Genomic DNA, 144,179 nt, shown 5'->3' with positions numbered 1-144,179 from the left:
CCAGTTGTGTGAAAAATAAACTTGTTGAATAAGCATTCACAGAGAGACTGGACAGAGATGGTCAAATTTTTTTTCCAATGAAATCAGGTGCTAAGATTTAAGTTTAACTAGGGTAAAACACTTTTTTAAAAAGGGTCAATAATCTTGGTTGATATTAACTCCTATTATTAATTTGCAGCAACAATGAATTGAAATTTAGGATTTGATTCCCACCATTCTAACGCCTAGATCACATTTCTCGAGCTTTACAAAAGTGATACAGTGCACGCAGCTCCGCTGCAAAAGACTGTGTGAGAGAAGGAAGCTGCTGATAATTTGCCCTGCATCTGCACATGTCTAACCTGCTAGTGTAAGTTACAGATACAGCCCTTTAGGGCCATAGTCGAGAGCCAGGACACAAATAAATAAACTGCATACCGCGGAGCTCATTAGAGTCACCGAAGACATAATTCTCTCTACATGTTGGGCACGGAATGGCAGCAAAGCTCAGTTCTCCTGCCAGGGGCATTTCAGACACTGCTGTCAATCCACAGGGGACCCACCCAACCACAGGCAGGTTGAAAGACTATATTGCACAAGACCCAGTGGGATGTGGTGTGAAATATGAGCTGTTGTGTGTTAGTGAGAGGAAGAATAACTCAGGTTCTGCAGGAAATCAGAGTGCTCTCCTTTTTTATGGCAGCCCCGGCTGGAAGATATTGCAGGTTTTCCTCTCTCTGCCTCTTTGCCAGGAAATCTGGAGGCACTTCTTTCCTAAGCGGCTTGAAATGGTGCATGCACCATTTCTAAACATGTGAGGGGAAACCTGGCTCCACTGAAGGAAAACTAAACAGCGCTGACAGGAGATCTCTCTGACAGTGACCAGTCTGTACTTTCCTGCCTACATGTGTGCCCCACTGACCCTGCAGAATACATTTTCCTTACACTGCTCTTACACTAGCAGGTTAGCCATGTCCAGATGCAGGGCAAATTATCAGCAGTTTCCCTTTCTCTGACACCCACACGCTCTCTGACAGTGATCAGTCTGAGAAAATGTTCTAAAACTTACCTTTTTACCATAGTCAAGATGAACTCAGTGAAGAACTCACTATCCTGAGCGGAACATTGATAGCTGACTCTACTGGTCCAATTATTAGTGTCACTTGCAAATATCTGTGTGTTTTTGCATGCACAGCTTTTGCAATTGCAAACCACTCATTTAGATATAGAACTCGGCCGTGAAGGTAGTTTCATGGCTAAATGAAATGAACTGCACACAGATAAATAGGAGGAAGAAAGAGACGTTGGTCTGTGGCCAAAAGGAAAAGCAGGCCTTCTGACACTGGGAGAACTAAAACAAGTGCGTTGCATCTGCAATATATATATCTATATCTATATCTATATATATATATATATACACACACACACACTTGGCACTTGCAGTATATTTCCTCCTTTCTTGGGTGGCATTTCGAAAGTCAAGATTGCTGAGCAACATCCAGATTTTGCCCTCACAATAGTTGAAACATTTCTGCTCTCCTCTGATGATACGTGACTGACTCCCTTTCTTGGCACTTCCTGGTTTGCTTGTCATTTTCTCTGATAGTGTGAGTGCTTGAAGCAAGTCACTCTGCAATCAGCAAGCTACGTGTCCACATATAGATATTTTTCTTTTTGTCTCAAGTAGTTGTGCTCTTTTACAATTTATCCTTCCCATCGCCTCTTTAGTTTTGAGTGTCCCCTTCAAGTGTCCGGCTCCTGCATCTGCACAGGAGAGCTGACTGTAAGTGGCACATCAGCAACCAAGTGCAGACATGCAGTTTCAGCTTTTGACCACACAGAAGACTTTGGAAGTTGTCAGATGCATTGTTCACAAGATGTAGCAGTCTCTTCATTTCTTCATCTTGTCTCCCTTTTGAGCTTATTAACCTTCCTCAGTAAGCATGGTGAACCCCTGGTTTAGGGAGGCTAGACCCCCACCCCCAATCCTGCCCCATCTGCATCCACTGGAGCCCAGCCCCTTTATATACCATTTTTACTGGGCAGTCCCTTATTTAACCTGACTTTTTTTAAAAATTGGCTAATTGTCCCTTATTTTGAAGGGCTCCTATTCCTGGCTCCCAGTGTCTCAGGGCAGCAGCTCCTCAGTGGGGTAGCTGCCTCATTCCCTGGCACCCATGGTGGCAGTTCTTGCTACCAGATGGCCTCGCCAAGGGGCAACTGCCTTGTTCCCCAGCATCTCACACCTCCCAGAGGCAGCTTGTGTTGCAGGAAGCACCTCCACAGGGCGGCTACCCCATTTCCTGCCCCTTCCTCCCCCATCTCACCAGGAGGCTGCGGAGTCCCATCCCTGGTGCCTCACCATGGGGAAGCAGTTTCCATTGCCGAGGAGCCCTGACATAAAACTACAGTTCCCCATCCCCAGAGGGCAGAGTCCCATATTTGCCATAGGGCAATGTGGTCACCCTACCCATTATGGCCACTGGCCCTTTCCCCAAGCCCCCCTTTTGACCCCGGAGCCCTGCATGATGGAGCCCCAGGCTGCTCTGGCCCTGGAGTGCTGGATGGTTGGACAACAGGGCCCCAGCCTCCTCATCTCAGCCCTGGAGAGCTCAGAAGCATGGCCCAGTCTCCCACAGCCCTGGAGACCCAGGTAGTGTGGCCTCAGCTGCCCCAAGCCACAGCCAGCATGGCCTCCTGCCACTGGAGGGCACCTCCCCACTGGAGCAGCCCCAGTGCCAGGAAGATGGGCAGTGTGGGTGGTGTAGCTCCCAGCCTGCCTGCCTCATCTTCTGGCAGCGAGCAAGGGCCTGGAAGGGACGCATGGGCAGGGACTCATAAGGCAGGTCCCATGCCTTTGATGCCTACCACCCATGTCAGTAGGAGAAACTATTTACATAATACTGTAGAGAAACACCTCTGAACCAAGATTCTACAGCCCTTCCCAGCTCTTGGCCACTTGAGCTTCACAAGAGAGCTGAGAGGTAGGTAGGCGTTTTCTATTTTATTTATGAATAAGCAAACTGAAGTCTAGAACACTTATATGATCCTCACTGCAGGCTAGTGGCAGAACAAAAGAAGAGAATCCATGCGTCCTAATTCTCACTCACACTGCTTATTAGACCCAGTGCCTCCTGTCAGCCCAAAGAGTTTTGAATAGATACTTATCCTTCCTGCATGATTTCCTCAGAGTAAGACATCTGGATACTTTGGAAAATATGACAACGCATTTAAGGGTGGGATTTTCAGAAGTGCCCAGCATTTGCCTAACTCTGCTCCCACTAAAGACAATAGGAGTTTCACTATCCACTCCAATGTTAGAAGAATTAAGCGAATGCTGCATTGCTTTAGAAAACCTTACCCTGACATTTTCCGGCCTAAACCAAACATTTTTCCTGACATTATGAGACACACTGAGGTAACATTACGAATATGGGTAAAATATAAACCCAACTTGGAAAACATAAATGACCTTTCTCAGTCTAAAGAAGCACAATAAGCAACTGGCCCGATCCGTTGCAGAGCCTTACTTGTTTGAGCTTTGTTTGTACTTTTTCCTCTCTCCCCTGTGTAAAGCTTTGTATTAGATGCTAAAATCTGAGTTCAAATGTGTGACTGCTTACCAACAAAATGACAAATGGCTTGAAATAATTCAAAACATGGAGTCAATGGAAAACAATTATATAAACAGAAAATCTCCCTAGGCTTGCTTTCTTCAGATTTTGCCTAGATTTAGACCTGGCAGGCTTCAATTTTAATTTTTTATTATTTCAACAGACAATGCGACAATGTATGCCTTTGCCACAATGCATGCCTACAATAGGCAAGGAGGAAAACCCAGCACTCCCTCAAGTTCACGTAGTGAAATAGCATGCAGTGTTCTTGTTTGCCAGACCATTCCCCTGCATCCCGCCCTATATTCTTCATTGTAGAAAGAAACAGGAGACTTTGGTCCTGACTGCTGCCATTTCCTCTTCTTAATGAAGGATTTGATTCCAGTAAATGAATTAGCAAATTAATGAATGAGCTGTGAAAGGTTTGAGGTTCCATATGAAGAACCACCCACGTTTCAGAATCTTCTATGCCTCATGTGACCATCTCGCATCTGAAACACTGGGCTGAAAACTTCCTAAGAACAGGCTGTATTGTGTAATTTTCAGTATTGCCTTGATCATAGGCCTGCAATAGAGTGAGAAAGACAGCATGCTGTTTCACATCCCCATCAGAACCTGGAAGGCCCAGTGGGCACAGAGGTATACAGTAATGGGAAAATCATTTTCCAGCATCACAGAAGCTCAGAAAACATTGGTTTTGTTCAAAGGCTGAGTTGGTGCAGATCAGAAAGGGACATTGTCACTTTATATATGAATCAGAGCCATCATTCATAGTGACAAAGCAATGAAAATAGGACATATATTTCTGCCAGAGATGGGTCCAGATCAGAACACTAGATCCAAACCCTCCCATCCCCTCAACAATTCGTATTGGTTATATTCAGAAAACCCTGTTATGTATGTGAACGTTGTTAATTCATACCCCTCTCAACATATTCTAGTAATGGGGCTGAGCTGTCAACTTCAGATACAGATCTGACTTCACATTCCAAACCCTACAAAAGCTCAGGGCTGCTTTGATCTGGAATAATAATGCAGCTTGCCACTAGTTTTTACCTGGGTACGTACTATAAAGAATGTAAAGAAAATACATATAATGTACATCTGTATTACTAAAGGCCATACAGACAGTGACATGGTAATTAGTTTTCTTTAATCATCAATTTCTGAGCATTGTTTTCACTTAGAATCCAACACAGAGTGAATTTCTTTTAAAAATAATTATACCCCTGGAGGGCTTAGATTATAATGACTTTTGGTACAGTAATACGAAACTGTCCCTTAATCCACTGCTGTTGGGTTAAATGCTAGGATTTTTTTTTTGTTCTATCTTGACCTGCTCATTGAATAAATGGAAACATCTACTGAAGCAATTGCTCCCAAATTATAGAAACACAATGTCCCCGGGAATCCAAAGTAGGACAGTGATTCACCAGTGTTGTCAACAGCAGAAATTCCACAGCACAGAAGCTAGGGATCTGTCCCTAGCTGAGCTTTCTGACAGGAAATGGAGCCAAGTAACGGGGTGCCCTCTCTAGAGAGTCAAAAGAGCATGGAGCTAGCATGCAGGAAGCCCATAACCATAGGCATTGAAACTGACCATGAACTGTTGTTTTAACTCTAACTGGGTCAGGAAGTACTTGTCATGAAAAAAAGTTGTGACAAATGTATTTTCCCCCTATTTTCATCAAATCCTTTCCTCTAAAATGTTTGTAAAAAAGAGCAAAAACCCCAAAGCTGAAAATACTCAGTTTCAGAAACCAAAAGCTGAAAAAAACAATAGCTGTTTTGAGAGGTGTGGGTGATTAAAAACTCAAAATTTTTCAACAAAAATGAAACTTTAACTAAAAATTTTAACTGAAATAAATGTTTCAATGGAAAATTTTCTCCATGCTCTAGTTTAAGCTTTCTTTTGGATTAGTTATAAGAGAAATCAGGCCCAGTCCCTTGTGTGGTCATTGTAGATCTCCAGACATATATTGCACAAATAAGTGTGATAATAATGAGATTAGTTTTTGGTGTTACAGCTAAACTCAGTTAATGATGGTACTTTGGCTCAATTTCATCACTGATGTGAACCAACTGAAGACAATGGAATTAAACCAAAGATTAATTTTGCCCATTCTGTCTACCTAATCCTAAAATCTCCCTATTACAATAGCAATATTTTTCACTTCCCACCAGATAGAAAGAGACAGAGAGATGCTAGAAGTGTAGAATGACTGCCACATTCAACCCCAGAGACAGCTGCATTTCAGCAGTGCAATAAATATATTCATTTGGGCTGGGTACAATAGCCAACATAAACTGATTTAAAACGCAAAAGTGATGTCCACTGTACAAGAATATCCCTCTAATGCAAGATTATGTCACAAATTTCTGTGGCTGCATTTCCTACTGAGATTGTTAATTGTGTTGAAGCTGAACCTACGGCTCAGACTGCTGAGTTGGAGAATCCCCTTGTCCAGCCTCTCTTTTCCCTATCCAAACTTGACCCAAAACCTTTATGGGCCTCTTTAAGATGCTTAGTTTGGAAGCACTCTCCCTGAATCTGCTTTGTACTCTTAGAGATACTACCATGAGATTTCTGGGCAGACACTGAATCTAAATCTTGGTTGATGTTCCAAATACAAATTCAGAAAATAAATAAATAAATAATTTCATATAAAAACAATGAAAGAGTGCCTGACGGTGAAGGAGCTACACAAGAACTACTGAGCTGGGGATGAAGAAAGACCTAAAACAGAAGGTTTGAATCACCAAAGAAATATTGCCAGGTCATTAATCCAGACACTTTATCAAATCCAGATGTAATCCAGAGGCTATGAGACCACTAGGAAGAGTAAAGTCTGCTCTACAGCCTTAGCTAAGAGGCAGTTGGCTTTTAGCTGATGTGACAGAGGCTCACAACTTTAGACCCTCAAGTCACAGGTTCAAACCTACCTGCCGACAATTAAGGTCCAGCAGCCTTATTCGGAGTTCAGTTTAACCATTCAGTGGGGTAACACTGAGGAGTAAGGGATTCCAGGCAAGAATTTGGAAAATCCCTTAACACACAGTCTAGATTCTTTACTAATAGAAGGATTAAATCCAAGCTGAACATGAGATGTTTAAGCCATCCTTTTTTGAGTCAGCTCACAATCTAATGGTCTAAGGCAGGGGTCAGCAACCCCTGGCATGCGTGCCAGGAGTGGCACTCAAGCCAATTTTCATCTTCCCATGGACAGGAGCTCAGCCCTGCCCCTCAGCCCCCATGCAGCTGGGAGCTTGTTCAAAGACATGTCACCTGTGGATTAACAAAAGCCCAGATAAAGCCACCAACTACTATGTAAACAGTAACAGCAACGAAGGGTCCTGTGGCACCTTATAGACTAACAGAAAAGTTTTGAGCATGAGCTTCCGTGAGCACAGACTCACTTCATCAGATGCATCTGATGAAGTGAGCATCTGATGAAGTGAGTCTGTGCTCATGAAAGCTCATGCTCAAAACTTTTCTGTTAGTCTATAAGGTGCCACAGGACCCTTCGTTGCTGTTACAGATCCAGACTAACACGACTACCCCTCTGATACTTGACACTATGTAAACAGTGCAGCTCTGCATCTGAATGCATTTATTAGTGAAGCTGGTGTAAGTAGGACTAACAGGGTATGTCCACACAGCAAAGTTATTTAAAAAAATCAGCCACTACTTTGAAATAATTATGCAAGCATCTACACAACACAATCGCTATTTCAAAATAATTTTGAAATAGCAGATGACTTATTTCAAACTTGGTAACCTCATTTGCAAGGAATAATGCCTATTTCAAAATATGTGCTGTGTAGGCAGGGAATAGAGCTTATTTCAAAATAAGCCATAATGTATCCAATGGCTCTATTTTGAAATAGGCTCTTTTGTGTATAGCCGCTGTGTTTCAAAATAGCTGAGCACTATTTTGAAATGCACTTTGGCTGTGGCCACACTAGCCCCCTCCTTTCAGAAGGGGTATTCTAAAGAGGGATTTCAGAAAATGCTAATGAGGCACTGACATGAATATACAATGCCTTATTAGCATAATGGCAGCTGCATGCGATTTGAAAGTACTGCTTTCGAAACGCAAGCTGCCAAGCTAGCCGGGAGCCTTTCAAAAGGACCCCCTGAGTTCAAAAGCCCCCCCTTCCTAAAACTCCTTCCAAAAGGAGGGGGCTAGTGTGGCCACAGCCTTTGTGTGTAGCTGCGCTATTTCAGAATAAGCTATTCCGAAATACCTCTTCTGGAACAGCTTATTCAGGAATAATGCTGCTGTGTAGACATAGACTTAGTGGCTGCACCTACACTAGCAAGTTCTTAAAGAAAATCAGGCCCTTTTTCAAAAGAACGCATGGATCGTCCACACGCAAAATGTGATCTTTCAATCAAAAAGTGAAAGAATGCAGCTCTACTTGTGGAAGCCCTCTTCCACTCCCAGATCAGGAAGTGCCTCCTTTAGAAAGCTTCTTTTGAAAGAAAATCATGTGGAGATGCTCCCTGGGCTCCCTTTTTTGAAAAAGCAGTTCTCATGGCATTGGATTTTTCAACCCTGTCCCATTCTTTCGAAAGAGCAGGAGCTGTGTGGTCACTCTCTATTGAAAGAACAGATCGATCTTTCAATCTGCTTTTTTTGTGTGTGGACGCACTCTTTCGAAAGAAGATCTTCCTGAAGAGACCTTCTGTAAGATCATCCTTTGAAACATCACTGTAGTGTAGACACAGCCAGTAACTTTAAAAAGTATCAACTGGCACTCGGATGGTACATAGAGGTAAAAAGATTAAACTTCAGCACTCTGCCTCAAAAAGATTGCTGACCCCTGGTGTAAGGCAGAGGCAAAAATAAGCCTCTGCACAGCAACCCATGTAACACCATACATGATAATGCCCTGTTGAAAGAGACTCTCACGGTGTAAAGTCTGGAAATCCATATTGTCAGAGTCCAGACAGACATGAATTGACAAGCATTAGACTTCCCCTTGAGGGGTTTGTCCCTGCTAGTGCGAACGTCAGTTCAGTGAGCCATCCTCTTTGGATGAGCATTGTTCAAGTCAGACTTTAATCTTTAACAAGCCAGCCAAGCAAGCACCTCTGGGATGAAGGGGTGGGGAGGGAATAGTTGTGTTTTGAGGCAGACTACAGGAATTACTAAAAGGAGATCAACAGACCATTTCCTGAAACAAATTATTTGAATCATGCAGCAGGGTCTTAGTTTCCCATGATTATCAAGCAACAAAAGCTTACAATATTCTGATGTATGAGCCAATACTTCTGTGTCTTACAGGGACAACAAGCATACGACTGAGCCTGGAATGTCTGAGACAGAGACCTGGTTTGAACAATACTTTTCTTTGCTTGAGTTAATTATCACAAATTTCATTTCCTACTTGATTCAAAATTACAGCCCAGTCTTCTGCGTACACTCCAAAGTGCCACTAAAGACGGTGGGAATTTCAGAAGCATGCTGAATGCTCAGACACCAAAGAGAAAAAAGAAAGAAGCAGCCCTTTCCTTTTTCATGTAATGTAATACAGTTGAAGCAAAAATGTCATGCAGTGGTACTGACAGCCACTGCAGCCCTGGGGTAAAGTGGGAGGTGGGCCTGGCTCCCTGCCCCAGAAGAAGCATGGCCAAGGGCAGAAGGGGTGGGGCCTTGGGCATTCCACCATCAGCACTGCCTGGACATTGGCACTGGGCCTCCTCCCCCTTCCTCCCTCACAGCCACACACAGCAGTGCTGCTGTGGTAATTCAATGGGGCCCAGGGACAACTGCCCCTTCCCCCTGCCCGGATTCTCGGCAGTCCTGGTCACAAGCCTCATTTTCATTTGCACTAAAGTTCTGTCCATCACTTTAGCTGGTAAAGTGAGCCTAAAAAGGGGTGTCTTTAGTTATTATGCAAATCAGGCCCACAAATTATTCTGGAAGCTAAAATTGGTTAAAGCTCCTTTGTTCTTTCTTCTTGTCTTTTCCTGGAGGTTCTGAAAATTCCCAGAAAAGTCTGTTTAAGTTCTTTCTGAAGACTGCCTTGTATTTCTAAACATCTTCAACACAGGACAGTTTGTACTATGTCTTCTTTTAAATTTACCCCCATCCTAACAGAGCCATCATCGTACATATTTCTGTTTCTAAGAATTAATAAAAGGTTTGCTTCCTGCCATCCCACCTACTCAAAAGCATGCACATGTTTTGCCCATGAAGGCACATGTGGTCCTTCCAGATAGCCTGATGTGACAGCTAAAATAAATTAGAAGTCGTATCAGAGAGCTATTTGTTGAGTGACAACATAAGTACTTATTAGACCGTGTATATTAAATATATATGCATGGCGATATACCGCACATGCAAGGTTTTAAATATATACCCTAGTTAACTGCCATATGGATATGATGTTGTGGAAAAATATTTATAAAATGTTTTTTCCAAATGTTTAATCTACAGCAGATGCATCTTGCATTCATCTGTTTGGCTTGGCATTCACTACAGGGAGATCTTATTAATCATACAGACCTCCTGTAGCAGAGGAAACAGAGGCTATTATAGGATTCATCTGTTTATGACTAAACAGAAAAAAGGATCTTCATCAAATGAGAGATCCCCCTCTGAAAGCTCTTTGAAATGTAGATGGTTGTGAGTAAGCCACATGTTATTTTTCATCTCACAGTACTGTATACTTATTCTTCCTTTTTATAGTGCAATAATAAATGGAGTGGCTGTGTGTATCTTGGATGTGGGGAGAAGGTTGTGTAGCCACTTTCAGTGTTGCATCTGGATTTCATCTTCCTTCTTCCCACTCCAGAGTCTGGGGCTAGGAGTGGGGCTGGAGAGTGGGAAGTTTTGCTTCAAGGCCATCTCTGCTAATGAGTAACTCGGTTACCTCTCTGTTACTATTTAACAAGGCAAGGTAGGTAGGGTGGTACCCTTTATTGGACCAGCTTCTGTTGAGGAAGCTGGTTCAATAAAAGACATTATCTTACCAATCTTCTATGCTCTGTGAGCTTTGAAGCCATACAGAGCTCTTCTTCAAAGCTGCGTCTACACGTGCACGCTACTTCGAAGTAGCGGCACCAACTTCGAAATAGCGCCTGTCGCGTCTACACGCGTCGGGCGCTATTTCGAAGTTAACTTCGACGTTAGGCGGCGAGACGTCGAAGTCGCTAACCTCATGAGGAGATAGGAATAGCGCCCTACTTTGACGTTCAACGTCGAAGTAGGGACCGTGTAGACGATCCGCGTCCCGCAACGTCGAAATTGCCGGGTCCTCCATGGCGGCCATCAGCTGGGGGGTTGAGAGATGCTCTCTCTCCAGCCCCTGCGGGGCTCTATGGTCACCGTGGGCAGCAGCCCTTAGCCCAGGGCTTCTGGCTGCTTCTGCAGCAGCTGGGGATCTATGCTGCAGGCACAGGGTCTGCAACCAGTTGTCGGCTCTGTGTATCTTGTGTTGTTTAGTGCAACTGTGTCTGGGAGGGGCCCTTTAAGGGAGCGGCTGGCTGTTGAGTCCACCCTGTGACCCTGTCTGCAGCTGTGCCTGGCATCCCTATTTCGATGTGTGCTACTTTGGCGTGTAGACGTTCCCTCGCTGCGCCTATTTCGATGTTGGGCTGAGCAACGTCGAAGTTGAACATCGATGTTGCCGGCCCTGGAGGACGTGTAGACGTTATTCATCGAAATAGACTATTTCGATGTTGGCTGCACGTGTAGACGTAGCCCAAGTGTGGTAAAAGTATTCCAAGCATCACAGCTAAATACTTGTATACCAGAAAAGTACTTAGCACGTATACAGACCATTCAAGGTAGAGCAGCCCTTTAATACCTCTGAAGTCATGGATAAAAGGAGAGTTGGTGGGTTACAGACTGTTGTAAGAAGCCATAAATCCAGTGTCTTGGTTCTGGCCAAGATTTTGGCATTTACCAAAGCTTTGAATTTAAGCTTTCACACTGATCGTCTGAAAGTGTTGAGCAGGTTTCCTTTGAGGATGAGGAGTGGTGAGAGGTGAGATATGGAGGTAAGATATGGAGTGGTTGCTTGTCAAAAGTGTTTGATGACAGATGACAGGATGTTTTTGTCTTTTATCATTTTCCTGTTTGAGTTTATTCAGGAGCATAGTGTTTGTTTTGTTTCACCCACATAATGATTGAGGCGTTTATTGGTTTGGACAACGTATAACACATGTGTAGGGCCTCTGGATCTTGAAAGGTGTGTTGTGGGGAGAGCAGATCAGCATAGCTGTGGAGAAATGTCTGTGGGTTTTCCATCTATTGTTTTGGCAGGGTCTGGCACTACTTTGAGTCCCAGTGCCCTAGCCTGTGGGGAACTTGCTTCTGATGAGGAGCTTGGAGAGGCTGGATGTTGTCTGAAGGCTAGAAATGGGGATTCAGGAAAGATTTTTTTTCCGGATGGAGCCACCATCGAGTACAGAGTATACCCTTGGTAATTTATTGAGCCATTGAGAAAATAGAATTGCATTGCCCTACAAATTTGCTGATGGTCCTGACTAGCCAAGGCTGTGGATTGAACTGATCCAATGTATCGGGAAAGGAAAAAGCACAGGAGTCTAGTAAGAGAATCACAAGAATGGAATATACACTAATACGGGGCAAGATCCAAATCTTCACAAGCAGTTCAGCTGAAATGAAAACCATGCTGGGGGTGGGGGACAGCCAAAACTGAGCAGTGAAAATTCTTCTTGTAAACACACACTTGCCACACACTCATTACCTAATAACTGGACTAGCTGTTGCCTCAGCACTGGAGCAATTCCTTCTAAAATGTAGGTATTACGTGGAAATGATGAGCCAAAATGATACCTTATTTCATTCCCAATATCAATAGCACTTACTGAACTCAAAGCAGAGAGATATTGATTATTCAAGGTAAAATATCATCAAATTTAGCATTTTTCAACTTAAAGTGTCATGGGAAAACAAAAGTAAAACTGTACCACAGAAGAACCTCCTTTCCCTTCCCAAATCCACTGTTTTTGAGTCCTCCACGCTGTTTCTTCAGCTATAATTTTCACAGACTTATATCAACTACTGGGGTTATTTACACTCTGCTAGGCAGTCAGAATCAGGAGCCAGCTTCGCAGCTGACATAAATCAGTATGGCTCTCTTGATGTTAGGGGGACTCCATTGATTTACACCAGCCAAGGATCTGGCCCAGATGTTATAAGAATGACTCTCCATTTCTTTAAAGGCAGAGTTTTATATCCTCTGCTCATCTTCATCCCAATTCCTTGTGCTTTGGGTAACTCAACCGGTTGTCTTTTTTCCTACAGTGGCAAACTTTGCCTGCTGGCATTTTCCCTTCTAACTAATGGAACACATGACTCATCATTCAGTTCTTTTATACTCACTCATCCATATTTAATGCTACCGACACTTGACTTTTGGACTCCTTTTAATTCTGCATATTGAATAATGCTCAGCCTTGTCTGATGCAAGAGCCTCCATTTACTTACATCCATTGGCTGTGCTGCTCCCAATGGGCCAAACCTCAGAACAACTCAGATGGGAGCATTGCAAATCTTAATGCCGCCTTGCTGCTCCTCTGAGCCTGAGGCTGCTGCCAGCTGCTCTGATCCCTGGCATCAGTTAGTGCAGTCGGAAGGCTACTTTAATGTATACCAGCTGCCAACACTAGAACAGAAAAACCCAGCTGGGCACCTTATTCCCTGGCTTCTCCCCATACCCTGCTGCAGCAGGGGAGTCTGTCTCATTTAGAATAGTAGCTGCTATCCAACCCGTTTCCGTGCAACCACAGACATTTTGTCTCATTTTTAGGTCAATCCTCTTGGACAAAATGCTGCATGTCCAGCTCAGAAGTTAGGTTAACTAAAGGCAGCCCATGAAAGGTCTCCAGTAGGAATCAGCAATGGCACCCTCCCTTTTTATCTCATCTATAAGCGAGGTGCCCAAAACCATATGTGGCAGGTTCATGCACGCCAGCTAACTGGCACGAATGACACAGGCCACTACATGCAAGGAAGTGGAAGACAGCCTTCAAGCTGATCCAGAAAGGATGGAAAAATCACTTTCAGTACTGGCAGCTCAAATCCAAACCATCCAAAATGGTGGTGTCAGCTTTCCATTTTAGTAGTCCTGAAGCAAACTGGATGCTGAACGTAATCTTCTGAAGCAAGCCAATGGCCCTCAGCCCTATCCCTGCTACCTTAGGAGTCATGCTCAATCACAGCCCTGCCTTTCAACATCTGAAGCAGAAAAGCCATAAAGCAGAATCTTACTGATATTTTCTAACAGCCAGACGATTCTAGCTGGGATTGTGAGGTTCAAACCTGGTAGTTTATTCTGCAGCCTGTTATTGTTACTGCAGCCTGTTGGGGGAAGAAGCACATATGGACCTCACTGACAGTCAGCTTAAGGTGGCTCTGAAACTTGTAACTGCCACCCTTATATTCACTCTCTTGCCTTGGCTTCCAGTCGCCCTCCAACCATCCAGCAAGAGACAGCTGCATTGGATACTGAAAAGCTCCTATTGATCCAAAGCTCCCACACCATGACAATCTTGACATGACAATCCAGAATAAGGGGATTTTGAAAGGTGCAGGGTCTTTTTGAAAAGGACCCCCGTGTAGCCGCATCGAGCTGCCTGCTTGTGAAGTGCCACTGCTGGAAGCATCCTAATGCTAATGAGGTGCTGAATATTCAATTCAGCGTCTCATTAGTAATCTTTGAAATGGCCATTAGCATGGCGATTTCGAAGATTTGTGCCCGTGTAGACACACCCTAAGTGAAGCCTTGTAATGCAAATCACTGCTCATGCAGGGGAGAATCTGACATAGGCTCTTTATCTTCTGCTTATCATTCTTTTAAACACCAACCCTTATGTATCAAAAAAAGTCATTTTCTTATGTAATCTAGCTACTGTTCTATCATCTGTTTTCTGACATATACTGTCCTTTTATTTCTGAGCTGATCTTCTACTTTATGAACCACTTTCTGTACAGTTCAATGGACTTTTCTGTCTACATAGTGGAACTTTGTCCAAACTTCTGTTTTTCATCAAACTTGGCCAGTTTGCTAATTGATGCCACACTGCATTTTTAATTGCAGTTGACAGCATAAGCCTACACCATTCTCCGCTCAAGAGACTCTGGATATGGGCCACAGATAGTATTGCTTAATAGCAAACTTCCAAACTCTGTCTGAGGAGGAGGTTGGATAATACTCCACATGAACATAATTTGCTTTATACACATATTGATAGTAGAAGTCAACCAGAGAATTTCAGTGACCTATGTCAGAGGGATTCATGGATTTCCAGGTTGTTGCTCCCTTTCCTCAGAAGGGAAGGGGACTTTGGGCAGATGTATCAGAGCCTATAGGCCAGTGAGGGTCAACTAGACTAGTGCATGGGCTGCATGCATGGCCCTCCTTCACCTCAGTGTGCTGCAAGATTGTCATAACCAAGAGTATCTCCTGGGATAGGGTAGTTTTGCTAACTGAGCTTGTGTATCTAGAATTTGTGGGGTGTGCCAACTACACCATGGCAACACTTTGACTGGATACAGAGGGAGAGCATGGCCCTCGCAAAGCTGTGTGCAATTAGCATGCACCTCACTTCATGTGTACTTGTCTTAAGTGTGTGCCATGTTTGTAATACCAGTGGGGCGAGGGGGAAACTATAAGGATGAAAACCAGCAGAATCTGGCAACCCTGTGCATGGGTGACAGTAATAAAAGTATCTCATGGGCCAAACATAGAACCCCCATGGGCTACATATGGCCCTCAGGCCACAGGATATTCCCCATTGCTTTAGGCTTCCCTCTGCTCTGCACTGTGGGAACTGTGAACTGCAGATCTGCCCACCTCCAGCTCTGACACACAAAGAAGTTAATTCCCTGTCTTTCAGTTTCTCCATCAGATGGAAAGTTTGCTGCAAGTGTGGCAGAGCAGGACTGGTTGAACTCAAAATAATCCCTTGATCCCAAGTTGCCCAGTGTAGTATTTGTACTCCCAATCACACCTCTCCACCGGTCCCCACACAAGCTCCTACTCTCACATCAAGAAGCAGGTAAGAAATGTTTATGCCCATTTTAAATGGGGGAATTTCAGGCAGAAAATGTGTGTGAATTGTCCAAGGCCACAAAAGGGGTCATTGTCAGACCAAGATTCTCATCTGGTTTTGAATACCAACTCCCATTCTCACGCTCATTACTCTAGACCACTTGTTTTCCTCTCCAATGCAAGAGACCCATTAAAAGGGAAACCATTCAGGTTTTTAAGTAGCTCCAGAATGGATTCGTCTTTTCTCAAGGTTGATAGCTCAGAAGTTGAGGGAAGGAGGGGGAAAATCCTCTTTAATTACAAAGGCTACATCTACACTACAGTGATCAGTTGACAGAAATTACTGTCAGAAGAGATCTTCTGGCAAAACTTCTGTCAACAGATCACGCCCACACACAAAAGTGGATCAAAAGAGTAATCTGCTCTGTTGACAGTGTGAGGCCAAACTGCCCATCTGCTCTCTCAACAGAATGGCCAACCAGAAGCTCAGCAAACAGGGCTGCCTTGTAAACCGGAAGCCCTGTCTGTCGAAAGATGTCTGCCCAGAGCATGTACACAATGTTTTGTTGACAAAGGCATTATTCCTCATCCTGGAGAGGCAGAACACTGTTGGTGGAAGTGCCATGTTTTGTTGGCAGACTGTCAACAAAATAAATTTTGTACGTAGATACTCCACAAGTTTTGTTGACGAAACACTCTAGTGTACACATAGCCATAGACTTTTTGAAGTGACTTGCCCACCCACACAACAGATCATTGCAGGGCAGGGAACAGGATCCAAACAGGAATTACTGGACCCCTCAAAGTCAGTAGAAGGTCTGCCATTAATTTCAGTGAGGCCAACAGTAGAACCTCACATGTCCTGCATTCTCTGTCCCAGGAAAGGCTTATAGCAGAGGTTTTGGCAAACAGGAGCAAGAGTCATTGGCAAAATGGTGTGTGAAAGCTGGTCCAGGAAGCTCATTCAAAACCTTGACTGTTTTCAAATCTGCGTCCCACATTATAGCCCTGTAAAACACAGCCTTGTGCTGTGAAATAGGAAGGTCAAAAATGATTTAAGACTGTGGCCTGCGAAGATAATACTTAAAGGAGCTACATGTAAAGCCTCTCTCTCATTATCCATCTTTATTAGCATGTTCTTTGATCCTCATTTAAGGAGTTCTGACTCTGCTCAAATGCTGAGGGGCACTGGGGAGATGCAGAAAACCATAAGCAATCATACAGATTCTACACTCAGCCTGCAGCAGAGCTAGAGGCAAAGCATATATTTACAGACTCACATATCTTGATTTCAAGTGAGGGCTAGAATGGAAGGATTCATGAAACCCTACAAGCCAGGGGAATGGGCATTAGCTACTATAAGCCTTCATTTTCTTTTGAAATTATTTTTTTTCATTGTCTGAAGTCTACTTCCAGTCTTCACCTGCTTGTCTGAAAGTTGTTCCCAAAGCTAGTCCTTGGATCAGATCCTCCTCTGGTGTAAGTTACTGGTGTAAACTGACCTCAGTAAAATGACACTGAGGATCTGGCCTCCCGTATGCCAGTCTTTCAGAATCAAAATAAATTAAGTTCACCCATTTACAAAAGTAACAATCAGAAGGTTAATGGCCCTTCAAGTTACTGTAACATATTCATGCATAAAAACAGGTTCAGTACCAAAAAACTTGGCTCTACTTCAGATTACAGTGGAAGAAAATGAGGGGAAAATCTATTAAAGGGAAAAAAAACTTTGAATTTAGATAGCAACATTACTCAAAAATCTCTCTAACCTACGCATCATTTCCCACTCTTCTTCCAGGCAGGTACCACACAACAAGTGACACAGCAAGAAAGGAACTCACATAGCATCAGAAAATCTGTTTGGGATTATACAGCAATATAAGTATATTTGTATGGTCCTTTGCAAACTGTAGTCCTGTTCACAAAATATGCCTAAATTCCATATTCTGTTGATGCTCAAATTGCTATCTCTATAATACAGTGAATACTGTATATGTTCTATGTATGTGTCTCCATCCATCTGAATCTGTAATCTCTGTGCTGTGTATGACTGGAGGTATATACAAATTAAATGTGCAGAACATCTGTATAACTGAACTCAGATGCATTTTGAAACATGTAGCCGAAGGTAAAGCATGTTCAGGTTCATTTCTAGCCCATGTTGATGCTTTGTATTATATATAGACCTTTTATAGAGGACTTGAGACCCAAGTTCCAATGAAGGTGGCTATATTGGATACCTAGTCAGCACTTCTATTATTTATAATTCTCCTTTTATAATTAATTCCTATTTCTATACAATGCCTCAGTATATACAGATATAGCACTATATTTTGAACTAGAGGAAGCAAATCATCACACTTCACCTCTGTTTTTCATGGTTCAGACATGTCTGAAATATAATGAGAGCGGGGATTTGTCTACCCTGATTTAATTACTGCAATCCAGATAGCTCTGTCAATCAATTTTTCGCCCTGTGACTCCTAGCAGGGTGAAAAATGCCTTCATTACGAGGACTGATCGTTAGTGGATGTGAAGTTGAGAAGATGATGAAGATGAGTTGTTGGTTCTGGCAGAGAATTGACCCATCAGTGTCATTAAGTGAACTCCAGCAAGCCCGGTCACTCCCACGGGGCAAATCATTGAATTCCTCAGCTGTAAAGGTCTGTTGGTCTACACCACCGCACTTTGAAAGGGTACACAAATGCAGTCTGTAGTAATTTGATGGATAACTAAACAATTACACTGGCAAGAACTGATTCATCCTTCCTTTTTCACAAAGGGCACCACTTTTGAGAGACCATATTTGCTAGTCCTTTTTATGTGACAGTTCAAATCATGCTCATTTTCTGCCATTGCCCTTTCAACTCCGTCGGACAACAGCTCAGCTCAGAGCTCCCAAAGCCCAAATAATCTTTATTAATGATGTCAATTACAATCTTATCTTTTTTTTTTTTTTGTCCTAAATACTGAAGGACAAATCTGAGTCATTCTAAGCACTCTGGTAGGCTTTTTATTTTAATTGATGTTGTTTTTAACCAGCACACAATAGTTTCAGTTACAAGCGGTTTAATGATACATTAGAGCCATCTACTTAATCACTCTTAGTAAATTATGCTTTTAATTGCAAAAGGTAATTTGGTCACATTGACTAATTAATCTTTAAAAAAAGCAATAAAAAATAGTGGCAGTGATTACCAAGCTGGAGAATGCCTGCAAGAGCTATTTGCATGGAAAAAACCCTTCGGGAATTAAGCAGAGACCCAAGAGACTTCACAAATGCTTGCTTGCCAGAATAAAAATGAAACAGGAGGTAGAGGCAGGGGTTTAGCAAGCAATGTGAATCGAAGAGTTTCCTACAAGAAGGCCTGGCCATAGGGTAAAGTGAACAAGGAGGTTGCCTTGGACCCTGTGCCTTCAGGGCCCTGTGCTCTAACTGATTTCAGCATCCACTTCCCAGCGGCCATGCCCTGCAGTCAGCAGGCTGTGTTGAGCCCCAACCACTGGCCAAGCCCTGCTGTCAGTATGTCACCTTAGGTCCTGCCCACTGGCCAGGCTCCGCCCAGACAGCTCTGCCTATACAACTACTCTAATGTGAAAGGGTGCAGCCTTGTGCAAACTATTTGTGTATGCAGGTGTTCTTCTGTGCCTGATATTCACAGGTCTCTTACAGCCCAGCTAGCAAGACTTACTTCTTTAGCTCACGTTGTAGCAGATTGTGCTTTTGGCTTTGGAGGGTCCCCAGTTCAGCTCTGTGTGTCAGCCATCATGGCAGCTGTCCCAGTTGCAATTTCTGGGCCAAGAAACTGTTAACCCCCAAATATAGAGTGTAAACTTTCCCACTGAAATACCCCAAACAGCAATAGCAATTGAGATGGTTTTTAAATTAAGAGATGCTTTTAGAAGTCTCTGCTATGTCCCATTTCAGAAGGGTACTTAAGCAGATATATATTTTTAAGCCTATGAGCAAGTTAAGCTGCTGCTGAAAGTGTAGCTCTAAATATGTTGGTTCCTGCAGTACTCAGATTGTTAACTCATTTCTATTTGCACTTCACTACCCATTTGTTGTATTTAAAAATGAACGTGAAGGGTAGGTATTCTGGCTGGCAGGGTGCTGTGCTGAGCTAATTGATTCATCTCAGTGGTGGGATTGATTGGAGGTGAGGGGGATTTGATAATACCGTGAGCCAGAAAAGCTCAGGATGTGCAGTATTAACCTTGCTAAACAGTTGGAACTTTTCCAGTAGCCTACAAATCTCTGCAGCATTTTTTTCTACTTGATGCCTCTGATGTCTAGCCGGTGAGAAGGCCATGTCAGCCTTTGCCATGACATTGGCATCTTTAAGCTTCCTGCCTTTACAATCCTGTATCCCTTTTGGAGAATAACTCTGCCACTCTCATCAAGATTAGCTGATCAAGATTTAAGAACATTTCTGCTATATTCCACCAGAACCATTCACGAGGGTGTTATAGTGTCAGCAGTTATGCCAAATGGGATCTGCGGTAGTCAATCAAATTAAATACTTATTATTTGCCTACTGTAAAGGTTCCAGTCTGGTATCTGGGCCCCATGTTGCTATGCATGGCACAGACATGGTAAGAAACAGTCCCTGTTTGAAATAGCTTGCAGCCTGAATACACATGACAGGCAAAGGGTATAAGGGAAAACAAAGGCATGGAAAGGTGAGCTATTTTTCCAATTACCCTGAAATCTGCAGTTGGACTGAGAGTAGGCTTTTCATAACCGTGCAGCACAAACACAGCATGCTCAGTGGTAAGCATGTCACAATGCAAATTCTACTCTACTCTTTACTTCTCCTTCAACGTAACAGGTTGGGGAAGGAAAAGCATAAAAGAGCAAACAGCTATTTCTCCTCCCCTGCTGCTTCCATTAGCTCAAGCAAGGTTGGAATTAATTTTCCTTCACACTGTCCAAAACAAATGACATTTGGGCTGAGAATAAACTTGAGAAGTTTCATCTCAAATAGATTTTCCCCTGCCCTGAACACTCCCCTGCCCCCTCCCAAAATAAAACCCTCTCCTAAAAATATGAAAATGTTCCTTCTGTAACCACGCACGATCGTTTTGGCCTCTTGGCCTGTCCTACTTCCAGCTCTCTAGTATGCACTGCTCTGTAACTGAAACTGCAAGAGAATAAAACAGAGGCAGGCCCACTGACCGGGGGCGGGTGGGGGGGAAGTGGAGGGAGAAGGCAAGAGGGCAGTTGCTCCAGAGCCCAGAGTTTCAAAGGGATCCAGAACTCAGGCTGCCGTCACTGCTACTTTGTCAGTGGTAGTGGCCAGAGCCTCTCTGAAGTGCCTAACACTACAGTCCAGGTGGCGGTAATGATGGACTGCCCTAGTCCCTGCCCCTTCCACCCTTGGTCCCATCCTTCCAGGGCACAAAGCCGGAAGCCCCTCCCACCTTGCCCTGGGGCTTGTGGTGGCTGTCGCCCCCACTGAACGGAGGAAAAATAAATGTCCGAGGGGCTTGAAAATGGAATTGCTTCTTACAGAGTGAGCATGGAGCTGTTGGACTTTGTTGCATGAAAACTAATGAAGTGTAGAGTCTGGCAGCTCTTGCTTTTGATGGTAGCACCTTCTTCCATTACTATGATACTTTCACTGTTGTCAGCAGGGCTACCCTTTGGAAAAAGGTGTTTCTCAATGGGATCGAGAGCAGAATCTTAGACCAGTGCATGGAGTGACTAAAGGCAGCCCATATGTGAGAACACTCAAAAGCTTTTTAGGGGATGAGCGAGCAGTGAGTAGTAAGAGGAAGGAGAAGATATATGCTTGAGATGGCTTAAATTTTAAAAAAAATCCAGTTTAAACCAGTTCAGCATATCTGCTTCCCTCCTTCATCCAAAAGACATCAAGCGCTTTCTCAATTTATGCCTGGAGACGCTGCCCATATTCCCAAATCTAAGCCTCTGTGGTTGGAAACCAAGAAGGCACTTTTGAAAGATGGGCCAAGGATCAGGAGAGGAGCAGCTAAGTGGTTAAAGGAAACCAATAATTTTCAATAATTATGAAAAATATACAGTTCCATATACTTGCATGGAAACTGTCAACAGAGATACAGCCACATTGCCTCAGATGTGTAGTATACCGCTAACGTGCAGGACGCACAGTATTGCTTCTCTTTGCTAGTGATTTTGGGTCAGATCACTCCCTTCATGTAGTTCCATGGATCACAATGAAATTGCACTGAGGTGAATCTGGCCCAGTTGTTTTTCTTCCCTAAGGCAGAAAGCCAGTAGTCTGAAGTGGGATTTGGTTAAGTGCTGCCATGTGCAAAGTGTTAGATCCAATATGGTAGAAACAGATGACAAAACCTTTCTAGTCGCCAGGACTGACTTAAACAAACATCTTTAAATGTAGCCATTCCTTGAGTGGATATTAAAGATCAGTCAAAATTAAATGCATGAAATAATCATGGGAGGCATTGAGAGTAAATCCTCCTTGTGCAACAGCCAAAGAAAAATCTCCAAGGGCCACACAAACCCTGCTCATTCTGTGCTCAAGAAAGCTTTTCACATCCAGGGTAAAACAAGACACCATGACCACTGAAACAGTGTGTATATTCATTTGGATTTTCTATTATACTGATTAGATGTATTCCTCTTGAGCCTGTCAATCTACCCTAATAGAAAGCTGGGAGATCACTCATTAAAAGCGGTGAAGTGGTCCTATGATGTCCTCCATACAAGTCTGAACTCCTTACCTTCATAATCACCCTTTCTCCCCCTCTTCTATATTCCTGTAAGCTGAGTACTTGGGGGGCCACCCAGGAGAGATTCAGATGCTACCCTGCTGATGAGCAGATCACTCCCAGCACCCACAACCAGCAGCATATGTTTCTCCTAGTGGCGCCTATCCACATGTGCTTTGGTACACAGAACAAAATTGATTCCCCTGCATGGATGGAAATATTTAAAGAAATGCTGCCCCCACAACTAAAAACAATTCTTTGCTTTAATTATAGAGTTTCATTTGCTTGCCAGAAATACCAATTCCTGAGCAAGATAAATCCTTTGATCATGTATGTCATTTGTAGCAGCATCATTCCTGAATTTGAAGACATGGAGCAAGGCTCTGCTTTACATCCTTTATATAAAACCCTCACTCTGTGTGTGTGTGTGTGTGTGTGTGTGAGAGAGAGAGAGAGAGAGAGCGAGAGAGAGAGAGAGAGAGAGAGAAGCAAGCAAGCACTGGGTATAGCTCCTCCAGGGTTCCCAACTAGACATTAGGGACAGGCAAACAAATTAAAATTCATAGCTTTGACTATAGACTCAGGATCCTTTTGAATGAGAGATCCTGCATGTCTCAGAATGAAAAATAAACTGCTACATTCAGAATGCTGAGAAGATTGACTAGGAAAACTGCACATTGAATGAGAAGAATTGCTCTGGCTAGACACACACGTCATTAAGAATTATTGGCATAGCGATTTCAACAACATTGGATGCCTGAATGAGAAAATTTCAGTCTTAAAAGAGTCAGATTTAAAAGACTTCAAGATAAACTAAATGGTCTGCAGATTGCTTTATCTGGCAACCCTATGTGCCATGGAAACATGCTGTACACAGTGAAACATAAGTAATTGAAACCTACTTTTATGGAAGCACTTAGGTAGGTAGCTTGCACAAGTTTTGAAAGAGGTACCTCTGAACTGAAAAGCAGATGTGTGTGTTGGGAGTGGGAGAGAGTTAACTGAGCCATCATATTCCCAGAACTGAGGTGATAAAAAGTCTTTACTTGACAAATTTAAAATTCTACCTAAGAAAACAGGAATTTCCAAACCCAACTTTTTTCCTCTTTACCCTCTCCAGAAAGCCTCCCCATCTACCGGACATAGAAAATCTGCAGTCCAGGTCCTCAGCTAGTGCAAATTGGTGTCCTGCCATTGAAGTAAATAGACCTACACTGATCTGTAACAGATGAGGATCTGGCTCACAACGTTCAAAAATAATCTGTTTTATCATTACAGTTTAGGAAATGTCTTGATGCTGGCTTGGTTCATTAGCAGGACAGCAGAGAGTAACCTGGAGGTGGATAAGCTACAAAATGCCATAGTAATAGGACAGTAAGAGACATCTAGACATGTTCCTTTAGTCCTGTAATCAAATGGGTCCCCTCTTGCAAGCAGGAAGGAAGCAATGAAGATATTCCCAGACGCTTTCAATTCTTGTTATGTTTCTCCCAGTAATTAGAAATAATGTTCCTTTACTTTACATTTTGCACCCAATTCCAACGTGGTGTAAGGCACGACACCACTGAAAATAGGACCACTCATGAAAGAAGGAAAAGGAACTTTATCAGCATGAGATCTATGTGAAACAGGCTCTTGGAAACGTCTTTACTCGCAGTCAATGTGAGAATGACACACTTCATGTGGGACAGCAAGTTAAAACATTTAGCTGAAATTGGAGTCGCACAAAAGGTGTATACAGGAGCAAGACACCATTTATTATCTTTTCCCTCTCAGCTACTCTTCCTGTCCTTCCTAAATGCTACAGGCCTCCCCATAAGCTTCATCCATCTTGAATGGCCTTTTTCTCACCACCACATCCCTCTCTATTATTCACTCAAATGCCTCCATTGCCCAAGGCTGTCAATGTTCATCTGAAGGTCTCTGAAAGGTGGTTTGGTGGCACCAGAGAGTGGCCCTTTTGTTGTACTGCCGTGCACAGGAGATTCCTCCCACTGATGGTAAGTTAGACACTAACATAGGAGCCAAAATTTGCTTTCTGTCACATCCCCTGGTTCTGTACTTTTCCCACTCCATGGGCTTGCCTTCACTATGCAGCGTACCAACGCTACTGTGATCAACCCACTAGCAATCAATTAGATGCAATAAAATCGATCTCTGAGCACTCTCCTGTTGACTCTGGCACTCCTCCAGGATAAGAAAAATAGCTGGAGTTGATGGCAGAGCAGCCCCTGCTGACCTTACCACCCAGAAGACACCGTGGTAAATACATCAACTTCAGCTACACAAAGTTCCATAGCTTAGTGTAGATGTGGCCTGAGACAACTCTGCCTGCCTCACCAAGACACCCTTCCCTTCTAGCCAGGACCTAGCTGGGATGCCTCCTTAAATTTAACAGGAAGAAGTGGTTCACTGTAGCCTCTCTGGTACCCATTCTTGCTACACCAAGGCAGTCATGATGCCCAGGTTGAGAACCTCTCTATTATGCCTGTACAAATACAGAGTAACTAATTTACTTCTGTCTCACTGAGAATGAAGCTAACCCAGTGGGCCCATCCTGCCCCTCAGCTGGGCTTCTATCCATTCCAGAACTTGTTTCCACTTACATACTGCCTGAGTCTTTATTTGATACATCCAGAGCTGCAGCTTCCAGAGCTGCCGTAGATAGCCCAATTGCAAATAAATTGCCTTTTCTGTAAATAAATTCCTTCATAATATCTTACTGTCCAGGTCTTGTCTTAATCATCTCTGGACTCCCATAATTTTCAAAAGGAGAAAAATAAAATTGGCACTAAAAGATTCTGCCCCCTCCACCATCACCGCCACCACCCAATCTTTGTGTCAAACAGACTGCCACCACAGTCGTTCTTCTGGTGCTTTCTGTATTTTGGGCTTTCAGAGTACTTCATATTGCCATCCATCATGAGACATCCCTGACAGCTCCACTAACCCCCTTATGTGGATAAAATATATTCTGCCAAAAATGCTTAGGTCTAAATATATTTTGTCAAACACCTTGATCTATTCAATATGGAATATTAATCCTGCCAAGTATTTTACAATGCTCTGCTGACAAATTCTGGTCTTTCTAGAACTGTAAAGGATTCACACAGCCGGACTCTCACTGGAAATAATTTATTGGTAATAATCAGAAGCAAAATTATTTTCTCCTCCCTGTGCTTACATTTTTCAGCTGTCCAAGTCCAAATGGCGGTCAACCCATGGTGCATCTGAGCAAAGAAAAACTTCTCATTCTGCTTTGATTTTGCTTTGAATCTTCCCCAATAGGTATGCTCAAACCTGCCCCTCATTTGGACGGATGCTAGAACAGATGAGCTCACAGTCTCACCAGGCCCCTGGGCAGGGTGTGGGGAAAGGTCCACTCTGCACTCCTGGGAGGGGCATGGCCTCAGGCAGGAGGGGCAGAACTGGGGGGCAGCCAGCCCTCTTTGTCATCTGGAATGCAGTGCCCTTTCAATCCTCGGAGGAACAGAGTTTGCAGTGCTCCAGTCTGGATTTAAAAGGCCCAGGGGTATGGCTACCATCACTGCCACAGTAGCAGCAGCAGCAGCCAGGAGCCCTGGGCCCATTTGAATCGCCAGCTCCCAGGGTAACTTGCTCACTTTGCCCTCCCCCTTTAGCAGGCCTGGGTTAGATACAATCACAAATTATAAATCCAGAAAGGACCACTGAGATCATTTATCTACTGAATGACACAGGCTGTAGAGCTTCCCTGACTTGATTCCTGTTTGCCTTCCAGCAATGGATGTCCAGCCTTGGTATTTTATTCCAATAGTTAATTACTTCACTAGTTAAAATTCTATACCTTATTTCCAGGCTGAATCTACTAGATACACAGGCTTTGCCTTTCCCAGTGTCTTTGCAATATCTTCTCCAGCAGCTTCTCTAAGCAACAACATGGCTTCTAATTTTGGTTACAGGCAAATGGCTTCCTTTATTTAACTCTACCCATGCCAAGGCTCCTGATAAAGGCACACAGTTGTTTTAGTTGAGGTGGAAAAGCTGATGAAAAGGTGTTTAACTGGGCACTTTCCTCTCTGAATTATCCCATGCATTTCCAAGCTGTGATACTTCATGCAAGGAGGCTGTCCATTACCTCAAAGGGGACAACAGAAAAGTTCTTCCATAAAACCAATTTTCAGTCAAAAAGTATGAATGTAAAGTGGAACTGTTCCTGATCACCTGTTTCCATTTATCCAATGCATGGCAAGCTGCCAGAGAAAATTCTACTGGTATTTATACCCGTGCCTCTCCAATAAATCCAGTGCAGTCGCACAAGTAGATGTAAGAGAAGAATCCAGACCATAGTGCACAATCCAGTCAGTCACTGATGTGAGGACTTTATACTAGGTGCTACACATTGACGAGTCTCAATAACTGTACCTTGTATGGAGTTGGGATTGGAATGTGTTTTATTCCACCTTTGAGATATGCAGTGGCTTTGAAGAGACTCCCTATTTAACTGTCTATGTTGAATGTGTAAATCAACACAGGTTACATAATTCCATCACGTCTACACATCAGTGGTACTGGGAAACAAGTTCAGCTTCCCAGGAGAATGATATTGGCAAGCTCTGCTTGTTGAGCATATGGCCTGGAAGTCACAAACATCTTTCCGTATCTGGAATTTGATGTTGATAATTCCTACTAAGGTAAGGAGTGGGGTCAAGACCTGTTTGCTCAACAGAGGGTCAATGTTCCTACTTCCACACAAGGCATACTTTTCCTCTCATGCTGGATTTATAGCAGTCTAACTCCATTGGCTTCAAAGCTCATGCAAACCCTGAGTTCCGTACGAACATGCTCTCATAAAGCAAAACTTGTACGCATGCCGACTCCAAGGAGCATGTTCAGGTTAAAACTGGTTAAAGTCTGTGTGCAGATTTGAACATCTGACCTTATAATTGCTAGGTGTTTTATTATTATTTGCTATTTCCCAAAGAAAGCAACTCAGTTCTCATATCCTCCAATCCAGCAAGACAATTCATTGTCACCTTAATGATCATGCTAAGACCCAGTGCACACAGGTGTTTGAACACAACATGGGTCATTTATCTGTGTACTGTTATTTATCCTTTTATTCTTGCTACTTTTCAAGAGGAGTGTTTGCAAAGTAGGACGATATTTTATGGTGACGTGTTTTTTTTATATTTGGACATGTCTACTTCTAAGTGTTATTGATTTTGTACATTAAAAAGTTTCTCTGATTTTTTACCATGGTACTTTGCACCCCCTGAAATGTTTATATTTCAAGGAAACATTTTTATTCTTTCCAGTAAGTATCCAGGGGAAAAAAAAACAGAACTGTCACCTGACTTCATAGCTTCATAGCCAATGGTGAGTGGAATTATTACTGATAACACATCACTTGATTTTACAAACACTCTTTCAAATGGTCACAGAATGACCCAATCTGTATGAAAATACCTTGCGTTTGTGCAACCTTCTGTCTCTATCCACAACAGGAGGTGAATATTAATTTGCAAATTCTCTGAACTATGGCATGTTTTGATTTATAATTCAAAGTGCAACTTTTTTAGTTCTAACATCCTATTAACCTGGGGTAATTAAATTAAACTGCAAGCCCATACCACCTATTAAAGATGGAGAAGGTGGCTGGAAAACACATTCTGAAAACAAATAGTGGGGAGGCTGTAGACAAGGAATGAGTGGCATGTGTAAGTTAGCCCAAAGCATGCAGTAGAATTGGGTGGAAGAATGGAACAGACCCTACACTCTTTATTCAGGCAGGATGTGCAGTGAAGTAGGTGAGAATTTTGCATCAGTAACAAAGGCAGGATTCAGGCCCTAACATAATGCATTGTATCAAGCCATAGAGAGTTGCACAGATAATGACATATAGGTACAGCTTTTTTCACTCTCTACAACAATGTTTCTTAAACTTTTTGAGACCACAGAACACCAAGCAATAATACTTTTTATGAAGAATACCTATGAAAATTTTCTTAAAAAAAAACAACAGCAATATATACAGAAAAAATAAAATGAAGTACTTTAATCAGGCATCTTCGCAATGAAGAAGTAACATTGTATCTGGTTTTAATAATAGAAAATACATACATGCACTACACATTGTTGCTAGTCGTTATGATGCTATGGCATATCTGCAAGTTCTTCACAGAACACCGGTGTTCAGAGGAACATAGTTTAAGAAACACTGATCCTAAATACAGTTTTCCTGTTGGGAAAATATATGGAATGTACTTCATCTCTTCTGGGCAGTGCAGTCGTCACAAACTTGTGTTTTTTCCATACCACACCACACACAACCATGTAACCCTCACTAGACTGATATTTGACTTGGAGTGATATACAGATTCCAATTTCTAATAGACAGGGGTCCACATTATAAACCCTGTTTCAGACATTCATTTACTGGCCTCCAAAAGGCTGCCCAAGAAGTTAACCAGTGGGGAGGGGCAAAAAATTCCTGTTGAAAAAAAGATTTTGATGGAAAATTAGGGATTTGAGCCAAAAGATTTTTCCACAGAAAAATCAATACACCAAAATCAGACATTTTCTGGTTTTGGCTGAAATATTTCAGCTTTGATATGTCACCAAAAGTTGGGATGTATCCATAGAAAAAAATCTCAAACTTTTTGTCAGGAAATTCCGTCTGATTTTCCAACCAATTGTAATGACCAGCAATAGAAACGGGGTTTATAATGTGGACCCCTGTCCATTAGAAACTGAACAGAGCTCAAACCATCAAAAATACACTAGATCATGACAATGCATTTAGGGTAGAGTCCATCCTTTTGTTCGGTGTCTGTACAAGGTCTAAGTAGAGACTTGGGTCCATGACTGGAGCTTCTGGACACTACCAACAGGGGGATAACAGACTTGCTGGGCCCCTGGACAAGGGGTGGGGGCAGCTCCAAGCTCCTGGAAGGGGCGAGACCTCGGGTAGAAGGAGTGCGGCTGGGGCAGTCAGCCCTCAGAACCATCCTGACCATGCCATGTTGGTGGCATCCCAGAGAGCCCTCAGAGCTGCCCACTCAGAGATTGAATGGGCCTGGAGCTTTGGCTGCCACCATACTTGTGGCAGTGGTAGCTGAAGCCAGGAGCCCTGAGCCCTTTTGAATCACTGGACTGCAGGGCAACTGCCCCCTTTGCCCTACCTCCATCAGCAGGCCTGACTACCACTACAATATTACAAGTTGAGCCTTTCTAATCTGGAATTCTCTCATCTGGCAACATCTGTAATCTGGCATGATTTTAGCTAGCTGGATGACCACTTATCATGGATGTGGCCAAGTTCCTGTGGTCCCGTAGAGCTTATCTACACTACTTCCCTACTTCGACGGGATGGTGTTAAGTAGGGTGTCAGGAGACTACAAATGAAGTGCTGCGCAGCATATGCAGCACTTCTGTAAGCTAATTCTCCACGCCCCCCGCCCCCGGCCCCAGCCACTCTGAAGTGTTAAACTTCGAAGTGCCGGCTCACGTGTACCCACGGCTAACCTGCCAGGATTTTAAAGTGCCCAGGCAACTTTGAAGTCCCTTTACTCCTCAATAAGTTGCCCCGGCACTTTGAAATACCGGCAGGTTAGCCACGCCTATATGTGAGCCGGCCCTTCGAAGTTTAACACTTCGGAGTTGCCAAGGGGGAGAATTAGTTTACAGAAGTGCTGCACATACACCTCAGTACTTCATTAATAATCTCCCGACACCCTACTTACCATGCTCCCTTCGAAGTAGGGAAGTAGCGTAGACAAGCCCATAAAGTTTGTTTCCCTACACCGGTTCTGGCTCTCAGTGTTCTGTGCTGTTGTTTAGCTGTAATTTATCCCTAAATGTCTTCTTAGAGCCCAGTGAGTAGTGAAAATGTTGGTAATGCTGCTAGACAATATTGACCTCCTGTGGTCCGTCAAATTTTCTCTTCTGGCTCCAGTCAGTTCCCAAAGGTACTGAAGCAGAGAGCTTCAACCTGTACTAATAATAGATGGTAACTTCAAATCACTTCTAACCAAAGCAGGTTTGAAACGGAGATGAAAGGTTCCTAATCTTATCGCTCTTCCATAGTAACAGAGAGGTAGCCGTGTTAGTCTGTACTCCACCAGAACAAAGCAGCAGAAATGTAGCACTTTACAGACTAACAAAATGATTTATTCGGTGATGAGCTTTCATGGGACAGACCCACTTCTTCAGAAAGCTCATTACCGAATAAATCATTTTGTTAGTCTTTAAAGTGCTACATTTCTGCTGCTTTATTTTATCCCTCTTCCAGCCACCCAAACCACCCACCCCCTCAGTCTTTCATGAACAAAAAGAGTAAAATAAGGCAATCTGGCAATATTTAAATTCCCAGACACTACTGATTGTAGTAGGTTCAACAGTGCTCCTGCAAATCTAAACATCTGAAGCAGGAAATAAAAAAAACCCTCATTCTGGTAAAAATATTTCATGTACTTAAAAAGATTGCCATGTGAATTCTCAGGAGTTTTCTTTTCAAATGATTTTTATTAGGTATTTTCCTCAACAGCTGAAATAACAATGGGCTGGGTCTTTCTCACCAGTCCTTTCCTATACCCTTCCCATAACCAAAACAAATCAGCAGAAGAAACAATATGGAAAAGGCACAGCCAGAGTCATAGAGATGCTTTGAGTCCTCCCCCATGGCGAAACTGAGCCCTTGCCCTGCTATGAAGATCTCTCTGATTGGTCTGTAGTGTCTCCATCTTGTGCTACAGGCACAGTGCAGTTGATGATTGTTACATATGAAGTCCAATATTCTGGATTTCAGTGGAGCCTGTGGGTTTTTCCTGAACTCAGGGTAATATTCCAGGCTTTGTTGATCTCCTCAACCAAATCTTCTTTGCATGGGCCTCCAGCTTTGTTAGCTCCCTCCTTCTGGGAGACTGGCAGCCCTGCCACTTGCGTCAACTGCCAACTGCAGTCCAGCCCTTCACTTCAGGGGCAAACTGTAATCTGAATCAGCCATTCTTCTCATTGGCAAGAGGGGTGCAAAGGGGAGGAGACCAGGCCTGCCTGATACTCTGGACCCCCACCCAGGGACCCTATAGCTGGCAGCCACCTACTGCCCCTCTTCTAACCTGTTTCCATGGTCCACTTCCTCATAGCTCCAGCACTTTCTTTTCCCCTGTATCAGAGCTACAATCTGAAGCTCTCTTTTGCTCCCAACCCCACTCAGCACTGCTCTGTCTGAGGAACTCCTCCTGGCCACCAGTCCTTCCCCCTTGCACTCCAGAGAGAGACCCCCCACTCACCCCAGCTCTACTGAGCAGCCCTTCTTATATGACCTACCCTGTTCCTGATTGGCTGCTCCAAAAAGCCTACTCCTGATTGGGTCTCCACAAGTCTTTTTCCCATTAGCTGAGGGTTGTGCAGCCTCCCTGAGTGCTTCTTTCATCCCCCCTCTACTTTTGTGGGGCAGCCAACGCCACCACAGGCCTATAACAAAGACAGCTCATTCTCCAGATCCTAAAACAAGATGACTTTATTCAACTTCATATAGTCCATGGACATAGTCAATCAGCTGTGTGCACTGACATTGAGCATGCAAATTCAAATGTTGGCTGAAAATCTCACCCTTGCTGGCAGAGGATAGACAGAGCAGGGCAAGAGAGGCATTCTCTGGCCTCCGCTACACACAAGTCACTGCTTGGAACAGATAAAAGCACTTGGAGCATATTCTCCTTTGCAGGAAAGCCCCTTTATGCCACTCAGTCATGTGCAGGGCCCTGAACCTACCTCTAAAGTTCCTTTGCACCGTATCCACCCAAAATAATCTAATGAAACTCTTAATATAAGGGACTCTCAAATCCCTTGTCTTACTGAGCCTCCTAGACTCCACTTTTCTGCACCTGCATGATAAAAACAGTTTTGCTCCTTGTCACCTTCTGGGATGGATGTTGGGGGAAGGTGCTTTCCTGTTGTATGCTGAGCAGCTGTGGTGTCACAGGAAAACAGAACAGTTCGGTTGTTGCAGAGAGTAGCAGGGAGGAGGACAAAGGAAAAGCAACTAAAGGAAGAGCTTTGCATAACAAACCCAAAGCAGAGAGAGGTGACAGACAGCGAGAAGAAAGGTCAGAGCATACAGATTACAAATAGCTGGAATAATAAACTTGAAAATGAACCCGTGGAATAAAGTGACATGAGGAAACTCTAAAACATAGAAGCAAAATGAAATGGGTATGTGAAAATCAGTGGGGAAAAAAGAGCAGCAACAGGGAGCCCATCAGCCACAGAAAAAGAAACCAGCTACGCTGAGGCAAAGCATCCATTGGCTTTGTCAGCAGAGGATGAAAGAACTGTCCCCAAATTCGCTCAGGGGTCCAGCTCCACCCCCAAAGTGATGTACCTTCATTGACATCCCCTGACTTATGGCACTTTGTGCCAGCTGAGGAGTGAATCACAGCTCCTCACTGTGCTGATCATTTCCCACATTTTGCCAAATAATTCTATTTCCCTCACTTGTTTTATTGGATGTTTGCCAAGCTGTCCAGTCAGCTGAAGTCCAAGAGCACCATTCTCCTTTCTCATTGTCACTTAGTGCACCCAGAACCTCTGTAGCCAAATCCTTGGCCATTGTGAATGTTTGTTCAATGCCAGAGCAGATGAAGGTGACCTGAGAAAACCTACTCAAGCTTTATGAGATGCTCCACCATAGTGAATGCATTAGATGATTTGGAGGCGGGGTAAGGCCAAAGCACACACTGCTCTGGAAATTCTGGTGAAGCAGAGCAGTTCCAATGGAGCATATGAACTCTATGGGAACAGAAAGTGGTGAGTTTTACATATCTGCATTCAGCAGCCCGCTCCCAAGTCAGGCTTTGGAAAACGTTTGCATTTAAACTGGGTATCTTGTTAAATCTATAATAAGCATCAGCCAGGGTGATGGTCTGGTTGGAGAAATAAATACTCCCTCTATTATCTATCCATTAGAGAGCTTGTGCATCTGTATGTCTGTCTGCCCATGAGTCCATCTGTTCAATAACTCCTTCTAAGCTGTAAGAGCTAGAACCACCAAGTTTGGTTTGCAGTTTCCTCTTATACTAACATAAAGCAAGGTCAGGGTTTGATTGCGTCTGGAAAATGGGATGTGCCTGGAATTAGATTGTTTTCCATAACATGGTAAGGGCTGACAGGAGGGACAGTTATGCTCCACAGTGACCACTGGGGGCATTCAGGATGGGGCAGTTATACTGCAGAGTGACAAACAGGGTGCAGCTGCCCCAGGAACAGAGCGGTGGGCTGGGGCTGGGACTCTCCATGTTGCCAGCCACCGGCCCAGGTAAGTGGCCTCCAAGCAGCTCCCTGTGACCCTCAGCATCAGTGCTGGATGGGGGGAGTCCCACCAGTTAGTGCAGCCCCAGACCCTCCCCACGAAGGAACCAGTGGCTGCCTGGGGTACCAGACTGATTACTGCACCCCACAAACCTGCCGCCTCCTTCCCAGAAGCAACACCGGGTTAATCTTCCAGTAAAGCCATAAATGCCTGGTAGATAATGTCGTAAAACTTCAGGGGCAAGTTTGCAGTGCCTATAGCAGTATCAGGGCTACAGATTATTAAGTTAAATCCGTCAGGCCACTGTCATTATGCTGTGACTGTGGCAATCATAGTGAGCTATAGTTTTATGTCAGCATCTATATAGTTTGCATATCTGTGCCATAACTACAATAGCTCAGCCAGGGTTTTATGACAAAACTATAACTTAGTGATATTTTGATGTAGTTTCAAACTTTATCCTCAGACTGTAACACAGTAAAAAGCTTTAAAGCGAATATATCTGGTAAATAAACAACACAGAATCGTGTTAGAATAGTGCCCATGATTTAAACAAAAATTAAAATGATTTAATAGGCAAAAGCCAAAATGTAACATGCCCCCTGGGGGGGAAATATGAAAAACGACACATCTGACATCCCTGGTCAGTGTTCTCTGAAAGCTGAGCATGTGGGCAGTCACCCAGGAGAGAGCATGTTTCTGTTGGTGGTACAGGCATACCTTGGTGCACATAAAATGTATTCCAACCCAGATGGAAAACATTGCCCCTGATATGTGAGGCCCAATTCACCTACCTTTACAAATATCTCCAATATGCTATATTCTTCCCTAGTAAAGTGACTGTCCCTGAAGCATCACTGGAAGTATTCAGCAAGAGTTTTGCTGCTGTCAGTAAGGACAGCAGTGCAATCAGTGGGGCTACTTGTAGAGCAAAGGGTGAATGTGTGTGTTGCAGAAATACATCAGAATGAGGCACTAAACTTTACAATCAAAACAAAAAGCAGTCAAGACTAGCAAAATAATTTCTACCCCTTTATAGCATGAGAGAGATGGGCTGGAGCTGTACAGTTCAAATCCTCCTCCTTTTTGTCCAGTTCTCAGCTTCCCTGAAGTTCAGGGAGTTTTCAGCATCTCAGATTTTGGTCCATCCACATTCTTGCACTGGAACCCATCAATGTATCCTGCATCGAGTGGGGCCAGCCAACAGCTGAGCATAGGTTTGGACCCAACATTCCCCAAAGCTTGGGCTCACCTGGGTCAGAGCCAAGGTACACTGCTGGGGCAACACAGGGAGAACATACATGTTGTTGCCCCTACCTTCCCTGGTCTGTGAATGAGCAGATGATGATTGTTTCTTGAGCTGTTCCTCTGGCACTCTTCATTGGCTCTATGTTAAGAGACAACCAGCAACCACATCAAGGTGGTCAGTTTCTTCAAAACACATTAGGCCTTGTAAAAACAATAGGCCAAGTGCAAGTGGAATAATACAGAAAAGAAAATGTGATTCTGCTCATAGCACCACAGAGCTGTGGGGAATGGGCAGCATGAGAGCACTGACTCAAGAGGCAGTAATTCAGATGGACCAGAGTAAACTGCTTTCGTCTCATCTCCGCTCCAGCTTTTATGTTCTTTAGCATAATATCGCTGCTTGAGGCTGCCTTTTCCTGCAAGCATCTGCTTTGTGTGGCACAAAGGAAAATGATCCCTAAACACAAAGGAGTAGTTGTCATGATTCCTGATATAACAAGCTTATGTCTAGAGGCCTTGATTTGGTAACTGAAGCCTCTCACAGGATAAGGGTCATTGTGACCGCAGTGTCATTCTGTTCTGAGTAATCCTGCTCTTATCCATACTGGATAGCACATAGGCAAACACAAACACACAGAGAGATTGGTTTCTAAATATACTGCACACAAAAAAATGCATTAAAATAACACTAAGGCCGCCAAGTCAAGTGCTCAAATGTTGGGAAATGTGATTGCTATGCCTACCTGTGCAATCTTCATTCAGCACCCTGCCCCCCCCACAATTGTGCATATGCATTATAATATAATCTTTAATTATATGATCACACGCTATTTTTCCACAGGGGTCCAGACTCTTTCAGTGCACCAGGGGGACCTGCTCGGGGGATGAACCAGAGTGGTGTAACGACAGAAGGCTGTTGTATGTAGGATCCCTGCTTCATTTGTTGCTGAAGTTGGAAGGTGTGTAGTGAATAACAAAGGGGACTGTTCCAGCAGCACAACTCTGATCTGTTTTTAATTAAAGCTATTCTGCTGGCATTTCAAATAGCTGGATGTAACCCCACATAGGGAGGCAACTCCACAAAAAAGCTTGGAAGCCATTTGCAGTGGCAGTGATAGATCACTGCACCACTCATTGCTGTATTGTGAGGGGCAGAAGAGTAGGTATGTTTGTACGCAACTCTCTCTCTCTCCCCTTTCTGCCCCACACCATAGTTTCACTTATAACAGTTGCTTACACACATCAAGCATTTGTGCATTCCAATTGAGCATCTCAGTGTTTGCCTTTGTAGTTATTTAACGCATATTCTGGAGGAAGGTGGCTACAATGTCTTGTGGAAAGGTAAACCAGCAAGGAAAAGAGATTCATGACCAAAAAAAAGCAGCTTCCTCACTTCACAGTTCAATTAGCAAAAATGAACACCTAGTGACTCAATATCTTGAAAATCACACTTTGATTCTTTTCAGAGCTTATGTACCAATCATGGACAATAGAGAAGAAATAAAAGCACAATTCCATTCCAATGTGGATGACATAATCAAATCTATGTCCAGTGCAGACAAACTGAAAATTCTGGGAGACTTTATTGCCAGAGTGGGAAAGGATAGTGAGGCATGGAGTGGTATGATAAAGAACGGAGCAGGAAAAATGAACAGCAATGGTCTTCTCCTACTCAGCAAGTATGCAGAATACAATCTCTTTATTACCCACAGACTTTTCAGGCAAGCTGAAAAATAGAAAACGTGAGTGTGTCCCCAGAGCAAGTCACTGACACTTGTCTGAGACGGTCATGATCGAGTAATGGGACATCATAGTTGCCAAATTCTTCTCTAGCATGGGATGCTGGACACCCACCCGTTTCACCCTTCCTCCAGGAACAACCTCTGCCCTGTCTCTTCCCACTCCCACTCTGCCCCTGCGCTGCCCTCATCCCCCCCAAACCTCACTTGCCCTCCTCTCCGTATTGTGCCCCATTCCTGCTCCTCCCACCCTCATGGAGGTTCCTGAATGCCACAAGTCAGCTGTTCACAGGGCTCCAGAACAGCAGGGAGGAAGAAGGAGTTGGTCAATGGGACCACCAGCAGACGAGAGTTGTTGGGGGAATAGGAAGCTTGACACTGATGGATGCACCATTCCCAGAGCTCCCATGGAGTCAGAACCTAGGATCAATGAGGTAATGCAAAAAGAAAACTGTTGAACTAATCGCAGGGGGAGCAGAAGCCATTTTCAATTTATGCATCATTGCCCCTTAAGGAAATAATGAGAACAGATTGAAATGAAATTGAGCTCAGCAAAATAGAAACACCCATTTTCTCCAGAAAAATGGAGGAAGATCTTAGAGGAAAGTTTAAGAGCATTACACCATCCTCCAATAACACACTGGAAAAGTGGAGTATATTCAGACTGGCTAGCCTTCAAGACTCATAATAAACTGCAGGCAAAAATATCAAATCCCACACAAGGATTGGTCTGATGAAATGACGATGAAATCAACGAAATGCTTAAGGAAAAGAATGGTGAGTTTACCTCTCAGCAAAATGACAAAGCAACAACAACAAAAACTTCAAGTACCGGTGAGCCATGGCTCAAAGACAGGTTTGCAGTGCATGGAAGAACTGAGGAAAAAATAAAAAAGCAAAAATCAGAAGCAATAAAGCTCTATGCTGTTTTATGACTCCCTGAAGGCCATTTATGGCCTGCTGAGGTGAGGATTAGCTCTGGTAAAGAGTGCAGATAGAACCTACTCTCATCAAGGAGAAGGGAGCAGTCTCTGAAAGATAGGTGCAGCTCTTTACAGAGCTATTAAACAGTCCTTCTGCTGTCTATGCATGAGTATTAAAGAAGATAGCACAGGACCCTATGCCTGGAGAAATCATCCAGTTACCTACTGCTGGTGAAATGTTGAAAGATATCAAATAAATTAGGTCAGATAAATCACCAGGCAAAGACAGAAAACCGGCAGAAATCTGTACATTTGCAGGCCTCAAAACTGTCAACCGTCTAGACAAAAATGTGAAACTTCCTCACAATATGAAAGGAGCAATCATAGTTACACTATGCAAAAATTAGGATAACAACTCTGACTGTGGCATCTCCTGCAACCTGATATTTTCCTCAAACAACCTATCCAAATTGTCAGAGAAGCTTCTATCACAGACTCAACGTGGGTTTAGACCAAGTCAGAGCTGCATGACATGACTTTCGCTGAGACAGTCGGGAAAGATGCATTGCAAAACATGGACCTGTATGCCACTTTCAGAGATCTGAAAAAATTAAAATTTCAACTCTCTGACCCAAGTAGCCTCAGGAAAATTCAAAAAAAGTTTCGCCATCTCAGCAAATTTGGCAATTCCATGAAGACATGGCTGATGAAAGGACTCTCTGATGATGCCTTCTCAGTACCACTTCCTGTATCTAATGGGATGAAACGACACTGTGTGCCAGCACTGGTCTTCTTGGCTCTCTTCTTCAATGCCATTCTGATGTGGCCAACTGTGAGTTTGCGCAGACTGACTAGAAACAAAGGCTACTGTAGATTCAATTGGGAGTATATACCCTACTGAGATGTTCTAGTCATGTTAAAAGGGAATGAGACAGCAATGATACATCTGATACTGACATGGAAATAACAAATACCTATGGCAAAGGTATAATAATGATTTTTCAGTGGCATACAGAGAAATATCAGCCATGCCTGGCTCATGACAAGATATCTGGCAGGAAACAGGAGTGGGATATTAAAGCAAAGCAGAATTTGACACCCAGATACATGTTAGTGAAAGAAGATTAAGAGGGATGGAAATGAATGAGGAAAATTAAATTATGGTGAAAACAAATGGCACCTATGTTTGGTTTCCAAAATGTTTTCTTGAACAAATTAAACATAGCCATGGATTTCCATGAATCAATCATGATTAGTAACCACAACCAACAGTCTAAATTAGAATATTGAAATATTTCTCAAATACTGCCAATTGCAATGTTTAGCCTTACAAGCAAAATTTCTAGTAACTCCAAAAATGTTCTCATTTAAAACACATGAAAGAGATATAAGCTACTCAAACTAGTGCTTTCTGATGGTTCTTCATGCCATGCAAACATCAGAATTTAAAAATTCAGATCAGATTTGAGCTGCATGTTTTCCTTCTTCCCTTCCTTTCTCCTCTGCTTGTGGTCTTGGGGATGTTTGACATGACCTACGTAAATATAAGTCTAATTAGATGTTTAAAAATTGCAAACAGAGTGCATTTGTTCAAGGAAATCTACAAAGAATAGTTTTTACAATCCCGTTCTGGACCTTAAACTGGGTCCTTTAATTCCATATGCCTGTTAATCATTGTTCCCTGGGTACAGTGCTTGAAGTGATGCCTGCAGGGGTTTGTGTATGAATGAGCGCCAAAGAACACACTCAGAACAATAAGATTCACCATGGAATGCTGACAAATAACAGGCAACACATTTTATCAATTAAAACACTGTAAGCTTTTAAGCAGTGCCAAAAAACACAGTTAAATCAATCCTAGACACATAGGAAGAGATGATTCAAGAAAAAATGATATGCCATAGAAAGGTGGATGGAAACGTACATTTTGAATTTTGGGAACAGTCCCATTTTAGATACTTACTTCTCTTCTCATCTGAAATTGGAACATCTATTGAGACTTATCAATGATAGGGCTTTGATTTAGCCTTAACTTCTACCAGAACCCAGATCCCCATTTCTGAAAGCACTCCGGTGTTAAGAGAGAGCTTTGTCAAGAAATTGTTTGCAATGGAATAAATGAATTTTATTTTAGTTCACTTGCAATCAACTCTACACGCTATACAGAGGAAATGGGCTATAGGATCGGTGTAGCACCCAAGAAACCATGCAGCAAGTGATGGTCTTCCAGTCCTGATCGCTTTGTCTCTTCTTGTGCATCTCCTTTCTATAAGAAACTGCCTGGATTTCTTCATATTCTTCCTTGTCTTCTTTTGTCCTGTGTTCCGCAGTTTAATTTCATTCAGTCTTTCTTTTTAAAATAAAAAATCTGTTTTGTTTTTCCTATTGTCCAGCTGTAAAAATATTTCATCTCTCCTTTAGTTCTTCCGCACAAGGCATTGTGTGTCTCCCTGCACAGTACCTTCATGCCTTTTGTTCTGCTAAGGATCTCCCATCAAGACTGAGTGTGCTACTGGAGTTTGTGCATAGGCATAACTGTGTCAATGTATAGCTCATCTTATTCGTACATAGTACAATATTTGCACACCTGAGTCAGAAAGGCACAAATGGACAACACAGAGGGCCTGGAAGTTCTATTCAGCTGCATCGATGAATTTCTGTAACTGTATGTTCACATGACCCCATGCCTCTCATTTTAATGTCATTTATATCTGGGTTCCACAGGAATTTGGTGCTCCCCTCATTATTGAAAATTATTTGAAATCAGAAATATAGAATCATGAGAGTGAGACTAGGACCACAATTATTTACACTAAAGGAAGAAATCCCACAGCATTGTCTTCTTCTGGTACGAGTAATCTTTTTTGGCCCTTATTCTAGATTCTTGTTTTGCATTGTGTCCTGTACTTGGGCCTCAAGAGGTTGAGAGATATGACCCTCCTTTCCTTTCAGCATGTGTTATTATGGCACCCCCAGTTTGAAAATGTCACCACATGGTGCCTGCTTGCTGTAATTGGTTTTCAGGGATTATAGAAGGAAAAGGAAAAAAAGAAAAAAGGTAAACTATTTAGGCCAAAAGAGTGTAGATGGGCAAGGATGCTTCCCCTCTATTGCTTTTGTTAAAAACGTTCTGTAAACCAAATCAACATTTTACCTCTCAACATGCAGACGCATGTTGTGAGGTCACAAGATTCACTATCTGACTAGGAGAAGAGTCTGAACAATCTTTGGTGCCTGTGTAAATGTTTTAAGTTCATGAGAATATATACAATCCTAGTGAAAAATAATTGTAAATATATAGGGCTGAATCCTGCCCTGTATTTCACACTTGCATCCATACAAACCCACTGCATCCTCTGACAAATAAATGATGGCAGGATTTGACTCATAGTATCTTCAATGTTATATCTTCCACATAGGTTTACATTACTTTAATCACTTGTCTAGCCTCGCTCATGGTCTCCATTCTGTTGTGGTAACTGTATGCCTGACACACATTTTTCTGCAGCTGATTTCTCCATCGCTGCAGTGCAGTGCCATTCATTCTTATGTTGGATGAGCAATAGGTTGCCTCTGATAAAAATACTGATGGTAACTTGCTCAAAAGTCTCCATTTATAGGCATAATAAAAGTGTTTGAGACAATTTTTCTACACATGGAGTCATGTACACATATATATTTGTGCGCAGGAATTTGTTAGGAACACTACCCTTTCTTAGATAATACTCCTCCCAATTCCAGGCCTCAGCACAGACTCAAAGTAAATTGCATGACGAGGTATAGTACCTAAAAGGGTTCAAGTACCTGCAAGGGTGTTACAAGGATGAGGGAGAAAAAATATTCTACTTAGCTTCTGAAAATAGAGCAAGAAGCAATGGTCTTAAATTGCAACAAGGAAGGTATAGAATGGACATTAGGAAAAGTTTCCTGTCAGGGTGGTTGATTACTGGCATAAGCTGCCTAGGGTGGTTGTCAAATTTCCACCATTGGAGGTACAGCAAGTTCGTGACATTCGTGGATTTAACATTTGCAAATTCAGTTATTCCCAAGTGGCTCGTTGTCCCCTGCACTCTTGCCACTGCACAGCATGAGGCATTGTAGCTGCCCATGCGGCACTGGTGTTGCCGTTGCATTACGGGAGGTGCCACAGCCACACATGCGGCGCTGCAGTTGCCGCCATGCAACACGAAGGATTGTAGCTGCCCATGCAGAGATGCTGTTACCACCATGCAGCGCAATGCACCGTAGCTGCCCGCGCAGTGCTTCTGGAGCCACTGGGAGGTGCCCTAGCCACCTGTGCGGTGCATCCAGATATTTGCCCAATGCAACATTCGTGAGGATTCTCAGCATCAAACCCCCGTGAATGTTGCGGCCCTACTCTATTTAGGAACAGGTTATGTAAATATCTAACAGAGATGCTATAGATGGTGCTTGGTCCTGTGGTGAGGGCAGGGAACTGGACTTAATGATGTTCTGAGGTCCCTTCCAGTTCTAGTATTCTATGATTTTATGGTCAGAGAATTTCCTTCTCCAACTGGAACAGAGTGTGGACCAATGGCACTGAACCATCTTTTCTGAGATTGCTGCAGTGTCTATGGACCCTACATGCATGGCTTTGCTCAAAATCCTCAAAATCACAGACCTCCTCACCAAGTTCCTCAGTCGCTCTTCCCCTGGCCTGATTTACAGACCACCCATGTGCTGTGACTTATAGCTTAGCTTGGAAGGCTTGTGCAGTCCCACTGAATAGTACCCCAGCTCGGCAGTGTACTTTCGTGCACCTGCTACTGCTTGGGTCCCAACCATGCCTGGGAAGATTTGTCCCAAATGTGGCATAACTCCATGTTACAAAGAGAAAAAGACCTCATGGCAATACTTGCTGCCTGATCATCAGAAAAGGAGGCTGGGATGATCACCAGATGTATATCCTTCTCCACCAAACAGTGCTGCAGAAGAGTCAGATCTCAATCCCACCACCTTTCATGGGAGCATGCAAGCACACAGTAATTCAATAAGCCACCCTTTGCCCTCCACAAATGCACTTCATGTGACTTGTTCACTGCAACGGTTCATGTTCGTTCCTTAAGCTGTTTTTAATCAATATTTGAGTTTGGAGATGCTTGTGCAGAAGACATCTGGCAGCAAGAAACTCCAAGTTCAAAATCCTGCAAATGTCTTGGCCATTGCCTGAGTATATCTGCTGCAGGATTGGCCTGTCATGTGCAGTTGTGAAAGAGTAGTTTATGTTCCATTAACATAAGGCACGAATAATTGAAAGCAAATCGGCAAAAGAACAAAGCAAGGGAAGCAGCTGTTTTCCAGATTTCTCTGGCGTATTAGGAAAATGTATAAACCACTGTATTCTCCTCTCCTTTAGGTCACTGGGAATGTTTACCTCCCTTTTACCCAGCTAGATCACATCCAAATAAAACAAATGTTTTGGAAGCAACATGTTTTTTCAAGAATCTGGAAACAGCCACGTAGGGGCTACAGGCAACACATACGAAAGTGCTACAGCAAAGGTTCTCACTCCATACATGACCTTGCAGTCCTTGTCCTCAAAGAAAACTTCCACACCACCTACAAAAGCCAAGTCTGGAAACTTAATGTAAAAACTCTTCTGGACACTAAAAACTAGGAATTTACCAGCGACATCACTTTTATGGAGAACACACTCTACTGCTTGCTAAGCCGTAATTGCCCACTTCATTTTAAGCAGTCTGCTACAACGTGTACACCCCTTATTCTTCATCTGCCCTGCCTTGTATTTAGCTTAAATATTCTTGTCACTTGCTGCAGATTTGAGGAACATCTCTGTGAAGTAATGTCCGAGGGGTATCCATGTTAATCTGTAGCTTCATGAAGAACAAGCAATCCTGTAGCACCTTAAAAACTAAACCATTGTATTTATTAGGTAATAAGCCTTTGTAGGTAAGACCAACTTCATCATGCAATAAAATTGCTAGTCTTTAAGGTGGTACACGACTGCTTGTTTTTTGTGAAGCTCTATGAGGAAATCAAGTGATTTAATTAATGAACAAACCATGAGCATGGTTCTTACTTCTTTAAGCCAGTGCACTAGATGCTGCAACCTATGCCACCAGTAATATGTGTGCAGCATAAACCCAACACTGGGAATCTCCGCCATCCTGTTGCCCTCAAAATTTTTTAAGCTTGTGCACCTGAGAAGCTTCAGTTGCAATTCACATGATGCGTTCTGTCTTGCATCATCATTGCAGACCCTGCCTCCCACCACATGATTCTTTCGGCTTGTATCCAAATGTGCTAAGAAGGGTATTTCAGATGCAGAAACATCTTAACACTCTTTTCTAGATACCATTTTTATTCAGTGCCCACACTTGGTTCTGCTGACAATTCATTTTGAAAAGCGGTGCTAAAGAGCTTCTCAGATCTGTATCATGCATGAGGTCAAAGTGGATGAGTTGTAAGTCATTCTGGCCTTTAAAATCCATATAATCTATACAGTGAAAATAGGCTCCATTAGTACTTTGGATTCCATAGCATTACATTCATGGTATACAAATAGAAGTTAGGTAAGACAAACCAATCTTGCTGAGAGGTTGTCATGTAACACTATCTGATTTCCTAAAATGCAGAAAGATAACACACTAGAAACAAACACACACACACAAAAAAAAAAGCAGGCTGCGCCCTAAAACAGAAAGGCATCACTTCACTCTAGGCTGGTTGTCTATAGACTGATTCTGACCATATGTTTCCCTTCTCTGTGCCCTACCCTGCAAGGAGGACTGGAGAAAACCTGAGAATTTAGAATGACAGCTCATAATTTTTACATGGTTCTTAATACACCACAGTAGGGATAGCAGACTGAATAACACAAAGGGTGCAAACCTATTTCTGTAATCTTTTCAGGTGGATTATTCTAATAAAAGATGGGATAATTAGTGACAACAGAGCCAGACAGGCAATTGAAAAACAAAAAAGGTAAAATAGTGGTGGTGAAACAGGGATGTTTAGCTTGAGTAGGTGAAAGGGGATCATTTAACCATCTACAAATATTTGAGAGGTATAACTGGATGGGGAAGAACATAAGCCTGAACATAATGGTACAGACTGTCACATCACTATAAAACATACTGTAGGCAATGATCCTGCCAGGACAACAGGAAAGTGTCACAACATGGCTCCTCCTCAAGCTCTCTCCAGTGTCAGGCAGCAGGATGACAAATGGACCAGCTTCCATTTCCTTTTCATCCTCCTTGCAAAGGAAAACTCAGCAGCATATTTCAAACCCTTTTATTCTTCTCAAGTGGCAATGTCCACAGAGCCCTCTTGGTAAAAACAGCTGCCCACAAAGCAAAACAAGGTGACAGTGCATCAGCCCTTCAATCCCTTTCAATCCCATTCTTGGGTCATCTCCCTGAAATCCATTGTCCACTTGGTCTCCGTTCTCTGGTCTCCCTGTTGGACAGCCTGTAGTGAGCAGGAGTGGACATCACTGAGACAAGCAGCCAACACAGCCCAACTCTTCAGGACTCCCATCCAAGAGTGCCAAACCTGCTTCTTTCCCATAAGATACCTCCTGTTGCCTAAAATCATGTCTCCTCAGAGAAGCCTCTCTGCTGGGTTTCACTCCCTGCAGGTATCCTCACCTGTGAGTTATCCTGCAGCTTCTGAGATCAATATCAACCCCCTTGTTTCAGCCTCCTCTCTATCCGGGCTCTTCCCATCGTTCCCAGCAGCCTGTGCACAAAGCCTCCTGTAAGCCAGCAGGGATTCCCCACTTCTGACCAGTCCCCACCATCGGTTTTCCACAGTATTCATCCCTGGCAACTCACAGTCACTGTCCTCCTTCAGCTTTTCCCCTGGGCAAGTCTTTGTAGCTCCTTCTGTCTCTGCTCTTCCCTGCCTCTGACTCAGCTGCTCTTTGATAGCGCTCAGGTACTTTCTCTTAAGCTCCTTTGGGAGGCAACTTTAAAGTCACAAGTGTATTGAACCCCTCCTACCTTAAAGGTGCTCATCACTCCATCAGAAGGGCTAGCTTGAGCCATGACAGTACTTCCATGTTTATCACTCTGGGCTCAAGTCCGAATTCACACTGAGAAGTAACATAAAATCCTCTTTTCCTGAATGAATAGCCTGCAGGGCCATCAGGTCAGTTATAAAACTTGGGAAGTAATATCTCCTCTCCTATTACTCTTGCTTCCTTTATTACTCGGTATATAAATGTGAACACACAGACACAAAAACAGTGACATATTTCAACACTTTTAATTAGATGGATGAGCCTGAGACCCAGCAGCTGATCATGCTGAGCTCCCCTGGGGAAATTTCACACCCGCCTGAGGGGCTCCATCCCCCACTTTGCACAACCCTGATCTAGAGTACTCCACCCAGTTTTAGTCTCAATAGTTTTGGAAGAATAGGGAAAACACAAAGGAGTGAGAAATTGGTACGAAGACTGAAGGATGTAATGTGTGCAGAGAGATGGAAGCATTAAATTTATGCAGTCTAGAAAAGAGAACATCTAGAGAGTCAGTTGTGATCCCATTCTATAAATATCTCTAAAGTAACAATGTAAGTTAAAGGTAAGAGGCAACATTCTCCTCTCTGTCTCACTGGTGTGACTCTATTGGCTTTGATTAAACTGACAATGAGAGAAAACTGCAGCCTTGAGAATCACTTGTGATCCCAGAAGACAATACATAGCACAGCGAGTGATGGCCTAAAATTAAGACAGAAAATTTCATATTAAGAAAATATTCTTAGCAGAGACAGAGAAATTGGATAGCTGAATTCCCCTGAGGGAGATGATCAAGGCATCATCACTGCAGAGGTTTGAGAAAAGGAGAGATAAGACATCAAACAGGAATAACCTCATTAATTAATAAAGTCATTAATAACTGCAAGTTCAGGGTTTTCAGACTAGCCTTTTCGAGTCTTGCTTTTCACAAGTTTCCATAATTACCCCATATAGTTTAATCTTTTATATTACTTCTCAAAAATCTCAATGCTATAATAAAGAAACTACCAAATAACTTTGGCTTTGTCCTGTTAAATAAAGTAGCAAAATGAACAGAGAACTGTGAAAACCCAACTGAACCATATGGAGACGCAAAGCTAAGTAGCAAGTGAAAGCAAACTGTGTGCTTCACAAGAACTATAGTTAATCGTGGCCTGTGAAATATGATGAGATGATGAAAGGCAGGATGAACAATTAAACCTGATACATAACATATGACAAGCATAAATTTCTCTGTAATGTGGCCAATCTAATGCAACAGTGAAAGGGGATGTCACAAGAGATGGACAGCAAAAGTGAGTGACACATGAAAACTACTAATGATCATCATCTTCTTATAGATCTACTGCTAAATCATTAAAAATCCTGTAATGACTGGAGGGAGGCTTGAATAGGCAAAATCAGAAAGCTGATGCAGTTTTGAGGAGGGGAACGTAGAAAGTTTGAAAAGAAAAAGATTTTGTGTGTCTATAGTTTGGACTGGAATTCAGACAAAATTATATACAGATGGATGCTGAACAAAGCCTGGAAAAAGGTTACATGAACCAGACTCCCTAAGGTTCGCAAAAGTCAGCCATGGGCTGATCCTGGATGATACATGTGAGGTTCTCCTCCAAGAAATTTCTCTTTCCCAGTACCCTCTCCTCTTCTCTGGAGACAACACCTTAAAGTGATGGGAAGCTTTGTCCAAGAGTAGGGCTCAGATGAAAAGAAGTTCACTGGTCCTCCAGGCTGGGGTTTGAGAGATAGGCCAATTACAGAAAGACAACAAGGTAGTGATTCCACCAAATTACATGATAGGCAAGAACAGTGGCACCTTGGTCTCTCCGTTAGCAACATATAATGGTGCAGGAAGGAACTAGAATACTTCAGGGCAAATTTTATACTCAAGGTCATCAGAGCATTTTCGAGAACTATGAGCTAGATAATGTAGCTGGTCATGAACTGGTGAATGGAGCTTTTTTGGATGGCATGACATAACACACCTCTGTCCCTCATGACTTTCCATGCAAAAATCAGTCAACATGCTATCAGCTAAAAGGCTGACATTACTGTAACACAAATGTAAGTCTTGCCTCACAAAGGCACTAGGGCTAGATCTACACTTGCCCCCAACTTTGAAGAGGGCATGTTAATCAGGGTAGTGGAAGATTACTAATGACATGCTGCTGCCAATACGCAGCACTTCATTAGGCTAATTCTCCCCTGCAGCAACTATGAAGTGTCAAACTTCGAAGTGCTGGCTTGCATGTAGCCACGGGCACGTCAAAGAGCCCGCACTACTTCAAAGTGCCTTTGCTCCTCCAAATTTTGGGAAGTAAAGGCACATCAAAGGCACACAGGCTCTTCAAAGGGCCCGTGGCTACACGCATGCTGGCCCTTCAAAGTCTGATACTTCAAAGTTGACACGGGGGAGAATTAGCCTAATGAAGTGCTGTGTATTCACCACAGCACTTCATTAGTAATGCCCCATCACCCTGATTAACATACCCCCTTCAAAGTTGAGGGCAAGTGTAGACAAGCCCTAGGAGGATGACGTTATTGCATATGTCTGTTTCGATAGCTGCTAGTTTTATAGCAGGGAATGGCTTGTATATTTGTATGTGTGCATGCATGTAAGTAGGTATGGGCAAATGAGCCCACAAAAGGCAGTTTGCTGAATCACAACAGCATCGATATCCTAGAAGCCTTCCATGAATGGAATGACCATTGAGGTCAAAGAAAGTTCTAGATAAGAGGACTTGCAGGCCACCAGGGAAAACACTCTTCAAGTATCAGAACAGGAGGATTAATCCTTTTGCTGCTGGAAATCAGGTTGCTGGTGGGAGGAACTTTTGTAGCATTCTTTATTAGACACTCCAGTCTTGGGGCTGGAAAAATTAAATGGATACAGGAGTGTGTGTGGATGTGTTTAAATCTGTCCATGTGTGTTTGCACTTTCTTCATTTCAAGAAGAAAATGCCACCAGCAGCGTTAAAATGTAGCTTCAGTTTTGGAAAAGAAAAGAAAAGAGAAGAAATTAACACAATGCTTCCCATGTTAAGGAAGCTAAATATCTATTTCTCACCATACAAATTAATGTAGACACATTAGCCTTACATGATTACTACAGACCTTTATACCGCTTTTGGATGGAGGGAAAGATTCTTTTCCATTTTAAACTGTGTCACATTAGCTATATTTTTTCTGATAGTGATGTAACTAATTCAGGAAGCTCTGCTCTTGCACTGGTGACCTTTCAATCAGGGGTGTCAACCACTTGGTCATTCCCTAAGCAACAGTAACCAAGCATCACATCACATCATGTGGTGGCTCTATATTCAGTTAGGCCATCTGATAGAACGGCAAACTTAGGCAAGCCAATTTTCACGAACAAATGGAAGGTCACGGGGGGTTAGTGATCAGGAACAGATTTTCAGGCATCCTAGACCCTACCCTTTATATTAAATTCCAAGCCTTTATCCAGCACCTATTGAAAGCCAAGTTTCTCCTGGCTCCCAGACATGTGCTTGCCTTCATACAAATGATGTAGATAATTCTATATAGATCTTCTTGAGGTTTTTCATTTTATTTTATTGTCAGGACTAAATCCTCAGAGACAGCCAAAATACCCCGAGTACAAGCTAGGGGATATCATGCAAAAAAGGCTCCAACCCCCTTGAGCACTCTTCTCTCCCAAATACTGCAGTGAGCAGGGCAAGTCCTTCTCTGCCAGATGAAGTAGACAGAGATCTTGTCAGACGTGCCAGGCTGCTGTGCAATAGACAGAGGGATCCAAAATCCATAGCTGACATCTGACAGAGGACAAGGACATCCCTCATCATGATCCCTTTACTCCAGCCTTATGTCTAAACTTGCTGTTGGCACCATGAGAAGTTGCTGCTCCACACCAATGGCTCTAGGCTTCCAGTTTTTTAAATCTCCCTCCAACACACACACACACTGCCACCTTTTGGGTCTCTTCTGGCTGGCTTTCCCTAGAATTCCAAATAGGCATATCATATAACATCAGTGCTGATTCCAATGCCGAATCTACCTGTCACTGTTAGCAATTGCAGTAACTGGTAAAATGTTGTCATCTTAGAGCAGTGTTTCCCAAATGGTGTTCTGCAGAACCCCAGGGTTCGGCAAAGTGGAAATAAGGGTTCTGCGACAAAATTCCATGAAATAACATTCTATGATTTTAAAAAATATTTAAGCCTTTATGAATGTTATTAAAAATAATTTTCATTTGTGTTTGCCACAGTAAGTGTCCCTGTGGAATGCCAGCTTCGCCAGAGAGTGGGGACGACGATGTCACTACTCAGCACTACACTACAGTCAGGGGAGTGACTGCCAGTGACATACCACCATAAATCCCTGTACTTACTCTATTAAATCTATTACATTAAATGTGATTTTTGTTTTTAAATATGTGCAATTAAACTAAATGTTGATCTCATAACCTTGTTTAGCATTTGTTTGTTATTATCCTTAACTTATTTGTGGTCTACTGTTATAGGCGTTCTGCAAAATTCTTTCAAGTTCAAAAGGGTTCTGTGGCCAAATAATATTGGGAAACACTGCCTTTGACAACAAAAATCACACCTTGATAATCATTAATCCTCAGTTTCCTGTTTCCTTCTGGAAAGGGTGCTGTAATTTCTTGCTGGCCTATGCATGCCCATCATCCCCACACATTCAGCTTCTCTGGCTAGTGAGAAGTATTGACATGAATCTCTTCCTATTTCTCCATATCTGTCCACTTGTTCCCTGCCCACCTGTTCCAAGGCAAGTGTAACCATTTGTAGTAATGTGAAAAATGTTATTTCCTTAGAAACCAAAACAAATTCTCCAAATAAAATATATCTCACAGCACATTTTCTGAATTGACTGTAAGGTATTAAAATCTGACACTGGGACACAGAGTAGGAAGTAGTCAAGGAAACCCTGACAATAGGACATTTAATTGTGAAACATGTTGCTTTTATGGTGTCTTCTGCAGCCACAATGGAAAACAGAGACATTCATTAGTTCACAGGGTAAGATCAATGACATCTCTAGAGCTCTATCATTATTATGAATTTGCATTTGTGCAGCATCTAAAAGCCACAAGTCATAGCTCTGCACCTCATTGTGTTAGGTGCTGTACAAAGCACAGACAAAGTAGTGGTCCCTGCAGACAATGAGTGTAAGTGCAACACATGTGATTGCAAGTACAGAAATTGCATGAGCAATTCCTCCACAGGCTAATGATCTTAAACATGCACCATCATTTTTGCCAGCCTACTTTCCAAAAACCTGGGGCAACCCTGCAATCTATGTTGACCTCTATCCACAAAACTACCCTAGCACGAATGGGACCTGCATTTCTTCCTCCCTGAGCATTGTCCTAGATCCTTTCCTCAAGCAGCCTTGAAAAGATTGAAGTAGCTCAACGAGTCTTTTGGGTCTTTGATTTAATATATCATTGCTTATTTAGCATCTAGGCAATTAATACCCCTGTGACAAAAACGTGAATAATATTAGTTTACTACTGATTGTATTTCCCTCTCTGAGAGAGATGTTTCACAGCTCAACAACAGTGTGTATTACAGTCTTCTCTTTTCCTGCCCCCAGGGATGCACAGATCTACTCTGTCTGCAGAAGTGAGACTGTGTATAATTAGCTGCCGGGGAAGGAATGAGGGAGAAGGCAAGCATCTTCTGCCTTCATCTTATAGATGATTAGTGTTAGTGGTTAGTGTTATGTCCCCAGTTTGGTTTAATCCAAGAGGAGGTGGAAATTGCTCTCCTGGATAAATTCAAACCACTCAAACATGTTCCCTTCAACCTTAGCTTCATGCCCAGCACCTGTGATCCCAGTAAGCTCAAGGGAAATTCAATTGGGTGATTGTGCTCAAGAGAAATTCAAATGCCACCAGCTGATTTGCAGAGTGCCCACAATGAGGCTTTTTATTGATGGTGTACATTTGCACAGGCCTCAGTGTGCACATAAATTATTCCACACATGGATGGAAAAGATTACCAGGAACATTGCCCAGTACCCCTCAACTCAAAACTAAGATTATCTGGCAGGCAATGATAGATTCAAAATACCTTAAACAAATGACCTGCCTGTTGGAGGGATCTGACTCCCAACAAAACCATTGAGAAATGTGTCTTTGTTTCATTAGGACTCTGTTTATACCACAATCATATGAAAAGACTAACCATGGTGTTGAATAATCCTAGAAATCAAGGGTGTGTTTCAAAATGGAATGGATTCTTCCCAGTACATGTCATGGAAAAGCAGATACTGTCTGTCCTTGTGAGGTTCAGAGGTAAGAGAATTTAAGTTTTTCAGCACTGTAGGAAAGAGCTCTTCCTGAGCAACCAGGGTATTGTAAATAATGACCTTAATTAAACCCATAGTCCCTCTAAATCTGAAACCATTCCCAAGTTCTCTGGTTGTAGGCAGGTCTTTTTTTAAAAAAAAACAAAACAGCTAAAGAGAATGTTACAGCCTCATTTCACGCAAATGAAGCTAGCATTCTCATATGCAAAAATGGCAGCTAGGCAGTGTTAGTGAACACACACACACACACACACACACACACACACACATCATGGACTCAACAAAGATCTCAATTAACTTGTACATTACAAGGACAATTTCCCCACCTTTGATATGTGCAGGGATGGCAGACGTCCCACTTAATTGACACTTCCCAAAGGGTTTTTTTTATCTTCTCTGCCCCTCTTTCCTCTCCCTGCCCCTCCCTCCTTTTTATTTTTTATATTTAGCTGTTTCTTCAGTTTTCTCTCAGTTTCCTCTAAGTTCTGCTCCAGAATCTGAAGAAGTGGCTCTTTCCCACAAAAGCTCTAGTAGTAGTAGGCATCCTTCAGTCTGCATAGACTATGGATCGCGCCCTTTAAAGTTTCAATTGAGGACTTCATTTACAGCGTCTATTGTAACTATAAAGACCCACACGAGAGTGACAGTCCTTGTTGCATCTCTTGCAGATGTAGTGGGTGTCTGGAAAGTCCTTATTGTGCTTTCTGTGCGCTCGCTTCTCCTCTGCTAGCTGTCTGATCTTCATCTCGCCCTTCTGAAGGCCCTTGTGTAACCCCTGCCTCCATCTGCTGTGGTCGTCTGCTAGTTCTTCCCAGTTGTCCAGCTCGATGTCTACCTCTCTGAGATCTCTCTTGCAGACATCTTTGTAGTGCAACTGGGGGCGACCGGGAGGTCTTTTGCCAGAGGCTAGCTCACCATACAGGATGTCTTTTGGAATCCTTCCATCACTCATCCTGTGGACGTGACCAAGCCAGCAGTGTCGACACTGCCTGAGGAGGGTGTGCATGGTTGGGATTCCAGCTTGCTCGAGGACGGCAGTGTTGGTCACTCTGTCCTTCCATGATATTCCAAGGATGCGCCTGAGGTAGCGCAAGTGGAAGACGTTCAGCCTCTTTTCCTGGCGGGCATACAGGGTCCAAGTCTCGCTGCCATAAAGGAGGGTGCTGAGGATGCAGGCTCTGTAGACTTGCATTTTGGTGTGAGTGTACAGCTTGTTGTTATTCCACACTCTCTTGCTGAGTCTGGACAGAGTTGTGGCCGCTTTTCCGATCCTCCTATTTAGCTCAGTGTCCAAGGACAGGGTGTCAGTGATGGTGGACCCAAGGTAAACGAACTCGTAGACGACCTCTAACGTATAGTTGTCAATGCTGATTGATGGAGAAACAGCAACATCCTGACCGAGTACATTTGTCTTTTTTAGGCTGATGGTAAGCCCAAAGTCCTTGCATGCTTTGGAGAACTGATCCAGCAGTTTTTGAAGCTGGTCTTCTGTGTGAGACGCTACAGCAGCATCGTCTGCAAACAGCATGTCTCTGATGAGGACTTCTCACACCTTAGACTTAGCTTTCAGCCTTGCAAGGTAAAACAGTTTCCCATCTGATCTTGTGTGCAGCAAGATGCCCTCTGTTGACGATCCAAAGGCATGCCCACAAAAGCTCATAGCCTAATAAATAGAATTGTTAGTCTTTAAGGTGCTACAGGACTGCTTGCTTTGTTTTGCGAAGATACAAAATAACCCAGCTACCTCTCTGAGACAATATGCATTTTATATATACTAGATTCAAAGGTAGGGCATTATATGAAGGCCTAGCATTTATGAGAGATGAGCTGGCCTGTGTTTTCCCCAGCATTCTCTTCGCTCTTGCTATGGCCCATCCTATAATACTCTGCAATAGTACAACTCTGCATTTGGCATACACAGATAGGAAACTTGTCAAAAGCAAGATACATTCTTTCTGTATTACAGTAAAAGCTTGGGAGGTACCTACCTGGAATTCTAGTATCCAAGACAAATGATAAAGAAAGGAACAGAACAGAACAAAAAGTTAAGGAATGTAACAACGCAGCACAAGATGGCTTCCTGAAGCCTGAGATCGTACTGAACAGTTCTCCTGTGCTATATTATTATTATTGGCTCATAGCAATAAACCTGACCAATATTACTTATTTGGTGCCCTGAATATGTCTCATATGGCTATGTCTACACTAGCCAAAAACTTTGAAATGGCCATGCAAATGGCCATTTCGAAGTTTACTAATGAAGCACTGAAATACATATTCAGTGCCTCATTAGCATCCGGGCAGCTGCGGCACTTTGAAATTGACACGGCTTGCCGCCGCACGGCTCGTCCCAATGGGGCTTCTTTTCAAAAGGACCCTGCCTACTTCAAAGTCCCTTGGCAATTTTGAAGTTTTTGGCTAGTGTAGACACAGCCATAATGAGCCAAACTGTGGTCAAGCAATTGACTCTACAATTGATCAGCAGCCACCAGCTTCCTGACCTCTGCCTGAAAAGGAGGCACATCAGCTTTTACAGGCACAGTCAGTTGCACATGAAAAACATTGCTGTGGGTGCAAAACCGAAGTCCCTGTGTAAAAAGTGGCAGCAGGTGCTACACACCCAAGTTATAATTATTCCTCTGCTTCCTGATCCATTCTTGAAGGGATGTAATAATTTCTTGCTGGCCTACGCATGCCCATCCTCCCCACACATGTTCAGTTACTCTGGCTAGTGAGAGGTATGCACATGCATCACTTCCTATGTCTCCATTTCTGTCCCCCATTCCAGGGAGAGTGTAAAGAGATATGGTTCCCTCACTTACCCCTCTGTTCCTAGACCCAAAGTGTGAATGATCCATCCTAGACTTAAGAAGTTTGGCTTCACAGGGCCTGGTTCTTAATATTGAGCCTAAAAGGGTTCATAAAATTTTTGTTTATTGCAATTTTACTTTGCCTTTGCTGAATTTAGAAGACAGGATTTTCATCTTTGTGATGCTTGGGGAATATTATAGCTCATATGCTTATGGTTGTTTAGTTCTTTTAGTTAAATGAAATATTCATGCTAATTCGGAGAATTCTTAGGAAATCTCTGCTTTCTCTCAGCTAATGACAGGTACCAAGAGCATCCAAGAGGGCACCTCCTTAGTCATAAAGCTATATTTATTACCTCCATGTATGTTCACACAGACTCTGGGCTGCAGCTTTATAACGTCTACATTCAGTATGGTTTTCTTTTACGCTCCATCTGAAGAAAGTAAATAAGCATTAGTGTGATTTGAGCCTTTTATATTTTCTGACTCCTGTTCCTTACCAATTGCAAATGTACAACAAATGATAAGTGAATATTTAAGTTTAAGCACATAAGTGAACTTTGATAACCAGAGAGGAAACAGTGGGATTTAATATGAATTTAAGAGTCCAATATTTATGAGAGATCAGTGTCTATCAGTATTCCCTGTAAGCTGAGCACTTGGGCGACCCCCCAGGAGAGATTCAGGTGCTGCCCAACTGATTAACAGCATACCCACAGCTGGCAGCATATGTGTCTACTGGTGGTGCACATCCTAGTATGCCTTGGTGCACATAACAAAATTTATTCTGCCCACGGATAATGAAAATTAGAGGGGACCCTGGTGTCCGTGCCAAACATGGACACACTGTGAAGTTATAACCTCTGTTCAAAACTATCCACTGGGTCACATACAGAAGCAACTGTTGCCAAAGTACCCCATGGAACTAAAAGAGTGGGAGTCACGTCCTTGAATGGGCGTTCAGAGAATTATTAAGATCCAGCCTCTTGGTTCTCATTTCTCTAGTCTGTACATTTTTATCAATCTTTAGACAGAATTTCTTGGGGGTCAGCAACTGAAACCCCCCTTTCTTACTCCAGCCTTCTAACAACTTCTTTCTTTCCTGCACAGCCTGGACTGGAACCCAGCCCTTAGTAAGCAAATTAAACTCTGAATTCCTGTCGCAATCACCGTATTCTTGCATGTAGGTACCACTCTTCTCCTCCTTTTCCTGCCTGTCTAATGTCATGAAATCTCAATAATAGAAATCCATAATCTCAGCAGAAAGACATGCAGCCATGCCTGCTAGCCACCGAACAAATACGCCTCACTGCACTCACTGGCCAGACAGTTACAATCCTATTGCTGATGGCAGCCGGGTCGGGGGGCGGGGGGAGCAAGACAATAACAGTTTGCTAAAGTCTTTCTGTAATAAAGCCTCCAAATTGCATTCAGCTTCCAGTCGTACCCGGCTGCAGCGCAGCGTGCTTTTCATAATTTTCGCACCAGACGTTAAGATGTTGAAGGATGCACGTCAATCAAATGACCTACATTTCCAGAGCACGAAACTCCTAAGGGTGAAAGGCAAAACTCCAGTTTAATTAGCAGACGTATACAACTCTATGATGAGGCTCCAGGGGGCACGGGGAGGGAGAGACTCACTTGCATCTTGACTCTGTCTAGACAGTAGCATTGAATGTTTTCCAAAAGCCTGATCTGCGGCAACCTCCCCGCCAGCATCTTGTTGAATGAGGGATTTGCCACAGCCTCTTTCTTCGTGTTCCCTCGAGATAGCAGAATGGGGAAAAAAAAGACATTTGTACTAGACACTGCATGAAGCACATGGCTGGTGTGTGCTTAGAGACACACCAATTCCATAGTTACTTCTCAAATTAAAATCATTCTTTACAGCTCTACCTGTTTGCAATAGACAGGCCAAAAAAAAAAAAAGGCCCCAATAAGCAACACAAGCCTATAAATATGCACAAGTTGCACCCAGGCTGCATTTTCCTATTAACATTATGGTCTGACACCGATTATGATTTCTTAAGGCCACTGGGAAATGTCAAATATTTTTCATATGCTTGTCTGAAAGACTCAGGCATTCACCAATGCGTGTGCCTAAGCAATGCAGACAGCCATATGATACACACACCTAATATAGAGCTTCACTGAGGAACATGATGTTTCTGAGCACTGGCCTAATTATCATAGATGCAGCTCCAGTCTCCTACATAGGTGGATGCTAATGTAAAGTGAAGCTAAATGAAGCAGCACTCTGACAAAATGATAAGCACAGACCTCTTCCATCAAACAGGAAGGAATTCCAATTGAACTAGTCAATATTTTTAACAGTGCTGGGTCTGAAGTCAAACTCCAGATCCAAAAAACCACCAGTGGCCTGTTTTCCTCCCTGTCTCTCACAACAAGCAGTGTCCCTTAGGACCCTCTGTACTTTTGAATTGCATTTGTCTCCATAAATCCCAATCTATATCCCACATAGACTCCAATGAAAGATCCACCTGTATAAGGAGTACCAGAGTGGGGTCAAACACTGGTACCCCAGCTATCTAGAAAGCCAACACAGGGATATTTTGTGACCAGCAGTAATAACTTGCATCTTCTCTTTCTTTACATTTTAATTTGTTGTGAATTCATTGCCTCTCTCTTGGGTTAATTGCTGTTGCTAGGGAAGACAGTCACATCTATCTAGAAGATCCACATCTGTAATCCAGGAAATCAGAAACTGGAGCAATGAAAGGAAAGGACTGTATATCAGGTTCCCTCTAATTTTTCCCACCTCTCGGCAGAATACACGCTATATGCGGATGTACACCACCAACAGAAACACGTTGCCCTCTGTGGGTGGCTGTGGGCGCTCAGCTAATCAGCAGGGTGGCACCTGAATCTCTCCTGGGTGGCTGCCCACATATTCAGCTTACATTGCCCTACATCCTTACAAGATGGAGATGGGGTGAGAGGGAATCTACTGAACAAAATAAAGCCTGTTTCTTCCCCAGAATGGAACATGCAATTAAGAAGACTAAAAATAATCTACAATGATATGAAACTGCTTAGGATGAAAGCACTTGGGGAATGGACCCCCTTCTCATAGTGCAGCCAGAAAGAACAGCAAAACCCACAGGGAGAATGGGACATAGGCTTCATCTACACTAGGGAAAGATGTTGATTTCGGAAACAAAATTCTAGCTACAGCAATTGTGTAGCTAGAATTGACTTATCTGAAATCAACTTACCTGGCCCCTCTCACTGATGAAGGTCAACGGGAGAGTTTCTCCTGTCGACCTCCCTTACTCCTCATGACAGCGAGGAGCACAGAGGTTGGCTGCTGACCACAGACAGATGCATGAAATGGAACACCAGAAGATTTCCCCTGACTGGGTCGCTCTTCCGGGAAGCATAGATGTACCCATAGAGAAGAAGGCACAACACCAACTAAATACTAGAGAGCAGCAGTCTTTTCCCCTAGGAGCACAGCATGGCCTCCATCCTTGGATGAACTGAGGTGAAGAACCACATCCAGCTGAGCTCAGCTTAGCACAGATCTATGTGTCTTCCATGCAGACAGGCTGCCTTGTGGCTTCCTGGACAGAGCTTCCAATGTGGATCTGGCTAGAGGTGATGGGTGGGCCATGGGCTCATGGAGGCTAGCCTGAGGCCTCGCTGGCCCTCCCACTTCTCGTCCGCATTTCGCAGCTGAAGCCCAGAGCTGCTGCTTCCCTTCCCCGTGGCTCCCAGCCCCAGCACTCCTGCACCACCTGAGGCCCTCTAGCCCTGCAATGCCATGTGGGCAGTGCATAGTCTCCAACCCCCAAGCTCTGGCTGGGCAACACAGCCCCCAGTGACTCCAGCCCTAGGGTGCTGGGTGGGCAGCATCCAAGCCCCAGTGCTCCAGCCTCTATCCCCAAAGCACAGGGAGGCAGCTCCAGTGCTGGGCGACACCAGCCACTCAGAATCCCCTGCACACTTCCCAGAAGAGGAGCAGCCTGCCTTGGCTTGGTCCAAGGGAGAAGCAGCAAGCATGAGGGGGACTCGGGGCAGAGTGTGGCTGGAGCCATGCAGGGATTTGGGGGTTCCATAGCCTTCCCAGCCTATGATACATGCCACCAATAGATATGACCACAGGAATGGCTAGGAAGGAAGTAGTCAAATCATCCAAGTGGAGAAGTCTACTAATTGGCTCAGTAAATTGTAGTGCCTGACCACAGCAAACACCCCAGTCTCTGCAATTAAGCCATTCAGTAGCAGAATCATAAATAAGAACATCCAGAAAAATAGAATGGAATTCCTTAAACAAGCTAGAGAAGAAATGAGGCACTAGAAGAGCCCCAAACGGCATTGAACTGAAGAGCAAAACAGCTCATAACAACCTGGAACATCCACTCCAGATCCCTGACCAGAAATGTGGAATAAACGAATAAGAGACTGTTCCCAGAGAATCTTTGCCAAATTTTGAAATAACATAGCATGGGAAGGATTCCCTTGAGGTCAGTTATTGCTGCCTGAATACTTATAAATCATAGACACACACACAATCAATGAAGTTCAAAGTTTCTGGAATTCACTGGGGAATCTCAATGCTTTGATTTAAGGAACAAACTGCAGTCTGATCTTCTGATATGGAGTACTTCAAGTTTTGTAAAATAAGGTTGTTGTTTCCATTTTAAAAGATATCGTCTTTCCATTTCCTTGTCCATCCCTTTGTTCATGCTAGAGAGAAAGGAGAGAAGCTGTTCTCAGTAGTGACGGATGGCAGAACAAGGAGCCATGGTCTAAATTTACAAAGGGGGAGATGTAGGTTGGATATTAGGAAAAACTATTTCACCAGGATGTGGTGGTTTCTCCATCCCTAGAGGTTTTTAAGTCCAAGCTTGACAGATTCCTGGCTGAGATGATTTAGTTAGGGTTGATCCTGGTTTAGGCAGGTGGCTGGACTAGGTGACCTCCTGAGGTCCCTTCCAGCCCTAGAATTCTATGATCCTATGAGGTAAGGTTTCATTGTCATCTTCGAGATCTATATGAAAATGTATGGTTGGATTGCAATACACACTGAAGCATTCAATAAATATATATTATTCCTGTTCTTGATATCTTTGCATTACAATGATGCCTCTGAATTTGACTTTTCTAAGTGCTGTGCATAGACGCCCTGCCCCAAAATGCTCAAGACTTATCAGATGAAATATAATCAGCATGGGATTTTACAACAAAGAATAATGTGTTGATCAGTGTGGTGCATGCTACAAGTGGCAATATTTCAGTTGTGTCATTCAATGGCCACCCAGCCTGCTAGGGCAGACATTTGTTCTGTCATACACAATTCTTTACCAGAGGCAGAGTTTTTCTCTGGAAGTCTCTATAGGCCTCACCATTGAAGGAAAATGTTTATACATCAAATTATTTATTGCAGTGGCATTAAAAAATAGCTTCTGTGCTAATCATTGCAAAGAATATTGCATCCATGCCAGAGCAAACAAACCAATCAGAGTGGGTTCACAACAGTGACATTAATACTTGTTTGGTTCCCATGTGCTGCAGCAGATGTAAAGCAGCTGTGTATTTTTGCTCGGATGCCAGGAACACAACAAGCATATTTCAGTGCAAGGAAACTTGTCTTTTCCTGCCCTGGTTTTTCCCCTTCCTCTTGACACCTCTTTTTTATTAGTCAGTTCAGGTGGTATCCATGAAAGAAGTTCAGTGATGAAGGCTATTTCACATAAGTCTCATGTACATGGAAATCATCAAATCACAGAATGAGTTGGACTGATCAACAGAGACCAGCTCATAGGATCCTACACTCCTCTTTGTGTCCCTCTGATTCTGGGGCTGTGTGGTTCAGGAGTGTTATCTCTGCCTAAAGGCTTATCTACACTTGGGTGGATGGGGGTGCAGAAAGAAACAAACAAAAAACCACCACCCTTGCATCCGCACCGCAAAGCTTGTTATTCTGGAATAACAGGGCATTTAACTGGAAGTAGTAACACCATCAAAATGAACAACTTTCGCCGACCATTCCCCATCCACCCCCGCTTTCAATTTCAAAATTGACTCAGAGTGTACAAAGCAGAAATAATTATGACTTAATCGCTGAGGCATCCCAACATTGCTCTTGGGCTGTCTAGTGTTAAAACAGCAAAATAAATTATTTCTGAAAAACGCTGCAGTATAGATATAGCCTAAAGGCTGCTCTGACTTGACTGCAGAGAGCGAAAGAAGCTGAAAATAAAAGCCCAGGATCAGCATGTGGCAGTGATGTTTTAGCCTCACTCCCTTTTGTCTGTCCATATCCTCTTTTCCCTTCTGCACCATAAGCAAGAGAGTGGCCTAAAAGCCCCACACACAACCAAAGGCTAGACTGCAAGAAATAACAAACATAGCATTGTGAGCATAACTAATTATGCATGCAACTAGTGCCTCAAAAATTAATTGCAAAGGGCTCGTTTACGACTTTGGGGTCTGAGGTGAAGGTACCTTTTAGTGCACACTGGCAGGGTCTACACAGGACAGTCCCAATGCAACAGTGCAAATCACTGACCTCCCCCCCGCCACACCTTTAAGAGTCTACTCTGCAGCATCATGTAGACAAGCCCCTAGTCTGAGTCTATGTTGAAAATGTAGTTCTATGATGAACAAGTGAATGTTGCCATTTAATGTCCAGACCCTTACCAGCATGAAGAGGGAATTAACAGGAGAATGAGAAGCAAATTATGAAGACGATTTAAAAAAAAAAAAAAAACCTCCAACAGCCAATCATGATCACTTCTCTGGTCTTTGAGTTATTCCAGTTTTATTTTTTAAACCCATCCTTGAGCTCATTGGAAGGGCTGATGGGTGTGGGCATAGTGTGTAGTTTAAAGCCAAGAGCCTAAAACCTGACAACAGTGTAAAAGCAGGCCTGTGGGATAAAACATTAAGTTTCCTCCTGTAAAAGGGAAGGACAGAAACAGAGCTTCAGAGGGACTCTCATTCCCTACTCTGTTTTTGTTTGTTCCGGAGAATAGACCTCAATTTGAAGACCACTCTGAGCAGCTTTGATCCTCAGGATTTTTCAAAATCCCACCCCATGTCCTGAGATGAGCTTTGAACATGGCCCATATATTTGCAGTGCACTGAAACAAATGCCCAAATCCAAACTTTGGCTAGCATAAAAACTGCATCTGGATCTCTGTTTTGTGACTTGGGATAATCTCAGTTTTACAATCTGATCTCCACCACAGAAAATAATAGAGATAATCATGTGCATCTCTGAACAAAATGGGCCAGATCTCAACCGGGTATAAATCTGCCTAGCTCCACTATCTTCCAACTGATTTACATCCATTAAATATCTGGCCCACAGGCTTTTGACTAGCTCTCTCCTGAAAAAGACTCCTAAATGTCACCTAGTCTTCCTAATTAATCTTCATAATGTGTTAACGAATGCTCTATCTACCTCATGTAATTTTTTTTTCCTGGATACTTTTTGTTGATATTCTTTTGGACATGTGGGGATTTTTTTAATGAGCTGAGCTTCTGTTTAGGTACTTACATAATAGCCAGATTTTTTTTTTCCAAACCTGTTCTGCACCCAGACGCTGCCATTGTGATGTGAACGGTGACTTATTCTAGTACTTAAGTGAAAGATTCTGAAAATCTGGCTCCACAGGCTTGTTTTCCCCACCAGTGGCCTGAAAAGGTGTTTAAAAAAAAAAGACTGCCAGACAGTGAATGAGCTGCTGAATAAATTGCTTTTGTTTGTGCCACACATTCATGAAATTGACAGAATTAACCCACTCCTAGCAACACTCTCCAGGCTCCTGGCAATACTGGTTGCCTTTGTGTAATGGATTGGAGTTGTTTGTATAAAAGCAAGATTATTTGTGAGCCTGTTTTCTGGTAGAGAATAGATTTCATTTGCAGGCTAATGGAGAAAGGAGATTTCTGAACATTTTGTCCTGAACACTCGTTTGTGTCTCCAAATGTTAGCTGCAGAATGTTTGAAGAATCTCTGTGATCTCAGTGGGGGAGTGTTCCAAAAATCTCTTTTCTAAACCTTAGTTGATCAAAAAAAGAAATGTTATTTGCAGGACAAAGTGGGGTTACTCCTAAATGTTCTCAACTGAAAACATACATTGTTTAACTCAGTTGCACCTGGTAACACAAGGTGCTGTGTGTTCTAGATTGAAGGCATCCATGCTGTGGTTAAATAATCATTAGAATAAAACAAAGCCACAACATTCATGCCCCATGAATTAAAGAGAGAGGTTTAAAATATTCAAGGATCTCTTATTGCTTTATCATCAAAAGCTCCTCATGGCATTAATGTAAAAGTAATCATATTGCAAGCTTCATCATGAAAACTGATGTCCTGACGGTCAAGGTACCATGCTACCTTTGTGTAATGGATTGAAATCATTATGTAAAAGGAAGATTATTTATTAGAGTGTTAGCTGGTAGAGACCATGCTGAATTATTAATGGATTGCATTACAAAACAATTTCACCTTTCTTTAAAGGAGTAGACACTTGCTGCTTTTGATAGTAGAATACCAGGCTTGCTGAACCAATAGTCAGATACAAATACTATGTTCTTTATAAGAGAATCTGTTTCTGGATCAGCCTCTGATTTGTTGTATAATGTTGGGATAAAGCTTAAATTCTGTGCTTCAGTTTACTCATCTGTAGCATCTGTCTAAGGTATTTGGATCCACGAGTGTGGTTTTGTACAGTCTCTAAGGCATACCTGTTCTGTCAAAACTAATACAGATCTATTATTTACGTACTTCACAGAGGCATTGTAAGGTTTAATTCACTGATCTTTTCAAAGCATTTTGTGATCCTAGATAAAAGAGGCTATAGAAGTGCAAAACATAAAACCAGTGAAAGAGAGCAACTGCTTTGCTGAATGCCAGGGCCAAACTGCATCATGTTATTTCACTGTTCTTCAGAAAAGCTGAGCTGGAAATTTCATAACAAAAGCCTAACTTGGCACATTTAGCACAATGGTGTCCTGCATTCTTTACCTCCTGTTTGTGGTGCCCATCCTGTTTTGATAACACTAACGGGAAGGGTTCTGGAACCAAGAGGGACTCAATTAAGATTCAGAAAATGCACAGAGGGCTGAGAGTTATAAACAGGAGCATCATGAAGCTTACTCCTGGTGTACTATCCTTAAATACGTCTGTGTCGGCTTAGTTAGGTGAAGTCAGAAGGAAATATCGTTAGAATTCAATGGAATGCTTCCTTGCTAGTCTATAATTAAAGAAAATATCCAAAACAAATGATTGATATTTCCAATGTACAAAAGGTCAATCAAGGCAAATTATAGTTCTCACAGACAGCATAGCACTATAATGTTTTGCATCACTGCATAGCAGTGTGTGTTACACACAATTACGCAGCGTTAACCTTTTGACCTGTAGGGCTCACCATGCAGAGTTAAATGATTGGGAGTTTCGTATTAGTAAAGTCTGCAGGAACAGATTCTTTTTTTATATATATTTCCTTAGATTTAAAATAGAAAAGAGAACTATGGGAAGCCTCAGTCATGCTAACACATCATCAATAAAGCAATCAAATAAAGTGCTGTTTCCAGCTGAGTACTCATGCTTTTGAAAAATCTGAACATGTATTTAGGTGCCTAAATTTGGCTCTACAAACCTATTTTTAAGCACCTGTTTTTGAAAATGTGGAGTTGCTGGATTAAAGTATTACTAGCATCTTCCCTATTAATAATAATTAAGATGGTTGTTGAGACTGTAGAGTACTGGTATATCAAGAAACTAGGGGAATATGAAAAAATTCTGCAGTGAAATTTAAAGCACTTTCCCCACATTTTTTTTTTTTTACTGTAAAAAGTCATTGCAGCCACATAATGACATTTTGAGGGTGAAATAATGCAAAGGACATTTTGGTTATTCAATTTTTATTTAAAAAACTTCAAAGATGGGGGGATTTCTCACTATGATTAGGCACCAACTATCCTAAGTAAGGGGATTAAACTTTTTTAAATGAAATTCTGTGTTTTGTCCAGAAGTATGTAAAAAATGGCTCCATCAAAGCACATTAAGCTTCATGAGGTAGTTTTTAGAGTCAGAGAGAGAGAGAGCTGTTCGAGAGCATTGATTCTCTTTTTACTTTCTGTAAAGAGAAGGTGGAAAAATGTGTTGGGGGAAATTGTGGAATTTAAATGAATCCTATAAATAACTTTTACAGCACACCCATCTGCATGGAGGTGGAAAAGGGAGAAATACATCATTTTAATTCATTCCAGTTATCATGAGATTACTCTAGATAGCTATCATTCAACTAAAATGTTGAGTCTTATATTTCTATCTCCTCACCCATAGATCTTATGTTTTCCAGACAATTACAAGGACATGGACTCTCTGCTCAACCCCATCCATGAAAGTTTCAGTAGAGCATAAAATCTAAACCTTTGTAAAAGTGGTTTGCTCAGCTACAGTATTTCATGGGGTTCATTATAGTCCTGATGAAAGAAGATGCAAGATCCATAGTACGGGGGTGGGGGAGAGAAAGGATCAGGCTCAGTGATGGTAAAACCCAGAGAAATGTCTCCCCCAGGAGATAAAAAGGAAAGAGACTGTCTAACCGTTATGCTATATGAAGACAACATGACCAACAGAAGAAGTTGCGAATGGTGCTGTTCTACTGAGTGTAGTCATTTCAGGAAAATTCCCCAGGTTCTGAGCTTAAATGAAAATAAAATAGAGCAGACTCCAAGGAGTATTCTCCTAGTCTTAGAATGCAGATAAGAACACTCAGTCTCTCCCTCCCCACACCCAAAAAATAAAACCCACTACACATTTTTGCATTAATTAATTTATGGTCTAGCTAATAAAAGTGGCATAAGGCTCCCAGGCATGCCAGACTTCTATTATTGTTTCCCATTTTGCTGATAGGGCTAAACAGGACTTCTTAGTCCAGGATTTTGATCCTGGAGCCTTTCATCCACCAACTGAAACTCCTCTTATACTTCAATAGGAGCAATGCCTAGCACAAACAAAACAGAACAAACTCAAAAAACAAAACACCTCCCCTAGAGCTGTGCATGCAAGGAACTACTTCTCCCCCAAATTTCATCCATTTGCTTTTTTCCTATTGAAATGAAATGAACTTTAAACTCTCCTAAGCTTAAAACACAAACAAGACCCAACCCTTCACCCCTTTGCTTTCCCAGTCTCTCCTTCTTATATCACCAGGTGACCAATCACCAGCTGAACATCATGGCCTTCATTAATAACCAGCTGTAGTCTCACCTGTTCCATCTGCAAAGCCCTTAATTGTCATCCTACCTATTAGCAGGGCCTGACCCACCTACTCCAAAAACAATAAGCAAGAAGGCTGCTTAGCACCAAGGAGTTTAGCTTCATCTATCATATTTTCAGGCTGTGTCTGAGCCAATTACGACTACCACTGAAAACATTAGATTTCTCCCACTAAATCAATTCAAAGAGAAATCAAATGTTGTACTTCCTCATATGGGTGTGCCAGTCTTTCCTAAGAGATTATAAGGAGACAATATTCTGTTTCAAGCAGAACTTCACAAAATTAAAGAAAAATTGCCTGTTTTTTTCTACTGTGCAAATTTCACCTGCCCCAGTTTCAGATACCCCTAAACTGGAGAGATTGGCTTCTCAGGTCTGGAATGGCCATACTAATACAATTTATAGAGCTTGATGCATGAGGATTTTATTCCTCGATTGGGCTGGATAGCTGTTTCCAATGATTTTATGAATAACTATCAGACTCCAGCATTACAAGCCTTTATCCAAATATGAACTTGATCTTTAGAATTCAGTTCAACTCTAGTGAGAGATGCACACATGTGGGCCATCAAAGGCCTAGTCTAAAAATGAAAACAATCCATTAAGCTAAAAGCAGAAGCATAAGGAAAAAAAGTATCTTTCATGTTTTAGTTCCACACTCCTCAGTGTGTCTGGGGTCAAGCCAGAGCTTTTGTGGCTAGCCCACTCCTTGCTGGTGCTGGCAGGGCCCCCACCCCTGGGGCCTGCGGCTCATACAGCCTCCCACATGGCTGGCAGCAGGCTAACGCCCATACCTGGGGGCTGCCTGCTGGGCCAATAGTGCACGCAACCTTGTACATGGTTCTACATGCTCTGACCATAGCACAAGGTCCCACACAAGCTGGCTGGGTGCCAGTCACAGCACACCCCATCTGCACCCACCTCCCACTCCCTGGGTTGCGTGATGCATCAGAATGACCCTTACCCAGCTCTGAAGATGCCCAGGAGGTGGCCTGGATGGCATGGACCAGTTCCAGGCTTATCACAAGTGTGCTGCTGCTTGCCTCCGAGGCCATGTCTGCCCCCAGCTCCAACAGGGGTTAGAACTCAGAGGCCTGCTCCTCCTCCTCCAGGCACTCCAGCTGTGGTGTGGGGGAACTCCAGCGCTGTGCAAACAGTGCAGGGTGGAGGTGACAGTCCCCAGTGCCACCACCCAGAATGTTGTGCACCTTGTAATAGGGACGGGTGGCTGGTCCTGACCTGGAGTGTCAGCCAGCATCCCAGGCCCACATGTAGCCCCTTCCAGAGCTTCTTCACCTTCACCCAGACCTGCATCATGTTTTGGGGGCAGGTGGCCCTGTTCCACAAGGTGGTGGCCATTCAGGCATGGGGGGCTCTTATGGTTTTTCACCTTGAGGTCTTGGGGTTGCTTCTCCTCTCCCCACAGGTGCAGGAGGGCCTACACTTGAAGCCCATTGCAGGAGGGAGCCTGCCTCTTGGCTCCCACAGGTGGCTTCTAGGACCTCTCTGAGGGTCCCAGGCTCCCTGATGATGTGCCATGGAGAACACTGGCAGGAAAGGAGTGGCTGCAAGGGTGTTTACAGAGCAGCTTGTAGCTCCACTGTTTGCATACTCCCAGCTTCCTGCCACAGGGTTTCCCAGACTCCCTGCAGCTTTAAAAAGGGCTGCAGGCAGGCACCATAGAGCACTGATTGCTGTGGACAGGGTATCACTTTCTGTAGACAGAAGGCTCCATGGAATGTCCAGACCAGCTTCTGGTCAACTGATCTCCATCATCTGAGGTGTTATTTCTCTTGGTGAGCGAGAAATGGCTGTGAACAAAAGCACTGCATTCTTTCCATTTACTGTCAACAGAACATCTTTGTAATCTGGAAGCTCCCAGGGTTTTGTTGACAAAACCTTCTGGTGTAGAGCTAGCCCAAGCACACAGGTGCAATATGTTCTCTGGCTGTCTTCCCCACTGGTAAGTGCAAGCCTCCGACAATCAGGCAGTTGCTCTCTGAAATCTCACATTTGCACATGCAGGGATGCACCCAGAACTCCAGGGCTGGTGGGTGCAAAACTTGCTGGGTTGCGGAGGCAAAGAGGGCAGTTGCCCTGGGGTCCAGCATTTCAAAGGGGCCCAGAGCTCTGGTGCTCTAGTTCCCTTTGCAGTGCCGCAGCAGTGCCGCTCCACACGGATGTGACATGGGTAAGGGGCAGCACTATGGTCTGGGTGGAACTAAAGGCTGACTGCCCTAGGGCCCGCCTTTTCTGCTTTTGCCCCCTCCCCGCTTCCAGTGCATGCAGCTGAGTCCCACTTCCACCTTGCCCACGGCTCCACGGTTGCTGTCGGCCCCACTGTGCACTGGTTCCTTCCGTATTTGCATACACAGAATCCAACAGGTATTAAGGGGGGCAAATAATTCTGGACAATCAGCGTCAAACCATCTCCTGGGACTGTAAACCATGGGTTAATAGGGTAGGAAGATTCTGGAATTTTAATATTAATGATGGTAGGCAGAGTAGGAAAATCAGAGGCAGAGGAAGAATGAGAGATAAAAGCTTGGAATGCATTACTGGCCTCTTTATTAGAAGGCTGTCCATCCTGCTGTGTTTTCACATTTTAATCAGCTGTTGTGTGTCCTCTACAGAAAGTTTGCAAAACTTTGTTCTTAGGGCAGGGATATTTTGATTTTATACTGTGATATTAAATTTCCCAGAAAGTAGGATGTGTCCACATTGTTGAGTGCACAGATCAGGCAGCATAGATAACCAATTACCTCTGAAATTGCAAAAGCACCTCCCACACAACACATCAAGTTCCTGGAGTTACTGCTCTCCTGTGGATTCAGATTCCTTCTTTCTTGTACCTCCATTTGTTCCCTTCATTTTTAGTCTTCTTACATCTTTTATTATGACAGAAATACACCTCCCACAAATAATACACACAAGCAGCACCCATTTGATGGGTTTAGTCATTTACAAAAGAGAACAGCTAAATTCTATCCTTCTCAGTACATTTTCAGCTAGTGTGCTTTCTGCTTTGAAATGTTATTCCTTCCTGCTTATTTGTTACCATGTTGATGAAAACAGTTTTTGGAAGTACAGTATGTTTATCAGGAAGAAGATACATATCAAATGAACATGGCTTTAGGCAATTCTTGCTAAAAACCAACCTTTACAAATCCTTCCACTATTCAGATATAATAGGCCCCTTTGGAAGTTTTTTCAGTACCATTTTTACACTTGTGCAGCAGCCAGTAACCCTTCCGTCTAGAGCCTGCAGGTTTCATTCTGAACTTGACTAAACCTTCATTTGAAGTCACTCTATGTTCTATGCAGCAGGAATGGCAACCTATAATGTGAACCAAAGCTGACTGTTTCCACTTTCCTTCACTGTTTTCTATTCACATTCTCAAGCTGTTTGGCACCAAAAAATGGTCTAAAGTCCACATTAAAATACCTCCAAATTGTCAGAGGGAGGTTACCAATACACACACACACACAGCTTCTGTGATAGGAATGCAAACGCCCAGGCATCTTAGAGGTCAATCTTTCTCCATTAAGACCTTACACATTTTCCCTTTGGGGAATGCTGTGCTTTTTCCAGCTTCCTGCATTTTTATCTTGAGGCCTGAACACCAGCTTGATGGGTTATGCCAGGAGAGCAAACGTGAGCACTTGTGTGGTTCTCTCTCCCCGGTGCCCCACTAATATCTCCTTTTACTTGTTGGTCTGGACCCAGATATCACCATGTTAATTGGCAGCAGAAATGACTTGAAAGTGGATTTCTGGTTTTTGAGGGCTTCCAATGCCTGGCCAATAAAGTGTTCTCCATACAACTACCATTTGGGAGTGATTATTTTTGGTTATTTGTATAGAGATGCAGAATAGTTTAACCAGTTCAAAACAATTCCTTGGGTATTTTAGGCAAGAGCAGATGTCTGATTTTGCTTTAATCAATGAATGGAAATGAAAGTCCAATCAGTGACCTACTGGCATAATTTAAAACCGTTAGTGGGAAATTAAGTTTGGCTACAAGCCCTATTAGCTCCTTTTTCTAGGTATTGATACTGGAAGTCTGCCATTGAGTGGTTTTGATTTGCTTTGTTGAGAATTGATATATCTTTCTTAGTTGAGTGTGATTTTAAAGGCTCCATTCCCCCAGCCCACCTGTTCCCAGAGACTGACATATTTGTCTTCTTTTTTTCCCGAACTTGTAAAGGCTCTTAAAGTGATAGAATATGGCAAATCAGGGCAGGATGAAACAGCAGGAGAAGAAGTTTCATTAATCACCACCACCATTAGCTCAGATTGAAAATCTGACATTAGAACATGTCTTTTCACCAATATGGACTTTAGACTTAACTTGACTTAACCCTTGTACTCGGAGTAGAGCACAGGTCATTTACAAGTCTCCTCCATTTCACTCTGTCTCACGACAAAACGTCTAGCTGACTCCAGAAGTACCTCAGTTGTCCTTCATTCTCAGTAGATCTTCTCCATGTTGTCTGAGGTCTTCCTCTTCTGTGTTGCCCTTGCACGTTTCACATGAGAGCTTGATGGTCTATGCTGGATGATGGTTTTCTGAGAGTGGGCCCTAGGCATCCCCACTTTCTTCTCTTGATTTGAACATCAAGTGGTTCTTGTCCTGCTCTGTTCCAAAGCTCCTCAACTGTGACAAAGTCTTGCCATTTGATGTGAAGGATGTACCTCAGGCAGCTGTTTATGAATGTCTGTAGCTTGTGATTTGAAGACTTTTTGGTATGCCGGGTCTCGCAACCATATAGAGCTTTTCATATTAATGGATGTTTTAGCTATTGCTTACCATAACAATTTAATGAGCAAAGTAAGTTTTTTGTTTAGGAACTTAGGGCAGAAGTGATCTCTTCAAATAAATGACCATCAGTGTATCTAAAAGGATTGTGTACACGCAATGTAATTTTATTTTGATACTGATTTCTGAAGACAGACATATCTATTGTGGTTTACTATACTTTGGACCTTTGTCAAATATGTAAAGGCAGCACCTGTTAACCAAGCTGTAATGTTACTGTCTTGAAATCAACAGTGTGGAACTAGATAACTCGCTCTCTCTCTCTGTTCCTCCCTCCTTCCAATTTTAGTGTCTGGCATTAGACTGGCAGCAAGGAAATATTAAGGGCAGAATCCTGTAAACATATGATGTGCACTGATCCTACTGAAATATAAGAGGAGTTTCAGTTGTTGGCTGAAAGGCTAAAGGATCAAAGTCCTGGGCTAAGAAGTCCTGTTTAGCCATATCAGCCAAATGGGAAACAATAATACAAGCCTGGCCCTCCAGAGAACCCCATGCCACTTTTACTGGCCAGCACATAAATTAAATAATGCAATAGATTTGTTTAATGTCTTTAGTGGGTGATTGATATATGGACAGAAATCCATGCTTTATTGAAATAAGTGAGAGGCTTGCTGTTGACATAAATGACACCATATTTTGCTCATTGTGTCCACTTGGTTGTGGCTAGAAACAAATTTAAATAAAATAAGTAGTTGACGAGTCTTTGCCCAGAAATGAGTCCAGAAACCTTCCTGAGTTCAGTAAATAGCATCTATGGTGGTTTTTTTAATACCCACCCTCTGCCGTTCACACATGTACAATTTGGGCATTGGGTAACAGAAAGCGAAAAAGTTAGAGCACCAATCAGAACAAACCCTACGGCAGCCAGGCAGTAGGTGGGCTTCCTTGCCCACATTGCTCTGCCAGTGAACCATTCTCCCCAGCAGAAATGATGCTAGATCTTTTAATTACTTTGGAGCCTGGAGGTGTGGGGGCAAAGTCAGTGGACTGGGACTCAGGAGATCTGCATTCACTGCCCAGTAGGACTCTCAAGTAACACATGTTTATGCCTGCAGGGCAGAATTAACACGTTAATCTTGGGCCTTAGTACACTTTGACAGCTGGGACTGCTGGTGGGGCTCCATGCCCCAGCTGGCTGCCAGCTGCAGGCCTGCAGGGTTTCTATGTGCTGGGGATGCAGGGGCCTCCCAGCCCAGCCAGGAACCCTGTAGCTGTAGGGCTGCTGGCTGGGCTGGGTGCCATAGCGCTGTTTCCACCACCCCAATCCACCTGCCAGTGGGGCTCCTGACAGGCCTCTGACTGGATCTGGGCTCCCCAAAGTGGGGCTGCTCATCCCAGCCACCTACCTATAGTGGGGCCCTCTACCTGGCTCCCTCTCTGGGGCTGCCCTTGGGATTCCCCAGACCAGGCTACCAGCAAGGATCCACAGTGCCAGGCACATCTGGCGCTCTGTGGTGCAGGTGCTCTCTGGTCCAGGAACATCAAAAGTCCCGCTGGTGGAGGGGTGTTGCCAGACGAGAGAGCGCCCGACGACCGAGTTTCAACCTGTATTAGGAAATAGGGGCAAACACCTTATTATCGTTTAACAGCGCAATTCATTGCAATTAATTTTTTTAATCGCTTGACAGCCCTACTTCCCAGCTCTGACACAAGCTGTGTGTGACACTTGGCCAACTCTGTCTGTGCCTCCCTCCAGGGGCGGGGAGGGGACTCAGCAGCCCCCAAGTAGGGTTCTCAACTTCCTTGTGGGAACCTACGTCAGGGCAGCAGAACTGGAAGGATAGCAGGGACTATTGCCACCTCAATAGAAATATTGTGGGGGGCTCGTTTATGTTTCCACTCTCATGCAGGCTTTTGGGGAAGCTGTGAACTGTGTGCATGTAAGGCAATCCATATAGCGCAGCAAAGGATAGGAAGGGCAGCAGGTTTGGCACAGCCAGGGAAGGTGTCACGGCTTCTGTCAGGAAGCAGGCTACAGCAGCAGGAAGTAGTTTCCCTGAGCCATTGGGATGTCCAAGTAAGAGGTGGTAGCAGTTGGGCAGCTGGTACCCACTCCCACCGGAGTAGGGCTGACGGAGGAGGTGACAGTGACTTAGGGATGTCTCTGCCTTGCCACGTCCCCCAGACACCCAGCACCTACCCCACTGACTTCCCCAGACACCCACCATCCCCCGCTTCCCAGGACAGCTCCCAGCCTCTGCTTCTTCCACTCTCCACTCTCTGTCCTCTGGAGACACCCACCACCCATCATCCTTTGCCACCCACCCCCTGCATCCTCCCAAGCACCACTCATACCCCCTGGCTGGGCAGATGACCCAGACCCCTAGCTCCCACTCTCCCCAGCATTGCCAGTATAGCTGACTGGGATATCCCCCACCAGGCCCCCACAGCAAGGGGATTCATCTTTGATTCCCCAGTCCCTCCTCACTCTTCAAAGTCTCTGGACTTCAGTGGCTCCAGTGAGCCTCCAGCTCTACAGCTGCCTAATCCACAACAGCCCCCCATTGCCTCTTCTTCCTCCTCCTTTTCCTCCACTCCAGCCCCTCCCCTTCCACAGGGTGGATGCCTCACTCCCCACAAAATGGAGGGGGAGGCAGGGCAGATGACACACAACTCTTATTGGCATCTCCCATTGGCTAGTTCAGGGGGCTAGCCACCTAACATGCTGGCTTTTGTGGATACAGTCTTAGGCACCAGTGTTGTCTGTAAGCTGACCACTTGGGCAGCCACCCAGGAGAGATTCAGGTGCCAACCAGCTGATTAGCAGAGCACTCACAGCCACCCACACAGGACAGCCTGTGTTTCTATTGGTGGTGCACATGATTTGCTGCACATGACAAAATTTATTCTGACCATGGATGGACAAAAATATAGGGGACACTATCAGGAACGTCTTGTTCTCCATTTATGGATTCCAGGATTTTCCAGGTACCTAAAAGTTAAGGGTTGGAATGCCTAAGCAAGGGGTCAGCAACAAACTAGCAAGAAGAGCCATTTTTTCAAAAGCTCAATATTTCAAGAGCAGCAGTGCATGGGAATATGAGACATTCCTTGATAAATAACATCCAACTGTACCTTTTGTAACCCCTATTTTAAGAACAGGGCACACAATTTGTAATGCGATACATGTTCACTGCAGGACATTCACAAACTGTTTACGTATTCTATTTCCTCACACTTTACGTGTGTGTTTGTGCTACTATCTCCCTGACTTGCACTCCTGAACCCACTTTAATTCTGCCAATTTTACTTCACATTTAAGTTCAGTTTTCTTTCTTAAAATGCATGCTGCCCTTCATGGAAGGAATGCCGCAAGCCTCCTTTGCCTTTTCAACATCAAGACTTCATTAGCAACACAATCAAAACACAGCTACAGCATCATATCCCACAATGCAGCGCACATTTTAAAGGGGGAGTTATCCAATGTTTGGCGATCACGTACCATTTGCTATTTAGATAGGAGTTGTACATGTTGGGCTTTTAGATGTTCACCATTTATCAAAAATCATCAAGAGGTTTTTTTTTTTTACTCTGCAATTATAGTGTCAGGAGCCACAAAGAAGTCCTTAAAGAGCTGTAGGTGGCACTGGAAGCACAGGTTAGAAACTCCAGGCCTAAGCCTAGGTCCCTAACTCCAAGAGACAGTTCACAGCCAGGATCCTGAGTAAAGGAGGATGCTACTTCTCCCCAATTAGCCACATGCACCAACTCTGCCACTTCAGCCCCTAACCCTGTCCTCTTCCTTAACCCTTTCCTTGGCTTTGCTCTCCTGGCTAGTTTAGGCAGCTGTCCGTTCAGTTTGCTGTCTTCTGAGGATGATTCTTAGGTGACTAAGAATCCCAAGTATTGCCTGGGGAGCTTGGTCACCCACCTTGCAACAGGGAATTTGTGGGGTGAGCAGTTAGTTACCACAACAGCAAGCAGAGCCTGGTTTCTGAGCCTCAGTTACCACAGACATAAATGCCATGCAATAAATATATTCAGTGTGGTCATGGAGACTTAAGATTCAAGTACCCTCAGGTACAAGGATATAGCACCACTCCCGCCTCTTCTCCTTCAAATAATCAGGCTGGTTTTCACTAGAGGAGAGGCATCCTGATAAGGAGTTTTTAATTTAATGACCCTCCTGCAAATAAACAAGCTTAATGAAGATTACACTGTCCCTGGAATCCATTTTGCTGCCCTAGTTTGATGCTATCACTTGCATAAGAGACTATGACAAAGTCTCCCAACAAAAAAAAAATAAAATATGCAAATTCAGACACTTCAAAGGCTTTTATTTTAATTGTGCAAAATGCAGAGCTGAGCTCTAGCAGCTCCATTAAAAATGGAAAGAAGTCTAAGGCAGAAAATACATAAGTTTGTAGGAGGTCTTTCAGCTTTTTTAGAGTTCTTCTGAAGTAAAACAGTTCTCTGAACAATTGCTCTGAACTGGTACAGCTCCCATGAGTGGTTTGCAGAACTGTGTAAAATAGCCACAATAAAACCTGAATTTCCCGACTCTCTCTCTCGATTTCAGGTTTTCTTGAAAACATCATGCTCAGCCCAGATTTGCTGAAGTTTGTAAATGCTATGAAACAACTTTGGACCACGTTCAAGTCAATCTGGGACCAGTTTGGAATGTATGTAGCACCAGTTTCAAGCAAACGTGAGCCGAGTTGTGGTTTGGCAGTGAAACCAGTGAAATGGGGTGGTTTTGATAGAGTTTGGCTTTGGGAATTGTTTGAATTAGAAATGAGAGCAAGATGAAAAATTTAGATCTGGACCAGCTCTGGTGGGTGCTTGGGTCTGGGGTTGTGGTTCAAGCCCAGAGCCAAACTGAGTCAAAACCACAACCCAGATCAAAACTGGAGAGAATACACACATAAATCCTACCAAGTAAAAAGCAACCAGATTGTGCACAGCTCTACTGGTCTGATGTTTTGTCTGATCACAGTGGATATACTACTCCATTCTGAATGCCCTAATTTAGTCCTTATTCCTCACCAAGATGCTATAAATTTAGCATTATGCATATTCCAGATCACTGCAAAGGAAGAATATCTTAAATAAGTATAAAAACTACATATTTGTTTGGATTCAACATGCTTGTCTTGTTTTTTTCTTCCTGTAAAAGTATTACTTTGTTATAGTCAGTAATATTAATGAGTACACATTTTGTATAATATATGCCAGTCAACAGGCTAGACTATATGTGCAGATAGGCCAAAACCACCTACAGGGAAGTTAGAAATCCAAAATGTACTGGTATAGTTTAGCAAGACACAAACAATTTTAGGGATTTATAGCTGTAGCAGAGGGGACTCAACTGTTACAGCTCAGTTAAGATCTTGTAAAACCAAATTTAGTCAGTAAAACTACGACAATCAGGGTTTGTCTACACTTAGCAGAAGATTGATGCTGCCACGGACAATCTTAATTTAGTGTCTGGTGGGAACACTTTGAATCAAACTGAGAGGGCATCCCCAGCGACGCTGGTACTCCTACTCCATATGAGGAGTAAGAGAAGTTGAAGGAGCATTTGCTCCCATTGACCTCGTGCAGCAGAGACCCTACAGAAATATGAAATAAGGTACATCGACTCCAGCTACATCAGGAACATAGCTAGCATTGTGTCTTTTAATTCAATCTTCCCCATTAGTGTGGACCTGCCCTGAGAGTGCACAAATCTCACGCGACAGTTGTTGGTCGTGTTGCATCATAACCATCATCCTAACAACACCTACTTTCATATAGCAGTTGTATGATGCTTTACTGGAGGGTGTTCAGGTACTGCAGAGAGGAGGAAGGTTAGAATTGAATAGAAGAGAACAGAGTAGGTCAAAAAGTGGGTGCCCTTTAGTAGAAGCAACCCAATTAGAAATACTACTCTCCCACTACCCAAGCGTCATTGCTAACTGGTGATTTACCCATTCAAATGCAAAAAGCTGCAAGCAGGCAGTTTATACCTTCATATTGCTACACTCCTCAACACTTATATTCTACTTTATAGTATTATTTCCTAACCAACAGCAGGCAACCTGTATGCAGAGTGTATTTCAGTCTGACAAGCCTTCATGTTCAGTTACCCTCTACTCCAGAAACACATTCTAATATAAAGATAATTAATACTTTTGCAAAGTAGACATTGTAATTCCTCCAAATGGCTAAGAACAGCGGATACATTGCTATAGGCTCATGGCTGTGCAGGGCCTTTAATTCTTGTACAAGATCTCAGATTGGGTCTAATGCTCAAACAACTATAGAATACAATTATAAGTTTATGCCCTAGTAACCATTTCTTCCATGGCAATCACGCTGTATGAAAACTTGATGTTCACAAACAGGAAAGAACTAAGTGGAGAAATAGAAGTGGGTGGCAACCTGGGCTGCAGTGATCATGAGATGGTGGATTTCAGGATCCTGACAAAAAAAGTAAAGGTGAGCAGCAGTGAAATACAGACCCTTGATTTCAGAACAGACTTCAGTTTCCTCAGAGATCTGATGGGCAGGGGAACTGATCCCCTTGGAAGCTAATGTGAAGGGGAAATATGTTCAGGAGAACTGGCAGTATGTTAAAGAAGCCTAATTGAAGGCACAGGAACAAACCATCCCTATGAGCAGTAAGAAAAGCAAATATGGTGGACAACCAGCTCAGCTTCAGAGGGAAATCCTTCAAGAGCTTAAACTTAAAAAGGATGAGTAGAAGAAGTGGAAACTTGGACAGATGACTAAGGAGGAGTACAAATATATTGCTGGAGAATGCAGGAAAGTACTCATGCAGGTAAAAGCACAACTGGAACTGCAGCTAGCAAGAGATGTGATGGGCAACAAGAAGGATTTTTACAGGCATGTTAAGAACAAGAGGGTGTGGGGCCATTACTGGATGAGGAGGGTGACAGATGATGTGGGAAAAGCAGAAGCACTCAATGCTTTTTTTGCCTCTATCTTCATGGACAAGGTCAGCTCCCACACTGTGGCATTAGGCAATGCAGTATGGGAAGGAGGTGGGCAGCCCTCAGTGGGGAAAGAACTGGTTAAAAGCTATCTAGAAGAGCTAGATGAACACAGATCCATGGATCTGGACTTAATGCATCCAAGGGTACTGGGGGAATTGGCAAATGTCATTGCAGAGCCTTTGGCCATGTAGTGAGTCAGTATGGCCTCCTGCAGACTCAGAGGCAGACGAGGCTGTGCAGAGGCCCTGGTGGGCGGGCCCAGAGCTAGGATACCAGAGGCCCGCCCCTCAGAGGGTGGAGCCCAGGGCTAGAAGAGCCCAGGGCGGGGCGCAGGGCTCATTAAAGGCTGGGCCTCCGGGCAGGGAGGATGTGCCTGCCCAAGCTCCCCGGCGCCAAGGGCAGAGGGCCTGTTGCCGCCCGGCCAGGCCGGAGGAGCAAGCCCCCAGCGGCTCCCAACAACCCTGAATCCAGATGCCCCGGGGGACTACCTGGACTTCCCAGACCTGCCAGGACCTTCACGCCGGTGGAGACGCCCTGCCTTGGAAGGAGCCCCGGGAGTGGTCTGCCCCAGAGTCCCGGGGGACCCCTACAGCCCTCAGGCCCAGGATCGCCTCGGGTCCCCTGTGCTACCGCCGCCCAACTATCCCAATGACATTGAGATGGGCGACTGGCCGGAGCCCCCGAAGGTGGATGACCTGGAGGAGACCAACCTAGAGGGACCCCCTGACCAGATGGACGGGGACCTTCCGCCAGCAGAGGTAGAGGTAGGAAGTGGCCTGGGGAACGACGCTCCCGAACCCATGGCAGTGTGTTGCGGCCTGGATCCCCACTGCCGTGGTCGTGTGTGAGCGACCCCCAGGGCCCCGGGCCGGGTCACAGTGGAGTGGGAGGGCCTGCGACCCCCTACCCCCTCCTTGACAGGGCCAGCCTGCGCTGGGCCTGTGCTTAAACCTCCTTGTACTGCTGCCCCGCCCCAAACTGAGGGCTGGGCCTGTGCTTAAACCCTTGTGCTGTTGCCTCGCCTCAAACTGAGGGCTGGGCTGGGCTTGTACTGCCATTGTGAACTCCTGCCCCTGCCCTGGACTGAGGGCTGGGCTGGGATTGCCCTGCTATTGTGAACTGCTGCCCCGCCCTGGACTGAGGGGCTGGGGCCTGTATTGTATTGCACTGGGAACTGCTGACTGCCCCAGCTGAGTGCGGGCCGGTGTTATAACCCCTCTTTGGTTGCCGACCGCCCTAGGCCAAGGGCTGGGCTGTCTAGGACTTCCTACAGGCCATCATCTTTGAAAATTCGTGCAGATCATCAGAGGTCCTGGATGACTGGAAAAAGGCAAATGTAGGGCCCATCTTTAAAAAAGGAAGGAAAGACAATCGAGGGAACTATAGGCCAGTCAGCCTTACCTTAGCCCTTGGAAAAATCATGGAGGGAATCCTCGGAGTCCATTCTGGAGCACTCGGAAGATGGAAAAGTAATCTGATGAGGTTCAACAATGACACATGCATAGTCCTGCACTTGGGACGGAAGAATCCCAAGCACTGTTAGAGGCTAGGGACCAACTGGTTAAGAAGCAGCACAGCAGAAAAGGACCTGAAGATTACAGTAGATGAGAGGCTGGATATGAGTCAACAGTGTGCCCTGATAGCCAAGAAGGCTAATGGCATATTGGGGTGCATTACGAGGAGCATTTCCAGTAAATCTAGAGAAGTTATTGTTCCCCTCTATTCAGCACTGGTGAGGCTACAGCTGGAGTACTTTGTCCAGTTTGGGGCCCCCACTATAGAAAGGGTGTGGATGCATTGGAGTGGGTTCAGTGGAGGGCAGTGAAAATGATTAGGTGGCTGGAGCGCATGACCTGTGAGGAGAGGGTGAGAGACTTGAGCTTATTTAGTTTTCAGAAGAGAAGAGTGAGGGCTGATTTAATAGCAGCCTTCAACTTCCTGAAGGGAGACTCTAAAGAGGATAGAGAGAGGCTGTTCTCAGTAGTGACAGATGGCAAAACAAGGAGCAATGGTCTAAAATTTCAAAGGGGGAGGAGTAGGCTGGATATTAGAAAAAACTATTTCACCAGGAGAGTGGTGAATTACTGGAATGCGTTATCTGGGGAGGTGGTAGAATCTCCATCTCTGGAGGTTTTTTGACAAAATCCTGACTGGGATGATTTAGTTGGGGCTGATGCTGCTTTGGGCAGGGGGCTGGACTTCCAGCCCTAGGATTCAAGGATTCTATGAAAACCATTGTTTGTGGTGTTCTAAAAGAATCCAGGAAAATAACATAACAATACTTATAAAGCTAGCCATGTGATTAAACCACTAATCTATGGTTCAGGTTTTGCTCAGTTCCCAGTTACGCTACCCAGACCTGGCTGGTGGGCAGGGCCCAAGGCGGCAGGTGACAGAGAGGCCTCAGCTAGTGAGTGATGGATGCTCTAGTCTGTTGGGGCTCGGGGCTCTCAAGGTGCAGGACTTAAGGAAACTGCCTTGCCCACCTTGCACCAAGGCCAGGCCTGGTGGTACATATTTCTTGTGTGATCTTGAACAAGTTACTTACATTTCTCTCTGACCCAGAGATATCAGATATTTAACACCATTGATTTCAAGAGGATTCATGCCTCAGTTCCCCATTTAAAAATACAAAATAATAATGTTTCATTTCTCCCTTCATACATCTGTCTTGTTTATGAATAGAAGTTAAGCTCTTCAGGGCATGGTTTGTACACTGCCAAGCACAACAGAGCTCTGCTCTGAACCAGGGCCTTGAGGTGTTGTTATAATAAATAAAAATAACAGTTACAGTGAACTGAGAAAAATTCCTCTCAACAAGGATTTACTTTACTTTCAAAATATGCAAAGGAAGGAGCTGCTCACCAGGGTTCTTATGTGCAATCAGTGCCTTTTCTGTAAAAAAAAAAAAAAAAAAAAAAAAAAAAAAAGAGGAGCTGGTTCTCAGTAGGGGGTGTTCCATGCCTCCCTACCACTTGTGGCTGGGACTGCCAAAGTGCTTGTACAAGAAAGCACTGCTTACAATACAATCTTTTTGAACAGAGCTGAAAACAAAATAAAACAAAACAGCATGGAAAGTCTCACAGGACTTTTTTTGCTTTTTCAAGTACGGTTGTTCTAGGGGATCAGCCAAATGGGATTCTCCCTAAAACTAGCCAGGGTATCCAGACACGAAGGGGGATGAAATACTCCAATGAAACAAAACAATTCATTTTCTGAGGATGGCTTGAGCTGCCATCTTGCTGCAACTGGTCTGCAACCCTCCTCAGAACAAAGGAAAGTTTCATGGGGATCAGGAATATTATTATCACAGTGCCTCTGTTAGGTACTTCTACGGCCCCTGTCACAAAACCACCTTCAATATATTTATCTTTGCATTGCTCCTGTGAGACAGGACTGTGCTATTCTCCCCATTTTACAGATGAGGTACTGAGGCTTATGAAGAAGCCAACTAACTTGGCTAACGGCGTATAGGAAGCCTCTGGTGGAGGAAGGAACTAAGCCCTACTCTCTCCAGTCAGAGACTAATGCCATAATCAACAGACCAGTCATGTGCTCCTAGCAGGCCCTGCATGTATTGTTTGTGTGGTCAACTGCTTGGACTTGTCCTTAGAAAACAATTTAAGGGTTTTTTAAAGCCAATACTGGGAGACAGGTGCCCAATTCTATGGGAGGTGAATGCTTAACTTTCTTAGACAACCCCATCATTAACTTTTTGAAGAATGTGCCCTATTATTCAAACTCCCCAAAGCAATGAAGACAAGGAGATAGGTGCTGAATGCACTGTATTTTACACAGGGAAATGTAGTTATAACATGGTGGTTGGTAGCCATTGTTCTGACTATCCAGCAATGGGGGCATAGCTAAGCCATAGTTCATTAACAGAACCTTATCATCACTGAAAGGAGATGAAAGCAAACCACATATAATTATGCCTCCGGGCACCTTCCAAGGAGAGGGAGTTCCCTGATGATCTTCAGAGACGTTAGCTGCTTTGCCCCCAGAAGAACTAACAATTTACCTGCTACTTAATGAGCCAAAGATTTTTCAAAAGCAACTGCAGGTTCAACCTCCCTGGTCCAGCACCCTTGGGACTTGAGCAGTGCCAGAACAGGGGCGGTCAATTCTGCCCCCTGCTGGCCTCAGCCCTTGCTCCTGTGCTCCCTGCCCGCAGCTTCCTGACCCTCTTTCTATCTGTGCAGGCTACCCAGCTGCTGGCTCCTGACCCCAGCCACCCCTCCCCAACTGCAGCTATCTGGGGCCATGGCTTCCTGTGCAGCCCTGGATATGGCTTCCCACCTGGCCCCAGAGATGAGCTGCCAGCTTACCAGCCTGGACCACTGCTCCCTGCTGCTGCTCCTGGCCTGGGATCCTGGGCTGCTGCCTGCCCCCTTGCTGCCAGACCAGCTGTGGCTGCCTTGTTCTGGGCTACTGCTGTGGGTCTGGCTGCCCCATCCTCCTCCCAGCCCCACAACTCCCTGGTCCTGCAATATTTGTGGTCCTGCCAGAAGACAGATGTTGCCAGGTGAGAGAATGCTGGATTTGGGAGTTTTAAGCTGTAGTGATTCCGGCTGGCTCAGTTTTCCAGCGCTTTTTATAAACACAATAAAGAATACTAGTTTTCAGAAATTGCTGGCCAGGTGATCTGTGAAATGTCAAACCCCTTTATGTTGTCCTACCCTGAACGCTTAAACACTAAGGCACCCCAAATCACCCATCAGCTTGCGAACTCTTAGCCCAATCTGTCATGTAACAACTGGGTGACATGCAGCATATTTAAACCAAACAATCTCATTCTCTGAACAATTATTTCTCAATTAAAAATGGGGTGATTCTCCTTTTCCAGCTAATGCAATGTTAGCACACACAATTGTTTTCTGTCATTTTTAAACCATACTTTGGCCCCCTCCATTGTCTTCAATTACCCAAGATGTAGCCTGTAGACTCCAAACTATCTTTTTGGTATCAAAGTAATCCTTGTGTAAATTATGCCAGAGATTAATTTTGCCTATGACATGCCTGGCAATGCACACATTGTTCTATCTTAGTGCTTCATTTACCTCAGCCTTTTACAAGAGAGAGAAATTCTGCCTTCAGATGCTTGTGTGCAATTCCCACTGAATAAAATTGCAGCTATGAGAGCATCTGAGAGAAAAATGTCAAGCCACAGATTTTAAGTTCCTAAACATTAACTACTGGGCTGTATACTTTTTACCAAACTGCCTGGTAAAGAATTCATCATAGCTAGTTTATTATGCAGAATGCATTCTTATAACTGTTTGTTTTAAAATGGGAAGTGTGCTATTACTGCCTTGAAACAAATCACAAAGCCACAAGTTCCCAAAGTGTACTTGTGTGCTAAGGAACATGGGTGCATATGGCATGCAACTTGAAAATTCAGTCATTGGGCACACATGGTTTGCTAAGGGGCAGAATGAACTCCAATGCTGATAATACAAAAGGAATAGTGTCCACCAACAGAAGCTGAAAGAGGCCCTAATCCTGCAGGTAGTTCTACACAGACAGACAAGATCAGCAGATCACATTAGAAACAAGCAGATTTGGGGGGGAAAACAGTGTGGGACCAGTAAATTCTCTAAATTTAGTCCCTTAAGGATCTTATCAATTCACTTTATCCAGAAGAATTTTCAGTATATAAACTGAACAGGTATGAAAAGACAGGATGCATGAGAATATGTAATTAAAGACATATGCAGGAGAACTAGAGCATAGAGTTCCTGTGCTGCCTTTCAATAATATTCCATAACCCTAAGGATATTATTGCAGTCAGTGGTCTGGTGAGCAGGACAAAAGAACATAGACATCCCATAATTCTTTAATGTTAACATTTGGCAGGGTGAAACAAGGGAGTGAGCATCAACGTTAATTTGTGCTCAGGGTGTGGGCTTACAAACATAAACTGAACTGAGATCCAAAATCAGTGTCCTCATGCTGGAAAAATTCAGACCCGCTCAGTAGGACTCTGCAAAGAAATTAAAAACCTACAGACTGCTGCAGGATAATCAGAAGAATTTGGAAATCTTTTCTTAGTGCCAAGAGACGAAGAACTGGAATGGATTTCTGTATTTATAGCTGTATGGGGGAGTCCGTGGCTTTGGCTGAGTGGTTTAATAGCCATCTGTAAAGTGCTTAAACTTCAAATGCACCTGTTAGAATTCTGAATGATTCTGGTTTAAAATTTTTGTGGAAAAGTTCATTAAATTCTATGTGGGATTATCTGTAGTTCTACAAAATCCTACAGTCAGTACCAAAACACTTCTTAGATTTAGAACACATTCTCCATCAATCCTGAACACATTTTGGGGTGGGATTTGGAAAGAAAGTGTAAGACAACATTTCCAAAAGTGCCTGAGTCACTTTGGCTACATCTAGATTGCAGGGATTTGTCCACAGGAGTTTGTGTCAGAAGATACCTTGTGACAAAACTTCTCTTGACAGAGCACGTGCAGACAGCAGGGCGCATCCATCTGCTCTGTTGACAGAGAGTAGCCAGACAGCCCAGCTGCTCTCTCAACAAAAGCACCACCAGGAAGAATGTCAGCCAGGGTTGCAGGCCACCCTTCCCTTCCAGGAGCCGGTGCCGGAGCCCTGCAGAGATGGGTGCTTAAAGGGGTCCCTCCAGACAGATGTTCCCTGACTCTGCTGCGGGCTCACTTATCCCTGTGAGGGACAGCAGAGCTCTCCCAGCACCCGCTATGCTTGTTCTGCCTTTGGGGGTGACATCCAATCCATAGGTACTGTGCTTGCAATAGCCCCACATTGACTTACTGCAGCTGCTGCTGAACTTTCTGACAGCCAACTTCCTCTTCCTCACCAAGGATGAGCCTGAGAACACATTTGGGATGGCACCTGGCTGCAGGACTTTCACACCCATTCCCCTCTCCAGTGCACAGGTGGTTCTGCACCAGTTTAGACTGGTGGGACTTCCCAGTCATGGGGCAGTGGGATGGCCAGCAGTGGCTCCAGAACTTTTGAATGTGGAAGTCCATTTTCCTGGAGCTCTGTGCCTGGCTCGACCCCACCCTCTGGAGATAGGACACTGGCTATGGCCTACCCACCATCCCTGTGGAGAAATGGATCGCAATTGCCCTCTGGAAGCTTGCTACCCCTGACAGCTACCACTTGGTGGGCAATCAGTTCACCATGGGGAAGTCCACCCTCAGGGCCCTCCTCATGGAGGTAACATACTTTCAACCTGCAGTCCCTGCACAGAGGGGAGGTTTCCTGCCAAAGAGGGACCCTTGGGAAACAGGGTTAGGAGTGTGAGAGGTTGGGTTGGGGTGAGGGGGAAGCCTCATCCCCAGGAGCCCTGCTGTCCCACCCTGGCATGGCCCTCCTGCTGGGGAGGTGGCCTTACATGGAGGGCTCCCAGAGATCTTGGAGGGAGGAAATAGGAAGGAGGCAGGGCCCCTTCAAGATCCATGGACTCCATCCCTCAGTCACTCTCATGTGTGCACAGTCACCTCCCTCTGCAGATGATGACAGCCGTCAACACCATCCTGCCTCAGAGAGTCATCTGTCTGGGAGACCTTCATGAAGTCACGGCCAGACTTGTTCCTCTGGGGTTTCTGAACTGTGTCGGGGGCATTGATGGGCCTCACATCCTGATCTGTGACCCAGAGCATAGCACAGTCAAGTGCATTAATTGCAAGGGCTACTTCTCCATGGTGCTGAAGGCCCTGGTCGACCACCATGAACAGTTCATGGATGTTTTATGTCAGGTGGGCAGGCCGGCCAAATGATGCCTGCATGTTCTGCAAGTCCAGATTGTGCCAGAGGCTGTAGGTGAGCCCATTCATGCCTCACCATTACCTGGCAGGCGGGGACATGCAGATGCCACTCTGCATTGTGGGGATCGTGGCCTACAGCCTCATGCTGTGGCTGCTGAAGTTTTATACGAGCCAGATGGGCCCCAGCCAGGAACTATTCAATGCCCGCCTGAATCATGCCAGGATGCAGGCCAAGTACACCTTCGGCCACCTTAAGGCATAGTTCAGGTGCCAACTGACCCACTTAAAAATGGGGAAGTGAAACATCCACCAGGTTGTGGGGGCTTGTTGTACCCTGCACAACATTGTGGAGGTGAAGGGGAAGGATTCTCTCCCAGAGTGGGAGGCAGAAGTCACCCGCCAGGGGCGTGACTATGAGCATCTCAGCACAGCTGCGATCCACCAGACCCATCAGGACAGGCTGTGGATCTGGGAGGCCCTGAGGGACAGGTTCTCCCAAGGACCCCCGTAACTCTTCACAGAGCCCCTCCAGTGGGGCCTCAGGCTCACAGCCCTATACCATCCCCACCATGACCCCTTCCTTCACCTCCACACTCCTCCCTGACCCCTGCACAATGAAGAGGGGTAAAGGTGTGGTGAACAAATATCTGTGTTTTAATGAACAAAAAATAACTTGTGCAAAAGAAAGTGTTCTGTACAAAACTATTTACAAGAAAACAACAACAAAACCCTGCAGCCTAGACATTGCCTTAAGTTCCAAGCTCACTTTTGAAAATGGAATGGAGGCTCCTAACTTTCCTAGGATCTCATTTTTAGAAGCTGTTGAACCATCAGGTTCTGATAAGCAGACCTGTTTAATATTCCTCACACTGGACACCCAAAAAGCAAGATGCTCAAAATTGATGGCAACTTCTGAAAATATGAAATACACTTTACACTTATAACATTTTCAGTGCAAATATCAAACAGTATTTTACAGATGAATAAATATTATTATCCCCATTAGACAGGAAAGTCAGGCACAAAATATTGAAGGCCTAATGTTCATAAATACCAAACACTCACCTCACTGAGAAGTCAAGGTTTCATTAATATTGTCCAAACGCACAGAAAGTATCAGTGTTGGAGGTGAAACTAGAATCCTTGTTTCCTGATTGCCCTAAGGGTCTTCTTAACACAACATCATACTCCTTCCCAGTTCAAAAATGACTGTCTCCATATGCTTACCAAGAAATTGAAGTGCTAGGCTCATTAGACAGCTCTCAAATCACCATTTCAAAAACTACAGGCTTTCAGTGGGACTTGGACATCTAACCCTATTAGGTTCTCTAGAAAAGTCCATCTATAATCTTTCCACTGCTGCTAAGAAAACTATATTCCAGCAAAGAACAGCTTGCACTGTAGCTCACTACAAAAATGCACCACGCTGTAATACTTTTTAAAGTGACTATAATAGCAAGAGTCTTAGAAATAAGTCACCCCTTTTCTCATGAGCTTCTGGGACTGTATTAAGCAGAGGGACAACCTTATGAGATGCAAATGCTTTCTGACATACCAGCAGCTCTGATTCTTTAAATTGATTCACTTTCCATTTAGTTGTTTTATGTCTTTGTTAATGCACTGTACAGAATACAAAAAATGCAAACACATTTTTACCAATCTTCGTGAGTTTCAATATAGTTGGGGTGAAATCCCAATGCTACTGAAATGAGTGGGAGTTTGGCCATCAACTTCAATAGGGCCAGAATTACACTCAGTGTTTTTCCTAAACCTCTGCTCCTGAAGGTGGATGATTACTTAAGAATCTTGACTTTCCTCCAACGTTTCTAGCCCGCATGACTATGGAGAAAAGTTTGAAAACATGACCCACTCCCAGTCTCCTCAAAACACAGAAACTAGTATGGAAATAAAAAACCCCAAAAAATTATTTTTTGTAAATTTCTAACTTGAGTGGGGCTGACTCATGATTTGAGGGGCTGGCAGTCTTAAGGAAGATCTATGACAGAACTAATCAGACTAAAATTGTTAGTGGTTTGTGTTGTATAAAATTTCCTAGGAATTTATCAGTGTTTGTTACAAAAATTTAAAATTAGATGAAAGTTGATACAAAAAATTAACTTCAGAGTTTTCTGAGTAAACACAAGAGTTAATATTGAGGGATGGAAAGACAGGGTAAAAGGCATAAAATAGAGAAAAATAAGGGTAAATAAAGAGATGATGGCACCATCTCTTCAAATTGCCAGATTAGCCACTGAGTCAAGGAGGCCATCTTGAAAAAAAATGGGCTGTACCTGCCTCATTGCTCCTGCTGAGGATTGGGATCAGGGTGCAGGGGCTTGGCCCATTCTGTCTACCCAGCACTCCTGCCCAGGAGCAGGAGAAGCCACACTTGCTTTGGCCCAGAGTCCCACAAACTCCTAATCCACCTTTGCCTCCTCTAGGTCCTCCAGACCCAAGCTGGAAGAAGCCCAGGTTCTCCAGTCACCATCTTTCCTTCTAAGCTGGATCATGTGGATACCAGAGGGCTACCCTAGTGTTCACCCCAATTATCAACCCATGGCCAAAATGCAGGTGAAAATTTAAAAAATCAGTAAAAAGCAATTTTTTTATCCTTTCAAAGCCCAGGATTTTTTAAAAGTAAAAATCAGCAAATGCAGAGAACAAAGGGCCTTACCTACCAAACAATGCAAGCCACTGCATCCCAGAAAGGTAATTGCCTATACATGCCTTACAATTTAGTAATACCATAGAGATGGTCCTGAATTCAAACCCTGAATCCAACAAACCCATACATTATCGCCTCTGAAAAATCTGGATCTGGATCAAAATTGGTGGTTCTGGCTTTTCTAATATACTGTTAGAATGAGACTTTCAAAAAAGCTCCTCTTCTTTTAAGACACACAAGAAAGGGTCAAATTTCCAAAAGGGTTCAGCTGGCACCAGCTCCCCTAGTGACCCTCTTGGGTTGTTTATCAAGAGAATTCAACACCCAGGGTGTTGAAATCTTTTGAAAATCTGGCCATTTATTTAGCTTCCTAAAGGGAAGCAGAGGCTTTTGAAAATATGGTTCCTAAAGTACCATATCTATTAATAGGTATAGCTATATCACACACATATAACAGAATGGAACAGCTTTCACTTCAGTATTATATTAAAATCCCTAGCTCGAAATGCACTGTGCCCTTTGTTACTTGACACTTGAGATCTGTGTTTAAACAGTCTCATTAAGTCTCTGTGTTATCCCAGATCTCCATCCATTTCCAGTGGTGGGATACATTAAATATCCAACTGTGCTGGTGTTTTTCACTTCTGCCCCTTTTACATATTACTGAGCTATCAAGATATTTACTGGCAGTGGGCAAAAGGTTCTCATTCAGCAAGCTGGCAAGGCTGAGAGCTTGAACCACAAACAAAGAAAAATATAGGTCTAAGTAAAAAAAAAAAAAAGGCTGGAAAAATGCCCTGGCTTTCCAGTTCTAAAACCCTTCTTTGTTTCATTCGCTCTGCTCTTTTACCATGGTAAGTTCATGACCTATCAATCAATCAAGCATTAAGAGTAACTATTAACATGGTTAATAGAGTAGCATATTTGTTAGACAGATACATCCAGTTCTTAGCTTACAAAGCATCCTTCGTCTCCCGTTGAACTCCCAGATTTCTCTCCCAGCATTTTAAGCTGGAAAGAATAGCCTGCTATCAAGTCAAGGCATTTAACCATTGACAGAATGTTTGCTTCTCATTTTAAATTTGAAATCTGTGGAGGAATATTTGTCTGATTCAGACATGAATGTGAGTGGAAGGCTTTGCCCAGGGAATCATTAGTGTGGATTACATTTTAGGTGCAAAAGTCAGTATAGACAAGCCAAAGCAATGGTTTGGGAGAAATCTCTTGTGGAAGGGTCCGCCTAGCAGGCTTTAGTGTTGGTTACAGGGACCTCTTTGAGCTCCCCACTTTTCCTGTGGAAAATGCAAAGCGAAATATCTAAAGAAGGCAGGGGAAGTTTTGTCATTGATTTCAGTGAGGCTGTGATTTCCCCAGCACAGCATCCAGCAACAAAGAGCTGTAAGAAAGAGGGCTCCAGGAGTGGACCTCATTGTTTGGGACCACTATGAAGGGCTTTCTCAGCATCTCCACAGTACAGTGGATCAATTAACAGGTACAAGGTCAGTGTTCCCTCTAAGACGAGCACTTGGGCAGCCTCCTAGAGAGAGTCAAATGTTGCCCAGCTGATTAGCAGAGTAGTACACATCTGCACATGCCTTGGTGCACATAACAAAAATTATTCTGCACATGACTGGAAAAAAATAGAACACTGGACAGGATGCCCTGAGTGGAGAGATGGGTAGGAATCACAGGACCACATCTAAGCAGAATCCACAGTAAGGAAAGAAAAGTGTTTGATAAGTTACTAAATAGGACTCAGGAAATCTAGGAACAGATTTGCTGTGTGGCTGAGGGCAAATCACTCAATCTCTTTTCCCTCCATTTCTCATCTGTAAAACAGCAATAATAATGTTTTCCTTTCTACCACTACGTCTCCCTCCTCTGCATAGACTGAAAGCTCTTTGGCAAGTACCATCTTTTAGTATGTGTGTGCAGAGCATCCAATGCAGTAGGATCTTTAGGACTGTAAACTAAATAACAAGTATAGTATGCAGCTGTGTCCACAGCTTGACAAAGTCCTGGATGGGAAAGGTTTAGTTAGTATTGATCCTGTTTCAGACAGGGGACTGGACTCGATGACCTCCTGCGGTCCCTTCCGGCACTCGGATTCTATGATTCTATCCATCTTTCTCCCAGGACCTAATCTGTAAACTTCTGAATTTTGGGGTCTTCCAAATTTGGGTCTACAGTTTACATCTCTACCCAGTTCCTGCCTAGAATATAGAATGGTTTGGTATTTTATGTACTTGAGGGGCAGAGAAGAGAGGCAATGGAGTGAGGGGAACAATGGGCAAAGGACAAAGGGAAAACCTAGGATGGGGAAAGACATGAGACAAGTTACAGCCCATAATGGGAGAAGGGGAAGAGAAGGAAGGAGGAAGGATAGAAGGAAAAAATAGGAAAAGATACAAAAGTGACAAAAATTGATAGAAAACTGGGTATAAACAACATTTGTCATAGAAACTCTCTGATTGCCTCAATTTTTCATGGTAAACATAAAAGCAAAAATTGGAGGGGGGCTGGTGAGAGGGATTAGACAAAATGTTTCTGTTGTTGGCAGTTACTGGCCAGAAGAGAGCAGCTTGGAAGCCTAAGCATAACAGCTCTCATCCTGCTTGTCATCAGAGACAGAACCTACAGTTTCCTGGTCAAAAAGGCCAAAGCTCTAGAGCTGGAGCTAAGTGACTGTGGACCAAATTTTTAAAGATCGCTAGGTGCCAAAAATGCAAATATGGGCCTAGTGGTATTTTTCTAAAGCCTCTAGGCAGCTCACCCCTATTGATATTAAGGCATATTTGATAATCAGTGCTAAGTGCCTATCTGCATCTTTAGGTGGTCCAAACGCTTTTAAAAATCCAGCCCCAAGCCACCAAGCAGGGATATTAAGAAGACTGACTCCCTTGCTGACACACACACACACACACACACACACACACACACAGACAGAGGAAGGGATCTTGGGAGGTCATCGACTCCTGTCCCCTTCCCTCTTGGCAGGACCACGCACCCCCCCACATTTTTTTCCCATCCCTATTTTGCCTCAGATCCCCAAGGGCCTACATGTGCCTTCTAGGGCATACAGAACAAGAGACCTCAGTTTTATAGCTCTTCAGTGTGCAAAATTACCTGGTGACCCTTAAGCGAATGGCCACGCTCGGGCATGTTAGAGTGAATTGCATGGGCACTTCAACAATGTGGTGAGGTACACAGGGTGGAGGCAGGGTCCAGAGACCCTTTTAAATTGTGATAGGGAAATGTGCCTTAGCACAAAAGGGTAAACCACAAACTCCAGACCAAGAATTGAGGAACCAAGTGAATTGGGGAAGTCTAACCCAGTTAGCAATGGAATTTACTGAAGTGCTTGCAGACTGCACTGTCTGCAGCCACCCCCTCCCCGGTCTAAAATTGACAAACAGGAAAAACCTATACAGAAAAGAGCCATGGCCTCTGACCTAGCAGCCCAGAGGCGCCAGCTGCATACCTTAAAAGGGAAAAAGAAGTATGGGATGTATGGTTGTGTAAAATGGGGAGGGGGCTGAGAGGGGCTGCAGGCAAAGAGAAGGAGAAGCAACCAGGGTGTTATATGTCAGGCCTCGGGAGGAGCCAGCAAACGGCAGATCATAAAAGGGGGCAACTAAGTAAGAAGGAGGAGGAACTCCCGAATCCTGGAGAGACAGGATGCTGTCTGTGACAAGGACTGATCACCTTTCGCCTCTCCCACCTGCTCACAATTTAAATAGAGTACTGTGTGAAAACCTATTGGTACCACGAAGAAATTTGTAACAGTATAGCTTAGATAGTCAGATGCAGTGTTTTATTGTTTTGTTCCTGTACCTGCTCAGCTACATAAGTAAAAGTTAGCAGTTGCATTTTATGTCTGGCTTTTCTTTTGATACCCTGCCATAGCTATGTGTATTGTTGTGTGTATGTCTTTAGTTTTATGAGTCTGTAAGGGTCACGTGTAAGGTTGAGGCAAAGACGCCCCAGGACCCCCGAGAGGGCTTTGACCCAATGACCAGGAAGTTCTGAAAGCAAGCTGCCTCAGCTGGGAAGCGTGGTCCTCTGAACCTCTGTGTTCTACAGAACAGAGTGTTGTTTGTATCTGTATGTCACTTTCTCCTATTAATCCTTAAGTCCTGTCCCCTGAAACTCAAAATTCACACTTCTTGGGGATAGATAACAGCTCTTAGAAATCAGGATAGATAACAGCCAATGAATTCCACCAACACGTGGGCTATTTTAGAGAACTACTGGGAGTTAGAAGAACCCCAGGGGGTGTTTCTTTTCCTTTTGGGTGTAATCCTATTCCTCCTGTTAGTAGTGTGGTGTAAGCCACAGCTAGAACTACGTCAGTTTCGTAATAAATAGCACAATCGATCCCAGTGGTGCGGGTCATCACTGAGACGCAGCCCTCCTTTTTTTTCCCAGTTCAACACTTCACCCACCTCTCACCTCCACCCTTATTTAGGACTTGGAGCACAGCATATTTGCTCCTGATTCAGTGCTGAAAAATATGCATATTGCTCATCCTCACCTGAATCCATACTTAGCCTCGGCTCACTGGCAATGAAACAGAACTGCCTTGACTCCCTACCTTCCTATGTTTTTTTTTTTTCCGGAGCACAGATAGATGTACTATGGACGTCCACCACTGGACACCTGCAGGCTCAAGACTTTGGTAGATTATAGAAGTTCATTTTGGCCAATTCAATTCTTTCTTTTTTTCTCTTTTGGCAGCCAGCCTACTGTAATAGCCTCACTTTCTCATTTGTCTCTCATCTCTATTTCTCCCAGGACACCAACCAAGCTCTCTTGCCTGCTGGGGAGTTACAATGCAATCTGTCAGTAATGAATGGTCTGTCGGGCATTATTAGCAGAGGGAGAAGAGGGGAAGGGGAGTAGGACTGTAGCAGTGACCATCCCATAGATGCTTTGCCAGGCACCAGCTTTGTTAGTTCATATGATTTCAAGGAGCTGAAGCACAAAAACAAAGCTTAGATAAGCACTTCTGCAGGAGTGAAGTTGTGGTCAAGTGGGACCAGTCCTTCTCCTCCCATCTTGAACAGAGTCCTCAGTGCACCTATCTACAGAAACAGACATGGAACTAAGCAAAAGCAGTTAAAGGGGAATAAAATCCACCAGCATGATAAAACATCATGGAAAGCTGTCACAATACATGAAAGTACTGGAGTAATTAACAGGCACAGTACTAAGCAGTGTATCATTCCACTCTCTCCCTCCCCTCGGCCCACCCTGCATTTTAATTATACTCCATCTTAGTCAGACGCTACCCTCAAACTATACTCCGTTGAATACAGCAGAAGTGACTCATTTAGAAGAGCACAACAATCTAACAGTTACCTTTACCTTCCTGACAAGGTAAGAAATAGGATTTAGAGAGCAGAAATCTGAGGGAGGAAAAGACCTGAGGGTGGTGTTGATTATGCAAAACCAGATCAGAAAAGGTTTTGGTTTTGGGGATTTTAGACACTCATAAAAATCTGGAAAGCGTCACATTGTCCTCCTTTAAACCATCCTTAAAACTCACCTCTGCCACGATGACTACAAAGAGGTGGCCATGGTGTGCTGTGACCACTATTACCACAACCATATAAGACCTTATTATTACCTTCTGAATCCAACATTGTTATTATCATTACCTGTTATCTCTCACCTTATACTTCGCTTGTGAGATCTTTGCAGCTGAGGTCATTTATTTATTAATTGACTGTACAGCTCCTAGCACAATGAGACTGGACCCTCTAGGCACTACTGCAGCAGCACTGCTCAGTATCCTTGCATGATCCTCTCACTCCTATTCTTTCCCCAGTCACCTTCCTTTCACCAGAGCTTGCAAAGGATGTCTTGTCTTCCTGAGCTCCCAAACCAGGAACATGCTCCAACAAACAAACCCTGTGGGGTTTTACAGACCCTTTTACTACTCTGTTTCTTTATAGGGAGATGGTAAAGGCATACATCTCTAATGATTTATGATAAGCCATTGGTAAAAGAGGGTTCTTTACTCCAAGGGTACATCTACACTAAGAACTAACTTCAAAGTTAACTTTGAAGTTGGGCACTATTTCAAAGTGGTCAGCAGAGACTCTACACACATTTTGCCTTACTTCAAAGTTAACTTCAAAGTCCTTACTCCATTCTTGGGAATGGAGTAGTGTCCTACTTCAGAGTTTAACTTTGAAATAGGGTGTGTGTAAATGCTCGACTTCCAAGTTATTTGCAACTTCCAAGTTATTTAGCAAGCAACTTTGAAGTTATTTTTGTAGTGTAGACACAGCCCAAGTGTGTTATGGCCAGTGGAGACTCTGCATCGTCAGAGGGTTTATGCTGCACCTACCCACTTTCAATATGTCAGTCCTTCCACTGTCTATGATAGTACTTGTGTTATGCACAATAAAGAGTCCATTGAAAAGAGATAGGCCAGAATCTCTTCTCATAGTCATGAAATGATATGTGCAACTGAAGACACAGGGGCCAGCCAGCCCTCAGGCATAGGAAGGGAGTGATATTACTGGCAGCCAGCAGCAGAGCTCCATGGATCTAAAAACATTTCACATGTGCTGGGTGAAATGCTTGCAAAGAGTCAGTGAGTTGTTTTAGAGATTATGAGTGATATCAGAACAAATGCTATTTTCTTTTCAGTATCTGCCCCTAGGCACACCAGTAACCTCACCAGCACATCTTTGTTCAGTCTGCGCATTGCTTTGAAGGGGCTGATGTGTGGTGCATGCTACTGAAAGCCTACGAAATGACCTGGCCTCTTCTGAGGACAACTCCAGACCAGCATGTTTCTGTGATGGCTTCTTGGCTAGTTTTTCAATTTTTTGACAAAATTTTGCAGTTTACAATTTTCAAGTGCCAAAAAGCCCAAACAAATCAGATTTTTTGCTAAACAGTGAAACTTCCCAAGCAAACTCCTCCCTCCTCCCAGTTTCTGCCCATCTCTAGAACATTTATGTGGTACATTCTACAAGGCAGTTATACATAACCAGCTAGTTGACTCCAAGACTGGGTCCTGCCATACACTTATCATATGTACCAGTGCCATATACATACCTTATATGTGACTAACGATAGATATTTACCTGTACTTTATAATCATTGCTCAAGAATATTCCAAATCAGGTAGCAATCAAGAATGCAGAGCCAGATCAACTTGTTTCAGCTGGCATAGCTGTATTGAAGTCAATGGCACTACATTGATTTATACCACCTGAGAATTTGGACTGAAATGTTTAAAATCCAATTTGTTTCCTTACCCTTTCACAGGGATCAATGCAGGAACTAGCAGACGCATCACAACCTCTTTTCTGGCTGAAAAGCAGAGGGGCAAAAGTACTGAAGAATTACTACACTGCCACTACAATGTATCAGAGAGAGCTTTCGCTATGCTGAACATTTCAATGACTTTTGGCACTGCTCAGGAGTGGGGCTGGTTCTCTTTCTGTTTGACTTGACCCCTGTCCCATTCTCACTGCTGTTGTTTTGTTAGCTGCCAGCAGCAAAATAAGGCTTCACTATTTCAAGCGGAGAGCTTAAGCACAGACATCTTCCTGCCGAGTGAGAACTACTCAGCTCAACACAAGCACAGGAGTAGGCCAGGAGCCTGCAGTGCAACCAGAATGGAAAAAACTGAACATGCATTGTGTGTGAAATTCCCCACCCACTCCCCTGCACAAAACCTGGATCAACAGGCTAAGTAAGGGGATCACCATTGGATTTGGAAAAGAAGGAATTCACCCAACTTCAGCACAGGAGCAGGGCATGGGAAACCTCTGCCTGCAGCCAGCAATCCAGCTGAGGGAAGCCTCTCCTATGACAAGGTTTACATCCACTGAAGCCACATGAGTACAGAATATAGTCATGAGTATAGAAGAACTTGGGCCACTTTCTACCACAAGCCTCTCCTTGTTTGGCAATAAGGATCTGGCACATTCCTGCTCAACAGCTGCTCACTTCTTTGAGCACAACAGCTGTGGGTCCCTGTGGGGAGAGAAGCAAGAGGCAGAACTCCCCTGACACTTCTGGATAAATTATATGCAGCTTAAAAAACAAGAAGCCCTGTGGCACCTTATAGTTGAACAGATATTAAGCTTTCATGAGCAAAGACCCACTTCCTCATACGCATGAGTCAGGTGGGGGGGGGCGGTCCAGAGGAGGATTTAAAAAGGGAGTCTCAGTCAAGGGGAGGGCCAGAGTTGACAAGGTCTATTCAGTCACAGAGGATATGACTCATTAACTGCTGATAATGACACCCCCCCGCCCCACTCAGGCATCTGATGAAATGGGTCTTTGCCCACAAAAGCTTATGCTCCACAATATCTGTTAGTCTATAAGGTGTCACAGGACTTCTTGTTGTCTTTGAAGATACCGACTAACATGGCCACCTCACTGATACGTGTCATTGTGCAGCTTAAAGAAAACAGTGGCATCCTCTGCCTCCAAAACAGACACCTCTGTACTGTCAAAGAAGCCAAAGCACTGGCTAAAAGAAGAGGGTAGTTACAAATGAACAGCAGCATGGTCCAATGGCTAATGAACATCAGGAGAGCTGGGGGTCTCGTCCTGGCATTGCTGTGGGAGCTTGGTTAAGTCACTTCACCTCTCTGCCCAATGTTCAATGTAAGCTCCTCAGGGCAAAAGCTGTCATTTACTGTGTTTTTGTCTAAGGCCTAGTGTAATGATGACACTATGGATAGGTCTACATAGTAAGGTATTTCAAAACAATGGCTGCTATTTAGAAATAACTTTGCAAGTGTCTACACAACACAACCGCTATTTCAAAATAATTTTGAAATAGCGGTTGCCTTCTTTCTAAATTGATAAACCTCACTCCATGGGGAATAGCACCTATTAGGAGCTGCTTAGACACAGAATAGGGGATAGTTCAAAATAAACTATTTGGAATAGTTTGTTTCAAAATAAAGCTGCTGTGTATACATAGTATTTTGGATTAGAGCCCCTGGAAGCAGTGCTCTGATCTGAATTAGGCTGTATCATGTGTGGACACACTATTTCAGAAGAAGTTTTGCTTATTTTGGGGCTTCCCTGTAGTGTAGACATGTTATTCCGGAACAGCTTATTTTGGAATAATGCCTCTGGAATAAACTATGACAGAATAACTCTGTAGTGTAGACATACACTATATGAATTAGAGCTTCTAGATCTTCCCATAATGGAAATAGTAATAACATAGGAGTCAGAGACCTCTTTCAACCCATTGATTTGGCTGTGATTTAGGACAATGGGTAAGTATCCTTATTTCCCCTGTATAGAGAAATGTGATCTCTGGGCACTGGCTGACTCACTAAATAGCTCTTGCAAGGCTGTGCTCTCCTCATGGCTCTTGCTCCATGAAAAAACCACTGCACACACCTTCCTTCCCTGACACAATTTACAAATACAGCCTGTTTGTTTAGAACTGAAATGTAACATTTTAGCACATCCTCCTCATTGCACTTCTCTCCCCGCTCCCCCTGTGCAGTCTGATGAATACTCTTCCTAAGCCAGCAGAGTCTGTGCTGAGCTAGGCTGGGATGAGTTGCCACATGCTGTCTGCCTTCATTAATCATTATCACCCCACTGCTTCAGTCCCTAGGAAGTCTTGTGGGCTTCATAAATAAATTACTTCATGCAACTTAAAAACAAACCTCAAATGCTTCACTAAAAAAACAAGCCACAAAACACAAAAACACACATTAGATTATGGGCCTGTGAAACAGAATTGTGGCAAGTTCTTCTTCCCTTTGGGCAACAAAACAGCTGCTCCAAGCCCAACCTGGGCCAGTTCACTCCTCGATATGCCTGGTAGGCTCAGTCTTCACTGCATGTTTGAATATCCCCAGTAGGCTCACACTGCAGAAACTACCATGTGAAACCTTTCGACAATGTTCACTCTGAACATTTTGGGGCAGTTTATTATTATTACTACCTGTATGAGCAAGCCTGAGGCTGACCTGTCTGTCAGAGTGAGAGAGAGAAATGACAGATGGAACAGAAAACACTAGTTCGGGTATGCTCCTCTGAAGTGATGAGCTCTGCCATTGTGCTGGAAGGTGCTCTGTGTCTCATTAGATTGGATCTTGCAATGGTCTGGGGGAGCATAGCTCTTCTTCTTTGTCTCCCTGCTTTAGAGAGTTCTCACCCTCATAAACTTTCACAGAAACCGAAGGCCAGGCTGGACTGGGTTCTGAGATGCATTACCTAGGCTACGTCTACACGTGAAGCCTACATCGAAATAGCTTATTTCGATGAATAACGTCTACACGTTCTCCAGGGCTGGCAACGTCGATGTTCAACTTCGACGTTGCGCAGCACCACATCGAAATAGGCTCTGCGAGGGAACGTCTACACGCCAAAGTAGCACACATCGAAATAAGGGTGCCAGGCACAGCTGCAGACAAGGTCACAGGGCGGACTCAACAGCAAGCCACTCCCTTAAAGGGCCCCTCCCAGACACAGTTGCACTAAACAACACAAGATCCACAGAGCCGACAACTGGTTGCAGACCCTGTGCCTGCAGCATGGATCCCCAGCTGCCGCAGCAGCAGCCAGAAGCCCTGGGCTAAGGGCTGCTGCCCACAGTGACCATAGAGCCCCGCAGGGGCTTGAGAGAGAGTGTCTCTCAACCCCTCAGCTGATGGCCGCCATGGTGGACCCCGCTATTTCGAAGTTGCAGGACGCGCAACGACTACACGGTCCCTACTTCGACGTTGAACGTTGAAGTAGGGCGCTATTCCTATCCCCTCATGGGGTTAGCGGCTTCGACGTCTCGCCGCCTAACATCGAAGTTAACTTTGAAATAGCGCCCGACGCGTGTAGCCGTGACGGGCACTATTTCGAAGGTAGTGCCGCTACTTCGAAGTAGTGTGCACGTGTAGACACGGCTCTAGAGAGCTGTGGAATCTCCATCCCTAAAAGTTTTTAAGTCCCAGCTTGACAATGTCCTGGCTGGGATGTTTTAGTTAAGGTTGATCCTGCTTTAGTCAGGGGGCTGGACTTGATGACCTCCAGAGGTCCCTTCCAGCCCTAGGATTCTGTAATTCTATTATACTATGATTTTGGCCCCAGTGTTGGAAAGCTGATAAGATCCTTGCCATATGAAGGGTAGCAATCTCACAAACTGTTTCCACATGATTTTGTCCAAAAAGGGGCAATATCTCATGATGTGACCTCTGTTCTTCAATTATTTTGGCAGCATAAATCGAAGATGGCACGCTTCTGGTTTGAGACTTGAGCTTCAATCAAAACACTAGAGGCAGGTCTCGCTAGGGTCTGAATCTGAACTCTCCTAAAAATTCTGAAATCACCAACTTATTCAAGTCTCTCTCTAGTTAAAACACAAGGGAAAGGGTTTTATTTTGAGCTACAGCAAATATGAAGGTTAAATGAGAAAACACCATTTTGCAGCACTCACTGTTTGGTATCCCACTGACAATGGCTGTCCATGTTCCATAACAGTGTCAATCAAAACCAAATGAGATCATGCCACTGTTGTTCCAGTTGAATGCAAAACTGTCCAGCGTCTTCAAAATCTGGCCTTTATGTTTTACTTCTTTGTCTTTAGTTCTGTTGTCCCGAGGCTTGGATGACTAATTGGTAGCACTGACAGAAGTACTCTAAATGAAAAAAATTACATTCTGACCAAACCAAAATTGTCATTTTAGTCAAAATGTGTTTTCATCAAAAAACAGAAACAAGCTTTTTCAGCAAAAATTACCTCAGTATTTCTTTTATTTTTCAAACAACATGTTTTTCAATTTGGGAAAATATTCAGGTATCAAATTCATTTTTTAACCCAGGTTAGCCAAAAAAAACTGAAAAAGGGTTGCAGAATTTTAAAAAAAAATCAAAATTTCCCTTGAAAGCTAATTGGTAGTTTTTGACTAACTCTACAAACTACAGTTTCCTGCATCTGAAGAAGTGGGTCTTTGCCCACAAAAGCTTATGCTCATACATTTCTGTTAGTCTATAAGATGCCACAGGACCCCTCGTTGCTTTTGCAGATCCAGACTAACGTGGCTACCCCTCTGATACTTGATACTCTACAAACTAGTTTATTCAGTCCACAAATTTAGCCTTCTAATAGCATCACAGCTGCCCTCAGCAATGTGAACACTAGGATCTATGTACACAATAAACACTTCACAGTTCCATCCTTGTTTACAGGTTTTGCTGCTCCATTTTAGAATGCTTTTTTCTTCCAAGATATTTTGCATCAAGTTTTCAGCCAGACTCTCATATTAAACTCGTGGATTAACCCAGAATTGCTCAGGCCCTTAACTCAAGGTCTTTTTTGTTTTTTTTTAAGTAAAAGAAAAATATACATACTTTATTTAAATGATTGTATTTTTTAAAAATAAAGCTTTATTTTCCAGAGTTAATTTTGATTTTGGATATCTTAACAAACAGATTGTTAAAAGGTTTCCATTTAATTTTTTGTAATTTTTTAAAATAGGATTTCCATCAAGTTTATTTTTTCTTCATCCCTATAAATTCTTATCATTCCCTATGTTTTAAAAGCATTTTCTTCTGGTTTTCAAAATTTAAACATTGACTTAGCTTCGGCAAAACAGAGCACTACTTCAAATTTCTCTGTTTTTTCCCTTTTCTGCAAGGTTTTATTGAGAAGCAGTCCTATTCCAGGTTCATCCTATTTTTCTGATTCATCTTGGTTCAGCCTCTTTCAACCTTCCATCAGTTAGGTTGATTTTGAGGACTGTACTTGTTTTTGTGAGATCATCTCTTTTCTGTGAAGTGTTATGAGAAGCAATGCCATTCCAGACACATATAGACCCTTATGTCGCTTTAAGTCATGATAAGAGGAAGCTGTGTGCCAAATTTGGTGGTCCTAGCTCTTGCCATTTAGGAAGTTTTGATCAAATAGATAAATTTTCTAAAATATATAGTAGATGATTAGTGTGCTAAGCTTCCCTTTTGCTTAAGGCAAAATGTGTGCACATGTATTTCTGCATCCACTATCCAGCATGCAAACAATATCGGATGCCACCATTGAAAATTTGTTACCAAATATACAAAGCAACCTCCTCTTGGCCTGAATTTGTACATGGAAATGGAGCTAAGAGATGTGTATTATTGCTTGCAGATAAAAGTGATAATATAAAACAAAATGAAAAAAATCCCCACATACACAGACAAAGGCCCTTTCCATCTCTCACCAGTCAGAGAAGAAAAAACCAGAGCAGGGGAACAGAGCAACACTCCAGCAATACGCTCTGGAGAACTTTTGGTGGGAATTTGGACACTGGTAATAAGAGTAACATTTTTATGAGTCCTGAGCAAAAATTAGAATAGTCTATCCAAATACCTTGCAAGCCAAGAATTTCTCAGTTTTATAACTTGTCTTCCTTTCTTCCTCTTTACTTATATTTTAAACATTTACTTTAAGGTCACATAGACAGAAATGGAAACAATGGCAGGTAATTTGATTGCATTTGGATTTCTTCCTAGTTCTAGTTATGATCTAACAACATCTGTCAGGGAATTTGAGTATCCAGGGAGAGGTTAGTACAAAATTGAAGACCCTGCTGGAATCAAATGGCCCCTAATATAGCATGAAATGTAACCCACGGTAGAAGAGAAAGCCACAGTCGAACAAGCTTACCACAAACCAGAGGAGGTCCCTACCACAAACCAGAGAGGCCCAAATCAGAGAGGTCCACAACCTCCAGAGATTTACGGCATCCTTCTTCACACACAGTATCACACAACATTTCTCTGTGACCTACAAAAAAGAGACTTTACAGCGACATTGGCAGAGTGGAAGATTTCCCCAGAGAACGGTGAGTAAGAGAATCGACAGAATTCCAGTGATGGAGGTCAACACAAGGGACAATGCTATCTTTTTTCTCTGAGGATGGCAAAAGAGTGGAGGCCGAAGACTGGACCAGGAGACTGACAAGGAGGCTTAGAAGACTTAAGGTCCGAGAAGCTGTGGGGTTGAGGGAGATTCACTGGAAGATTTTGAAAGTGAATAATGCAATTCTGAGCTGAATATGATGTGAATGGCTAGATGGCCAGGAAAGGAAGATGAGAGGGATATGACCATTCTTCCTACAGAGAGAGAAAGCAGTTTAACCACAGCACATGGGAGTTCCGATGCTCAGAGCTCAAAGTGCAAATAGGACAAAGCTGGATATGTAAAGATTAGTTACACTTGCTCTCAACCATAAACATTCTACGCTTGAGCCTAACCTAGTTACATCATGGGAAATCTGGTGAAGTGAGATCAGAACCTGTCCCACCATCTTGGTTTTGGGCAGCAAGACTCCTCAGTGTTATGGTCCCAAGTACTGTTTAAAGGCCACATGAAAACTCACCAGTTTCTCCTAACCCTTGAACATCCTCCTCTAGTCTTCAAATCTCTCCGGAGGGAAGGAACCGACAGAGTTTGGGGAAATCTGCTTTGTTTCTTCTAGTGCTTTCCTAGCAAACATACGAAAAGCAATATCCTTTATTTTACAGTCATAGGTCTCAAGCCTTAAAACACACGTGCACATGCTTCACTATAAGCATGTACATAATCTCTATGCATGCAATTCACTACTCCTGCACAAAGTTAAGCAGGTGTGTACATTTTTGCTGGGTTGGAGGACTCTGTTGCATCCACGGAAAATTATGTGAAAAAATTATAAAAAGAAGCTCTGCAGTGTTATCTCTAAAGCAGTAACATGCTACCAGAATGCAGAAACAGGGATCCTTACTGGCTAGGCAGGAATATTAATTAATCCTAAAATGTGTTTCAAGATAATTAAGAGACTCGGAAGTTAGCACAAATGCTGAACTTTCTTGAAAGCTGTTGTCATTTAATCCTCCCATTGTTAAACTAGCTCCATATGCGATGCAGGACAGGGCCCACAACCCACAGTATTCAGGACTGATTTCAAAGCTTGTTTATTCAAAACAAGTTTTGAAACTTGAATGGAGTCATTGCAAGTTCTTCCCTCAGATTTCTGTTGGCTAGAACAATGCTGGGGGGAAAAAAACACAAATATGTCATCCAAAGTTCTTCATTCTCTTGGCATATAATCATGAAGGACAAAGAAGCATTAGTTCTCATTGCTAACCACTTCAGTCTTAATCAGACCAGCACAACTTTTTGCCCTAGAATCATACCATTTTTTACTAGTAATTTCATATCAGCACAAAACATCAGAAACCAACAAAGCAGCAGTGAAGGAACATTTCAAGAAGAGAATAATGGGCTATTCAGAGTAGAGCTTGCGTTCAGGCTAGACCATGTAGATAGTCTTGTGGGTGTCCATCTTGTGTTAGTAACATGAATGTTCTACACAGAGCTTGATTCAGTGGTGAAATGTCAGCCCCATTAATTCCATAGGGCAAATTCCCAAGGTCCTGACAGCTTTCATTCAGGAAAAAATCCCATGAAGCCCCCTTGGGGCAAAGGGTGTTGCTGTTTGTTACAGCACCAGGGTAAGACTCAGGAGAGCTGGGTGTAACTGGCTCACAGAATTCCTTGGTGAACTTGGGCAAGTTGCTTTGGCCACACTGCACAGAAATAGTTGGTGCCCAAGTCCCCATTTTATGGACCTAAATCCCAGCTTCAGGTTCACTGTGATGCACAAAATTCCCCCTGAACCTCTGCAGGCACCTAAACCACTCAGCTCCAAAGTTTTTGCAGGAAAAAGTTCCCTGGATTATGATATTTCTGCCTCTGGCCATGAGCATTTCTGCCTCCTTCTAGGCATCAAGGTGCCCATCTGCTGCTTAATCCCAGAGCTGTGAGGGCAGGGGACTGGACTTGACCTCTTGAGGTCCCTTCCAGTTCTTATATTCTATGATTCTATGAACTCACAGACAGGGAAATCAGATATTTGACTACCTATGTCTCATGTTGGTCCCAGTCTGCTAGGAACCCTCTGAGTCTGCGTATTGGATTGGGCTGCTCAGACCAGTTCACACCAAATAGGACAGCAGCAGCCTCAGACATTCAGCCCGTTGAAAGGGAATTCAGCTGGGATACAGGAGACACTCCCCCCCCACCCATGTCAACTCCTCTCTCTGCCTGTGGGAGAAAGGAGATTTGAATTGGAATCTGCTGCCTCCTAGGTGAGTGCCCTAAGCACTAGGACAGGGGTCTACTTCCTGCAGCTCTAAGGACATACATAAGGAGATATATATATATATATATATATATATATCATAGAACTGGAAGGGACCTTGAGAGGTCATTTAGTCCAGTGTCCTGCCCTCACAGCAGGACCAAGCACCCTCCTTGACAGATTTTTTTTCAATCTATTTGCCCCACACTCCTAGGCTACCAACACTGTAACTGAATAAATAAATAAGAGCCATTTGGGCCACAGAGAGGCCCAAGCCTGAGGATGACTCCCTAGCCAGCTGCCTATCGAACTCAGCCAGAATTTGGGAGACCTGGTGTCTTATCTCCCTGCTTCAGTGACACTTTCTATCCAGAGTACCACAGCTTCCCCAAGAGGGGCTGAGAGAGCCCCGCATCAGAACATCCCTTAGGCTGGTGGCTAGGGCTCCCAACCAGGAAGTGCCAGCCCCAGGTCCCAATTCAAATCCCTCCTCCCCTCCCTTGAGCTGGAGACCTCCCACACCCCAGCGAATGCCCTAGCTGAATTTAGGCACCTAGCACTGTGAGAGGGGTGGGACTGAGCACACACCCATTTGCTGGCCTCTCCAGCAAGCTGTCAACCACCATGGGCCTTGGGGCAAAGGGAGGGGGGGGCCTGGCTCCACAACCCCAGAAGAGGGGGCCAAGGGCAGAAAGTGGGGGGTAAGGGAGTCAACCTTTAGTGTTACTCAGACTGCAGCGCTGCCCCCTCTGCCCTCAGAGCCAGGCAGAGTGGTGAAGCAGCACTGCTGCAGCGTTTCAAAAGGACCTGGAGCTCCAGCTGCTGCTGTCGAGACCGCAATGGTGGCAGCTGGGAAGCCCTGCCCCCCCTTAAACACACCCCAATACAACTGCCCCCTTTGCACCTCTCCACCCCCCCACCATTGGAGGGCCAGGGCATCTCCCATTGACTAGCTTAGGCACAGGCCTGTCGACAGGAGAGGGCAGCTTTCCTGGGGCCCAGCCAGCAGCCACTGAGGGCCCTGGGGCAAGGTCTGGGGGTGGCTCTGCACCTCCACAGGGGTGAGGCTTTGGGCAGAAGTGCAGGGCTGGAGCAGCCAGCCCTCAGTGCCATCCAGACCATCCAGGCAACTGAAAGTGGGCCTGGGCTCCAGCCACTGTTGCAGTAGCAGCTGGGAGCCCCAGGCCCCTTGGAATGATCATGCCCCAGGGGCAACTGCCGCCATTCCCCACTCCCATCAGCAGGCCTGGGGTTCCCAGCTGCTGCTACGGTAGCAGTGCTGGGGCCTGCCATTCAAATCACTGCTGCAGTGCTGTGCAGTGCACCCTGTGTGGTGCTGAGGGCTGGCTGCCCCTGGCCCCACCCCTTCCACCCCAGGCCCTGAACCTTCTGATTGCTGAGCCACCCACCCCCCACCTTGCCCAGGAGCCCAGCAAGGCTGCCAGCTCCCCTACTTAGGCAGCCCACCAACTGAGCATACAGCCTGTGCTGAACTGCACACTGAGACACCTCTCCTCACTCACTTAACAGGTAGGACAAGTGCCTGATCCAGGTGCTGCGGGACTCATTTTTGCAGATACAGATGAACACGGCTGCCCTTTGAGCCTGGAGAGGATAGAGTTGCTTACCCCGAAGGAACACATCCACGGGTCTTTTAAGTTTCATGCAGAAATAATTTTTGTGCTCTTTATTTCGGCTCTCTGCCCCCACCCAGTAAGCTGAGTGCTTGGGCAACCACCCAGAAGAGATTCAGGTGCCACCCACCTGATTAGCAGAATGCCCAAAGCCACCCACAGCCAGCAGCTTGTGTTTATAATGGCGGTACACATCCACACAAGCCTTGGCACACATTACACCACTTGTTCTGCCCAAGGATGGAAAAAGTTAGAAGGAACAGAGGTCCCACCCAGCGTTCTACATTTGGGCCTGGTCCAGGTGGGAAGCATGGATGGGAGTATGATATACCATCTCCTCAAGAAGAAAAGCATCCACTCTAGAGTTCAATAAGCCTCAAATCCTCACATCACTGACATTTGGGAAGTAGCACTACTTAGAAAATGTATCACTCTTGTGTTTCCCAGAGTGACGTCAAGGTGAGAATGATATGTCTCATCCTTTTTATAAGCTCAGAAACAAACAACATCTAACAATGCCAGATGATATCTGAATAAAGAGATGAAAGCTCCCTTGTGACACATTGGTATTGAAACCACATTCTTTGTGTGTAGGTATTGGGTTATTCTCCCATGGACTATGACCTTCAATCATCGTAACACTGAGGAAAAAGACAAACAAAAGCTTTAAGTGACAACAAAACTAGGTTTTAATGCCAGGGAAAGAAAAGAGCCTATAGAAATTTATTAGAGCCATCGTTAATAACATTTTTGCAATGCTATTAATGTTACCATTGTTTTATCACAAATATCACAGTAACATTCAATGCCCACAGGTGGCAATTTGCAAGAATTTCAGTGTACTGTGCAGTACTGAGCGATAACATTTCACTTTTGCACTTTCCTATCAGGGATGGCCTAGACAGTGTTTGAGCCTTCCGAGAGGGCAGGGAATGGGATTCAGTGACCTCTCAAGGTCCCTTCCAGTTCTAGTTTTCTGTGTTTCTATGATTTTTTGTGATATATGAGTACACAATGACACAGAGTATCTTATTAGTATGTAAACATTCATACAGCACCATCTCTCAGCATAAGATCAGACTCCTCTGTAGAATCAAATAGACCTACCATTAGAGACTGTATTGTAAGTTTACCCATTATAGGCCAGATTTTCAAAGGCTTTATGAACCCAGTTATTTTGCTGCCATGTGCAAATTAGGCTATTGGATATGCAAATGGACAGTTAGATGCAAACATATTCACCTAGTCACCTGATTTCCATAATCTCTTGTGGTCATTGCATGTGTAATTTAGGCATGACTCTATGCCTAAATTATATAAACAACCTGCCTCATACATCTAGGTTATTTTCACACTGGTTATGTATAACATTGACGTGCATGTTACAAAATATGGTCCCATTTCAGCACATGCCTAACTTCAAACACAGGTAGTCCCTTTCTACGCTGGTATTTACAGATGGCAGGTACTGAAGTGCCATGCTAATTACATATTCCTTTAAATCGATACATGGTGTAATTTAATTGAATTGGGTCACTTGCTTATGATGGTGTCCCTAGGCATCTATTTGATCCTCTGCTGCCTTTCCATAACTAATTTTGGCCATCCAAGTGGAGAGATGCACCATGATATATTGTGGAAACTAGGAAACATAAGATGTTTGGAAAAAGGGGTGAGTGAACTTGGGTTCTTGTTTCAAAGCCAAAGGAATCATGGGTTTAAAAGTTTGGCTTCAATTCAGTCTTTACTAGTTTCAAATTCGCTTAAGAAAGGCTATGTCAATAGGAGCAGACAGACATTTCCCAGTGAAATCACAGACACTCTCTGCACTACAGCAGTCTGTTGACAGAAGTTACTGTTGCACGATATCGTCCAACAAAACTTCCATCGACAGTTTGCGGCCAGACAGTAAAGTGGATTGAAAAAGCAATCTGCTCTGTCAACAGAGAGTAGACAGGCAGTCTGGCCTCTCTCTTGACAGAACGACCACCAGAAGCACAGCAGACAGGGCTGCTGGGTGACTTGGAAGCCCTGTGTGTCAACAGAGGACCCCCCAGACATCCATATGGCTTTTTTGTTGACATTTTCTGTCGAGAAAGGTGTTCTGCCTTGTGGAGGAGAGGAAGAAGGCTATCGACAAGAGTGCTGAGTTTGGTCAACAGAAAGCATTTTTGGTGTGGACAACCCACAAGTTTTGCTGACAAAATCCCAGTTGGGTCGACAGAACTCTCTAGGGCTACAGAGTTAAAAAGGAGCTGAGAGCAGGAAGAGGATATACAGGAGGATCCACAGGAGTTCAATTCCTTGTAAAGATCGCTACTTTCTAATGTGTTCAGCACACTAGAGGTTGGGACATTTAGGACCAAGCATGGGTCTGTACCTCTAAATAATCCATTTGGTAATGGTAGTCTCTTAGCATCTGGGTGGACCAGCTCCTCTAGGAAGACATGATACACTTAGCCATTACGTTACATAATTCTGCCATAGCAGGAAATTCATTAGAAGCAGGCTCTGCAGCAATAAGCTACCTGAAAACCTTATCCTTCTGGTGGCTTGAAGGGGGCAAGTGGTTGGAGCTCAGACAGGGCTTGATCCAAAGCCTATTAAAATCAAGCATATAGTGAATGCAGCCAGTCCAGAAGACAACTGGGCAGAGGCAGAACATCACAGTGATAAGCTGATTCAGAAACTGAACCTGAAAACAAAAAAGCTATATCAGAATGAAACATATAAAAACATTTCTCTGAAAGCTGGCTCAAAAGGCCCACTTTCCAGGAAGAAACATAATTCTTATTAGCCAAATTCTATGCTTTTTCTGTAATCGTAGATTTTCTAAGTGCTTGTTACTAACAGTTTGCTGTCTCCAGAATTCTTGTTTGTGTCGTTGATAAAAAGCAACCAGATGTCACCTAAAATATCTGCCCTGTTTTGTAGTCTGTACTGTATGTCACTCTTTCATGTGCTTCTGAGTTTGACATTGAATCAACCACTCAGTACCAGATGGTTGAGTTTTAGTCTTCCAGTTTGTTAATTTAATTTTCTTAGAGCACATTGGGGCAATTTTTCTCTATGTTTTATGTAGGCTGGAGGCCCTTTGCTTTTCAGGAGTATCATTTAAAATACGGAGGGCAAGGTAGGTCTGTAATCTGCTACTTAAAAGCACAGTGGGAATTTTACAGTAACTTATTTTTAATTTACAATTTCTATCTGAAGTTCATGGTTGACCATACCTTTTCAGAGTATATGATTTATTCCCAGGAGGTAAAGCATCCAATAAATGTATCGCACAATATAAATAATAGTCCAGTATTATTGCTGCAATTCCAACAGCTATTGGAATTTCTCAAGCCCATAGAATCACTCCATAATGAGGTCTAGAACTTCTGTTCCAACTTTTTAAAATCCAGCCAACTTAAGATCTGATTCTGTGAAAGAAATTTTACTGGGAATTGAAAGCACTCAGATTTTGCTGAAGGTACTGAGCAGTTTGCTGGTGCTGGACTTTGAAAGATATATTCCAGTGCCCACTAAAGGCCCCCCCAAAGTTGAGAACCCTATTTTTAAGAACTCATTCCAATTCTCAGAAGGCTTCCAAGTGTGCTAGGTGGACTGGAATCAGTTGTCTCTGCAAAGACAAAAAGTTTGATGCCTCTTGCATCTGATTTGTTACTGCTCTGGAAAGCAGCAGTTGATTATGTTCTCAGAGAAGGACTTAGAAAGTTCTGTATTGTGGCTCTCAATGGCAGACACTGCCAATAGAGTGCTCTGCTCAGCCCCTTTTGTTCCAGTTTGAAGGAAGAGACAAATCTGTTGGTTTTTTTAGAAAAAACAGATCTTCATCCTGTTTGTACAGTTTAGCCTTTAATCAACTTATTAATTAAAGGCTTACTCCTGATATAGGGCCAAATTTCCTGTTGATAGAATTCCAAGGGACTTGAGCGTAGTTACACCAGCAAACAAATTCCTTCCATAGATTTTTAATTTCACTCCTTCCCCCTCATCTGTGAAACAACAATTATAACTTCTAGAAGCTGTTGGGAGGCTCCATTAACTAACATGAGTAAAGTATGCTAGAATCCTAACATGGAAGATTCTATATATGAATTCTTCTCTCCATTACACTAGTGTAAATCAGGAGTAAGTCCAACAGAGTTTCATTGGTGTAAAAGGTATTATAAATTACAATTACTTAAGCAGTGAGGTAAAAAAGAAGAGATTAATTAATTGCTTTTAACTACATTGTCACATACGGAAGTACCAGGGGGAGAGATATAAGAGACAGGTAATGTACATTTTTTTTTTCCTGATAGAAGTAAAAAGTGCTGATTTTATTCTTGTGATTTGAAAACTGCCCTTCCAGGAGGCACAACCAAAGAGTATTTCTGCTGACCTGTGAGTTTCTCACACATTAATTTATTCCTTAGCAATGTTCACTGACCAAAATAGAAATAGTGCAGAGTTTTTACTGGCAGGTAATTTTGCTAAGTACCATAAGTTAGTATTTCTGGGCAAGGCTACTATCATAATATGCCTCTCAGGCTTTTTCTTTAAAAAAAAAAAAAGACAAGAGAGGAAATATCAGCACTTCTACAGCTAAACAAATTCAGACTCATTTGATCCCACAAACTTTACTGTAGTAAATACTCCCAGTGGCTTTAATGGAAATATTCACACGGGTGGGTACCTGATAATACAGATGAAAGATGAAGTAGGGAGAAGTCTTGGTTCAGTTCTGTGCTGTCCCACAGTTTCTCTCTCTGTGATTTTTGGCAAGTTGTTTAGTCTGCGACAATCCCAGAAACATCAAATAGAAGTAATGTCACTTCCCCAGTGTTATGAAGATCGAATAAAAGAGAACTGGAAGGGACCTTGAGAGGCCATCAAGCCCAGTCCCATGCACTCATGCAGGACCACACACCATCTAGATATTCCCTGACAGATGTTTATCTAACCTGCTCTTAAGAATCTCCAATGATGGATATTCCACAACCTCACTAGACAATTTATTCCAGTGCTTAACCACCCTGACAATTAGGAAGTTTTTCCTAAGGTCCAGCCTAACCCTCCCTTGTTGCAATTTAAGCTCATTGCTCCTCATCCGACCCTCTCAGGTTAAGGAGAATAATTTTTCTCCTTCTTCACTGTAACAACCTTATAGGTACTTGAAAGCTGTTATCATGTCCCCCTCAGTTTTCTCTTTCCCAAACTAAACAAGCCCAACTCTTTCAATCATCCCTTGGAAGTCAAATTTTTATACCCTTAATCATTTTGTTGCACCTTCTCCAATTTCTCCACATTTTCTTGAAATGTGATACACAGAACTAGACACAGTGCTGCATTTGAGGGCTAATCAGCACAGATAAATGCACTGAAAATGGTGAGGTGGTCAGTAAGGAAGCCCAAAATTATACCATAGGTAGAATTGAAATCTTCTTCAGCTTCATGCCATATTAAAAATGTGCATGGTCCTGAAACAAGTAGTGAGGGGAGGCCCTCAATTATTTATCATGCCTACATGCTGGGATTAATGCCCTCTGCAAATGCCTTCTATTAGAAATTAGGTATAAAACAGTTATGAAGCGTTTATATCAGTATGTCGCCATAACCCCAATAATTTAGTAACAGTTAGACAATGCTCATTTCATTGTAAGCATTCTACTGAAAGTATATGAACCAATTATGACGAATACATGTATCCTTTCAAGTAATTGCATTTGCAGTCCTTGCTCTGTGCTATGAGATCTAGGTAAACTAGGCACAAAACCTGTATATACCAGTGTACACAGTGGCTAGTTTACTGCTATGGTCACTCTTTAAAAGCAATAGATAGCCAAACCCTAAAAACTAAACAATTAGTTATAATCAGGCCCATGGAAGCTGGGACAGAGGAGGCAATTGCCCCACGCTGCCTGGCAATTCAAAAACGCCTGAAGCCACTGGCCCTTTAAATGACCACTGTGTGCACTCTGAGGGCTGCCTGCAGAAGGGGGCAAGGCAGTGCAACATGCTCCAGGCAGTGCTGATGGCTGGCTACCCACAGTCCCACCCCTTCCACCTGAGCCCATGCCCCTGCTGGGAGCACAGATCTGGGCCTCCCCTAACCTTGCCCTGGGGCTGGCAAATTTGCCAGCCCCACTAGTTACAATTATACATTATATTCCAGTACAGCCCGGTGCTCCAGCTTGAGATAAGGGCCCATACAAACACAGAGACACAGGCCCATCTCTAAGGAGTTTACAGGCTAATAAGGCAAATAACATCCAAAGAATAGGTAGGAAGAGAGATCCAAAGGCATACATACATATTTATATACATTTGCTACATAGTTATGAGTGGTTCACTGTTTAAAAGGAGGGACGTACCTAACAAAATCCTGCAGGAGTCCAGGGTCAAGAACTAGCCAACATTTTCAACAATGACTTGGATGCTAAACATGTCAGAGGGATAGCCGAGTTACTCTGTATCTTCAAAAACAACAGGAGGTCCTGTGGCACCTTATAGACAAAGGGATATCTTGCAGCATAAGCTTTCGTGGGCAAAGACCCGCTTCATCAGATGCAACTGACGAAGCAGGTCCTTGCCCACAAAAGCTTATGCTCCAAAATATCTGTTAGTCTATAAGGTGCCAGGGGACTTCTTGTTGTGTTTGGATACTAAAGCAGAACATGCTGACAAAAGTTGTGGATGACACTGAAATGGGAAGGATTTCAAGCACTTTGGAGGATGGGATTAGAATTCAAAATGACTTTGACGAATTCAAGAATTAGACTGAAATCAATAAAATTACATCTAATGAAGGAAAAAAGTAGTCCTCTTAGGAAGAGAAAAGTAATCAAACTGCATAGCTACAAAATGGGGAATAAGTGGTGAAGGGGGATAACTGCTGAAAAAGATCTGGGGATTATAGGCATGGTGTATACATATTTACTCTTGTTTCAGAACATGGGGATGGAGTAGATGACCTCTCAGCGTTCTTTCCAGCCCTACTTTTCTAGGAGGCTGTGCATCATAATTGAGGCTTGCACCGGGGGTTTATTTCTGTGGAAAATTCTCAGACAAGCTGGGTAGGTAATTACGCAGGAAGCCTGCGCAACTCACTTGGAAAATCTCTGCCATGGCGTGTTTGCAAGGCCACATGTTCTGCCTTCATAAAAATCTGGACTTTCACCATATCTCCTGATATCATTCTCTCAAACTCTAAGGCCAGCAGATTCGCATGCTGCGTGGAATCTCAGGAACTTCAGTCAGGCCAGAAAGATGATGTGCATCCACTGTAGGTTTCCACCTCTCCAAGCAGCATCAACGTATCACAAAGCTAGTGGCAGAATGACCATTAGATAAAACCCATTTCCCCTCTCCTGGCACCCCCTGCAAACCAACACTCACCCATCCAGGCATGCTGATCCCCTGAAGGACTCACAGAGGAGCTTCTGTCTGATATAAGGAAAGGAGGCATAATGCTGCAAGGGCATCATCAGGGGTTCACTATATTTTTCATCCCAGAGCTAGCGGGTGGGGTATATTTAATTATCATGGCTTGTCCAATGTAGCAACTGAATGTGTTTGCATGCTCCCCGGAACACCCCATGGACTGGGTGGCATCTCCCACAGTTCAGCGTGGAGTTTCAAAACTTAAGTAATACGTAGTTATATCCTAGTTTGATAAGATCTCACATGGCATGTCATTCTTCGAATGGGTCAATGTTACAGATAAACCCATTTTCTAACATCTTGGCACATATAACTGAGTGAAAGATTCTGTGGAGGGTGAATGATATGATACTCCCATTGTCAGGTGGGTAAATCATTATGCCTCTTAATAAATTTAGGCTGTAAGTAGCACAATTTCGACAGTTACAGAAGCTCTCTGGCTGTGCACATATGGTTTAGAACCTGCTGTACTTTAGTTTAAAAGATCAACCCCCACTGCCTATCTTACCACATTTGTTTTACAGTCAATGTTGGTTCCAGATCAAAATCACTCAAAAGTTGAGTCACATGTAAAAATTGTTCAGTAATTAACTGGCAATTTGTAGAGAAGGAAAGGTATCTTTACAGTAGGGCCTGGTGGGATCCTACTGAAAACTGTCTGAAAGTACTTCATGAAAGTACAGTGAAAGATGTTTGACCTCATTTACACTCATTTTCACAAATAAATCTTTAATAATAGCTTGCCCTCACACTTCTCTGGGCATTATTTCCCAGGCATGCAAGGTCCAGACTGCAGGTCCAGAAGCAGTGACTCACTCTGCCAGCTGCTGGGATGGTACGGAGCAGCTTGCTTGTCTGGCATGGACCATTTTACGATGCTATAAAAGCTTCCTATGCATCTGATCCCTTCAGAAAACATCTGACAGTGGTAAGCAAGAACGTAGGTTTTGCCTTTGTCTGATTCTTTGTGGAACATACATTTTTGGGGTGCAGGAAGAAGTAGAATCAGATTTTTTTTAATCAAGGCACCCAGAGCTGAGTAATATTAATGAAAACTGAACAAGCGTTCTGAGGGTTCTCGTGCAAAAGCAATATAAGGTATTACTCTGTATTTTACTCACAATGCTGTACACAGGGATATTGCAGCAGCTACTTCTGTACATCCAACCCTAAAACAAGGAGACAAGATAAAATTGTGCTTTAGGTCTTTACCATTTATACAATGGGTAAGATCCTCAGCATAAATTACACTATCTGAGGACCTGGCCCTATTATTTTGTTATCAGAAACTATGATAAGGAAGATTTTATTGGTCTTGTCTGTTAAGTCAGGGCCAAGAGTCAAGGCCAATGGTGATTCCCCCTCCCAATCATCTTTTAGGGCTGATTATTCACACGCTTATGCCATTTGACACTGATGTAACAATCAAGAAAAGAGGAGATCACCACTTTGGCCGATAGTTGCAATGTTGATGGTAATTTCCAGCACAAAATGTACGGGGGACTCAACAAATATCTGGATTTCAGGTTGGGAGCGAATAAGGAAGGACACATTGGGCGTTATATAAACTTATACGACCTCTTTAAACTTCCTGAGTTTTCATAATTTGCCTGAAAAGTTTTGGACAAGTTGGCTTACCTCATGAGACTTCCTGTTCCTAAACTGAACTACTATGAGATCAGCCTTCTTAGGGATATTTTACAAATAACAAGCAGTCGTGTAGCACCTTAGACTAACAAATTTATTGGACCATGAGCTTTTCTGGGTAAAAGCCAGTCCAGACCTGGCTAGAATTCAGAAGCAGATAGTCAACTGCACTTAGGAAAAAATATAGCGTGAGCTGAGGGGAAGTTAAATTGACTTTTCAAAAAATCTTCAGAAACATTAATTTATAAATTGGCAGCATTTCTTGGTGGGTGGGAGGTGGGGAGAGGAGACAGGAAAGCATCTTATCTTGCATGATCTGTGTAATCCATTGCAGGTGTCTCTCTGAGGTTGGGTGTAATGCATTCAGCCATGTATCAAAAGTCAAAACCCACCACAAAAAGCCACTATTCTTTTCCTCAGGTTATTCACTGCTACTGATTTCCCACAGATACCCTCTTCAGGTCACATGAGGTGCTCACACTTCCACACCTTGGAACAATTGAATGAATGATAGATGGAAAGGTCTAAAGCCTTCGATTCTATAAACATCTTGAGAATACAAGGTTTCCTGCTTTGTGGCATAAACCAAATCACTCCATGGCTGAGATTAGGAAGGATGTCTTGGAACACCAGAGAAGTTGAGGAGACTGGAAGCAAAGGTAATGTTGTGGCAATACTTTAAAAGGGTAAACGGGATGACCTGGATAATTATAGACCTGTCAATCTGACATCGATCCTAGACATGATAATGGAGCAGCTGATCTGGGACTGAGGCATAAAGAAGTAAAGGAGAGTGATATAATTAATGCCAATCAATGAGAGTTTCCAGAAAATAGATCTTGTTAAACTAAGTTGATACTTTTTCTGAATGAGATGACAAGGTTCTTCAGTCGTCTGTGATGTCTGCACTGAAAAGCCACAAAACTCTGTGGTCTCCCAGTCTGAGTGGATGCCAAGAATGCCATTCATTCAGATCCCTCTCACTATCTTACATCTCTCACTAGCTATCAGGCCACTCTAGGAGCACTGCAGTATCTGTGCCATAGCAGGGCAGTTTAATGTATTCATTTGTTCGTTAGCAACCCACTGTTATCTATAATGGAATGTTATCCTGTCCCCAGGCACAAGCAACAGGTGCAGATGCTAAGCAATCAGAACCTAGGTAGTTTACACCATTTACAGATGAATATGCAGAAGCAAGTACCGCAATCAGGATGAAATCCATTTTTAAAAGCACAGGGGAGAATGTGAATTCTAGCTATTGGTCCTCTGTGTATTACTGCCCACTCCATTTCCCTACCAGTCCTATAAATCGGGCAAAATGCCTTCTTTGCGGTGTGGCAAAGCAGAGGAAATCCATTGAACTCAGGCCCTGCCTATTCTGCTGTCTCATTTAATACTAGGATAGATTCATGACTTTTCTACAAGACCTGTGGCCAAAATCAGTTTCTAACTGACACTTTTGGTAATCTAGGATTTGGTGGAGGGTAGCCAGGTAGCTTCACCTACAAACATGCTCAAGCCCTCAGACAATCAGATGTCAAAACAAAGTTTCAGGCTGTTCTGGGGGGCTTGGTTCATTTTTCATAGTTTTGTGTCAACCTGAAACTAATTTTCACGAAATAGATTGTCTCCAAAATTTCACCCAGCTCTAGTGTGTAGCCTCAGCTGCCCACCAGGGCAGCCTGAGCCCCAAGCTGAGCAAGGGCAAACAGGAATAGGTGCTCTGGTACAGGCAACTGTACCTTTAAGGTAGATGTCTGCAATCTGTGGGTCATGACCCCGTGGGGGCATGAAGGGGACCTAGATAAGCCTCTATAGGGGACAGGGAGGGAGCACTTTCCGGCTCTGCCTCCGGACCCAGCCCTGGCTGTCCACCCTGTGCCAACAGTGCTGTACGTAACTATAGGTCTCAGACCTAGCCAAGGGTCCACTCCTATCTGAGCAGTAGCCCCAGCCTCGGTCCCTTTACCCCATCTGTCTCACCCTAAACACAGCCATGGTTCCACTCTGTGGAGGGAGTGTGTGGACAGAGTCTGGGAGAAAGGCTTGAGGTAAGCTGAGGACCACTGCTTTACGGGCTGAATTTCCCCAATGGGCTGCATGGGGTGCTGTGAGGCCAGTTGGAACTGGACACAGAATGAAGCAGATCTTTTACGAGCTCCTTAATCACTGAGTAACCAATGAACACCCCTGTGCCTTACTCCTTTCTCTGCTCTATGGCTGTATAAAGGTCATATAACCTAACTGGGTATAAACTGTTTTATTTAAACCTCATTAAATCTCCCAAATATAATCTTATTCCAAACCACACTCTAAGACTTCCACCATACCCTGAGTTGAATTTTGAGGTTCTATGAGTCAACTACATGACAGTAAACTCTGAATGCACTTTAAAGTAATAGATTTTAGCTCATAATTCTATTCCCAATACACATTAGCACAGTCTGGATATTATCGAGGCGCGTCAATTTCGAAGTGCCGCGGCCGCCCGCATGCTAATGAAGCGCTGAATATGCATTTCAGTGCTTCATTAGTAAACTTCGAAATGGCCATTTGCATGGCCATTTCGAAGTTTGGGGCTCGTGTAGACATGGCCTGTGACACATTTGTACCCTTTTTGGTTTACTTTGTTAGTTCAGAGAACTAAGTGATGGACAATTATATTCAGCAGCTCAACAGTTTCAACAAAGATACAACAATGAAATTTCAAGAGACTTCTGTAATGAGATCATGTTCCTGAAATGTATACACTTCACCAACTTTAAACTGGAATTCAAGCCAAAAGAACTGCTTCAAGAAATATTCAATCTTGACCTGTTAGCTGTGTTTCCTAGTATCACAATTGGATTATGTATTTTTTTTTCAGTCTTCTTGCATCAGTGGCTTCAGGTGAATACACTTTCAATGTGTTAAAATAAGTAAAGAACAATCATTGGTCTACACTGGGACAAGAATGTTTGAAGAGTTCAGGATACTTAACATTAATGGTGATGTGTGTAAATTAGATTTTTCTTCAATTATACATGAGTTTGCACACAAAAAGCCAGAAAAGCATTCCTAAAATGAAGAGTTGTGCTTGCAGTGGAAACTCATAATTAAATTTACGTTTTAGAATACGTGCTATTGGTATAATGACTTAATTGTTAACAAATAAATGTCTCAAGTGTTCATTTTCATATACTCCTTTGGTTTTAGTATGACCCTGTTGATGAGAAGTTAGATACACTGGGAGTCTGGAGCCTCTAAACTCAAGGTGACCCTGGCTTCTGCCACTCTCTGAGAGGTCCTGCTATAACCATCTGTAAATGGGAGGAGGAGTGGTGGTGGTAGGGTTGAGAGCATTGAAAAAGCGGTAGACCCTGAATATGATGGGAAAAGCCAGGCATACAGCAGCACCTATGAGCAATCTGAGGGGATGACTAGAACACAGCAGGTTTGAATAATGTGAAGGGTGCTATAACTACCATGTGAACCCGAAGGCTGGTGGTTTGGTTTGGCAACTAAAGCCAGCTGTGTATTCAAACCTTCTGTGAATTATTTCAGTCTCGTGAGTCTGTGAAATAGAACTGGAAACCTACAGATAACAGACTTTTGGCTGATATCACTTGTTCCTTCCATTGCCTCAGGAGATTATTTAAATTATTATGAAAAGTTATTTAATCTGTCCACTGTGCCTTCACTGCACCTCACATCTCCACTGTGACTTCTTCACATGCCATTTTTAAGTGGCATGGAAAGACCCTGTGTTGCTGCCTCATTCTGACTCAGAGCTGGCTCCATGTCACTTTGGGTAAAGCAAGCCCTTTATATGTCCAACCTACTCCCATGGGTGTTGGGAGGCTTAACTAGTTTTCATGAGAACCTTTGGGATCCTTAAATGCAAGGTGTTTTAGAAGAACATTGTTTTATTAGTACCGTGGAACTGAACATTGACTTAACACAGCATTGAGATGTTTTTCTATGAGGAAGAAAAATGCGGTCTCCCCCTTAACTTTATAGTTTATGTTTAACACACCATTGCACTGTGGTTGCTAGTTGGTTTTTTTTTTTTTTTTTTTGGTTTCATCTCTGCTGGTGTCCCATTGAGTACTTCTGCTTCCAAATGTGGTGTGTGGCTGATTGGCCAGCTTGTAGCCTCTCATTTGTAATACTGAGGCTGTACTGCAGGCAAACTGTCATGTTGACACAATACCGCTGTTGAATGGTGGTTTTCTTTGTTAGATAATAGTATCCCAGGAAATCGAGGTCCCTAGAAATGAGTTTGGATGCTGGGGGGAGCAGCTGAAAAAGAAATTGATTGTGCTTAGCTGATTCTCCATTGCACAGCTGCATCATAAACCAAGGTCTTAAACTTTATACGACTGGCCAAAAGTCCCTAAGAAAGTTGATGATTGGCTGGAGTGGAATCTCGCTTCACCACCTCCCCTCACTATCTTCATCTTCCATGCCCCTGGCATGCAACCCTCTCCTCCATATACCAGGCAGCTGATTTCTGGCTCAAGGGACAGCAGAGAAAAGTAGCAAGAGGTCTCCATGTGTTTCTGTAGCCCCGGAGTGATGCAAGTTTCAAACAGCCTGGGGAAAAAAAGATGAAGGGAAGCCGTATTAAAAAAGAAGATTAGGGTTAGCCTTGCTAGAAAGCATTATGCTATAGCAAAGATAAACTGTCCATTTTACTTCTCTTATTTCTATTCTAGCATTATATATAGCCCTGATCCTGCATGGTGGAAGTTGGTGAGAGTTTAGCGTTTGCCTACTCTGTGATCAGGATGAGGGCTATGGATCTCACCCAGGATCAGGGCCCCATTGTTCCAGGAACTGTACAGGTTTGCTGTAAGAGACAGCCCTTGCCTGGAAAAGTTGATAAGGGTGGGTGGGAGGAAATAGTTATCCCCATTTTACAGATGAGGAAAGTAAAGCACTGTGAGGTGAACTGACTCAACCTCAGATCACATGAGAAGTAAGTGGCACAGCCATGGATTGAATCCATGTTTCCTGAGTCCCAGGCCAGGACCCTAACTGCAAAGAAAACCTTCTGTTCTTTCCATCTTCCTTGTACGTACTCTTTTTTTTTTTTTTTTTCGTGAAGGGCACACGGATGCAGTAGAAACCACACGGGAAAAAGCATAAACCCATTACTACCACAACAGAGTTTAAACTTTTTTATTTTTGTTGTTAGAATACTATCATTCAGCTGCAAAACCTCTCTTCATTCCATTCCCTTATAAAGGGCAGTAGCTTATTGCTTTTGATTATGTTATTCGGCTTTTATGCAAGCAGCTGCAGCTTGAAGACTTTCATGTGTCACTCATGCATCAGTAGGGAGAGATCACCCTTATCTACCAGTGGCTTGCAGCTGACATGCAGACAGCTAGGTGGCCTATTTCATATTTACAATCAATTTTCTTTCACTGTCACTCCCAGTATATGCTCCCCTATTGTGTTTTTCTTGTGATAAGCGTGGACTGTGGGATTGGTTTGAAGATCCCATGGAAGTAAAGATATGATAGTTTGATTCTATGTCTCACTGCAAGTCTGAGAATTATATTTTAATATTGAAGGAAAAAAAAACCCCTAGAGACTAGTGGGGCTTAGTCATGATTTTGCATCAGAGTTTTCTATAAGATCTTGACATTATTTCCATAATGTGAATAGTCCTTTATGAATCTTGAAAATTTCTCAGGATGATAATTTGGTTCTGGAGTTCCTTGTATGGTTTTGGTAGTCTGGTTTACATTTTTGTGTTTTTATACTTTGAACTACCAAAATTAATAAAAGGTTACATTTTGAAGGGTCCTATTCCTGAACATTGTACAAAGTCTGTGCTTCACAAAAGGAATAGTTGGAACAAGCCTATCGTGTTCCTGACAGCTCTTTGAATTGTTGAACAAAACTAGCTGTGTTTGCATTTTTGCAGACACAAAGCTGCAATCTATTTTTGCAGAACTCTCAGATTTGTCAGTGAATTTCATCACAAGCAGACAGATTGTATGAAGGAAGAATGTCCTGGAAAGAACTGTTACCAGAGCAAGAGGATAATCTTTAGAATAAAGCCTCCACTCCTTTTTGTACACAGTCTTGGCAGGAGCACAGGTTTTGCTCTAGTGCACACTAGAGTTGAGATTGTCTGCCTGGTTTGGTGCTTTAGCTATCTTATTTGTTTTCCCGAAATGCTCAGCCTTTTCAGACGTCTTGTGCTTCTGAGTCTAGATTTAATTCACATTCAAGAGATGTAGAAGATAAATTCAGCAGTTGACACTAACATAAACTGTTTAACCCTGATTAGATATTGCACACAGGTTAGCTGTTTGATTTTTTTTTCTCCTGCTCCCTGAAGTGTAGCTACTCCAATTTTGAATAAAATTACTTGTTAAACCCATCACTGTTTAAACAAAACAACCCTCCCTTACTTTCCCACTTCTCCATCCAAAACTGCAATTTTCTGAAGACCAGGGTCTCATCATGACAATTCCAGAGGAGACAGACTCCAGAACCAGAGAACTGAGCAGTTCTGTTCACCCTATTGCCATTGGAGAACCATTCCATATACAAGAATGGTTGGATTCTGATATTCCTGCAAATTTAGATCTATATCTTTGCCAACTGGTACATTGCCAATGTCAGAGTCATAAAAGGGCCTGTGGGTCCCTGCTATAACCATTGCACATACTTATCATATTAGCAATAAGCTGTCATCCACCCAAAGACTTCTGGTATATTACACAGATGGTACATTTGTGGGCTAAACATGTTTGGACAGAGTATCAGCTGGCATAAATCAGCAAAGATCCTATTTATGACACTTAAGACTTGTTCCATTGTATTGTAAAATAAAAGGAAATGACAGTGAATGACACTATTTGTTAAGTGACTTTTTAAAATACGTAACAGCAACGAAGGGTCCTGTGGCACCTTATAGACTAACAGAAAAGTTTTAAGCATGAGCTTTCGTGAGCACAGACTCACTTCATCAGATACATCTGATGAAGTGAGTCTCTGCTCACGAAAGCTCATGCTCAAAACTTTTCTGTTAGTCTATAAGGTGCCACAGGACCCTTCGTTGCTGTTACAGATCCAGACTAACACGGCTACCCCTCCAATACTTTTTAAAATATGGGGATTGTACATAGTACCCACTCTACAGTGTCATGGAACTCAAAGGATCGAGTGTATTTTGTTTTCGGGGGGATTACTGGTTATCATTTGGACTAGCCATTCTATACATCAGTGCATTTGGCAGGTGTCAGAAAGGGCTGACAGTCTACAGAAGTGCTTGCTGAATCGGCTTATAAACTTCTCCCCACCCAGCTCCTTGCTGTCTGTAGTTCAGAGCAAATAATTTGGAATTCTTTTGTTCAGTGATACACTTTACTGGCTCCAAATCCTCTAGGTTCTGCTACAGTTTTCAGTGTGCTGTTTCTCAGCTCACAAACACGTTCTTAGATGGCTAGTGAACACTCAGAATACAGAACTGGAAGGTGAAACGGGGAAACCATGGAAACAAGGCCTCAGGACCACCAGACTTAGCCTTACCCACAATGTAAGTCTTTAGTTATTTCATATTTGAAATTTAATGAAATAGGTAAGGGCTGATATGTAGCATCCTGTCTCTATGGCAGGGATCTGCAACGCCCCCAGCATGAGTGCCAAGAGTGGCACGTGAGCTAATTTTTATCAATGCTCAAGGTGCCCCTCCTCCCCACAAGCACCTGAGAGCTTGCTCAAAGCCATACCACCTGCGGATAAACAAAAGACCAGCTAATGCTACCAACCACCAGCTAAATGGTAAAGCTCTGCCTCTTAATTTATTGATGAATGAAGTTGTTTTCAGTAGGACTATTAGTGACCTTAAAAAGTATCATTGGCACTTGGACCGTACATAGAGGTCAAAAGGTCAAATTTTGGCACGCTGCCTTGGAAAGTTTGCTGACCCCTGCACTAGGGCTTAGGGGACAGAGTGTCTGAAAAATGATTGCCAATATTTCCAGAGCTTTTGGTCCAATAATGCTGCCATTTGCCTGCATAGCTGGGCTAGGAGACAACAAAATGAGCATAAGTACAACTGTACCCATTAGTGAATTACATCAGTGGAGACCGAATTTGCCTGAAACAAAAGCAATCCCTTGTAAAAAAAAAAAAAATTGGGAGCCTAATCCTCGGCACTTGTCTCATTCCAGTTCAAACAGAGTTCATGTTCTCGTTGGACTATTCAGGAGAGTGGAGAGAGATGTCTTTGTGGAAGGACTTCCCCCATCATTGTGTTACAAGAATATTATCTCTGCTGAGAAGGTGAAAGCAGATTAAGAAAGTCTGGAGATATGAAATGGTATTAATTTAAACCATGGATGAAAATGTATGTCTTCACCGTAACCACTGATTACTCTCTATGGGTCAGGTTACATATGAAACTGATGGAGTGATTTGATCCTTGCCAAAATGGAAGCATTCATAACAACTACATGTTGTTTCCCACTTCCAGATCTTTCCAACTGTCAGGCTGTGTCTACACATGTGTTTACCATACCTTGAGTTGAATATGCTGATAAGAATATACAATGCCTCATTAGCATAATGGCAGCTCTGCACAATTTGAAAGTGCTGCTTTAAGAACTTACATGTGTAGATGGAGTCTTTTCAGAAGGACCCCCCCCCGACTTTGAAAGCCCCTTCTTCCTATTTGGTTTAGGAAGAAGGGGCTTTCGAAATTGGGGGTCCTTTTGAAAGGCCTTTGTCTACACGGGTGGCATTTGTTCTGAAAGCAGCACTTTCAAATTGTGCATGGCCACCATTATGCTAATGAGGTGCTGCATATTCATGTCAGAGCCTCATTAGCATCTTCTTAACTGCCTCATTAACATGCCCCCTCCAAAAGGAGGGGGCATGTGTAGACACAGCCTGAGAGTGGCATAATTGCAATGGTTGGTTGACATTGTCATCTTTTCAAAGGCAGGATAATTTGGTCACTCTTAGAATATAGTCTTTGAAGGATTAGCACGATTCTAACAAAAAGTTGGAATGGGTCATATGTATTTCCCCTGTTTTAAATATGTAAAATTGAAATCCTTCACTATGATTTAGAGTTAAATGAAGTGGACAGTTTACAGGTAATTACGACTGCCCTTCAGTCAATTATCCTTGAAAGGGGTAAAACTAATAACAGGAAACTTTACATGTGCAACTGTGAATCTCAGATGTGAAACACAAAGGCCGATGAATAAAACACTTCTGAGAGTATTATGCATTGATCTATATGTGGCTACAAAAGCAATGTCCAGATACTAGAGTGTATTTCCATTTACTGCATTGATAGTTTTGTAGGCTGACGCTGTGCGGCTCGTCCTGACGGGGCTCCTTTTCGAAAGGACCCCGCCTACTTCGAAGTCCCCTTATTCCCATCAGCTCATGGGAATAAGGGGACTTTGAAGTAGGCGGGGTCCTTTTGAAAAGGAGCCCCGTCTGGACGAGACGCGCGGTGGTGGGGCGTGTCAATTTCAAAGTGCCGCGGCCGCCCGCATGCTAACGAAGCGCTGAATATGCATTTCAGCGCTTCATTAGTAAACTTCGAAATGGCCATTTGCGTGGCCATTTTGAAGTTTGGGACTCGTGTAGATGTAGCCACAGTGACTCAAATCAACATGTAAGATCAAACTTGATTAAATCAACAATAACAAAAAAACAAAACAAAACATTGACTTGATAGTGCCTTTCTGCATCAGATTGAGATGTTAGGCTGTGATTGGTGAAAAACTCAGATGAAATGTCAATACCCTGTGCTACTGATTTGGACTCTAAAAGGATTGCATCCCATTGATCACAAATCTTTTGAAAATCTTTAAGTTGTTCAATGTTACCCTCTGAACATCTAATGTAGCATTGCATGCTTTTATTACAAGATTGGTTTTGTGGATCATTTTTACCAGCTTCATCTACATGGATGACATTAAAATGCATTAAAATTTGGATATATACTTTTGAATTGACTTACACTCAGTGTGAGCCTTTGCTGTGAGAGTAAGATTCAAGATCACTTAAAGCCTTTCTCACAGAGTGCAAAAGTTGTGTAACTGGTTTAACGCTATCAATTCATGCTGACCAACTTGTTGCCAACAAGATTTAGTGTTGGAAATCACCACTGACAGGATTTCATGTGTGATTGCCACAACTGGAGAAACTTACAGTTTTGATTTTGCTCAGGAAGGACTGCTTTTACTCCATGTGCTTCCCAGCCATATTAAATCTATTGCCATAGGTTTGCCCAATTCCTTCCACAATTTCTAATACACAAATGATCTCTTTTCCATGAAATTATCTGACAAAATGAATCTTTCTTCAATTGAAACCTTTGAACTTTTGGCAATTTTAATATACCTAACAACCAAGGTCATCTATTCTTTAGGAGAACATTCTGGAGTTGCATCAATAATAATTAAAAAGTACTCTGCATAATGTATTGCTTGAAGAAGGGTTGTTTGCACAAAATATCCTACACAACTCGCCAAACTCATTTTATACTCTGGTAGACAGATTATGGATTTGCGTGCATTTTCCACTATCTTGTGATTTGTGGACATGCTTACTATGGCCTGATAAAAGTGGGTCATACTTGCAAAGAAGCTCAAGTAAACCAAGAAAGTTTCTGTTTGTAGAGTCACTGATATCTTGACTGGAACCAAACAAAGTCAATCCCTATTCAGAAAAAGAAAATAATGACATTCAATATTCACTCAGCGAATTTTTTTCCAGTTGTCAGTTTCTGTGTTTATTTCACTTAGGGGTAAGTTTTCAATTGAACTGTCAGCTAGTGCTTCTCTACTAGCTGATTTCCATGTAACAGTTATCTTTACGTGATACTGAAGTTTCGTGTCCATGTATTCAATCTTCCAACTTCCTCCAACCTCTACTGATGCTCCAGCTGGATGGATAAGACAGTGCTGATCATTTGAAGTATTACTGTTAAAAATGAAAAGGAGTACACAGTACAGAGCCTGTGTTTCCATGATCCAGCAAAGCCAATCTCTTGTGTCAATCTCTCCACTGGGAAGAGGTTTTGTCAGCAGACAAGTGGGAAAAAATATTAATTCAGCATCTTTTGGTATATTGCTTGGAATCTGAAAACAACTAACTTTGAGAAATGACTACTTTGAGCAACATTGTTCTCATCAAGAATTCCATTAGCAGATTCTGATGCCCCTGTTGCTACACTCTGTCCTGTGCTAGTCCTATGTTCTTGCTCTTGCTGTGCAGCCTCCCAATGGCCACATTTTCTGCATGCACAGTTTCTAAACTGAGCATAGAGTCTGCATCTATTGCTACTGTTGGCATTTCTGTGTCTTGTTTAATGACCTCCACATCTGAGGCAGTGGCACTGAAATTTCATTTGTAAACACAAAGTTTTCATCATCAGAACTAGAAGTGTCACTGTCAGTATGGTCACTGTCTAATGGCAGAGGCATCTTTTCTATGACAAACGATATTATTTGCTTTAAATGCTTAACTGCTGCTTCACTCTGTTGCTTTTGCCATCTCTTACTTCCATCACTTTCAAATCTTCACTTCATTTTTATTAAGGGGGTCATTTAAAAACAGTAACAATAAATTCATTTTCTAAAGTCTATTGGTTATACCAAATATTAATTGTCTATACTTTGCAATTAATATTATATAACAACATTTTGGGGGTGTTCTTTACTACAGCCCTGAAAACGTTATTTCAAGGTCTTGAAATTTTGTCTGCTAACTTGTTCCTGTTATTAAGAATATGAACATGGGGTGATTGCCAGATTAAGTATAAAGTTTATTAAACAACTAGAATTAAAAGTTTATCATCACAAAAAAGTCTTTTAAGATTAATCTAAAACTGTATGAAGAAGTATCGTGCAGAGAAGAACATTTAATTTAAATGTTAAATCACCCTCAGACATAGCAAAATCACTTTACAGTAACAAAATTAAATATGACTTTTAAAACCTCTAAACCATTCAGACTGTAAACAGTGTTTTATAACATAGAATCACTAATCACAGAAGCTACTCCAGTCACATTAAAACTTGGTTGTTACCAAAAAATTGGCAAAGGCCTGATGTCCCAAGATTGTTTAAATCAATTTTTGCAGGTATATATATAGCTTCTTTTGCTGTGTCTGTTATAACTGAATGGTCTCTAATCAATGGAAATGACTTGGTAGAAAAATGTTAAAATTTGTGGTCTCTCTGCCTCCTGGGGCCAGGGCCAAATGGTCCTTCTGGCCCTACCCATCTCGTAGACAGGGCCTGGGTTTCAGCACCCCTCAAGAGCTTTCAGGAACAAAAATCTAGATATAGCAGAGTTTAACTGCACAATTACATGACAAAATAAACATGCAATTAATATGATTGTATGGGCACACTATGTAACTGCATGAACCATTTGCATTCACAGTTGCTAAATTTCATTATGCACTCCTGAAAGCTACAGGTGAGAAAATTAGACAAACAAATGCATATGCATTTGGCACACACATTTATCCTCTTAATGTCCTTAAAAATCTAGCCCTAGTTACACAGGTCACAACATTCAAAAGCAACTAATGACTTTGGGTGCCCAGCTTGATTTTGGGTTGCTTCAGGTTAAATTGCCCCAGAAAACTGATTTCCAGACAGCACTGAGCTCTCATCCTCTGAAAAAAAAATCAGGCTCTTGAGTTGAGACCAAGAAGCAAGCTAGCTGCTTTTGAAAATCTTGGCCATGGTATATTGACAGACCCCATATTGACAGACAATAATATCCACTAATTCTCTCTGATGGGTTTTTCTGCTGGCCATGGAGCAAAAAACAAAAAGAGTACATGGTTAAACAGAATTTGCAAAACATTTTGAACTATGTGGTAATTGAAACCTAATAAATGATTGCATTACATTAAAAATGCAACAATAAATTCTAATTAGAATCTCTAGACAACGAGAATGGTGAGCTATCAACATTCAAGACAAGTTCTCCCTCAGAATGAAACAGATTTTCATGTGTGGAGAATGACTTTCAGGTTTCTTTTATGTTTCAGAAATGTAAACAGCTTCATCTGTCTCATCAGCATTGTCTTCCATAAACATCCAGACAGCATTCTGAATCAGATTACTACTAAATATTTAAAGAAGATATCCCTGTGGCTCCTTCAGTATAGGGTGGTGGAAATTCAGTTGTCTCACTCTAGAATGACCAGCTGACTATCAGAGGTGCCAAGGAAGGTTTCCTACCTGTTCCAGAACCACAGACAATGCTGCACTCTAGAAGCAGACAGCAGCATGTCCAGCTCCTAGGCAGGGAGTCCACGGGGCTCTGTGCTGTGGCCTTGCCTCAAGCACTGGTGCCTGCAGGTGTGAGCGGCGCACAGAGCCTTCTGCACACTTCTGCCTAAGAGCAGACCTGCTTCTGGCCACTTCCGGGGTGCAGCATGGTCCATGGTACTAGCACAAGCAGGGAGCCAACCCTCATCACCAACCCCACTCCTCAGCCCTGAGCCCCTCCCACACCACAGCCCCTCTTAAATCCCCAGCCCCAACCCAGAGCCCTCACTTCAGTCAAAAGATAAAACTATGTCAGGTCTCATAAGAATCAACCATTTTCTTCAACTGAGTTGCAAGAAAAAAAAATGCCTGACAACCTCTGCAGTAGAAGATAAATTCCTTACACACCTTGTTTCTCTACATAGGAGCAAAGACAGAACCACCTATTTGAACAAGAGCAACCCAAATTAATTCATAAGGAACCCTTGCTTGCAAGGCAGATAGATCATTTAATGTGGGGCTGTGAGTGGGTTTGCTGTCTTGCAAGGATGGATTATTGTTGTGCAGTGTCCATCAGTTAGTGATGAAGTGGAGCAGGTAAAATTGAATGAATTTATTGGAAGGGGAAGACATATTGATGGGATACGGCAGCCCAAAGGATAACTTTGCAGAGCATCTTCCATCACAGGCCACACTCTCCAAAAGTGGCAGTGTGTGCATGGCACATACCTGAGCATGCCATTGTCCTGATTGCCTGCTCAAATGCCTAGTCAAGCACCTTTGCACTTGCAGTTAATCTGTTGGCTCACACAAGGCACTAACTGTGCTTTGTAAATATGGACTGTAAACACAAGCCCTAAACTTTTGGAGAATCTGGTTCTCTTGAAGTCACATTGAACCAGATAGGTCGAGGATAAAAAGTATGCACCCAAGTCAGCTGTTTAATATGATTCTGCGCCTGGATGGGAGCTGACAAACCAGTCACTGGCATAACTAGTTAGTAGTTATTTGAGTCTGGCACCACAGCAAAGAGTGTACCAAGGTATGTACAACTTCATACGCAAGTTTTCCAGATGCATCTCTTCAGCAGGGCAAACAGCCACCATAAGGCCCAGGGCAAGGTGGGAGGGGGACCTGGCTCCAGAGCCCCAAAAGGGGTGAGGCCAAGGGCAGAAGGGGCAGGGCCTAGGGCAGTTAGCCCTTAGTGTCACTCAGATAGCAGTGCTGAGCCTCACCTTATAGCCACAGGGAGTGGCAGAGCAGAGCTGCCATTGCAGTTCAAAGGGGTTCTGAGGTCTGGCCAGCGCCTCTGAAGTAGCAGAGGCAGCAGATGGAGGTCTGAGTGCCTCAGAACCGCTGGGCCCTGGGGCAACTGCTTTCTTTGCCCCCACCGTCCAACCCTGTCAGCTGACCTTGATGTCTTGCCTGTTTTAAAAATGAGGCCCTTTCTGTAGTTGTCAAACCACAACCCAAAAACAATCAATACTAATAGTTACTTAAAGTTAATTAAACTAAGTCAATTAAGCTGGAAGAACAGAGTGTTTGTTTCCATGGGCCTTCTATATGAATGTATTTCAATTTAAATTCATGATGTCATCTTTCCCTTTGAATAAAGGAATTGATCTTTGTGTCACTCAGAAGCATTGTGTTTCATAAGAACAATTCACAAAGAATAAATTAAGAAACTGATCAAATGCTCAGTTAATGTAACTCTTTAATAATACTATCATTTAGATATTAAGCTGCTTAATTAGATTTCAGACATTGCAATGAACTGCCTCATTGAAACTGTTCATTTATAATTTATAGTTTGTTTGCGTCTTACATTCATTTTAAAAAATAGAGGCAAAAACTGTTTCTAAACACAAACAGAACTAGACAAAAAGAAGAGAAAAGAAGAATGTCACCCCAAGTGGTTCATAGAGATATTGGCCCTGTACAAAATAGCTCCACTTCCCTCTGAGGGATAGGGTTTTAATCCTGGCATCACTGAAGTGAAGACAAAAACACTGACTGCAGTAGCATCAAGATTTCACTGAATCTCAAACTGGAGAATGTAAAAATAAAATTTGTTAGAAAACTGAAAGATGAAATTGATCAATCTGGTTTATTTGTGGCTCAAAAATCCAGCTTGACATCCACCTATGAAACAGATATTTAAAGGCAATGATATTTAAAGGGCAGATCAAGTTGCATTCAATTTGCTGTCATAAGAAGGATTTTTTTATAAAAATAGTAGGCATTTTAATTAGGAGAGAAGCATTTTGTGAAGGAAGCCTTTATATAAAATTGTGCTTGTGTATGTGTCTATCTGAGACTATGATTAGAAAGAAGCCATGTATCAGGAACAGGTGACACAAACTGATTAAAACTGGGATCAAGCGTATGGTAGATGTAGTAGTGCTTGGGTCAGTTTGAAAATTCTTCAGAGGTGAATGGCCATCCAGAGGTCTGATCCTGCAAAGTGCTGAGTGCCTCCTTGGAAGTGCTCAGAAGACTATACTTTACTCTTGAATGGAAGTTTGGAATTGCTGGTAACTACAGATATGTTTTGAAGCAACATTTTCTCCTGCCAGAAAGAAGTTTCAGGTAGTTCAACTAACCTGCAAAAATCTCTTGTTCTATATGGTACAGCGCCAAGCAAGTTACATGTATCTAGCAGCAAAGTAATAACCCCTGAAATTAAAAGGTCTAGATACCAACATCCTTAACTAAATTGTATAATATCTCTGCTCACACAGAATCAATGAGTCTGTCCCACGAAAGCTCATCACCTAATAAATTATTTTGTTAGTCTTTAAAGTGCTACTGGACTGCTTTTTTGTTTTGATAGTATATAGACTAGCACGGCTTTCCCTCTGTTAGAATCAGTGAGTATTTGTCGTGAACATAAGGTCTTCTGCATCCCTCCTAATACCAGCACTTGATGAGCCATTTGCAATGGAAAAGCCAATACAGTAGGGACAGACGTATTTCACAGATGGGCCTCTCCTGCAGGAAAGTGGAGCTCCATATTTAAAAGAATTCACCCTGCCTGGATGTTGTAATGTTACATCTCCAGTTCTGTAGGTATGACCTAGCAGTTCCTTAATCCCTAAAATACTTCCCTTCTAAGCCTGGGGAAAGGAAGACAGTGTTTTTTTTTTTAATAAAATCCTGACTTTTCTCTCCCCATTGGTATTGGATAAGGTTATTATATATAATTGCTAGAGGATTTACCTAGCATTGCCTGGGTCCCTCTGGAGCTCATGGCAGTGGGTTGGGAATACAGGAGTCAGGGTAAAAGGCTGGGAGATCTGGAGGAGGGCAGAGCAAGGTATGGTGGGTGCAGGAGTCAGGGCAGCATGTTGGGGGAGCAGGAGTTAGTACAGGGATTGGGTCTGGAGGGGACTCGGGGAGCTGGCTCAGGACAAGGAGCCGGGGGAAGTGAGGGCACAGCTTGAGGGTTTAAGGCAGGGGTGGGGATGCAGTGTGGAGGTTGTGTACGTGGTGGGGCTTAAGGCAGAGGTGAGTTCAGGAATCAGGGCAAGTGGTGGTCAGGTGGCTGTCAGGGCTCTGCCCCATTCAGCACTGCAACCAGAGGCCCAAGGGGAGGGTTTGGAGATGAGGGGGCCCAGCAGGGTCTGGTGGCCAGCAATGTGGAAAGCCCCAACCTCAGCTGCCCACTGTCTTCCTGGTGTGCCCCCCACCCTTTGTGGTCACTCTGCAGTGTAGCTGCCCTCTGCACTCACTGCCCCCAGTGATCACTCTGCAGTGTAAATGTAACTCCTAACAACACCCACCATTTCCATGCTGTAGAAAACAAGTGGATTTCAGGCACGTCCTATTCTCCTGGCAAAACCAAACACTGACCATGTTATAAGTTAGAATAAGAGGACGCTGCATACCAAATTGGGCAGTCCTAGCTCTTAAACAAATGGAATCACTGATGCATAGATGGACAAACTCCTGGACAGACAGTGACACAAGTTATATTTCTATAAGATTTTCATCTCCATTGAAACCCTCATTAGCAGCAGAATGCCATTGTCCACTGCAGTCCATGGGAAGAACACATGTTGCTGGCTTTTTCCTATAGTTCTTATTACAGAAACAAGCACAAAATATGTTAACATCAATCCTTACATAGCAGTCTATTGATAGGCTCAAAATAGACTAAGCTAGCAGCCATCGGCCATGCTACCAGCGAAACACCCTGTGCGAAGATCTCAGAAAGTAAATAAATGCAGCTGGGTTGCAGGCTCTGAGATTTATAGTGCTTTCCTCCGTTTTCTTTTGCGCACTACAATAAATACAATAGTGGCACTGGTTAATAAACAGCCATAAATCTTCTTTCCTGTTTTTATGATGTTTACTGGTTCAAAAGTAATGTTGTGACGTGATGAAGTCAATGATTTTAAATTTGAGGTGGATTTGTGGCCTGATTCACATGCCCAACGTTATCTTCACCTGCTTTGAAGTTCACCGGGGGCCGGGGTGGGGGGAGTAAGAGTGGAAGGGCATCTGCTGCCTCAAGCGGTCATTCAGCGTGCATGCCCAAAGGCAGTAAGATAGATGCCATGGGGAATTTTCACAGGAGAAATTCAGGTACTTGGGCCCAGATTTTTAAAAGGTATTTAAGAATTGTGCCAGTCAATACTGCAATGCTTAACTGATTTAGACACCTCAGTCTCCTTTGCAAAAAAGGGTTTAGACACACAGGTCAATAGTAAGTAAATGCCTAAGAGCCTCCATCTCTCATAAAAATGAGATTCAGGCCTTGCAACACTGAGAACAGTAACACTTAAATACCTCTAGGCCTCAGTGATTTTAGGCACCTAAAGGGGTAGGAAGCAGCTGAACAGGGGGTTGGGAGATTGCAGTAGTGCCAAAACCTGGGCTTTAGGCATCTAAGTCCCTTTGTGGATCTGGCCCTTAAACACTCTGTGCCTCAGTTGCCTATCTGTAAAGTGGGAATCATACTTTCCTGCTATTACTTTTATAAGTGTTCCCACAGAGGGGACATGAAGCCCAGTTTGGTAAGTATTAGACAGTTGTTCAGATACTAAGTTGATGAATACCACAGAGAAGCATTTACAATTCTTCATGAACAGCTACTGAGAGGAAGAGTTGGATGGCACTGACAATGAAAGTACAGAAGGAAGTTCTATGCCACAGGAAGAAACAGGCAGGTCATCGCATAAAATTGCAATAAATTTAGATGGAAAGAATATAAATGCACCCTCCCTTTCCACTGCAGATAGAAGTGTTAGAATAATAATATGTTTAGAAGGAGGGCTGGGTTTACTCTACTAATTTATTTCTGTTTCAAAATGCTACTGGGAAAGTATTCCATTTTCCACGAAAGCCCATCTGATGTGCAGAGAACACAGGATGTTGTCAATGTAATCCATTAACTGCTGCTGCCATCCAGGAGGCTATATTGGGAATAGATCACATGACAACTGCTTGTGCCTCATTTCTAAGCCCATATAACACACTCTCTGAACTTTTCAAGTTATTGCAACCAAACTGTGACACATTTACACTCAGTGGCTTCTAACTGAAGTCATGTACAGTGCCCATAGTTCAGTGAATACCTGTGGAGGATCAGCTGTGTTTCAATTTCTAAAGATACAGAGAAACACTCCTCTCCTTTTCACCAGAGAGGGTAGCCTGTGGGCATCAGCTTGTTTCAGGTGTCTTCTCTCCCTTTTATGTCGTCTCTCCTGTCTGCACAACTTTGTCCTGCTGGGTCAATCAACTTTAACAAACATGTTCAAAGCTAGAAGCAGTGTCCTTCAAACTTAAACTCAGTCTGCTTATGCTGAAGCTCTTTTTAGCAAGCGTAGAAGAGAGAAGTCTAGTGTCTTTTCAGTCAAAATTGCCTCCCTCACAAAAAAAAAAACCAGGCACCTATGCTTATGGGACACATGTCAGACCTCTTTCAGAGCTATGTGTCAAGAAGATCCCCTGGGATCAAGAGAACTGGATTCTTCCTTTCCTAACTGCTATTGCATCTTCAGAGGTGCCTGAGGCCTGTGGCTGTTACGCCCCCAAGCTGTCACACATCCATGGGTCTTGGGCCCAAAGTGGCACACTGACACTGGGGCCAGGCTGTTGGGCAGTGAGTACTACAGTCAATTGGAGCACGGGGCCCTGAAGGCACAGGGCCAAGGTAACTGCCTCGCTGGGGTCTGTCTCCCGGCAGACTAGAAAGAACCCACACGCAAGGTCAGAAGGACATTAGTTCCTTCAAGGTTATTGCAAACCACGAACCTCACCACAGTCTAATGATGGGATGTGTACAAGCAGGAGATTACACAAAACATAATCACCAAGGAGCCCTGATGTGGAATAGCAGCTCCCGACCCCCGGAGGCTGGTGTCCCATATTTCTTATTGGGCAATGTGGTCACCCTATTCAGTCCAGTCATTTCCAGCTTATTGTTTCACAGAAGTATGCAACTCTACAGTCCCATTTTAATTAGTGCGAACACAGAGAGTTTTCCCACTGTCACACCATCTGCCTCCCTTCCCTCCATGTGACACTACACAGAACAACTACTAGTTGTTCTGAGAGAGGAAAAAAATAATAAAAGAAAAAACCTATTGTTTTGGTCACACTCTGGCAAAGGCAGCCAGCTTCCAGCAGTGACTGTCTCCACACAAGGGGACAGTCAACATTTGCCAAGCTGTGAGATACATTTTGTTTTTTATAATAATCATCTCTTTGGCTAGGCATGAGAAGATAAGTGGCATCTTTTCTGTTCTCCCACTGTTGTTTCAGAGCAGGGTGACTCCTCTGAATGTTGGGGAGGTCCTGCTAACATTTCAGGCCCTTGCTGGAAATTGTGGCTGACAAATTTCTGATCCCAGCCTGAGATATAATGAGCAGCCACAAGACCTGTTCATATCACGCACCAACCACAGGGTTCTCGAAAAGTGACAGAACATACAATCTGGGCTGTTGCTGTGGGTTTGAAAAAAAAAACAAAAAAAACTCACTGATTTTGAATCCCACAAATGCTTTATAAAAGACAAACTCTTTTTGTCCTGCACCATAATAGCACTCAATAGCTGCGTCTACACGTGCACGCTACTTCGAAGTAGCGGCACCAACTTCGACGTTAGGCGGCGAGACGTCGAAGTCGCTAACCTCATGAGGAGATAGGAATAGCGCCCTACTTCGACGTTCAACGTCGAAGTAGGGACCGTGTAGACGATCCGCGTCCCGCAACGTCGAAATTGCTGGGTCCTCCATGGCGGCCATCAGCTGGGGGGTTGAGAGATGCTCTCTCTCCAGCCCCTGCGGGGCTCTATGGTCACCGTGGGCAGCAGCCCTTAGCCCAGGGCTTCTGGCTGCTTCTGCGGCAGCTGGGGATCTATGCTGCAGGCACAGGGTCTGCAACCAGTTGTCAGCTCTGTGTATCTTGTGTTGTTTAGTGCAACTGTGTCTGGGAGGGGCCCTTTAAGGGAGCGGCTTGCTGTTGAGTCCGCCCTGTGACCCTGTCTGCAGCTGTGCCTGGCATCCCTATTTCGATGTGTGCTACTTTGACGTGTAGACGTTCCCTCGCTGCGCCTATTTCGATGTTGGGCTGAGCAACGTCGAAGTTGAACATTGACGTTGCCGGCCCTGGAGGACGTGTAGACGTTATTCGTCGAAATAGACTATTTCGATGTTGGCTGCATGTGTAGACGTAGCCAACATGAATAATGCTTGAGAAGAAACTAAGTTCCTGTACATATCTGAGAGAGAATGGGGCTTAGAAAGTATGAGGTTGCACTGTCATGGGGTTTAGTTGCTGCTTGGACACCTCCTCTGGAGACTAGCTTTGCTTGGTCTGATGCCCCCTTTCATTAATCATTCACACTGTGGCACTTCTCACATATCAGGAGTTGCAGCACTCCTTCTTCACAGTTGTGCCAGGTCACTGTGGCTATGGCAACACTGCAAGCCTATTCTGAAATAAGATATTTTGAAACATTTATTTCAAAATATCTTAATTCAAAATAACACAACTACACACCAAGGCTGAGTCTACACTAGCAATTTCTTTTGAAAGTAAACAGAAAAAATGTCTTCGAAATCATACTTCCTTTCCTGTTTCAGGAACAGCATCTACTTTTGAAAGCTTCTTTAGAAAGAAAATGTGTGTAGATGCTCATGGAGCCTGATTTTTCCATCCCTGGCCTGTTCTTTCAAAAGAGCAGGGGCTGTGTGGACGTTCTCTTTCAAAAGAGCAGATCGCTCTTTGATCCGCTTTTTTGTGTGTGGACACATGTTTTTGAGAGAAGTTCTCTTGGAAGAGATCTTCCAGAAGATCTCTATAGTGTAGAGGTAGCCAAAATGTATTTCAAAATAACACTATTTCAAAATACTGTCATTGGAGCCCATTATGATTTATTTCGAAATAGTACTTTTCCATGTCTTAATAGTGCCTGTTTCAAAATAGGCATTATTCCTCCGGCACTGAGGGTTACCAGTTTCAAAATACTGTACCTGCTATTTTGATTTTATTTCAAAATAGCATGTTCATATTCTAGACCCTAGCAAAGTTATTTCAAAATAATTCTGTAGTGTAGCCACAGCTTGTCTCATTTCCCCATTCAGAGGTAATCAATGTCACACAGGATTGGCTGAACAGGTGGTGGTCAGGAGACCCTGAGCCTGTCCAATACTCCAAATTCCAGCCTGCAGCAGCACAAGTCTCCTCTGTCCCACAACCCTACTGTCATTTCCCTGAGCTGCTTCCTATTCCTTCTTCCTATTTTAGGAGACTTCTTTCTCTACTCATACCCCTCAAAGGTAAACTCTTCCTTTAGGGGCAGGATCTCAGGACTTTTACTCCTTTCCTCCTCTGTGAAATTCCTCTCTTTTCCTGCCCTAAACCCAGAGAGCAACTGCAGGCATACACATGCAGCCCCTTCTGGCCTCTTATACCAGCCCTGCCTGCTGCTACCCATCTGGGCTCCATCCTCACTCATGCTTGCTGTTAAGTCTAACTAGTCCTCAGATGTGGCTTATCAGGGTACGTAACCCCTTTGGAGCCACATTAATCTTTTCCAGGATGGAGCCAGGTACACACCCCAACACAAGGATTAACAGCTCAAGAGAATGGCTCTTTTCAGGAGCATCTGAATGTAAAATATTATGCCTGCCTGGAGCAGGTAAGAATAGTCAGAATCTCAAGAAACAAACTGTACTGTTCATTTTCCATGATGTTGTTAGCAATAGCTGTCGATATGATTTTTCTAATGAGAACATACCACAAAAAAGGGCTGTCAACGGGAAAAGAATGAATGGTAATAAGAACTCATCTTTCAGAATGAATGACAAGGCAGATTCTTGTCTGTCTTGTAGTCACATGCTGTAGTTTGGGAGTAAACTGTGGATGTGTGGTTTCTGAAGTCATTAATATAAGGCGTGTCTGTTATTTCTTCCACACTGATGAAGCTGCATGTCTAGGGGACGCAGCATTTGTTCTGCTCTGGAATTGACAAATGCACAATTAAGTGGCTCTGGTAACTTCCTGGCTTTGATGCCAAAGCATAATTCCAGACACGATGGGAAAAAAGAATGAAGGGTAAATTAGAACTTAGGACAAGTACACGTCTGGCAAGTTCTGGGAGCCAAATTCACTAAAACCACTCACCTGGACAGGTATAACTGAGAACAGAATTTGGAGCTACACCAGCAGGTGACAGAACACCATGGCCCTGATTCAGGGCTGTGTTTGGATTCAGTAGAGAGGGGCAGCCTCAGGAAGCTAGCTGTGGCTTAATGTTTCTTATTTTTTCTCTTCCCAAGCTCAGCTATTGTGCATACTATTGAATCGTTCCTCAAACACTCCATGTATTTTGTGCAACTTCATTGTCTTACAAAGATATCTGAAATTTCAAAATTTAAGAAAATAGCACCATCTTTAGAAGAAAAAGGAACCAAATATCATTCAACTATATTTCTACTTTCAAGCCATTAAGCAAATGCTCCCATTTACAAATACCATAATTGGGCATGCACTCATTAGTACATAGACTAGAGCCCCCACCTTTGGAAATCCACTCTCCAAGGCTTAGCTGCAATTTTGTATGTTATTCTGTGCTTTTGAGAACTCACACTACTGGGTCAGATCCTCAGAAGGGGTAAATCAACATAGCCCCATGGCCTTTGGTGGAGCTACTGATTTACATCATCCGAAGAGGTGGCTCAGTATAAGCACCCCTTTTGGCAGTGGTCTATACTTAATAGTAAAGCTCCAATCTAAAGGTTTTGCATTTTAAAAACTTCAGAATCTCCTGCATTGACAACTATCCCAGTCCTGCTTGCTCAGGGACAGAATCAAAAATGTGTTTATCTATTTTGTTTTCATAATTCAAACAAATTGCTCACAGGAAATGGAAAATGTCATCTGAGAGACTTGTTGATTCCCAAAGAACACCTGTACATAAAAAGAACTAGTATTTGCAGCCAGTAATGACTTATCCACACACTAAATGATTATTAGATTGCGTAGCAAGTGATAAACAGCTAACTGACACAAATGAAGTTTAGCTCCTCCATAAAACACTGGTAGATAGTTATCGTTCATTGTTGTTTGCTCTGGCGGCATAGCTATGTTGGTCCCCGGATTTGAGAGAGGCAAGACTTTTATTAGACTAATTTCTGTTGGTGGGCAAAACAAGACTTCAACCTTTTCGAAGGGCTCTGTGAAGCTCTGAAGCCTGTTTCTTCCACCAACATATAGCAGCATATGCACAGTGTGACTGACCGTTTGGTGGCATTGTCACGAGCCGGATGGAGAGCTGGTACCCCATAATCAAAATAAGTCAGTGGCTACTCAGCAAGGATATTTGTTATAGTCAGGCCTGGCAATGGAGAGGGAACACAAAGGGGGAAGTTGCCCCAGCACACCGCATTTCAAAGGGGCCCAGAACTCCAACCACCACCATTGCTACAGGAGCAGCAGCAGCAGCAGCCGCCAGAACTCCGGGCCCCTTTGAAACCCTATGGCGGTGTTGTGCTGCCTCTCCATGCACGGCTGTGAGGGAGCGGAGGAGCAGGGCTGACTGCCCTAAACCCCACCTCTTCTGCCTTTGGCCCTGCCTTTCCAGGAGCAGGGAGCCAGGCCCCCCTCCCACCTTGCTCCCAGGTCCATTGTGACTGTCAGCCCCACTGGATATAGTCTGAAATTGACCACAGCTGCATTGCAGGTCATTAGAAAAACCACATGTAAAGAGATCAGCTGCACACTTGCCTTGTTCTGCTTGAATCCAGTTCAGAGATGCCCAGCAGATGCCTTGGCAGATCAAAACGTGGTGGAGAAATAGTTGTGTCTACAAGAAAATGATGAACAGCTCTTGTCACTGACCAATCGTATTTCCAAGCAGATTCTACCATCTTGTGTTGTTGCATAAACGACCATTAAGGGTACCCAGAAGACAGGAATGGGCAGTGGTTGCAGAGGTCTACATACAAAGGCTGGTCATTGTTCCCAAAGATCTTAGCCAAGAGCATGACTGAGGCCTTTTCACAATGAATGTGAGGCAGTGCTATGTTACTAAGTATCAGTAGCTATAGCAACAGAGTTGTCTTCAAAGTCCCAGTAACAATATGCATAGCTTTGTTAAACTACCTCAGCCAAGCTCATGTGAGATGAGAAACACCTGATTAGAGCAGAGTACTCTGCTGTTGAATAGCAGAAGGCAAGGATTGATGTTTTAAGTGTCTAGGTATTTGAACCTCAGGTTGAACTGTTCAATTTTCCTAGCAGGTTGTCTGAGTAATGACTTATCTGCAGTCTTCCTCAAGTGGCTATAACATGTTAATGACCTATCCGATGTCCCACTGGGTAAACCAGCAGAATGTAGCTCAGTAAAAGATACTCCTTCAGCCACTCTCTCTCCAATAGATAGATAAGTAATACTAAAATAGGGGCCAGACCCTCAATGGGTTTATATTTGCGCACATTCCAGCTTGTATGAGCTGAAGGTTTGACCTATATGGTTTTGCCCCTTCTTTTGTCCTGAATGTCCCATTCTGACCACTACTGCCTCCATAGGCAGTGATGGCAGATGTCCAGGGCTTTGTGGGTCCACTTCACAAAGGAGGAGGAATAGTTACATGCAGTATCAGTGTGCTGTAAATGTAACTTGCCTTATTTACATAGACATGCTCGTCCTTCAACAAGATGGTCAAACATCACATAGAGCAATCCCTTCTCTCAGGAAGCTCAGCCCTACACTGGTGCCTGGTTCCAGAGAGCAACTTTATCTCCAAAATTAAATCCAGTCTGACCCAATGCACAAAGCAACCTTCCCTGTTGCTCACAATTCTCTCTCCTACCAAAAACCTTGTGTAATGCAAAGCTAACTACACATCATCTCTTCCCAAAAGTCAAAACTTGCTCACAAATTGAGACAAAGAATTTAGGTTACTATGTCTAAGCATCTGCTGGTGACACCTACAATGTCCATACTTCAAAAAGTAACTATAGTTCAATGTGGTAAAGGTTTAATTGCAGCATGCCAAGTCACTTCTTGTATCTTTCAGCACCAATACACTGACATTGTACAAAACGTTTGAAAAAAGGTTCTACAGCTTGGACCTAATTAAACTTCCTATTGCTTGCACCCAGATGTTCTAAACCAGTGAGTTGAAACCACAGAACACCAAACAATAACATTTTTAATGTGGAACACCTATGAAAATTTTCTTCAAAAAAAATTGCTGCCAGACCAAAAAAAAAAAAAAAACCAGCAAGATATACCATAAAAACAAACAAAATGAAGTACTTTAATCAGGTGTCCTAGCAATGAAATAGTAACATTATATCAGGTTTCAATAACAGAAAATATATGCCATTAGTGTAAGATGTCAAAAAAGACTCTCACAGCACACCTGTGAATTGTTCATGGAACATAGTTTAAGACACACTACTCTAAACCTAAAGTTTAAAAATGTTCTAATAAATACAAGCCCATATAAATATTATATTAGTAGTAATAACTGCAAGTTAATTTACAGGTGCTTACTGTAGCACATTTTCCTGAAAGATCCTTGAGTATTTCATGGCATTTGTTCTGAATTAGTCCAATCATTAGGGAAACTTTCCTCTCCATAAACATTAAGAATAGAGTTCTCAAGCATCTGAAAGCACCTCATAAAAAGGCCATAAAATTTCACACAGCAAATCAGAAATGGACAAGATTACAAGGGAAACTAGCCATCCTTCACCCCCAGAGTGTAATGCACCATATTGATGAGAGGAAGGATGATCTTGTATTTAAGGCACAGAAGTAGGGCTCAGGAGACCTGGGGTCAATTCCTGGCTCTGATACAGAACAAGCCCACATGAGCTTGGCCAAACAACTGAATCTCTCCCTGCTGCTGACCCCAGATGTTAAATGAGGATTCTAGAATGTCACGTCCTCCCATCCTTTGCCTGTCTTGTTCTAGCAGATGTCACTCAGAGATCAGCTGGTCGAGCATGCAAGCTAGGTCTCTAGCGTCCTTTCAGCCCCTAACATATTAGAATAGGCTTGCCTGGCACTCAGTGGGCTTAGTACCAAACAGTGTCATTCCACAGCTCTCCAAGCCTCTTCCTGGGGGGCTTCCCTGCCTTGCTTCTAAACTCCCTGCTCTTTCTTCAGTTTGGGGTTGGATCATGGCCCCCATCCACCCCCTTGGGAGTTTCTAGTCAGTCTCAGCAGATCAAATAAGTGTCCCCCATCTTCCATTATTCTCCTTCAGCCGGCAGTGCAGGCGAGGTCTTTCACATAGTCCCATGGCTCACTTTGTCCCCACAAGCTGCAAACTGGCCGTCTCCCTTTGGACAGCCTCATCTTCACTCCCTTCTCCAGCCTGACTAGTATTACTTGTAGTAATGAGAGGGTCTGACAATCAGGCTTGGTGTAAGGCTGAAGGCCTAATGCCTAAACAATGGTCAAGCCTTGCTAAAGCACCTCAAGCTGGAACAACGTAGAGTTGACTTTGCTAACAAAGTAAAAAGCAAAGCTGTCAGTTCTGCTCACAGGAATTTGGCAAGGGCTGCGGATACTGCCGAATAACACACACTTAGCACCTAGCACAGACCAGGTACATGAACACTGCAGGAAGATGGAACAGAACTTCTCACTTGGTACCAGATATAACAGGTAAATTCTGATCCAGATTCAGTAGAGGGTTGGGATTCTATTGGATACAGTTACTTTGATGGTACCACCATCTACAAGGTAATGTGTCGTATCTAGTTACATTCAGGGGTGTCGACTTATTACAACTTATTAGGGGTTGCGCAGGGTATGTCAGACAAGTAACTGGGTATAAAAGTGTATGTCACCCGGACTGTGTCACCTGGCTTAGGGGATAGATTGGGATGCTCTGGCCCCCAGTTTATGCTGAGTCCATTGTCACAGTGCATGCATGTACTAGTGTAAACTTGGGACATCTACTTTAGATGTCTAGAAAGCTAGCGCCAATGTGTCAACAACAATAAACCTGGCTCCAGTGCCTTCATACCTTGCTTAATTTGTGGTTCTTGGGGGGCTCTTGGAAATCTGTGGTGTCGGCTAACTGCAGGGCCTATGCTGCACTCCAAAGAGAGCACATGCATGCAGCCAAAGACTATCAACACAGAAGAGTGCAGAACAGATGCCTGGACACTACACTGGTAAAGGTATGTCACTACAACCCTGTTTGAGTAAACTGTCCATCTGAAGAATGGGCTGCAGCCACTGAGAAGGTGGGGCTCTCTTGGTTCGTACTGCTCTGGCATCATTCTGTTAATCTCTGTGTGGGGTCTATAAATCCCATCATACTTGTGAATGTCTACTGGACACTCCCTGAGCCAGTGATGTCTATGTCTGTGCAGTCCTTAGTACAATCAGGCCCTGATCTGAGACTTCCAGGCACAGTTGTAAAATTATTAATAATAAACAACAACATGAGAGCAACAGATGGAGGATCTGATTTTCAGTGGGGTTTAAAACTAGTTTCCAGTTCTGTGCACACACACTGGTGCATGCAATGTGAGCACTAAGAGCAGCTCACACAGCTGAAACACTCTCACACGTGCACATGCAGCTGACAAACCTCATTTGTTCAAACTCAATTTGTGTGTGAACAATCCCCTTTCCTGTGTGCATAGTTTTTGAATCTGTTGCAAAGGCCTGCAGCTGTTAGTGTTGCTGCACCAAACTGTATGTCATAGGAGTCACATTATGAATCCCTACATCTGCTTTAATTCTCAGTATCAGTGACCAAACACAAGGAATGCACTCCAATCTCATTAGTATTGCAGAACATAAGTATCTTCCAGGACCATCACCATAACTTCCAAAGCTAATTCACATCTCATTATTATTGAAGTCATGTTACCCTATTATTTGTGAAAAGATAACTACTTCTCTTGTTTCAAAGAGGAAAGGCCTTCTAATAAAAAGATGTTTCAATGGCAAACTAAACCATATAGCAACTACCCCATCTGCAGTCAATGTTGATCTCCCATTTTATCAAAGCACTCTATAATCCTGCTGCTTCAAAGGAGATCACAACATTGCAGGTCTGATAGACAGGCAGTAAGTAAGTCACATCTTTTATCCTTCCAAACTTCTGTACAAAACAAACTGTGGAGGTCAGAAGGCAATTGGAGCCATTAGATATTTTAAAAGCCAATCAAAGAGCAAACTTCAAGTGGGGGCCCTCACAGATGGTTTGGCTGGAAATGTTAACAGTCTGTGTAAGTCTCACGTCAGGCTGTCTCTTTGGGGTTCTTACTGCATGAAATTAACAACCTAGAGAAGATGGCTTTAAATGACATGATTAGGCGACTTGGGATTCTCTTTCATTTTTGTGCAAAAAAAAAAGAGAAAAAGCAACAAACTGGTTCATTTTTCATACACAAAAAAGTGGCTAAGTTAAGTACGCTCCATATCACCCACTGCCTCACAGAATAATCCATTTAGTAAATCCTTTTCATCCGCAAGAAAACCATTCAGTGGACAAATGCCT

The sequence above is a fragment of the Carettochelys insculpta genome, chromosome 17 (assembly GCF_033958435.1).
Source record: "Carettochelys insculpta isolate YL-2023 chromosome 17, ASM3395843v1, whole genome shotgun sequence".
Classification (NCBI taxonomy): domain Eukaryota; kingdom Metazoa; phylum Chordata; order Testudines; family Carettochelyidae; genus Carettochelys; species Carettochelys insculpta.
This window is presented reverse-complemented; position numbering follows the sequence as displayed.